The sequence below is a fragment of the Convolutriloba macropyga genome, chromosome 2 (genome assembly GCF_964194025.1).
Source record: "Convolutriloba macropyga chromosome 2, txConMacr16.3, whole genome shotgun sequence".
Lineage (NCBI taxonomy): Eukaryota > Metazoa > Xenacoelomorpha > Acoela > Convolutidae > Convolutriloba > Convolutriloba macropyga.
This window is the reverse complement of record NC_134469.1, coordinates 18,460,062-18,604,240: the sequence shown is the minus strand read 5'-3', so window position 1 is coordinate 18,604,240 and position 144,179 is coordinate 18,460,062. Positions and strand designations below refer to the sequence as shown.

General features: G+C 35.3%; 3 protein-coding genes across 4 annotated transcripts; 1 reads left to right on the top strand and 2 right to left on the bottom strand.

Moving 5' to 3' along the window:
* Positions 1 to 2,958: 2,958 nt before the first annotated feature.
* On the bottom strand, positions 2,959 to 48,113 carry LOC142335172 (uncharacterized). 2 transcript variants are annotated; one of them, XM_075383544.1, is made up of 5 exons: positions 47,953 to 48,113; positions 46,708 to 46,905; positions 37,749 to 37,825; positions 35,567 to 35,677; positions 2,959 to 3,334 (listed from the first exon to the last, which is right to left on the bottom strand). In XM_075383544.1, the coding sequence occupies exons 1-5, from the start codon at positions 47,989 to 47,991 to the stop codon at positions 3,319 to 3,321; spliced, it is 441 nt and encodes a 146-aa protein (XP_075239659.1). In that variant the 5' UTR covers positions 47,992 to 48,113; the 3' UTR covers positions 2,959 to 3,318. The 2 variants fall into 2 exon arrangements, with proteins under 2 accessions (XP_075239659.1, XP_075239657.1); XM_075383542.1 differs by having other exon boundaries at positions 37,666 to 37,825; positions 47,953 to 48,112.
* A 16,381-nt stretch (positions 48,114 to 64,494) lies between these two features.
* On the bottom strand, positions 64,495 to 131,678 carry LOC142357547 (putative proline--tRNA ligase, mitochondrial). Its single transcript, XM_075409146.1, has 7 exons — positions 131,564 to 131,678; positions 119,076 to 119,236; positions 108,542 to 108,673; positions 103,106 to 103,355; positions 101,630 to 101,730; positions 68,906 to 69,049; positions 64,495 to 65,057 (listed from the first exon to the last, which is right to left on the bottom strand). The coding sequence occupies exons 1-7, from the start codon at positions 131,673 to 131,675 to the stop codon at positions 64,548 to 64,550; spliced, it is 1,410 nt and encodes a 469-aa protein (XP_075265261.1). The 5' UTR covers positions 131,676 to 131,678; the 3' UTR covers positions 64,495 to 64,547.
* On the top strand, positions 86,844 to 95,299 carry LOC142357532 (nitric oxide synthase 1-like). Its single transcript, XM_075409145.1, has 3 exons — positions 86,844 to 87,870; positions 91,608 to 93,449; positions 94,158 to 95,299. The coding sequence occupies exons 1-3, from the start codon at positions 87,055 to 87,057 to the stop codon at positions 94,977 to 94,979; spliced, it is 3,480 nt and encodes a 1,159-aa protein (XP_075265260.1). The 5' UTR covers positions 86,844 to 87,054; the 3' UTR covers positions 94,980 to 95,299.
* Positions 131,679 to 144,179: the final 12,501 nt, after the last annotated feature.

Here is a 144,179-nt window from a genome sequence, read left to right as displayed (position 1 = left end):
TATGGAAGCAGACATGCCTTCCACTCAACAAATTCGGCTGCGGGATATGTAGAGCTGCTTTTCAATTTCAAGCATGAGTAATGCATGAGAACGGTACAAAATGTTCGTTTTTATATCTGCTACTCTAAATGTGGTGGGTCATCAGGCTGTGTCAAGCCATGGTCGGCGTGATTTGATCGCTCCTCAACATTGTATACAAGACAAAAGTTTGTCAGCTAGCTCGAGAACCCATATGTCACCCATTTGTGAGGAGAAAAGTACACTAACCAACCTTTACTCCAGACAAGCCAACATATTCTAATCTGTAAGGAATTTGGGTTAGAAAAAAGATTGGAATGTTAGTGTCACTTCTTTTTTACAAACAAGCCTTATAGGAATTGCAGTGGAAAAGTCTGTGGTTTTACCCGTTCAGCTGTTGAGCACAAATGAAGTACAACCCCTACGTACCAAAAGTGTTCGAAATTGAAATTTAATTCACACTTTCGGAATTCAAGTTCATTGGGGGATTTTCAGTAAAGCAACTTTCTATTCCTTCTGACAACTGAGCTTCCAACCAGCTGAGTTATCTATAATTCTCTGTAGGGCATCTCAATTAATCTCTGTTACAGCTATTTCCGGTTCTGCAATCATGGGGTTTGCAAGAGATGCAGGATTGAAGTCAGATATGAGGAGCCAGCAAACCTTTGAAGACTTTTCTCGCCCGTTAAGAGAAGAATCTTCTTTCGAAAGTATCTCGTTCACCTGAGAAACGGGGACAAACAAAACTCATGAGCGTTTTGATGTCTCTTCCCAAGGTTGAGGAGCTCAAAATGTTCTTTGTAATCGTTTGGGTCAAAAACCAAGGGCGAGAAGAGTTTGTTGGCAAGAACAAGAGAAAAATCTAAAAATATTTTTCCGAGAAGGTAAAGACCGTGATTCCAACGTATTCGAAATAAACTGATAAAAAATTTGAAGCCTTTTTTGACAAATTTGACATTTAGAAAATCCAGATACAAGGAACAATTTTTTGGTGCCAACATATTTTCATTAACTTTGTTAACAGGCGGAGAACCGAAAACCGTTGAACTGATGAAATCAAACAATGCGTCTCTACGGCTTCATTTTGGTACATGAACACTTTCCTAACTAAAAATTATTCAACAAAACAAGGAGCTGATATAAAATTTTTCCGTACTGTAAAGTTATTTTCAGGAGGTTTTGGTTTCTCTGAATACTCCATTATTTTCAATATTCAATACGTTATTCAAACATGAGTTATAAAAAAGTTGCCATTTTTTTCTTTGTCGTTACCCGCAGCCTCGTGCCAGTCAGTTTTAGGGCTGAAACCTCAACTTTCCATTGTAAATCGGAGACCCAAAAATGAATCAGACTATTTGAAGGCCTTTTACATAATCTCTTTGAGCAAGGAAAAACCAGAGCAATTTTTATCATAAAACTTGACATAGAAATTCCACTGTTCTTTTTGACAAGAGTAAAATCATAGAAAATTTTAAAAAAATCGAAAAATTCAATTTTTTTGTCAACATGTCGCATGTTCAGGTCTAAAAACTTGTAAAAACTTGTAAGGACACGTCACCTTATAACCTATAACAAACCAGAGCAAAGACAACAGGCGTATTCAGAATTGGTCTCGACGGGGGGAAGGAGAAGGGGAGAGGAACCAAACGGGAACCGAAAGATTACTATTTGTGAGAATCCACTTTTCACCTCCACTACCACAACCACCACTCGTATGAGCAATCCCCCTCACCATCGTCTCCTTCGTTAATCGAGTTATGAACAACTGTTTCCGTTCATTCACGGAGTCTTGGAGCAGCTGTCGCACCTTGTACCTGCTCCAAGAGCCGCCAGAAAAATCAATACCTGCCGTCAAATACCTCAAAGATATGCGTCTGAACTACCAAGTGTAACGAATTTGAACGAATAGTACAATATTCGTCTACATAAGATCGCACTGTGGTGGTCATGGGTGCGCGAAGTGTTGTTGGTAGAGGCGGTGATGGCGGCAACGGCGATGGGGCATGAATAGACTTACGTGCGTATAATTTACAAACGAGCAGCCGAGTGTACAATACGGAGCAGCCGCTTTTGACTTCGGTGAATGGAAACAAACGGTTGTTCACAACTTGCGTGTCACGCATGCAGTGTGAATATTCACAGCTCGGGTATTCTACAGCTCGGGTATTCTTAGCTCGGGTGTGATGCACCAATCGGTTCTAGCAGTTTCAGTTAAGTTTGAAGCTCTAGATTTTTTAAAAACAGGAAAAACTCAAACTTTTCTTTGATTTTTATCAATAACTGCAATTTTGAATAAATAAATATTTCAGCTTAAGTGCTCTTTTGATATGAACGTTTTTTAGTCCCGACGACATTTTTCGTTATACACAATCAGGCTGAAGGTCTTACTGTGCTGACAAAAATTAGTCTGAATTTTAGGCTGTGCAGAAGAAAATCAGTGCACGAGTCATCAAAATTTCATTCTGTGCAGACCAAACCCTTTCTCTTTTTCAGTCTGAGAAGAAAAAATCAGAAATATTTTTCGAAGTTTACAATGACAAGGCTAGGAAATGCCCCGCCCAGAATTCGTAAACTAGGAAAATTCATAATGAGAATTTGCTGATTCCGTGAAGAATTTTACTTCGGGGTAACTCCGGGTATGGCAAACGTTTCTTCCATATCTTTACAAATTGGCGATACCGGGCCTTGTTTATTTGCAGATGAATATGTGCAAACATACTCTTCTTGGTTTTCCTTCAATTAAGTTTAGTTTGAACAAGTAGAGACTCACGTCAAGCTCATCTTAAGCAATTTGTGTTTCGCTGTTCTTTCAAGCTTCTAACAGTGGAGACTCAAAAACTAATCAATAGTACAGACTACGATTTCTGAGTTTTTGATCAAAGTCTTGATACAGACTAGTCATCATTCACCCTCGGATACAATTCAAAAATAGTGACATCATGAAGTTGACGAAAGTTAATTTCTGTGCCTCGTACAACTTGGTTTCATATCAAGCAAGTTTCTAATAAAAGAGCTTGGTTCTCGATTACAAAACAGTGTGGAATTTTTATTGACCAGTGTAGCATGCGTCGTAGCCAAAGATTTTGTCACAGAAGCTTGGAGTTTTTGGACTGGTAGTTTATCAGCTGGAGCAAGTGTAGGCGGAAATACTTTTTTACTAGTTTGCTACCATTTTCTCTTTACTTTCTTAGAAATGATTAATTAATTGGATTCAAGTCCAGATTCTATGATCCAGTTTGCATTCATCAATCTCTGGGCGGGAGAGGGGGTGGGTTTGAGCCTCCGGACAAGCTGGCGGTATCAGTCGGACTTTGGCCTGGAAACAGTCGGTCGTAATTTTGAAAACGTATTTCAATGACTTAAGTGTTTACTTATATTTGCAATGAAAAACCATTCCAGAGTTTGATGCCTTTTTGGGCACAGAAATGATAAGGACACGCCAAGGTCAAGATGCCATCACATGTACTTTGTTTAAGGCTCTAGGGACCCGGGTTGAGGTGTGGGGGTGAATTTTTGTAAGAAATGCGCTGAATTTCGGTGAATTATTTTATTCCACCGCCGCATTGGCCGCATTTCTTAAAAAAATTCACCCAAAAACCTCCACCCCGTGAAACAAGCAGAGCTGCCTGAATATAGAATTTTCACAACCAGCCAATCAGCATTGAGTAAATTCTCAATCTATATTCTTCTAAACCGAAATTTTGGTTTGTGATAGTTTCATATCACACCCCGGGGCACAGAGGCATGATGGCCAAACGCTCTGAATCATTACAATTAGATTACATTTTGTGGAATACAGAACAGGGGACACTTTTTTCACAATACTGCAATGTATTATTTTCTATATGAATACACGTCTGGTTGAAAACTCGTAACCATTGCTAAACGTGTTATTACAAAAATTGACCGTTACAAAGCGTGGCGGTTATGAGCGTCTACAAAAATGGGTGATACATGGGATAAATTTAAGCAGATAATTTTGAAAACCACGATCGCCTTCAACCCCTAGAAATATTCATCATTTTTTATGCGTTTCAAGTTTGATAAATATTAATATATAACAGTCTGATTAATCAATGAGCTGCTGCGTTTGTTTTTCCATTTCTAACTTAATAGGCATGTATTTAATGCCTTATACGAGCGGGTGCTTTTATGCATTCCCGGGCCGAGGTGTCAACGCTAAAAAACGCAAAATTATGTTAGATTGGCGTTGAATGCGTTGAATTTATGTAAGATCTACGCTTGATCGTAGATCTTACATAAATTCAACGCATTCAACGCCAATCTTACATAATTTTGCGTTGAATTTTGGCGTAGATCTTACATATTTAGCGTTGAATTTTAGCGTAGATCTTACATATTTAGCGTTGAATTTAGCGTAGATCTTACATAAATTCAACGCATTCAACACCAATCTTAGATATTTTGCGTTGAAATTTGGCGTAGATCTTACATATTTAGCGTTGAATTTTAGCGTAGATCTTACATACTTAGCGTTGAATTTAGCGTAGATCTTACATAAATTCAACGCATTCAACGCCAATCTTACATAATTTTGCGTTGAATTTTGGCGTAGATCTTACATATCTAGCGTTGAATTTTAGCGTAGACCTTACATATTTAGCGTTGAATTTAGCGTAGAACTTACATAAATTCAACGCATTCAACGCCAATCTTACATATTTTGCGTTAAAATTTGGCGTAGATCTTACATATTAAGCGTTGAATTTTAGCGTAGGTCTTACATTTTTAGGGTTGAATTTAGCGTAGATCTTACATAAATTCAACGCATTCAACGCCAATCTTACATAATTTTGCGTTGAATTTTGGCGTAGATCTTACGTATTTAGCGTTGAATTTAGCGTAGATCTTACATATTTAGCGTTGAATTTAGAGTAGATCTTACATAAATTCAACGCTTTCAACACCAGTCTTACACATTTTGCGTAGAATTTTGGCTTAGATCTTACAAACTTAAGGTTGAATTTTTTGAATTCCATTTCAGACCACTTTATGATTTCAAAAGTTTTTCAATTTTTTTTTCAAAAAGTCAATTTTTTCACTGTTTCGACCCCGATACTTCACAGGTGAGAAAAAAGTAGTCAGCAAAAAAAAACACTTTTTAGTGCTCTTTTATAGTGCAAAATCTATTTGTGACCATTTTACGATTTAAAAACTTTTCCAAGTTTTTTTTCGAAAAATCAATTTCACTGTTTCGACCCCTATGCTGCAAAGGTGAGAAACGTGAAGTCAGAGAAAAATCATTTTTTAGTGCTCTTTTATAGGGCAAAATCAAATTGAGACCATTTTACGATATCAAATGTTTCAAGTTTTTTTTTTCAAAAATTTATTTTTTTTAACTGTTTCGACCCTATGCTGCAAATGTGAGAAAAAAACACTTTTTAGTTCTCTTTTATAGTGCAAAATCCGTTTCAGACCATTTTACGATTTCAAAACTTTTTCAAGTTTTTTGTTCGAAAAATTAATTTTTTCACTATTTCGAACCCTATACTCCAAAGATGAGTAACAAGAAGTCAGAAAAAATCTTTTTAGTGCTCTTTTATAGTAAAAAATCCAATTCAGACCATTTGAAGATTTCAAAGTTCTCAAGTTTGTTTTTCGAAAAACTAATTTTTTTACTGTTTCGACCCCTATACTGCACAATTGAGAAAAATGAAGTCAGCAAAAAATAACCATTTGCTCTCTTACGGTGCAAAATCCATTTCAGACCGTTTCAGTAATTCAAATTTTTTCAAAACTTAAAAAAAATTTAAATTTTTCCCAGTACTTCTCACATGATAAATGCGTTGAATACGTTGAAATTATGCAAGGTCTCGGCTAAATTTAACGAAAAATATGTAAGATCTAGTCTAAATTCAACGAAATATATGCAAGTTCTACGCTAAATTCAATGCAAAATATGTAAGGTCTACGCTAAAATCAACGCAAAGTATGTAAGATCTACGCCAAAATTCAACGCAAAATTAAGTAAGATTGGCGTTGAATGCGTTGAATTTATGTAAGATCTACGCTTTGTATGGATTGCGGCTCTTAAGGAAACCAAGGTACGGTGGCGCAATGGTAGAAGAGGTGACAAGTACACAGGAGGTCAGTGTTTGATTCCCATACCCAGAGTTCTACGCGTTGATTTTTTGTAAGATCAACGCTAAATTCAACGCAAAAATATGTAAGATCTACGCTAAATATAACGCTAAATATGTAAGATCTACGCTAAATTCAACGCTAAATATGTAAGATCAGCGGCAACTAGCGTTGACAAGTTGGAAAATTCACCGCCATTTCTTACATAATTTTGCACTGAATGCGTTGAATTTTTGTCTTCAAATTCAACGCATTCAACGAAATTATGTAAGAAAATTGCGGTGAATTTTCCGACTTGTCAACGCTAGTTGCCGCTGATCTTACATATTTTTGGCCAAATTCCTCGGCCCGGGTCAGTGCGTGCCATTAAAACAAGAATTCTAACTCGGATCACAATTAGCACTGGGGGAACATCTGTAGATAGAAATAGAACTCGGTAGTTCACGACGAATAGGATGCAGTGAGGGTAATCGAAGGGACGGAAGACAGGGGGCGGAGGACTGGGGTTGAATGGAGGGGGCATTGCTTGAGTGGGGGGTGACTGGAGGTCAAAATTTCAAATTAAAGAACCGCCCTATGCAATGAAATTGTCTCATCGAAACAATTTTGGTGAATCGTATTCTTAGACACTGGTTAGGCGTACAGCTCGGATAAGTCAAATGAGTCGTACAGAAAAATGGTCAAGCAAAAATTTAATTAAAAAACCACGGGACCAATATAACTGCTACAATTTTAAAATGAGAGCAATTTTTCAAAATCTTATCCCTGGCTGTTTACTCGTACAACATTAAAATTACATATAAACAAAAAACACCAAGACGAAAATGAATGGGATCAGATAGATCAACTTTTCCATCTCTCCGTTTAAGTATAACACAAGACAAATTTATAATGATAAAGAAGAACATGGTGTTCAACAATATTTTTGTTGAATAAATAAAAAAGTTGGAGGTGAGATCATGATTGTTTACTAAGAGCGAGTAATTTTTATGGTATGTTTTGGCTATTTAATTTCCCAAAATATTTTTGGTTTCACGCAGAATAAAACCCCAGAACTGAAACTTTTCTCTTAAACGTTCCATTATGAATCGTGGTTTCTTCAGCAGTTTCAAAGAATATTATTTGATGTTTCTACCTGCGGAATTAAGGCAAAAGTGTTTTTTGAACATCTTTTCAGTTTTGACAGAACTAGGAACTAATTTCTTTGTTCATAAACACGGAAATCGCACACTGTTAGTTAGAACTTGATACATAACAAAGAAAGTTTTGCACAAATACCAATTCATGCAATTTATGGTCAAATTTTTATGCAATTTTAGTATAAAAGAAAGAGTAGATAAACTTTCGCAGCCACATATAAGTATTCCGTATTTTATTACAAAGTTTACATTGCAAAACTAAAAATTACACACAAAATAGTTTTCGCAATGTCTTTTCAGTGTTGACATATCTATGAACTAATTTCAACAGTCAATAGAAATGATTATTGCACATTGTTTGAATTTGATACATCACAAACAGATCACTGAAACAATTTCACTCGGAAATTTTGCAGCAGCGTTTTATGTTCATGGTTTTAAAATAATTATTTTTGTTTCCTGTTTCGGAGCCATCTTCGATTACTAAAAAAATTTCTTTTTCTAACACACTGCGCGAACAGAAGAGTATCTGATTTTCTACTGCAGATCTGGAGAGTTTTAATGTATAAGATAAAAAAGAAAGGGCCCGGAAATAAACCCTTGTTGGACTTCGTTTTTGATGACTCAGTTCAGACGAAGAGCCATTCATTCCATTTTGCTGAGTTCTTTTTGCAGGTCGCACCAAGACCAAACTAGGCAGGCACCAGGCACTCCATGTGTTCCTGATTGTTGAACCAGTATTTTGTAAATAATTGTGTTGGATGACACTTTTTGTCAAAAAAACGAACTCAAAATTGATTTTTCCATTCTCTAAGACTTTATATCAATTCAAGAAGAGCATCAATTGAACTATGTTTTGTACAAAAACCACACTAATGTTTAAATAGCAATAAGAAAAATTCGAAACAAACAAATCAGTTGAATATAGTTTTTTCATAAATTTTGCATAAATAAGATATTTAACAGGGAAATTGTCTGTAGTTGTTTTTGTCCAATTTAGGTCGTTCTTTAAACAAAGGTTTAAATTCAGTTTTTCACAATGCAGAATGAAAGATACTTTTAATAAGAGACAGATTTATTAGAAAGAACAGTACTTTGGAAGGTAAGACCCGGCCACTTTAAAAAAGCTTCAATTATTATTATTTATTAATATACACATCTGGTTGAAAACTCGTCACCATTGAGAAAAATGATATAATTGAAAAAGACCGTTACAAAAATATCCTTTCAGTGAGGATGGTTGAAGGCAGTTAATATTTGATTAAGAAGCAGGTTGGCTAGTAAAAGTGACCTATGTTTAAAAACATAACCAACTGATATCACGCGAATTGCACTTAAACAACCAGCTAGCGGGGTACTACTACCCAAGTCAGAGTAACCTGCTGTATTTAGTTGGGTCCAGCGACTAGGGGGTTGGGTTGGAAGGGATGGAAAACAAGACAGGACTGGGCGTATGATGTGGGTGAATGGAGGGGGGATTGCTTGAGTGGGGGTGACTGGGAGTCAAAATTTCAAATTAAAGAACCGACCTATGCACAATGAAATTGTCTCTTTGAAACAATTTTGGTGAATCGTATTCCTAGATACTGATTAGGCATAAGGCTCTAAGAGAATTAAAGTTCACTCCGAGCAGTACATTTTTTTCAGTCAAATGAGTCATACAAAAAAAAATTGGTCAAGACAAAAGTTTCATAACAAAACCACAGGACTAATATAACACAAAATTAAATCGAGAGCAATGAAAAAGACTCTTATCCCTGGGTGTTTAGTCGTACATTATTATAAACACACAATAAACAAAAAACCGCCAAAAGGACCATGAATGGAATCAGATAGATCAACTTTTCCATCTCTCTCCGTTAAATTATAACACAAAACAAAAATGATGATAAAGTAGAATTTTTTGAAACGTTTTTGGATTCAAGTAGAATAAAACCCCAGCACTTCATATTATAAAGCCTGGTTGCTCGGAACTGAAACTTTTGTCTTTAACGTTTGAATTTGCATCTTAGTTTTTTCAGCAGTTTCAAATTATATTATATGGTGTTTCTACCTGTGGAATTAACTCAAAATCATTCTTGCATCATGTTTTCAGTTTTGACAGGTCTAGAAACTCATTTCATTGTTCAAAAACACGAAAATTGCACACTGTTAGAACTTGATATATTAAAAACAAATCTTTGGCCGAATCCTAATTTGTACAATAAATGGACAAAATTTCATGCAATTTTGGTATAAAAGAAAAGGTAAATAAACTACAGTAGCCACAACAGTATTCCGTAGTTTAATACAAAGTTTACATTGCTAAACTTAAAATTGATTAATTGTTTTCTCGGAGTGCAAAAATTTAATTTTTTAATGAGATCGCAATTTTTACGTCGTTTTACAGATACATCGACATGATTCGAGAAGGATTCAAATTTTGAAACAATTTCAACTTCGACATTTGTAAACAGGCTCAAAATGTATCGTTTCAGAGTCAAACAGAAACCAATATTGGTCTGCATTTTTGGAGCAGCGTTTTATGTTCATCGTTTTTCTGATAGTTTGATTTTTGTTTGCTGTTTTGGAGCCATCTTCGACGTTTTCAAGGTCCTTCAATTTTATTGCTTCAACTGTTTCAATGTATTTTGTCTGGTGTTTCTATCGGTGGAATTACACACAAAATAGTTTTCGCGATGTCTTTTCAGTTTTGCCATATCTAGGAGCTAATTTCAATAATTCATAGACATAAACATTGCACATTGTTAGAATTTGATATTTCAAAAACAGATCACTGCACGAATCGCACTCGGAACTTTTCCAGTAGCGTTTTATGTTCATGGTTTTAAAAAGATTACTTTTTATTTCCAGTTTTGGAGTCATCCTCAAAGTATTCGATGACTGAAGAAATTTTATTTTTGCATACACTACGCAAAGAGAAGAGTATCTGATTTTGTACTGCAAATCGGGAGAGTTGTAATATATATATATATATATATATATATATATATATATATATATAAAAGAAAGGGCCCGGAAATGAATCCTTGTTGGACTACGTTTTTGATGACTCCATTCAGACGAAGAGCCATTCATTCCAATTTGCTGATTCCTATTTGCAGGTCAGACCAAGACCAAACCAGGCAGGCACCAGGCACTTCATGTACTTTAAGTTTTGAACCAGTATTTCGAGGTTAATTGTGTTGGATACCACTTTTTGTCAAAAACCCAACTTTGTCAAAATTTGATTTTTCCGTTCTCTTAGACTTTAAACCAATGCAAGAATCGCATCAATTGAACTATGTTTTGTGTTTGAATAAAAGTAAGAATGATTACTTCAAAATGGATTATTCGGCCGCTTCAAGAATTCCATTCGTAAGGAAATTGTTGATTGCAAAAAAAAACATCCAACGCAATTTATTCAACGTAAAAATCAGCCAAAAAATCAGCCGCACAACTTCACTGCTGTTATTATTACCGACAATTGACTTTAGTAAAAGTAGAGTAATCATAACGATGATCTTTTTATTATTTCATCGGCTAAAATTCAAAAAACGAACAAGTTATTATTATAAATAGTTCAACTTTAATTATAATTTTAAAACAACTGTTTTTTGTTATTTCAACGTCTGGTAATGTATTTTTGGATTTTCTGGGCTGGGTTACAATACGAATCTGGGTTGCACTTCAATAAATAGGGATGTGATCAACTGTAGTAAATAACTAACTACATGTTAATAAATGCACAGATATGGGCCGAAACAACAAATGAAATAAATTACAAATGGAATAAAAAAAAGCCGCATTGGAGGACCGTTGCGACCTGCCATTAAGGAGACTACGTTAGAAGAAGAACCCAAAAAAAGACAACGAAAGAATTTAACAACTGAAAAAATCTATCGTTTTCAGAAAAAAAAACATTTAGGTACAAACTCAAAATATACAGACCCTAAACTGAACATATTAAACAGTTACTTCTTTCCAAAACGGTTGGAACGATTCTTAAATGAGACTAGGTAAACATTTGACAAAAAGAGCCAAGTGCAATTTAAAAATCCACTGAATCTTTCAAACCAAATAAATTGAAAAGTCATTATAATCAGCAGCTCTCAAAAAAAATACTAGATGAATTTACGTTGAGAAGGGAATTTGAGCAAAAGAATGAGAAACCAACATCAACTGCGTTTAGTAACATTATATCAAGTGACTAAAATAACAAAAAGACACCGGCAAGACTCAAAATATCACAAATAATTTACAATAAAACATTTTGAGACCATTAAAATCATCAGCTCTCAAAAGATAAATACTAGATGAAATTACTTTGAGAATTCAATTTGAGCAAAAAATTAAGATGCCAACATCAGCTGCCTTTAGTGACACTAAGTCAAGAGACTATAAAATAACAAAAAGATACAGGCGAGACTCAAAATATCACAACTCAATTACAAAAAAACGTTTCGAGGCCATAAAAATCATCAGCTCTCAAAAAATAAATACTAGATGAATGTACTTTGAGAAGCGAATTTCAGTAAAAAAAATTGAGATGCCGACATCAGTTGCCTTTAGTAACACTAAATCAAGAGACTAAAATAACAAAAAGACACAGGCAATACTCAAAATATCACAAAAAATTTACAATAAAACGTCTCGAGGCCATTAAAATCATCAGCTCTCAAAAAAAAATACGAGACGAATTTATTTTGAGAAGCGAATTTGAGCAAAATGTTGAGAAGCCAACATCAGCTGCCTTTAGTGAAACTAAGTCAAGAGTCTAAAATAACAGACAGGTACAGGCAAGAATTGAAGATTCACAAATAAATTACAATAAAACGTTTCGAGACCATTAAAATCATCAGCTATTAAAGGATACGGCTGTTTATGTTCCGTAGGGTACTTCTTGATCATCAATAAGGCTGTATTTAAAAATTCGATTGTAAAACTGCAATCAAAAGATTCCCAAAAGTTGGCCATTTTCAAAAGCTCTCATTTTTTTGAATAAAAACTCATAATATCAGGGTGAAAAAAGCATCGCTTTAAAAAAACAATAAAAATTAGTGTTTATTACACTAAAAATCTGACAGAAACAGTCTTCAATTAGGCTGAGTTACAAGTCGAGAAAAGATGAAAAAGTTTAAATTTCAGAATTGCATTGATATTTTCTCAAAGTCACTAAAATTATGATCTATCAGTAGACACACCAAATATGTTGCCTTTTACCTGTGACTAACCCTGTGACTAAAAACAAAAAAAAAAACAAACACCGAAAAGGCAGAAACTTACGTAAAATTTACGTGAAAATTGTCCAAACCATGAAAAACGTAAGTTGTTATCTGAAAAGTTTATAGAGTTTCACCTGGGCCTGATTTCAACTGTGGACCTTGTCGTTTTGTGATAACAAACTAAAAGCACACAGACACAACAAAAAATCCAGAAATCAAAAAACGCTTCATGCGTCATAGCAGTATGGTAGCAGCAAAGTTGTAAAACCGTTAGTCGAAAACGCTGGCCGTTAAAGGAAACCGCTAAAAGAAACATTATCGACTAACGTCGAGTAAAATATTCTCATACATTTTGCGAGTGGTGAGCTTCGGTTGGGGGTTGGAGCACAATGTTTTAGGGTCGGAAAGGTGTGCAGAGGTAGGAATTGAGGGGTTGAAAAGGGGGTGGTTGATATGGGGGGCCACATAACACAAAATAGTTTTCGCAATGTCTTTTTAGTGTTGCCATATCTAGGAGCTGAATTCAATAGTTCGTAGACATAAACATTGCACATTGTTAGAATTTGACGTTTCAAAAACAGATCACTGCACGAATAGCACTCTGAACTTTTCCAGCAGCAATTTATGTTCATGGTTTTAAAAAGATTATTTTTTATTTCCAGTTTTGGCGTCATCTTCAAAGTATTCGATGACTGAGGAAATTTCATTTTTGCATACACTGCGCAAAAAGAAGAGTATCTGATTTTGTACTGCAAATTTTGTAATATTTAAATATATATATAAATATATATATATATATATATATATATATATATATATATATATATATATATATATATATATATGCATATATATATATATATATATATATACATATATTTATATATATATATATATATATATATACATATATATATAGAAAGGGCCCGGAAATGAATACTTGTTGGACTAGTATAAAACGAACAAGTTATTATTATAAATAGTTCAACTTTAATTATAATTTTAAAACAACTGTTTTTTGTTATTTCAACGTCTGGTAATGTATTTTTGGATTTTCTGGGCTGGGTTACAATACGAATCTGGGTTGCACTTCAATAAATAGCGATGTGATCAACTGTAGTAAACAACTAACTCCATGTTAAGTAAATGCACAGATATGGGCCAAAAAAACTAATGAAATAAATTATAAATGAAATCAAAAAGCTGCATTGGAGGAATGTTGAGACCAACCATTAAGGAGACTACGTAAGAAGAAGAACCCATAAAAAAGACCAAAAAAGAATTTAACAATTGAAAAAATCTATCCTTTTATGAAAAAACATTTAGGTCAAAATAGTCAAAATAGCATCATTTATACAGACCCTAACTGAACATATTAAACAGTTACTTCTTTCCAAAACGGTTGGAACAATTCCTAAATGAGACTAGGTAAACAATTGAAAAAAAGAGGAGCCGAGTGCAGTTTAAAAATGCACTGAAACCTTCAAACCAAATAAATTGAAAGTCATTAAAATCTTAAAAAACATTTTGAGACCATTAAAATCATCAGCTCTCAAAAGATAAATTCTAGATGAAATTACTTTGAGAATTCAATTTGAGCAAAAAATTGAGAAGCCAACATCAGCTGCCTTTAGTGACACTAAGTCAAGGGACTATAAAATAACAAAAAGATACAGGCGGGACTCAAAATATCACAACTCAATTACAATAAAACGATTCGAGGCCATTAAAATCATAAGATCTCAAAAAAATACTAGATGAATTTACTTTGAGAAGCGAGTTTGAGCAAAAGACTGAAAAACCAACAACAGCTGCCTCAGAGAAACTAAATCAAGAGTCTATAAAATAACAAAAAGATACAGGCAAGAATTAAAAATTTAAACTCACGTAAAATTTACTTGAAAATTTTGTCAAAATTTGATTTTTCCGTTCTCTTAGACTTTAAATAAAAATAAGAATGACTACTTCAAAATGGATTATTCGGCCGCTTTAAGAACTCCATTGGTAAGTAAATTGTTGATTGCAAAACATTACTGAGGTAAAACCGCAATCTCCCACGCAATTTTTTGAGTCGTTTGTTTCAAAATTGACGTAATTATTCAACGTAGTAATCAGCCAAAAAATCAGCCGCACAACTTCACTGCTGTTGTTATTACCGAAAAATGACTTTAATAAAAGTGGAGTAATCATAACGATGATCTTTTTATTATTTTATCGGCTAAAATTCAAAAAATAAACAAGTTATTTTTATAAATAGTTCATCTTTAATTATATTTTTAAAACGACTGTTTTTTGTTATTTCAACGTGTGGTAAGGTATTTTTGGATTTTCTGGGCTAGGTCGCAATACGAGTCTGGGTTGCACTTCAATAAACAGCGATGTGATCAACTAAAGTAAACAACTAACTCCATGTTAAGTAAATGCACAGATATGGGCCAAAAAAACTAATGAAATAAATTATAAATGAAATCCAAAAGCTGCATTGGAGGAATTTTGAGACCAACCATTAAGGAGACTACGTAAGAAGAAGAACCCATAAAAAAGACCAAAAAAGAATTTAACAATTGAAAAAATCTATCCTTTTATGAAAAAACATTTAGGTCAAAATAGTCAAAATAGCATCATTTATACAGACCCTAACTGAACATATTAAACAGTTACTTCTTTCCAAAACGGTTGGAACAATTCCTAAATGAGACTAGGTAAACATTTGACAAAAAGAGGAGCCGAGTGCAGTTTAAAAATGCACTGAAACCTTCAAACCAAATAAATTGAAGGTCATTAAAATCAGCAGCTCTCAAAAAAATACTAGATGAATTTACGTTGAGAAGGGAATTTGAGCAAAAGAATGAGAAACCAACATCAACTGCCTTTAGTAACATTATATCAAGTGACTAAAATAACAAAAAGACACAGGCAGGACTCAAAATATCACAAATAATTTACAAAAAAAAAACACTTTGAGACCATTAAAATCATCAGCTCTCAAAAGATAAATACTAGATGAAATTACTTTGAGAATTCAACTTGAGCAAAAAATTGAGAAGCCAACATCAGCTGCCTTTAGTGACAATAAGTCAAGGGACTATAAAATAACAAAAAGATACAGGCGGGACTCAAAATATTACAACTCAATTACAATAAAACGTTTCGAGGCCATTAAAATCATAAGATCTCAAAAAAAATACTAGATGAATTTACTTTGAGAAGAGAGTTTGAGCAAAAGACTGAAAAACCAACATCAGCTGCCTCAGTGAAACTAAATCAAGAGTCTATAAAATAACAAAAAGATACAGGCAAGAATTAAAAATTTAAACTCACGTAAAATTTACGTGAAAATTGTCGAAATCATGAAAAACGTAAGTTGTTTTCTGAAAAGTTTATAGAGTTTCACCTGGGCCTGATTTCAACTGTGGACCTTGGCGTTTTGTGATAAAAAACTAAAAGCACACAGACACAACAAAAAATCCAGAAATCAAAAAACGCTTCATGCGTCATAGCAGTATGGTAGCAGCAAAGTTGTAAAACCGTTAGTCGAAAACGCTGGCCGTTAAAGGAGACCACTAAAAGAAACGTTATCAGTTAACGTCGAGTAAAATGCTCTCATACAAATTGCGAGCAGTGAGCTTTGGTTGGGGGTTCCAGTACAGTGGGTTAGGGTCGGAAAAATGTGCAGGGGTAGGAAATGAGGGGTTGAAAAGTGGTGATTGATATGGAGCGCCACCAGACACAAAATAGTTTTCGCAATGTCTTTTCAGTGTTGCCATATCTAGAAGCTAATTTCAATAGTTCATAGACCTGAACATTGCACATTGTTAGAATTTGATATTTCAAAAACAGATCACTGCTCGAAGTGCACTCTGAACTTTTCCAGCAGCGTTTTATATTCATGGTTTTAAGATGATTATTTTTTATTTCCAGTTTTGGAGTCATCTTCAAATTATTCGGTGACTGAATAAATTTAATTTTTGCATACACTGCGCAAAAAGAAGAGTATCTGATTTTTTGCTGCAAATCGGGAGAGTTGTAGTATATAAAATAAAAAGATAGGTCCCGGAAACGAATCCTTTTGGACTACGTTTTTGATGACTCCATTCAAACGAAGAGCTATTCACTCCAATTTGCTGAGTTCTCTTTGCACCGAGACCAAAACAGGCAGGCACTTCATTTTCTTTAAATGGTTAACCAGTATTTCGAGGTTAATTGTGTTGGATATCATTTTTGTCAAAAATCAAACTTTGTCAAAATTTGATTTTTTCGTTCTCTTAGACTTTAAATCAATGCAAGAAGAGCATCACTTGAACTATGTTTTGTGTTTTTAAAAAAACAAGAATGATTACCTAGAAATGGATTGTTCGGCGGCTTTAAGAATTCCATTCGTAAAGAATTTGTTGATTGCATAGAATTACTGAGGCAAAACCGCAATCTCCAGCGCAGTTTTTTTGAATCATTTGTTTCAAAATTGACGTTTTTATTAAACGTAGTAATCAGCTAAAAAATCAGTCGCAAAACTTCACTGCTGTTATTATTACCGAAAATTGAATTTAATAAAAGTAGAGTAATCATAACGATGATCTTTTTATTATTTTATCGGCTAAAATTCAAAAACTAAACAAGTTAATATTATAAATAGTTCATCTTTAATTATAATTTTAAAACACCTATTTTTTGTTAATTCAACGTCTGGTAATCTATTTGGAGATGTGATCAACTGTAGTAAATAACTAAATCCATGTTAAGTAAATGCACAGATATGGGCCGGAAAAACTAATGAAATAAATTACAAATGAAATAAAAATAGCCACATTGGAGGACCGTTGCGACCTGCCATTAAGGAGACTACGTTAGAAGAAGAACCCAAAAAAAGACAACAACAGAATTTAACAACTGAAAAAATCTATCGTTTTCAGAAAAAATTTAGGTACAAAGTCAAAATAGCATCATATATACAGACCCTAAACTGAACATATTAAACAGTCACTTCTTTCCAAAACGGTTGGAACAATTATTAAATGAGACTAGGTAAACATTTGACAGAAAGAGCAGACGAGTGCAATTCAAAAATGCACTGAATTTTTCAAACCAAATAAATAGAAAAGTCATTAAAATCAGCAGCTCTCAAAAAAGTACTAGATGAATTTACGTTGAGAAGGGATTTGAGCAAAAGATTGAGAAACCAACATCAACTGCCTTTAGTTACACTAAATCAGGAGGCCAAAATAACATAAAGACACAAGCAAGACTCAAAATATCACAAAAAATTTAAAATAAAAACATTTCGAGACCATTAAAATCATCAGCTCTTAAAAAATCAGCTCTTAGAATCAAGAGACTAAAATAACAAAAAGACACAGGCAAAACTCAAAATATCACAAATAATTTACAATAAAACGTTTCGAGGCGATTAAAATCATCAGCTCTCAAAAAATAAAAACTAGACAAATTTATTTTGAGAAGCGAATTTGAGCAAAAGAGTGATACGGCTGTTTATGTTCCGTAGAGTACTTTTTTATCATCAATAAGACTGTATTTAAAAATTCGACTGTAAATCTGCAATCAAAAGATTCCTAAAAGTAAGCCATTTTCAAAAGCATTTTTTGAATAAAAACTCATAATATCAAATTTATAAAAGCATCGCTTTCAAACAACAATAAAAATTAGTGCTTTTTACTCTAACTGATAATTTCTTAAAGTCACCAAAACTATGATCTATCAATAGAGACGCCAAATATGTTGCCTTTTACCTGTGACTAAAAACAAAAGAAACAAACATGGAAAAGGCGGAAACTCACATAAAATTTACGGGAAAAATGTCCAACCCATGAAAAACGTAAGCTGTTATCTGAAAAGTTTATGGATTTTCACCTGGGCCTGATATCAACCGTGGACAATGTATTTTTGCGACAACAGAATAAAAGCACAGAGACACAACAAAGAATCCAAAAATCAAAAAAACGCTTTATGCGTCATAGCAGTATGGTAGCGGTAAAGTTATAAAACCGTTAGTTGAAAACGCTGGCCGTTAAAGGAAACCGTAAAAAGAAACATTATCGACAAACGTCGAGTAAAATGATCTCATACATATTGCGAGCGGTGAGTTTCGGTTGGCGTTTCGAACACTGTGTGTTACAGTCGGAAAGGTAAGCAGGGGTAGAAATTGAGGGGTTGATAAGGGGATGGCTGATATGGGGGGCCACTTAAGAACCCCGCTTCACACCATGAAAATTAATTGCCAAAAGAGTTGCGCTGAAATGCATACTTAGAGTCTTAAAAACGGGAAGTTCTAATCAAAGTTATTGTTTTTTGAGCCAACTGTTTAGTCAGCTTTGGAGGATGAAAAGTCAAATGGGAGAGGCGCAAAATCGGTCGAGCCAAAAACTGCAGGCAGGAATAAGATCAAGGGACCAATATAATTGCTACAAATTTTGTTTGATGGAAAATGATTACTTTTGTTCTACTCAAAAGAAGGTGTGACCTTCTTAGTTTTTAAAAACTAAGCTACAAGTTGAAAGTTGGCAATGGTCAAATGACATTTCACTTTGAAATTCACTAATGAAATTTTATCAATAATTATTCTGAAAGTCATAATAACCACGAGTAAAAATAAAGCCTCAATGCGTCCTGATTTGTCTCCACTGGAACTAAGAAGGGACCAGTAAAAAAAGACTAAGCTACGAGTTGACAAATATAAGTTTAAAAAGGTAAATAAGATCAAAAATTCAAAGATTTTTCTGAAACGCAAATCTTCAAAAAAATAATAGCAATCAAATATCAATTGAGAACAACTGGTCGTTTTAATAAAAACCATTTTCGATAGCGACTTTGACTTCTGTTCAGTGACACAAAGTCATAAGACAACAAAAAACCACAAATGCTGGCGAAACACAAGATTTCGTTGAAAAATTTTTGGAAGCATAAAGTAAGCATAAAAACTACGAGCTCTACAATGAAAACAATTTTTTTTCATTGGGCCTAAGTTGAAAGTAAATGGAATCTATCAAAATTGAATCTTTTAGACACTATTGAATCTTTTTAATTGGGATGAAAAACCAAGAAAAAACACAATCGTATTCAGAAAAGAACATTAAGGCACAAAGTCGAAATAACATCATATATACAGGCCCTAAACACAACATATTAAACAATTACTTTTTTCCAAAACGGTTGGAACAATTCTTAAATGAGAATAGGTAAACATTTGACAAAAAGAGGAGCCAAGTGCAATTTAAAAATCCACTGAATCTTTCAAACCAAATAAATTGAAAAATCATTAAAATCAGCACCTCTCAAAAATTAAACACTAGATAAATTTAATTTGAGAAACGAATTCATGCAAAAAATTGAGAAGCCAACATCAGCTGCCTTTAGTGAAACTAAGTCAAGAGTCTCTAAAATGACAAAAAGATACAGGCAAGAATTAAAATTTCACAAAGAAATTACAATAAAACAATTCGAGGCCATTAAAATCATCAGCAATTAAAGGATACGGCTGTTTATGTTCCGTAGAGTGTATTTAAAAATTCGACTGTAAAACTGCAATCAAAAGATTTCTAAAAGTAGGCCATTTTCAAAAGCTCTCATTTTTTTGAATAAAAACTCATAATATCAAATTTAAAAAAGCATCGCTTTCAAACAACAATAAAAATTAATGCTTTTTACTCTAACTGATAAATTCTTAAGGTCACCAAAACTATGATCTATCAATAGAGAAGCCAAATATTTTGCTTTTTACCTGTGACTAAAAACAAAAAAAAACAAACATAGAAATAGCGGAAACTCACATAAATTTTACGGAAAAAATGTCCAACCCATGAAAAACGTAAGCTGTTATCGGAAAAGTTTATGGATTTTCACCTGGGCCTGATATCAACTGTAGACAATGTAATTTTGTGACAACAGAATAAAAGCACAGAGACACAACAAAGAATCCAAAGATCAAAAAACCCTTCACGCGTCATAGCAGTATGGTAGCAGTAAAGTTATAAATCCGTTAGTTGAAAACGCTGGCCGTTAAAGGAAACCGCAAAAAGAAGCTTTATCGACAAACGTCGAGTAAAATGATCTCATGCATATTGCGAGCGGTGAGTTTCGGTTGGCGTTTCGAACACAGTGTGTTACAGTCGGAAAGGTGTGCAGGGATAGGAATTGAGGGGTTGATAAGGGGATGGCTGATATGGGGGGCCACTTAAGAACCCCGCTCCACACCATGAAAAACAATTGCCAAAAGAGTTGCGCTGAAATGCATACTTAGAGTCTAAAAAAATGGAAGTTCTAATCAAAGTTATTGTTTTTGGAGCCAACCGTTTAGTCGGCTTTGGAGGATGAAAAGTCAAATGGGAGAGGCGCAAAATCGGTCAAGCCAAAAACTGCAGGCAAGAATAAGATCAAGGGACCAATATAATTGCTACAAATTTTGTTTGATGGAAAATGATTACTTTTGTTCTGCTCAAGAGAAGATGGGACCCTCTTAGTTTTTAAAAACTAAGCTAGAAGTTGAAAGTTGGCAATGGTCAAATGACATTTCACTTTGAAATTCACTAATGAATTTTTATCAATAATTATTCTGAAAGTCATAATAACAACGAGTAAAAACAAAGCCTCAATGGGTCCTGATTTGTCTCAACTGGAACGAAGAAGGGACCAGTCAATAATAAGACTAAGCTACGAGTTGACAAATATAAGTTTGAAAAGGTAAATAAGATCAAAAATTCAAAGATTTTTGTGAAACACAAGTCTTCAAAAATATGAGAGCAATAAAATATTAATTGAGAACAATTGGTCGTTTTAATAAAAACCATTTTCGATAGCGACTTTGACTTCTGATCAGTGACACAAAGTCATAAGACAACAAAAAACCACAAATGCTGGTAAAATTTTTGGAAGCATAAAGTAAGCATAAAAACCACGAGCTCTACAATGAAAATAAATTTTTTTTTCATTGGGCCTAAGTTGAAAGTAAATGGAATCTATCAATATTGAATCTTTTAAACACTATTGAATCTTTTTAAATGGGATGAAAACCAAGAAAAAACACAATCGTATTCAGAAAAGAACATTAAGGTACAAAGTCGAAATAGCATCATATATACAGGCCCTAAACACAACATATTAAACAATTACTTCTCTCCAAAACGGTTGGAACAATTCTTAAATGAGAATAGGTAAACATTTGACCAAAAGAGGAGCCAAGTGCAATTTAAAACTCCACTGAATCTTTCAAACCAAATAAATTGAAAAATCATTAAAATCAGCACCTCTCAAAAATTAAACACTAGATAAATTTAATTTGAGAAACGAATTCATGCAAAAGATTGAGGAGCCAACATCAGCCGCCTTTAGTGAAACTAAGTCAAGAGTCTGTAAAATAACAAAAAGATACAGGCAAGAATTAAAACTTCACAAATAAATTACAATAAAACGTTTTGAGGCCATTAAAATCATCAGCTATTAAAGGATACGGCTGTTTATGTTCCGTAGAGTACTTTTTGATCATCAATAAGACTGTATTTAAAAATTCGACTGTAAATCTGCAATCAAAAGATTCCTAAAAGTAGGCCATTTTCAAAAGCTCTCATTTTTTTGAATAAAAACTCATAATATCAAATTTATAAAAGCATCGCTTTCAAACAACAATAAAAATTAGTGCTTTTTACTATAACTGATAATTTCTTAAAGTCACCAAAACTATGATCTATCAATAGAGACGCCAAATGTGTTGCCTTTTACCTGTGACAAAAAACAAAAGAAACAAACATGGAATAGGCGGAAACTCACATAAAATTTACGGGAAAAATGTCCAACCCATGAAAAACGTAAGCTGTTATCTGAAAAGTTTATGGATTTTCACCTGGGCCTGATATCAACCGTCGACAATGTAATTTTGCGACAACAGAATAAAAGCACAGAGACACAACAAAGAATCCAAAAATCAAAAAAACGCTTTATGCGTCATAAAAGTATGGTAGCAGTAAAGTTATAAAACCGTTAGTTGAAAACGCTGGCCGTTAAAGGAAACCGCAAAAAGAAGCTTTATCGACAAACGTCGAGTAAAACGATCTCATACATAATGCGAGCGGTGAGCTTCGGATGGGGGTTCGAGCACAGTGTGTTACAGTCGGAAAGATGTGCAGGGCTACGAATTGAGGGGTTGAAAAGGGCGTGGTTGATATGGGGGCCAACTAAGAACCCCGCTTCACACCTTGAAAATTAACCGCAAAAAGAGTTGCGCTGAAATGCATACTTAGAGTCTAAACAACGGGAAGTTCTAATCAAAGTTATTGTTTTTGGAGCCAAAAACTACGAGCAAGAACAAGATCAAGGGACCAATATAATTGCTACAAATTTTGTTTGATGGAAAATGATTACTTTTGTTCTACTCAAAAGAAGTTGGGACCTTCTCAGTTTTTAAAAACTAAGCTAGAAGTTGAAAGTTGGCAATGGTCAAATGACATTCCACTTTGAAATTCACTAATGAAATTTTATCAATAATTATTCTGAACGTCATAATAACCACGAGTAAAAATAAAGCCTCAATGCGTCCTGCTTTGTCTCCACTGGAACTAAGAAGGGACCAGTCAATAAAAAGACTAAGCTACGAGTTGACAAATATAAGTTTAAAAAGGTAAATAAGATCAAAAACTCAAAGATTTTTCTGAAACGCAAATCTTCAAAAATATAAGAGCAATCAAATATCAATTGAGAACAATTGGTCGTTTTAATAAAAACCATTTTCGATAGCGACTTTGACTTCTGATCAGTGACACAAAGTCATAAGACAACAAAAAACCACAAATGCTGGCGAAACACACAATTTCGTTGAAAATTTTTGGAAGCATAAAGTAAGCATAAAAACCACGAGCTCTACAATGAAAATTAATTTTTTTTTTCATTGGGCCTAAGTTGAAAGTAAGTGGAATCTATCAGTATTGAGTCTTTTAAACACGATTGAATCTTTTTAATTGGGTTGAAAACCAAGAAAAAACACAATCGTATTCAGAAAAGAACGTTAAGGTACAAAGTCGAAATAGCATCATATATACAGGCCCTAAACACAACATATTAAACAATTACTTCTCTCCAAAACGGTTGGAACACTTCTTAAATGAGAATAGATAAACATTTGACAAAAAGAGGAGACAAGTGCAATTTAAAACTCCACTGAATCTTTCAAACCAAATAAATTGAAAAATCATTAAAATCAGCACCTCTCAAAAATTAAACTTTAGATAAATTTAATTTGAGAAATGAATTCATGCAAAAGATTGAGGAGCCAACATCAGCCGCCTTTAGTGAAACTAAGTCAAGAGTCTCTAAAATAACAAAAAGATACAGGCAAGAATTAAAACTTCACAAATAAATTACAATAAAACGTTTGAGGCCATTAAAATCATCAGCTATTAAAGGATACGGCTGTTTATGTTCCGTAGAGTGCTTTTTGATCATCAATAAGACTGTATTTAAAAATTCGACTGTAAATCTGAAATCAAAAGATTCCTAAAAGTAGGCCATTTTCAAAAGCTCTCATTTTTTTGAATAAAAACTCATAATATCAAATTTATAAAAGCATCGCTTTCAAACAACAATAAAAATTAGTGCTTTTTACTCTAACTGATAATTTCCTAAAGTCACCAAAACTATGATCTATCAATAGAGACGCCAAATATGTTGCCTTTTACCTGTGACTAAAAACAAAAGAAACAAACATGGAATAGGCGGAAACTCACATAAAATTTACGGGAAAAATGTCCAACCCATGAAAAACGTAAGCTGTTATCTGAAAAGTTTATGGATTTTCACCTGGGCCTGATATCAACCGTCGACAATGTAATTTTGCGACAACACAATAAAAGCACAGAGACACAACAAAGAATCCAAAAATCAAAAAACGCTTTATGCGTCATAGCAGTATGGTAGCAGTAAAGTTATAAAACCGTTGGTTGAAAACGCTGGCCGTTAAAGGAAACTGCAAAAAGAAGCTTTATCGACAAACGTCGAGTAAAATGATCTCATACATAATGCGAGCGGTGAACTTTGGGTGGGGGTTCGAGCACAGTGTGTTACAGTCGGAAAGATGTGCAGGGCTACGAATTGAGGGGTTGAAAAGGGAGTGGTTGATATGGGGGCCAACTAAGAACCCCGCTTCACACCTTGAAAATTAACCGCAAAAAGAGTTGCGCTGAAATGCATACTTAGAGTCTAAACAACGGGAAGTTCTAAACAAAGTTATTGTTTTTGGAGCCAAAAACTACGAGCAAGAACAAGATCAAGGGACCAATATAATTGCTACAAATTTTGTTTGATGGAAAATGATTACTTTTGTTCTACTCAAAAGAAGTTGGGACCTTCTCAGTTTTTAAAAACTAAGCTAGAAGTTGAAAGTTGGCAATGGTCAAATGACATTCCACTTTGAAATTCACTAATGAAATTTTATCAATAATTATTCTGAACGTCATAATAACCACGAGTAAAAATAAAGCCTCAATGCGTCCTGCTTTGTCTCCACTGGAACTAAGAAGGGACCAGTCAATAAAAAGACTAAGCTACGAGTTGACAAATATAAGTTTAAAAAGGTAAATAAGATCAAAAACTCAAAGATTTTTCTGAAACGCAAATCTTCAAAAATATAAGAGCAATCAAATATCAATTGAGAACAATTGGTCGTTTTAATAAAAACCATTTTCGATAGCGACTTTGACTTCTGATCAGTGACACAAAGTCATAAGACAACAAAAAACCACAAATGCTGGCGAAACACACAATTTCGTTGAAAATTTTTGGAAGCATAAAGTAAGCATAAAAACCACGAGCTCTACAATGAAAATTAATTTTTTTTTTCATTGGGCCTAAGTTGAAAGTAAGTGGAATCTATCAGTATTGAGTCTTTTAAACACGATTGAATCTTTTTAATTGGGTTGAAAACCAAGAAAAAACACAATCGTATTCAGAAAAGAACGTTAAGGTACAAAGTCGAAATAGCATCATATATACAGGCCCTAAACACAACATATTAAACAATTACTTCTCTCCAAAACGGTTGGAACACTTCTTAAATGAGAATAGATAAACATTTGACAAAAAGAGGAGACAAGTGCAATTTAAAACTCCACTGAATCTTTCAAACCAAATAAATTGAAAAATCATTAAAATCAGCACCTCTCAAAAATTAAACTTTAGATAAATTTAATTTGAGAAATGAATTCATGCAAAAGATTGAGGAGCCAACATCAGCCGCCTTTAGTGAAACTAAGTCAAGAGTCTCTAAAATAACAAAAAGATACAGGCAAGAATTAAAACTTCACAAATAAATTACAATAAAACGTTTGAGGCCATTAAAATCATCAGCTATTAAAGGATACGGCTGTTTATGTTCCGTAGAGTGCTTTTTGATCATCAATAAGACTGTATTTAAAAATTCGACTGTAAATCTGAAATCAAAAGATTCCTAAAAGTAGGCCATTTTCAAAAGCTCTCATTTTTTTGAATAAAAACTCATAATATCAAATTTATAAAAGCATCGCTTTCAAACAACAATAAAAATTAGTGCTTTTTACTCTAACTGATAATTTCCTAAAGTCACCAAAACTATGATCTATCAATAGAGACGCCAAATATGTTGCCTTTTACCTGTGACTAAAAACAAAAGAAACAAACATGGAATAGGCGGAAACTCACATAAAATTTACGGGAAAAATGTCCAACCCATGAAAAACGTAAGCTGTTATCTGAAAAGTTTATGGATTTTCACCTGGGCCTGATATCAACCGTCGACAATGTAATTTTGCGACAACACAATAAAAGCACAGAGACACAACAAAGAATCCAAAAATCAAAAAACGCTTTATGCGTCATAGCAGTATGGTAGCAGTAAAGTTATAAAACCGTTGGTTGAAAACGCTGGCCGTTAAAGGAAACTGCAAAAAGAAGCTTTATCGACAAACGTCGAGTAAAATGATCTCATACATAATGCGAGCGGTGAACTTTGGGTGGGGGTTCGAGCACAGTGTGTTACAGTCGGAAAGATGTGCAGGGCTACGAATTGAGGGGTTGAAAAGGGAGTGGTTGATATGGGGGCCAACTAAGAACCCCGCTTCACACCTTGAAAATTAACCGCAAAAAGAGTTGCGCTGAAATGCATACTTAGAGTCTAAACAACGGGAAGTTCTAAACAAAGTTATTGTTTTTGGAGCCAAAAACTACGAGCAAGAACAAGATCAAGGGACCAATATAATTGCTACAAATTTGGTTTGAAGGAAAATGATTACTTTTGTTCTACTCAAAAGAAGATGTGACCTTCTTAGTTTTTAAAAACTAAGCTACAAGTTGAAAGTTGGCAATGGTCAAATGACATTTGACTTTGAAATTCACTAATGAAATTTTATCAATAATTATTCTGAAAGTCATAATAACCACGAGTAAAAATAAAGCCTCAATGCGTCCTGATTTGTCTCCACTGGAACTAAGAAGGGACCAGTCAAAAAAAAGACCAAGCTACGAGTTGACAAATATAAGTTTAAAAAGGTAAATAAGATCAAAAATTCAAAGATTTTTCTGAAACGCAAATCTTCAAAAAATATAAGAGCAATCAAATATCAATTGAGAACAATTGGTCGTTTTAATAAAAACCATTTTCGATAGCGACTTTGACTTCTGATCAGTGACACAAAGTCATAAGACAACAAAAAACCACAAATGCTGGTAAAATTTTTGGAAGCATAAAGTAAGCATAAAAACCACGAGCTCTACAATGAAAATAAATTTTTTTTTCATTGGGCCTAAGTTGAAAGTAAATGGAATCTATCAATATTGAATCTTTTAAACACTATTGAATCTTTTTAAATGGGATGAAAACCAAGAAAAAACACAATCGTATTCAGAAAAGAACATTAAGGAACAAAGTCGAAATAACATCATATGTACAGGCCCAAAACACAACATATTAAACAATTACTTCTTTCCAAAACGGTTGGAACAATTCTTACAGGAGAATAGGTAAACATTTGAGAAAAAAGGGGAGCCAACTGCAATTTAAAAATCCACTCAATCTTTCCAACCAAATAAATTGAAGTCATTAAAATCAGCACCTCTCAAAAATTAAACACTAGATAAATTTACTTTGAGAAGCGAATTCGAGCAAAACATTGAGAAGCCAACATCTGCTGCCTTCAGTGACACTAAGTCAAGAGACTAAAATAACAAAAATATTCAGGCAAGACTAAAAATATCACAACTAATTTATAATAAAACGTTTCGAGCGTATTAAAATCATCAGCTCTCAACAATTAAAAACGAGATAAATTTACTTTGAGAAGCGAATTCGTGCAAAACATTGAGAAGACAAAATCTGCTGCATTCAGTGACACTAAGTCAAGAGACTAAAACAACAAAAAGATACAGGCAAGACTCAAAATATCACAAATAATTTATAATAAAACGTTTCGAGCGTATTAAAATCATCAGTTCTCAAAAATTAAATACAAGACGAATTTACTTTGAGAAGCGAGTTTAATTAAAACATTGAGAAGCTAGAAGAGTTGCGCTGAAATGCAAAATGCAAACTTAGAGTCTAAAAAGCGGGAAAATTTAATAAAAGTTATTGTTTTCGGTGCTACCTGTTTAATCAGTTTTGGAGGATGAAAAGTCAAATGGGAGAGGCGCCAAATGGGTCAATTCAAAAACTGCAGGCAAGAATATGATCAAGGAACCCATATAATTGCTAGAAACTCTATCTGATGGAAAATAATAATTTTTGTTCTACTCAAAAGAAGATGGGACCTTCTTAGTTTTTAAAAACTAAGCTACAATTGATAGTTGGCAATGGTCAAATGACACTTCACTTTGAAATTCACTAATGAATTTTTATCATTAATTATATTGAAAGTCATAAGAACCACGAGTAAGAACAAAACCTCAATGCGTCCTGATTTGTCTCCACTGGAACGAAGAAGGGACCAGACAATAATAAGAATAAGCTACGAGTTGACAAATAAAAGTTTGAAAAGGTAAATGAGATCAAAAATTCAAAGATTTTTTTGAAACGCAAGTCTTCAAAAATATGAGAGCAATCAAATATCGAATGAGAACAATTGGTCGTTTTAATAAAAACCATTTTCGATAGCGACTTTGACTTCTGATCAGTGACACAAAGTCATAAGACAGCGAAAAACCACAAATGCTGGCGAAACACAAGATTTCATTGAAAATTTGTAAGCATAATGTAACCATAGAAACTACGAGCTCTACAATGAAGACAAAATTTTTGTTCATTGGGCCTCAGTTGAAAATAAATGGAATCTATCATTATTGAATCTTTTTAATTCGGTGAAAAACCAAGAAAAAACACTATCGTATTCAGAAAAGAACATTTAGGTACTAAGTCGAAATAACATCATATATATACAGGCCGTAAACACAACATAATAAACAATTACTTCTTTCCAAAACGGTTGGAACAATTTTTAAATGAGACTAGGTTAGCAATTGACAAAAAGAGGAGCCAAGTGCAATTTAAAAATCCACCGAATCTTTAAAACCAAAGAAATTGAAAAGTCATTAAAATCAGCAGCTCTCAAAAAATAAATACTAGTTAAAATTACTTTGAGAAGAGAATTTGAGCAAAAGACTGAGAAGCCCACATCAGCTGCCTTCATTGACACTAAGTCAAGAGACTAAAATAACAAAAAGATACAGGCAAGACTCAAAATATCACAATTAATTTATAATAAAACGTTTCGAGCGTATTAAAATCATCAGTTCTCAAAAATTAAATACTAGATGAATTTACTTTGAGAAGCGAGTTTAATTAAAAGACTGAGAAGCCAACTTCAGCTGCCTTTAAAGACACTAAGTCAAGAGACTATAAAATAACGAAAAGATACAGGCAATACTCAAAATATCATAAATAAATTTACATTAAAAAATGTTTTGAGGCAATCAAAATCGTCAGCTATTGAAGGAAACAGTTATATTTGTTCCGTGGGATACTTTGATCATCAATAAGACTGTATTTAAAACTTGGACTGTAAAACTGAAATCAAAAGAATCCTAAAAGTTGGCCAATTTCAGAAGCTTGCATTTTTTGAATAAAAACTCATAATGTCGAAGTTATAAAAGCATCGGTTGAAAAAAACAGTAGAAACTAATGTTTATTACTCCAGAAGTTGACAGAACCGGTCTTTAATTAGGCTGAGTTACAGGTCGACAAACAGAAGAAAAATTTAAAACTTCAAAATGGCATTGATATTTAATCAAAGTAACCAAAACCATGAGCTATCAATAAAGACGCCAAATATCTTGCCTTTTACCTCCCAAATGTGATTGAGTCGGATAAGTATTCAACAAAAAACATGTGACTAAAAAATAAAAACACACAAAAGCCGAAACTCACGTAAAATTCACGAGAAAATTGTCGAACCCTTCAAAAACGTAGGCTGTTATCTGAAAAGTTTATATATTTTCACCTGGGAATGATTTCAACTGTAGATTGTTTAATTTTTTGACAAAAGACTAAAAGAACATAGACACAACAAAGAATCCCGAAATTTAAAAAACGCTTTATGCGTCATAGCAGTATGGTAGCAGCAAAGTTGTAAAACCGTTAGTTGAAAACGCTGGCCGTTAAAGCAAACCGCTAAAAGAAACATTATCGACTAACTAAGGTTGAGTAAAATGTTCTCATACATATTGCGAGCGGTGAGCTTCGGGTGGGGTTTCGAGCACAGTGTGTTACAGTCGGAAAGGTGTGCAGGGGTAGGAATTGAGGGGTTGAAAAGGGGATGGCTGATATGGGGGGCCACTTAAGAACCCCGCTTCACACCATGAAAAATAATTACCAAAAGAGTTGCGCTGAAATGCATACTTAGAGTCTAAAAAACGTGAAGTTCTCATCGAAGTTATTGTTTTCGGAGCTACCTGTTTAATAAATTTTGGAGGATGAAAAGTCAAATGGGAGAGGCGCAAAATCGGTCAAGCCAAAAACTGCAGGCAAGAAACATAGCCGGCAGATTGCCGGAAAATAGCCGCGATAGACGCGCGTGGCCTTCCATGAATTGAAACACCTAAAGAAATAAGATAGACAGATCGACCACCAGTCCTTCAATAGACCACTAGACTTTTCGGGTTAGCTTCGGACTGTCAATTTTTTGACACTTACGTTCTATAAGGAAAACGCCCTTAAAGAGCTATTTCAAAATTGGTATTCGAAATCAAAAACTCAAGACTACTAATCACAAATTAGGGCATATAAGATTGGCACTACTTAGATGCACACTATTAACTAGTAAATGTTCATAAAAAATTAAAGTTCCATAAGTGAGTTCAGAAGTCATTTTTTTGAGTGAGGTAAGTCACGCAAATGATCTAAAAGCAGAAACGACGTCACGTACACAATTTTAACTGTAAAGCAATAGAAGTCACTGAAGTCAATTCCAAGAAGTCAATTCCAAGAAGTCAGGTCGTAAGAATCATCGATGGAGACGACTAATTAAAAAAAAAACCACGATGTCCCCAATAATAGCCGCTATCGCTTCGCGGCTATTAATAAGATCAAGGGACCAATATAATTGCTACAAATTCTGTTTGATGGAAAATAATAATTTTTGTTCTACTCAAAAGAAGATGGGACCTTCTTAGTTTTTAAAAACTAAGCTACAATTGAAAATTGGCAATGGTCAAATGACATTTCACTTTGGAATCCACTAATGAATTTTAATCAATAAGTTTTTTGAAAATCATTAACACCATGAGTAAAAACAAAGCCACAATGCGTGCTAATTTGTCTCCACTGGAACGAAGAAGGGACCAGTAATTAATTAGACTATGCTCTTAGTTCACAGATATAAGTTTAAAAAGGTAAATAAGATCAGAGAGACAAAGACTTTTCTGAAACGTAAACGTTCAAAATTAAAAGAGCAATCTGATATCAACTGAGAACAATGGGTCGTTTTATTAAAAACCATTTTTGCTAGTGACTTTCACTTCTGATTAGTGAGACAAAGTCATAAGACAACGAAAAACCACAAATGCATGCGAAACAAAAGATTTCATTGAAATATTTTGGAAGCATTACGTTACCACTACGAGCTGCACAGTGAAAGCATAACTTTTGTTCATTGGGCCTGAGTTGAAAATAAGTGGAGTCTATCATTATTGAACCTCTTAAACAAAAACAGACTTTAGTCTTTAATTGGGATGAAAAATATGGCAAAATATCGTAGAAAAGACAGCGGCCCAATACATGCCGAATCCTTTTGCTCACTAAAATCCGCGGTGAGACCGATACAAGCCTTGCTAATTGTTCCAAACAATCGAGTAATAGATCATTTGAATTAAATGATAAATGATTCAATCTGAATAAAAATTGACTTAACTTAGCGAAAGGCTGATAAGTTGTTGATTCTAGAACGTTTTCACAAGAACTGGAGGTGAAAATAGCCCTCGTCTGTGTAGGCAGAGGTTGTTTTAGCAGTTGAGAAAACAGGCTTAAGAAGCATACTCGATGGCATTTTTCTTGAAAAAAGCAAACATGCAGAATTTTCAAAAAAAAATTAGCCAAAAATTTTAGCAAAGTCAGTCGGTTATAGCTATTCAGATTCCCTATTTTAAGCCTAATAACCCTATTTGTTAATAATATTCTCATATTTATAGCAAAATAATCAAATTCGAGCAAAATTTACGAAAATGTGATCGAAACAGCAGAAATTTGACGTGTCTTCACAAATTTTTAGACTCCGACAACTCCTCGGAAAAAACGCTATAAAAATAAATACTTTTAAATTGATATTCGGCGCTCGGCAAATATTCTAATGATATCATTTTTAGCTTCGTATGAAGACAAGGAGGCTCGGTAATGCGCGTTGGCACATAATGTTCCGATCCCGCTCTTCCAAATTTTTGGCATAAATGTCAACCAACTGAGGAACAGTATTTTTCAAAAAGAAATGTGTATGAACAAAAAGATCACCTGCAACGCAAAAAACTCAGTGGAGTAAAAAATGCCGCATTAGATTGATGACATCAGCCATTTTTAAGAGAACAATTCAAGATCAACAACAAAATCAAACAACAATAATATCAAACATTATTAACATTCAAAATTTTATGTCCATTTTTAAAAAAATCTATTAACAAGTCATAATATCGTCAGATAAAACTGAAACTAAACAAACAACTAGAAAAGATATGGGATCCATGAAAAAGCTCGGTAGCAATTAGACAATAAGGAACAAAAAACAGCAATAAAAAACTGATTCATGTTTTTAAAAACAATCAATTTAAGAGTAATGAAAACAATTAGATTGCAATTAAAACATCCAATATGTGTTTGATCACCCGCACTCCTGAAGAAAGGCATCAAGGCCTGTTATTAATCAATTTTTACAAAAAAAAAACAACAAATAGAAACAACAAACAAAAATTCAATTAAACCTTGCGAGAAATTGCTGCGGAAGCCGTACAGTCAGATTTAGCCCACAAAGTATGTTATATTTAGCCTTCTTCGAACAACACTAATGTGGTATGCGACCTCTCATTAATGAGAATTGGAAACAAGTAGACAAAAAAAGAAAAAAACGGCAAAATTAAGTAATACTTTTGTATTTTTCGAAAACAATTTTTTTTAAAGTCATAAAAGCCATTAGCTACAAAAACAAAATAAATAGCTCCTTTTGTTTGTCCACAGGAAGTGCTTGAGACCTGAAATTATTCAGAATATGCCTTATGTCTACAAAAAACGTCAAATATAGACAAAAATCAAAAATTTGTTTACTTTTTTTGCGAGAAACCTGTGTCGAAGCCAGTAAATTCATAACGAATACTTTAAAAACATTAGATTCTGTACATTTTCACAATCACTGGAGGACAATAAAGTCAAAAGTGACCTTTAATTAACGAGAATAGGTAACAAATTGACAAAAAAGAACAAAAATAAGAAGGTAAAAATTCTTTTTTTACTTTTGAAAACAATTCCCTTCAAAGTCATGAAAGCCAGCAGCTATTTACTCAAGTCACAATATTGGCTCATTTTTTCATTCATGAGAAGCCATTACAAGTTTTCCTTATCCAGGAAGTTTCAAAATATTAAAAAGACAAAATAGAAACTACAGTTAAAGACAAATGTGAAAAATTCATTCAACTTCTTCGAGAAAGGAGTGTCGAAGCCGTTAAAACAGTAATCTATGCCTTTAAAGACTTTTATATGTTCAATTTTGAACTTCAATAATTCAATATTTGAACTGTCACTAATGTGATTATGGGACAAAACGAGAAAAAGCATGAAAAATGGGCAAATGCCAAAAAATCAAAAACAACTTATGAAATCTATTATTATCAACGCCAGAGAACCATTACCTAACGGGTAAAACCGCAAAAAAGATTTAATTTTATTTCAGTAGAAAGAAAAAAAAGAAGAAGCACTCTTTCTTTGCTGACACTAAGCTACGTGTTGACCAAATTAAAAGAAAAATAGTGGCAAGGTTCAATAAGCCATTGTTTATTTAAAAGTCAAAACGACCATAATCTTTCTAGTAAAGAAACCAGATACATTAAATTAAAACTGCTTAGGAAGCCAATTGGACCTATCAACAGTGAGTTTTGAATTGAACTGTTCTGTTCTTTATTTAACATAAAAAAGATCGAATTTTTTTTTTAAAATACTGACAGATTACAATCTGAATTATTTTTAGATTGTAGCAGTCCAAGATTGGACCAAAACCAGCGTTGCTTTTGCTGTTCGCCCATTCAGAACACTGAATTGTTTCGACTGTTTTATATCCAGATAGTTTGTAAGTTAAAAGATCAAAAATAAATGCTGTTTTTGATGATCATAAAGTTAGCAAAAAACGTCAAAGTTTTCATTCCTGAATACTCTCAATGGTAGTGAAAGTAGGACTAGTTCCTTTTGTAGTTCACAAAGATTGTGTTAGTTGTTTTTAGGTGTGAACTTGCGGTGATTTTAATCAAAGTGCACTAAAGAAGCTTATTTCGGGCAAATTTTGATGAAATAGGCTGAATGTTGAAATATTTAGCCAAAACTTTAGCCTAAAAATTAAATCAAAATAGTCAACAAGACTTTTTTGCCTCTAACAATTAAATCAAGAGTGTTATTGTTAACAATTTTTACATAATTTAGCAAAATTGACGGTATTTTAGGCAAAAGTTCCGGAAAATTTGAATAAAAATAACGCAAATCGGACTAATAATCACAAAATTTCAAACCACTATAACTTGCTCTAGAAAACGAAATTAAAAAAAAATTAATTCCATATTCTACGATGATACCACTCACAACTCTACGATGAATATATCGATCAGTCAAAATTGTCTGAGCAAAAAAACCCAGTTGCGTATATAGTCCCCTCCCCCCCCCCCCCCCCCTCAAAATGGGTCGAAACAAATATGTTGATCGGCAAAAATTGACAACAAAAAACCAGTTGCGCATATAGTCCCCCCCCCCCAAAAAAAAATTGGGGTCATCAGAACAATAATTTGCACGCTCAAAATTATTTATTTACAAAACTAGCACTGGTTACATCTTGGCTGTCAACATTTATGATGAATAATAATATTTTTAAATGTTTTTTTGGCCAAAGGGGTTGTTCCCTTTAAAAAACTTTAAATCTAGTTTGTTCAAAAAATACTTAAATTTTCGGAAAATTCGCTAAGACACTGGATAAATTCAAAAACATTCTTCATGCCTTCTTAGCTCTCCTCAGATTATATGTTTGTTTCTTGATGTCGTTTTGTATGTCTGGTTAATTGGATTAACCTATGAAAGAAATTGAGTTCGACGTCAACAAGTAGAGTCTTCGATTACTTGATTAAAGTAAATTTTTGCGGTGCCTCGATTTGAAGCCTTAAGGGAAGTCTCGACCAGGGAATCAAAAAAACTTTGATGCCTTCTACTTTAGTATCAGCTTTCTCTTACATGAAAAACACTTGTTTCTTGTTTGTAGCTTGTAAAACATGCCCTTGTCAAATTCATCAAGCAAGTGTTATTACGGTCCTAAAAATGTTTTGTGTAAAGAAATGCTGTGTTGGGCTTTTACAAGATGTCAATAATTTCCAAAAAGCATGAAAAATAAAAGAAAGTTGTTCAATAGTCATTTTTACCTAGAACTGGCATTGCTGGAGCTACTCCCTGGAGATTGACTGGGAGAGTTGAGGGTGCTGGTGGGGGTGCGGGTGGAGTGACGCCTACTGCTGACGTCGTATGAGCAACACCTAGCGAAAAAGAACAACGCTTGTGAAAAACAAAATCAGTGTTCAAAAAATACTCAGAATGTAATAACGGATCTAAAAGAAATTCGCAGAAAACTGTGTGGCGAACAGTTAAAATAACTGAATGAATACACTGAATTGAGCTGGTTTTAAAACAAGATTTAACAAATTTCAAAATCGTTACGAAAACAAATACAGACTAAAACAATTTTATATTGATGAACTAGATCTAGTAGTTCGAAAGCTCACACAGGGCCCAAATGATGAATTAAAAATCTAAAAATTGCAGATGGAATTTTGATAAACTTAGTGGTACAAAAATTATTACGCTAAAGAAATTATTAATTCTTTAGTTTGTTTGAAAAATATATCATTTGATACCGCTACTTTTTTATAACTTACTTGATGTCTTTGGTTTCATCTCTAGAATGCATTTTCCTCCTTTTTTACGGTGTACCGACACAACTGTGTTCGCTCTCAAGTATGGTGGTCTTAACCCTTTGTTAACTGTGTAGAGGAGCGCATTTTTTCAATAACCTCAACGTCTTTAATCAGTGCATCATTCACCTATTTCAAGATGGCTGAGGAGTCGGCAAGAATCAATAAACACACCGCATACATCGTTTTTAGGCAGACACCATTCTTCAGACAGGTGGGAAAGTACTAACTTGCCTTCTCTGATTACTGGAGGTTAAAAACCTGAGTTGTTCTTGGCTCACTCGATTTCCTTTTCTCTTTCTTTCACTTTCTCTTTCTAAACTGAGGTGCTTCATACATGAAGTACACCTTCGGTGGTGTAAAAATTGGCCACAATTCTCCAGACTGATTCTGGCTCCAGTAGATTACACAAAGGAATTTGGTATACGAACAAACTTGCATGAAAAGATACCCTGGTTCCAGAACGTTTTCAAGATAACAATAACTGGTCACGATACAGTTAAAAACAAAGCTGGTCACAGTAGTCAGAATTTTTGAAACTTCGAATAACCCTAAGTGTTAACTTGAAAATCTGATAGATACAAAAACGAAATTAAAGCTGTAATCACTGGTTATACTACATAATACCCAAAGCCATACGTCACGCGATGACCGTTTTGACAAGAACTAACTCACATTTGCAGTGTATTATCCGATGCTCAGCCATGCAGCCATGATAGTTATCTTAGAATGTTTACTGGTGTTATACTACTGACTACATCGGGAATCTCATTTCCTGTACAATTTGAAGCATGGGGGGCAATACTCCCTCAGTCGATGTAAGAAGATTAGATTATTATTAACCGCAATTATTAACCGTCGCAAAAATCACACTTAACAACAACATTAACATAGCAAGCAGCAACAATTCAGCAACAATAATTTTTACTTCCAACTCTTCCTCAGAAACTTCTCGCTATTTTTGTACATTTTTCTATTACTTGTTCTTTTTTCATGGTACGTCATCGCTACAATCCAAGTATTAGTGTGATGTGATTATATCTGCATCATTCCTAATGTGTAGGCAAAATTAGAGCAAATATTGAAGAATCGAACAAACAAAACTGATGTTTCGAGGCTTTGTTGCATAAAAAGGGGCATACTGAATTCGAAAAACATGGAAGGGAAAAATAGCGGTGTTAAACCGCCTTCAATAAATAAAAAAACAAATGCAGGTTGTATAACAAATAATAAATGTTCAGGATCAAAACAAGTAGTTTGAATGCAAAAGCGAGTAAATTTAAGCAACGAAATGGGTGTAACTCAAATGAAAAATTGAAAAAATGCTGTAGTTTAAAAAAGCTGGCACTGAGAACCGGATGGGTCGAGGTTACAGCTGTAAAAGCATTTAAAACTGTAAGACTCGCGAGTGCCTTTTTTGTACATAGAATTGTTCTAGATAGCAACACATAATTTGTAGTGGGGTTATACGAACACGTGGTGGGGGGATTGCGGGGGTGGGAATAGATCCGAACTTGATTTGCTGTCCTAAAGGAGATAGGTGCATTTCATACCTATTCCGTTGGGTGCGTTAGGAGAGAAGAATGTGCGAGTGTTCTCTCCCTGCCATGCCCTATTGCACAGAGGACACACTGACCTTGCTTGGAGCCATTGCATTATACAGTGGAAGTGGAACATGTGCCCACACTTGGCTTTCTCAAGGGTACACTCCGCTGATACAAACATAAACAAACAACAAAGTGAACAAACATCTAACAACTATTAATGGCCCTCGGATCTTTGCTGTTGCCCCCCCCCCCAACCTGCTCAATCTTTTCCGTTTATCCCCTCCCCCTCGCACAGTACGCCGTACAACCCCCCGTAACAGTACGTTACATTAATTATTAAATCCTTATGTGAAAAAGTGGCAAGTGCGTCTGGGTACAAACGGAAAAGATCCAGGCCCTTCTGATTTTAACAAGACACTGCGTTGATCAAATCTTGATAAATTCTTAAACATAGCGGCCAGATTGCCAAAAATAGCCGCAAAAGCTTCGTAGATCTGCAGTCTCAAAAAAATTCAAAAAGACAGACCAATCTCCAAATCTTCTTTTCATTGAAGGCTGATATGTTATATTTTGAATAAAAATCTGTAAAGTTTTTGCTGCCTCTATTAGCTGCTCTCAAATAACCTTCATTTAGAGTGACACATACCCATTTGACCTTATCTCTTTGAATTGAAGCAAATAAAAGTCAATTTCAAAGTGAGGAATTATTTTTGAGAGTGAGGAAGTCAAGTGTGACCCAAAATTTAATCACGCAAATGAACAAAAAAACTCGCTCCCTTAAGAGCGCAAAATGACGTCACACACGAAATTGTGACACCAAAATTTAATCACGCAAATGAACAAAAAAACTCGAAATGGTCACACCAAAATTTAATCACGCAAATGAACAAAAAAACTCGCTCCCTTAAGAGCGCAAAATGACGTCACACACGAAGTGGTTGTGACGTCATATGGTCGTAACAAAATCGTGACGACGAAATAAAAACACATAGCAGGACAAGTCCTGACGCACAATTCAAGGAATTTTCTTTGACTAAAAAAGAAACTAGACCTAGAACGGAAAATTAGTGAATTGGGAAATACTCAGATAAAAAAAACAAAAAATCAATGTCAAAATGCCGCTAGCGAGAAAAAAAAACACCAACGAGAAATGTAAATTTGATTCTAAAAAAAATAAGGCCTAGAATGAACAATGAATGGATTGTGAAAACCATTTAGAAAAAAATCGAAAAAACCAAAGTAAAAATGCCGCATGTGAACAAAAAACCATTAGCGATAAAGCGAATTTTTGTTCAAACACCGTTTTCTCACTCTACTTTGAATTTAGAGCGAAAAAATTTCACGCCACAAAACCACTCGCTTTTTCGCTCCATTTCCTGTTTCGGCGTGACCAAAATCACTACTCCAATTTGACTACAAAAATCATGAAAATGTGTGAACAGATCTTAAAAAACATAGCCGGAAGAATTCCGGAAACAACTCGAAGAAGAAAATTGCCCATACTTACAACTAAACATATCGAACAACTATTGTGAACCCTAAACCTCCACAAATGCCATAAAAAATAAGGAAGAATATAAAAGGCATTCAAAAACATTGAAAAACAACTAACTAAAAAAAACTAGAAAAACTTTAATAGTTCTTCCTTAACAGTACAAGGAAACATGAAACCGCATAAAGTTCCTTTGCAATTAGAGCAATAAACAGTTCGCTTGGGCAAGTCATAGTAGGCTAAGAAACTTGTCAAGATTAAAAAAAGAAAGATTGCAAAAAATAATTAAAAATGGTTTAAAATTTCTCAACTTTTCTGTCATTTTTCCTACAATACTTTAATCAATTGGTATCTGAAAATTCCTTAAGTAACACGTTTCTATTCAAATCCCACTTAAAGCAGTAAAACAAAAAAAAGGCAAAAAATCATTAAATTTCGACTAAATCGATCAAAAGTATTCAACTCAAATTAGAGTATTAGCATTAAACTCGAATTATCTACTCTAAACCTTCAATCGAAACAAGCCTAAAACTAATACAATATCATAATCAAACCTGATAACCATCAAAAGTTGCAAAAATACTGCTTTTAAAAGCCGCACGTGAACAAAAAAATTTCGCTCGCTTAGAGAAAATTTTTTCACACATCAATTTCTCGCTCTCTCAAAAACAACGGTATGAACAAAAACCACTCTATTTTCGCTCCTCTCTTCACTTTTGTTCAGCACAAAAATCACTCCAAATTTTTTCACGCGTTTCGTTTCCCGCTTCAAAAATCACTCCAATAAAATTGATTTAAAAAAAGAACTCCTCCAATACTCCTCTTCGAGTCGTAAAAAAGACAGCGCCCCAATACAATTCAAATTCTTTGAATTGTAAAAAAAAACCAATAGAAGACCAATAATAGCCCAAGCTATCGCTGTGCGGCTATTAATAAAAGAACAAGATATGCAAATGCGTTTATTGGCAATCGCGATTAACGCTAGATTAATCAAGATCATATTTGGCTTTACAGGACTTCACGCTTGCTAAATTGTTGACTGCCCTGGCCTAGTGCCTGAATTTTAGGTTTACCTACCGTCAATCCACTAAAAGCAGCTCGCGAAAAAAGAAGGAGCAATTTTCTCTTAAAGTAAGAAAATATTGTCCGCAGAAAGAGGACGTTGTTGCGTTCACAAGCTAAAATCAATGTCGTGTAGATGATTGGGACCCTCTGTTTGCAAAGGTTCAACAAGACAGAATTAAATTTCAAAACAGAATAAAAGAGAACAAACTCACCACCTGTAATTACATAGATTGATTATTCTGTTTCTGCAAGCGTTTTTCGTTCAGCGTCATCCTATATACAGGCGTAGACTGTTTTGTTTGTAACCTACTACGATCATATACGATTTCTTATATTTCAAATAACGGACTATATATGACTTCTTTGTTTTCACAATGAAATCATATAAACGGTCTCTGATTTGATACAAGGACTATGCAATTTTTGAGACTTAATTTTTGCTTTATAAAGACCTCATCTTTGTTTTTTTTACCTAATGCATTTTCATATATGCAAACTTTGATCTCATACGGTGATCATAAAAGAGTTCGTTGATTGCTTCGCAGAATCGGATGAAAAAACAATTGCGGAAAGTATGAAATCATAAATGATAAGATTTCATACTTTTTGTATTTGTTTTTCTTTTCACTAAAATCTAACTAAGAAACCAGCGAAATTATGTATGGCCCCTGTAGGAAACCAAAGACAATTCAACCCGGGTTATGTTTGGACATATATTAAGATAAATGTTTCATCATCAGACCTCGAATACATCAGTACATCGAATACATCATACCTCAGATTTCTAGTACATCAGATTTCTAGTACCTCTAGTACATCAGATTTCTCAAAATTTCGGACGATTCATAATGAACATTGGCCCATAATATTCCATTCAAGAGCTGAATTCAGACCTAAAATTTAAAACTTATGTTTTGCCGTGGTGTCATTTGCACTTAAAAAAACAATCTCAAAAAATTTATGTCAAGGCGTCCATTCTCCTTATTTCAAAACCGTTTTATCCACAAAAAGTTTCAATGATTTATGCGGAAATTCCAAGAAGAGTAATTGCATCAAGAACAATTTTGCATCCTACAACTTGTTTTCTATTTTGACAATTTTCTTCATTTTCGATGTTGAGATATAGTCAACTGTGACATAAAAAAATGTTAATGCGCTGTTTAAAATTTTATTGTTCTCGAAAAAAAAGTTTCATAAGTGCACAAGTGAATATTTCTTAACTCGTAAAATACACGTTATTTTGTGTGGAAATTTCAAATCACGCCATTTCCTCATGCAGAAAATTTCACATGCAAATATTTTCGTATGCAAAAAATTTTTCGTGTCACTAAAAACATGTCCTTTCATTACAATTTTTTTTGCGTGATTCGCACAAAAAACGTCGTTAAAATAACATCGTTAAAATTAACGCAATTGTTCCTGTAAATGGGCCATTTACAGTTATTATGTGTCCCCTTTTACCTTAAAAATTGGTGAGTAAGACACAATTTCTTGTGTAACTCACATTAGAAACTTGGATGTATACTGTTTCTTATGACCCCCATTTACATAATATTTGTTATATTGCTATGTAAAAGTAGCCTGGGCCGTTGTGGCGTAAAAATTAAGTGCCCAATAAGTTGATGGGCAACACAGATTAGATCAGAGCCGTCTTTGAGCTACTCACACATTCGAGTTTAACATTTAATCGCATCTAGTCGGCTCTTAACGTAAGTAACTAATGGTTAAACATAAATTTAGGGTCTTTCACATTGTGTGTGGGATCTCTTGCAAAATTATTGCCCACCCTCCATAATATTGTCCTCAGGGCGTTTGAGGGGTAAGAGAAGATGAATACTAAGATCAAGGGCTATAATTGAAAAGACTCCAAATTTGAACTAAGTCTCAGAAAGACGAGCCAAAATTTGGCTGAACACATGCAATGACGAAGGGACAATTTTTGGAGACTACAGGAGCCTCCAAATGTTTCAAAAATCTAATGAAAGATTCTGCAACATACGCTCCGAAAACCTGGATGAAAAAAATAAATGTTTTCCGAATGCTGACAACTAAAAAATACTCAATTGTTTCCGAAAAAAAATCTAGTCTAGTCTTTCCCTTGCTACATCCCAGCTTAATGTAGATGTAAGATGTAGCACTGTCCTCCAATTACCATAAAAATAGCATATAACGTGGGCTTAGCCTAATTGTTGTGAAAAACCTCAAAAAAAACTAAATCCTAATGAATGGTGGAAGCGATTTTATAGACAGAGACCATCCTAGTTAACCTGCTGGTCTGCAACACAAAAATTCTCAGGCAACTCCCCTGAAGCCACAGCTACACGGATCAAAGCGGCCAGCACTGAAACTGAGTGAAAGTAAAACATCAAAAATGTCAAAAAGACAATTGAGGAAGCTGTTAAAAATGCCATGAAAATTGCACTTAATGATATCATAAAATAAGTTCAAGCAGAATTTCAAGGGTACAATCAATTAACAGCAATCAAGAGTGCAGACAAGAGTGCAATCGATAGTGAATTCAGCTATCAGCAAAAAGAAAAAAAGCATGCCATGAATGCTATTCGAATAAAAAAATGTACAAGTGCTAAATATATCAGAAGCTATTTCAATGGGAAAAGCCGAATTACTCGAAATATACAACAAGAAAGATACTTTGACAATCTTTAGTGTGCAAGAGTTAGGCTCCGGTCGACATAATGAAAGAACAGAACCGATGGTAAACTGTAAACGAATTACAATTGTTTGGTCTAAAGAAAAAGCAATAGGGTATAGAAGAGCGATAGATAATTTGTTATACAAAAATTTATCTGAAACACGGACAAATAATGATGACAACTGCGCAGGCTATCTAATAAATGACTACAATGACTTTGCGTGAAAAATAAACAGACCACAACAGGTGATTCAGATATGAAATAAATAAAAATTGCAGTTTCTCGAGAGCACTAGAATCCGGTTCTGTAGAGAACTTACCAGCAAAACTTGTACAATGGCTAAAGGTTTAAAATACGATGGTTTACAACAAACCAATAATTAAGAAAACATTTGTAGAACAAATTGGTAGTTTTCTGACAAATGTTTCAAGCGCTTTGACTCTTTTCATTATATGTGGTTACTTCGATAACAAAAATATGCAAATCAATTCGCCTTTTGAAAATCCATATCAACAAAAAATTCTAGGCGGCACTGGATATTCGCATTTGGGTACGAAGCCACACATCAATCATTTTGACCACTTTATTTACCAAAACCATTTGGAGCCCAAGATGAAGGTTTTTGAGCTTCGAACTATCTATGAGGATGAATTGTAAAAAAAATTGAACAGATTTTGATTTTTCAATGATACATTATTTCCTAAAAAACGTGCGCACATAAAAAACCAATTTTTTGGAAACGTCTCTTAAATAGAATCTTATCAAATCAGTTGATTTTGAGGATGTCAATAGCGCTTTTTTTTATTCTGATAAAATTTCAACAAAAAATTAAATTGTTTTTGCTCCATAAAAAATTTGCTTGAAAATCCCAATATAAAAAACTGATATGGTATGAAAATCATTTAATGAACCTAGAAGGGAAATAAATTGAGACAAACAGAAAAAGGATGCGTGACCAAAAAACACAAGCAGAAACTTGGCTTCTCACTAAAAATTGAGGGCATTCTTTGAAAGAAATCAACAAAACAGTTCAATTGGGATGAGTTCTATTGATGTATCCATCGGAGACAACTCAAGAAAAACTCATTAATTTATCGTCAAGACTATTGGAAAAAATCCAAGATAGAGATTCCACTTCTAGAAAACGGCCCTCAGTCAAGTCCTGACCGAGAAATAGAAATAGCCAGAGCATTCAATCAACTTTTCACAACAATTGGTAAACAGGCAAATGAAAGAGACCTCCCGTAAAAGATTTGGCAGATAAAAACAAATAAATTTACCTATTTAATGTTACTGAGACAGAAGATAGGGGAAAGAGTTGATATTTTTTTGGATTCATTACCTGGTAGAGATCATTTAATAAGCAATAGTATCATTTCCGCTTCAAATAAAGCTTTTGCGCCATTTTTTATGTGTGGTATCAATTTCAAAAAGGATTTTGTCATGCAAAGAGTTAACCGTTTACCTCGTTCATTTCTGAAAAGCACTTTTTATATGTGACTAAAGACAATTCTTAATTCATTGGAGCATAAAATTTAAACGAGTGATGTACAATCAAACAAATTATCGTAAACATTTCTCTATGATAAACAAAAATATAGTTCTGTTTCTGATCTGAATCTAATTATACTACAAAATATGCGTTGGTGGAATTGACAACGAAGTTAGGGACTATGTGTGAGAGGAGAATGTTTTCTCTTGATTTAGAAAAAATTGATTTGGCACGTTCGACCATTATATTGAATTTGAGAAATAAAGTTTCAGTTGAAATTGCTCTAAGTGATTAAAATTTTTAATGACAAAAAAAAAACTTCCGCGTAAGGAAGCAATTAATTTTTCCTATGGTTGAAAAGATACTCTTTCTGCCGTTGCGCAAGTCTCTTTATTAGATCATTTGCTATCTATATTTATATATAGCAGCTTTTAATCCATGTAACGCCTTGGAAGTTCTTTTGCTGATGAAACAAAGTTCTCGCTTTCCAATCAAAAATTCCGTGTGAAATCCCAGACGATCTGGCAGCTATCAAAAATTGGCTGAATGTCAATAATAAAGAAAGGTGTGCTTCCAATTGTAACTTCAAATTAAAAGATTGGGACGTACAAATAAAACCAGTGTGCAATTACCTTTTGACAAAAAATTTTAAATCAAAAAAAGTTTATCCTGTTGATTTGAGACCCGGAAAGCAATCCAGTTTAGTATCAAAACTACGACATGAGGTGCCACGACAACACCAGCTTCCTGGGTATTGATTTAGTTAGGATGAACCTAATACTCAGATTGGATCAGTTCTATACGTTTGTTTTAGCTATTCTTCCCTAGAACCTATGTATTTTCTCAGAGGAAAAGTCAGAAAAATGTTTTCCGTTTACAGCGGGATTTTTTCGGAACATCTTCGAGGACAGTTCGATGTAAATAATTATCAATTGCTTAAGTAGTTTTCAAGATCAGTTAGAAGCCACAAACAAAACAATCTAAGTGAGTTGTTTGTCTTAAGGAGACGAGCAAAACCTGCATGCGAAAATTGAAGCTTGTTTTTGATACACACGCTATAATCAAAATTGAATGCACTTCCGTAAAAATTATGTAACTAGACGATATAATTTTTGAGCAAAAAAATGCCATTCCATTACAAGAATTACATCTTTCAACTTGTGCCAGACAAAGATGTGTTCATCATGATGTTAAGTTTTTATACACAGATCGAAGTGTAGATTTATGCTTATAATTGTCTTTCAATTTTTTGTGTTGTTTTTTATTCTGTTTAGTCATATTTGTCTGACTAAGTTGGGGCAGTTGCAAAGTTTCGCTCTTGGTTCCAAAAACAGGTATTTGAACTTTACTTCCTTATTCCTTATTGAAACATTGCAATTAATCTCAATATTTTTTCTACTGGCCTCGGTTGATTCTCTAACTCAGTTTGACAGTTGTATATCCTTTAGCCTCGAACGGTAAATTATGTTTTTTTAGCTTAATAAGGTGCATATCGCGACCAGAATTTTTTGAACCTTCGAAAAAGATCTCAAACTTTCCAGTTTTATGATATTATTTTGCTACAACTCTTCGTTTTAAGTCCTTTTTGAAATATAGTTGTTTAGCTTTAAGTATTAAATCTCACTGCTCCTTTTCACGTGAGATATAATTTTTGGAATACAGTTTTTGGTTGAGTTTTAATTAGTCATTTTTTGTGAGTTTTTATAGTCATAATGTCCAGTTTCATGCCCTTTCCATTGTATTCACTTTTATGTCTGCTCTCAAATGTTTTTATGATACAAAGGATAAATTATTCGGGTCTTTCCCATTACAGCCCCTCCTATCTTAGTGATGAGATAACCTATAGCCCCTCATCCTGGTACCATATCATAATGGGGGCTATATTTTCGGGGGGGGGGGGCTACGATGGAAAGGACCCATTAATTCTTGTTCTATATATTTTTTGACGGAATATAATGGGAAACACCCAAAAATTGTCTTGTTTTCATATTACGTATGGTTAGTTTTAGGTTACTTTTTTCAACAACTGACAATCTCCAGGTCTTTGCCATTATACCATTATAGCCCACCCACCCCCCCCCCCCTTGGCTGGGGGGCTATAATGGGAAAGACCCCTAAATTTGTCCCTTCCTCATAGTCCCTGTATTCATCCAAATTTTGGGTCTTTCCCATTATAGCCCCCCCATGAAAATATAGCCCCTCCATTATGGTATATTTACCATGATTGGGGCGGCTATAGGTTATCTGACCACTAAGCTGGGGGGGGGGGGCTATAATGGGAAAGACCCCAAATTTTGGCTCATATTTCTGCTGCCTAAAATAGATCCTAGGGCTCAATGTGACTGACCATTGAGACTGAGTGCCTGGCACTCTATGCATGTCTCTTTCAGTTGGTTCCGACAGATGGCACACAGTTTGTCCCCAAACAGAGCAGAGTACTCCCAACAGGCAGCCAGCTCCACCCTCATCAATTCGAACCTCGGCTTCTTGCTGGCCAATTTGTTGACACCACTACCTCCGCCGCCACTCTCGACATGGTTGTCCTATTCGATAACCGCAAAGGGAATGTTGACCTTTTCCGTTTGGGCATCTTATTTGGGGTCTTTCCCATTATAACCCCCCCCCCCCCCCCCAGCTTAGTGTTCAGATAACCTATAGCCCCCCCCCCCCCAATCATGGTAAATATACCATAATGGGGGAGGCTATAACTTCATGGGGGGCTATAATGGGAAAGACCCCTTATTTGCACCCCCAAATCACACGTCAAATGGTTGCATGATGGTTTACTATGCAATGGCATGTGCTATGTGCTGGGGGGATAACTTATTGGGAGGCACAAACAAAAAAATTACGAAATGTAGAAATAGAGAAAATAGAAATATGGCAATAAAAAGGCAACTCTTGACCCTTACGCCCCAACAAGGTATAAAATTCAGGGCATCTTTTCCGTTTTGTCCCTCAAGGCCTTACCTTAGTGGGTGCATATTATTTGAACCCCACAGAATCACGTACCAAAACATTTTTGCATAATGATTTACTATGTACTGGCAAGTGCTCTCTAACACTGGGGGGGGGGGGGGGGTGCATAACAATTTCAATTTAGGAAAAGCAATTGAGTTTTTTTCCATTATAGCCCCCTCCCCATAATCTGCGATTGGGGCCATAAACAGCATGGTGACAGGACAGATTGAACATCATCCACTGCAGTACGTTTTACAACATTCGCTTGCAATTTACTAAGTTTTAAAAAATAAGACGTCTTTTTACTGTGTTGAAATGAAAGGATTTTTTCCTATTGTGACCCCCCCTCCCCCCAGCTTAGTGCGCACGTGCCATATTTGTACAAAATAATTTATTAGATCTGTTCTGTTTCACCCGAGACCACCCCACCCCTCTCCTCACCACTGAAGGCCGAAAATAGATTTTTTATATATAGCCCCTGGTCTGTAACTGGGGAGGGGGTGCATAAGGAACCGGTGGTGGTGGTGGGCTGGGGGCAATAATTATAATTCCAGCTTTTTGAATTCATCACAATAGCTCGATATATTAGAACACAACAATACACTTTCGCGCTGTTCCAAAACACAAACCTGCTTTGCAGTTCCATCGGCGAACGTCGTAGTAGACATTTTATTTTCAAAGAACTGCTCACTTCGCCTACATGTTATAGAAGAATTTGTTCAGTTGCTTAATTGGCACGTGAGTTCATTATTCACTAGAACGAATTCAAGCTCTGTATCTCTTAGGTTTGAAAGAATGGAAGTTAAATAAAAATTAGGACAGCATAGATGGGTTCCAGATTCCTGTCAAAGCATCCTTTCTCCCGTAGCGAACAGTCATGAGATTGAAGCTCTGAATAATTGAAAAAAAAATCATTATAATTTTTGTCCTGCCCACTTTCTTGCACTCAAAAGATTTTCTGTACTCTTCAAGTTTTCGAAAGTGTCTTTTTCGCCTCGTGAACAAATTTTTTCGTTTCATTACTTTCATAAGAGAAGTGATGCGTGTTTTTGCAACGACTATGGATTGCATAGCCAGACGATATTCGAATCAGTGAAAGGGCAATTTGATGGGATCTATTGTTTCGGCCGCCCCAGCCTAGTGAGGATAAATTTTTTTATGACCCCCAGGCGCACGTGCTATTTTCTTACATAGTAACGTCCTATATAACTACATATAATTTGAAACTTGGGTCATAAAAACACTGGGGGGGACAGAATATATCATTTATCCTTTTGATGATCAGAACTTTTGGATCTTTTCTGTTTGTGTCCCCAAACCCTAGTGAGGGCATAACAAGGTAATTAACGTAATTAACAAGGGATTAACGTAATTCAGTGTTGATTAAAGTCCTCTTGGTAACTAAAATTCGATATCTTTATATTTACTAATTCATACCTTGCAACGGCCTTGAAAAAGCCAGCCCGTATATTTAGATACTTTTGGATTGTAAAAATATAGCCAGCAGATTGCCGGAAAATAGCCGCGATAGACGCTTGTGGCCTTCCATGAAATTGAAACAACTAAAGAAATAAGATAGGCAGAATGACCACCAGTCCTTTAATAGACAACTAGATTATTTGGGTTAGATTCCGACTGTCATTTTTAGGACACCAACGCTATAAAAGAAAAAAGTCCTAATGCAGCTTTTTCAAAAACAATATTGTAAATCAAAAACTCAAGATTAGGGTATTTACGTTTGGCACTACTTGGATGTACACTATTGATCTTTAACTAGTAAATGTTCATAAAATTTAAACTTTAAAGTTCATTGAGTGATTTCAGAACTCATTTTTTGAGTGAGGTAGGTCACACAATTGACCTAAAAGCAGGAAAAATGGCGCCATGTGCACAAATGTTAACTGCAAAGCAGTACAAGTCACTAAAAGTCTATTCCAAGGAGTCAGGTAGTAAGAATCATCAATGGAGACGACGAATAAAAAAACATAACAGGACAAGTCCTGACGTACAATTCAAAGAATTTTCGTTGACTAAACAAAAAACTAGACCTAAAACGAACTATGAATGGATTGGGAACACCATTTAGAAAAAAATCCAACCAAAAAATCGAAAAAAACAGTAAAAATCAAAGTGAAATTGCCGCATGTGAACAAACAACCACTAACGAGAAAGCGAATTTTTGTTCATCCCAAACACCGTTTTCTCACTCTACTTCAAAATTAGAGTAAAAAAATTCACGCCGCGAAACCTCTCGCTTTTTCGGTCCACTTCCTGTTTCGGCGTGACCAAAATCACTACTCCAATTTGACTTAAAAAAATCATGAAAATATGTGAACAGATGTTAAAAAAAAGACAGCGCCCCAATACAATTCAAATTCTTTGAATTGTAAAAAAAAATTAGGAGCGCTATAATAGCCACCTAGAATTGAGGACGCGGCTATAAAACATGAATCAACAATTTGTTCAGACCATGACAACTTGGAATGCTTTAAGATCTAAACCGGACTGTGAGTGAATTGGGAATATGATTAGTAAAAATCAGATAAAAAAACAAAATCAATGTCAAAATGCCGCTGGCGAGAACAAAAACCACTAACGAGAAATTTAAATTTGATTCTAACAAACAACTAGGCCTAAAATGAACTATGAATGGATTGTGAAAACTATTTAGAAAAAAACCGATCCAAAAGGTTGTAAAAACAGTAAAAAACAAAGTGAAATTGCAGCCTGTGAACAAAAAACCACTAGCGAGAAAGCGAATTCTTATCCAAACACCGTTTTCTCACTTTATTTTAAAATTACAGCGAAAAATTTTCACGCCCCAAAACCACTCGCTTTTTCGCTCCATTTCCTGTTTTGGCGAGACCAAAATCACTACTTGAATAGGATTTGAAAAACAATGAAAATGTCTGAACAGCTAAAAAAAAAACAAAAGACAGCGCCCCAATACAATTCAAATTCTTTGAATTTTAAAAAACATAGCAGGACCAGCCCTGAAATACAATCCAAAGAAATAAATGAAAAACTTAGAAGTACATTAGCTGACCAGCAGATCTATTGAACAATGCCAGCCAAATGCAAACAAAAAATTTGAGAAATTCAAACAACCAAACAAACTAAAAAATATACTCATTGATAAACTTTTTGAAGCTTTTTCCCCGAAAGCAAAATTAGATCCTTTAAATATAACTATTTCAAAACAAATTCAAAACCAAATTTTGACACATAAATTGGTCCAGGATTATATCTGCAAGACCTGAAAAAAATCATTGGACCATGACGACCGATTAACTCGGAAAATGACAGAAAAAATTTATCAAAAATGAAATCAGCTGCAAAATTTTAAAAAATCTTGCTAAAAATTGTGATGCTAAAATCTTCAGAACCATTTCTGTGTCTCTAGAGGCTATCTAATAACCCAATTCCAAGCCTTATAAAATCATCGGCTCATAAAGATCGACAGGCAATAATTTTTTATAAAATTCAAATTTCAAAAAATAGAAATTCGTTCTTCTAAAACATTGAACACCATTCCACCGCCCCTAGCAACTATGTAATATCATACTATCTACTTTACTATGAGAACTTGGAGGAGATTACATAGCTAATAAGGCAAAAAATGAAAAAAAAAGACAATTGATGTCAAAAAACTTGGGATGAATTGCAAATTTTAACAAAAAATTTCTAAAATTCAAAATCTTAAATTGTTGAAAGCAATTCCACTGACACTAAAAACCATGCAGTAACATTAAATCAGACCGTGGAATAGGTTTTCTGGCCCTTGAGAATGGATAAATATCAGAAATGAAAAAAAAACTTATAGGAAAAATTAAAATTGCAATTTTATCAAAAAATGCTAACTTCGAGACATTAAAATGTTGAGAACTATTCTATTGTTACTAGAAACTATTCAGTGTCCCTTTATCAAACCTTAAAGGAGATTCCCTGGCCCCTGAGGCTGAAAAACTCAAAAAAATGACAAAAATTTTCATAAAAAACTTGAAAAATTAGTATCAGTTTACGTATTTGTGTTTGTAGTACCAAAACATATAGCTCAAAAAATAGTCATGATAAGTAATTTTTTTCGTAAATGATCTTCAACAACTTTTAAAACCTTCAACCTAAGACTAATCAAACAAAAACATCAAAAAATAAAAAAAAACATGAAAAACGGCATCATTTTGAGCCCGGAAACTCCTAAAAATGATCTTTTAACCTTCAATTAAGGCCATCCCAGCAGCTGCACCTTTCTAAACTTTCAGACTGCTAAACCCCAATTTGGTCCTCTAATGAAACGTAATGAGCGCTGGACTTTACCTGTTCATCCCGTTATGAAAGATCAAAGTCACTGAAAATTGTGTGAAAACATTAAAATACACAACGCCCCAATACAATTAAATTTCTTTGAATTGTAAAAAATCACGATGTCTCCAATAATAGCCGCTATCGCTTCACGGCTATTAATTAGAATAAAAGGATTTTTCCAACGAAACAGAAATAATGTTAAATAGAAATCATTGTAATATGATACTAAAACTGAAGCCAGATCGAAATCTGAATTAACGAACTGTAATGTCCCGTTTCTCACTAAACATTAATTGCTAAATTCATTGTCCTTATATAGATATCTACCACTCTGTGAAAAATGTTTATCTATCTTTAAGTGGCTTGTTTATTCGCAGTGATACATATTTAACCATAAAAGTAAACGTATACAACCGCTCTATGTTTGTTTTATAACTTGTGTATTTGATAAACGATGACGAAGATGTTTAAAAAAACATGTGAAGCACACAACAGGAATAAGATGAATTACGATAGCGAGTTATACCCAAGGAGAAGTTACAAAATTCACCTTTTTGGAAAACACTGTTTTCATCCTTTAAGCTCTCAGCCTATGCACACCAAAGACAAAACGCAATCGCCATTCCCTGTAATTAAAATGATAAGTGCGTCAGTTGACTAAGGAAAACAACTGTAATTAAAAATTATCTACTCCAGACATTATGTCAGAAAGTCAAAGATCACCAAGCATATACTCAAAATAGGTATATAACATGGTGACAGGAGTGACGACAGCTTACCAAAATCGTACTTAACTCAACCTGTAATATCCCAATAGAACTACTTACATTTGTTTACATTTCTCATCGTGATGTAAGGCCAATTCGGAAAAATCCTTACAAATATACAGTCATCAACCCAATTGCAACAATACGAATCACCAGTAAACCCTATTTCTTGTGGCGACCCAAACTTATCAGACACCTCTGAAGAAGTAACCTTCGCATATTCCCAAGAACAATCAGCTCTTATTTTTTTTGTTGGTTGAACGGAGAAATATCAAAATAGAATTATTGCCATTGGTTCTTTCGATAATCATCAACAATTTATCTCAGCGAAAAAGGAAATAGAAAGAGAAATGCACTTTGACTTGACAAAAAAATTCGACTTAATTTCTGAAAATTAAAGCATTGTCAACACAAAAATTATTATTGGTTATATAATAGGTTGACTGACGAGACAGCAAAGAGGATGAAGAGAGTGAGGCAAACACTTTCAGGAAACAAGTGAGAGACCCCTGTAAAAAGCCAGTAATTTCCAATTAAACTCATTCTGAGGCGCTAATTTAACTATTGTGGTGCTAAGTTATTCAAAAGCTGTGCAGTAAAGTAAAAAAACCAAATTCTTCAAAGAAATGGCGGTGAAGACGCAAATTAAAATCGAACCTTTTTGTGGCGCAGAAAAAGAAAAATTTCGAGAATTCGAACAGCTTTTCCGAGGCTTAATTGGCGTAGCAGCAGTTCCAGCCGGCCAGCAAGTAAACTTTTTACAGCTACATTTACGAGATGCAGCCTTACCCTTTTTCCAAACGCTAGACGCAGCAACAGGAGCGAACGTTGACTTGACGTTGGCAGCGCTGAGAGATCATTTTTGTAATATGCAGTTACAAGAGCTCCATATCCTGAAGATTGAACAACAGAAATTTGATTTGAAAAAGATATCCCAGAAAATTTCCTTGTTATATTACAAACGAAGGCACAACGAGCATATCCTACGCCAGACCTTCCTGGAGTAGCCTCATTAGCGTTGGCAGGACTTGATCTAGCACCTGCAGCAGCTGACCAGACACGTTTTGACAGTGAAGCAGCGACAAGGGCGGCCCGCTTACAAGCAGCTGAAGATAATAAAAATGAACAAGTAAAAATCTTCATGAAATCAATGCCAGTTTGGTTAAGGTCCGAAAAAGTGGAACAACCTCCTGCCACACCAGGTCAAGATCTTTGTACATTCGCAATACAACAAATGAGTATTCGTGAAATGTGCAGAAAAGAAGATTATCCAGAAGACGGATTTAACGAAATTAGTCCAGCACTTTCAGAAAACCTAATCAGTGCGCTTTCCAAGCTAACCACTTACCAAGAACAAAAGGAAAGACAATTGAAGAATATGGATGAAAAACTTCAAGCAAGCAATTCAGCACCAAAAAATCAGGAATCAGAAAACCGGTTCCAAAACTTACCTCAACAGCAACCCTACAGCCATAACTCACAAAATCGTAGCTTTGCCAATTTTAGCGGGAATTTTTGCCCTCGCTTTCAGAATAGAGGACTATTAACAGGCCGAGATTTCCAATACGTTCAAGGAACTATCAACCGCGCTTTAGCCAACCTTTTCAACAAAGGAGTTATCAGGCAAGGCCTAACAATCAAAATGATATACGACTTCCTACAGCCCCCTACTTGCCAATTACGCAAACAAGTAAAGCATTTTGCTATATTTGCGGATAACCAAATCAAATAGTAAGCCAATGCTTCCACCCAGGTAGAGGCAACTCGAGAGGATCTTCATTTCCATTTCATCGGCAGCCAACAAAGTTCTAAGGCCACCCAAAACAACAAAAATAGAAAAAACGCTACACGAACCGCCAAATATTTATTTATCTACTCTTTTCTTAAATAACGTAACTGAAACTAATGAGACAGTATTATCTTATATTGTACTTTAATTCTCTCCGAAAATAGTACGGAGATCATTGATTGATTCTGACGCGTGCCCAAACTTCATAAGCAGAAGAACTTATGATGAACTGACAGCATATCCAAATACACACATAAAACGCTTAGCAGAAAACCCACAATGGGACCAAGTACAAATGGCTGGAGGCCAAACAATGAAGGTTACATGCCAGGTCAAAATCTACTTCAAATTAGCGCATAGAGAATTTCACGAGAATTTTCTTGTATTTCCTTCGGCAAACTCAATAATCTTGGGAAACCCATTTTTCAAAAAAACACGAAATTGATATATTTCCAGCCAAAAACCTCATACAGTTTGAAGACTTAACAGTACAGATTGACTAAATTAAACCTAAAATCCAACCAAGAAGAACAATCAAACCAAAAAAAAGTTCCGATTTATACAACACGAAAAATTACAATTAAGCCCAACGAACATTCAATTATCGAATGCAAACTCGCGAATTCACCCGAAAATCTTGACAATTAAAATCAAACTATAGTCCCAAACGACAAACTAGAGAAAGAAACAGAGATAGCGCTCACATCTTCCCTAAGTACACATTGTTCATTGCAGCCGTTAAAATAACAGAGCACCAAATGACCATAAATAAAAAAACTGAAATTGCTAGATATTCTATCTTGACAGCCGAACAAGCTCAAAATCTGACTGTAATTGACCCAGAATTAATAACACTGGCCAAATACAAGTCATCAGAAAATTTAATACCAGAAATTAACCAATTGATAAAAGACTTCTGTAGACAAGGCAAAAATCAGCCCCCTAGACCAGAGCCCGAATACGAAAAATTTAGGTTGCCAACCCCGGAAACCTGCAACCACCCTGATTAATTACAACCACTACAGAAGGAAATTTACGATCAAATCACGAGACTTCAACATGCGGAAAAATTGGACCCGAGTAAAAGTGAAGACAGATATCAATTTTTGGAAACATTTCCCCGGCAAAACACCTCACTAATTGAGGACGAACGCAAACAAGTTGAGAACCTATTGGTGGAATACCATGACATTTTCGCTGAACATCGCTTCGACGTTGGTTACAATACAGAGTTGAAAATCAAACTAACACCAGAACATGACTTGCCTATCTACACTGATCGTCCACCCACACCAAATCATCTTCGTGAAAAATTGCATATTGAACTAGCACTTATGCACTATTATGGCCCTATAACTACTTTACCCCACTCCAAGTACAGAAGTCCACTGTTTGCGCATAGAAAGGAATCTGGAAAACTCAGACTTCTAATTGATCTATGAAGGTTTAACCATCTCCTAAAAGATGATTATCTCAATGCCAATTTCCCTATTTCAAACATGCAAGACGCCACGAAACACTTTGGGGGAAAGACTATGTTTACAAAATTGGATTGTTCACAGGCCTAACATTGCGTACCGATGGATGACGAACTTTCAGTACAACTATTGCTTTCAACTTTGCGTCAAGGACCTACGCCTACAAATGTTTGGCACGGGGTTTCGGCAAATCAGTAACAGGATTCGGCTCTTTCATAAGACACTATTTAGATTCATGTTTAGCTGCAAATATCTGTACCCAGTTCATGGACGACATAGGCTGTGCTGTAAACAAATTTGAAAACCTGATACCCATTTTACGAAAAGTATTTGACCGCCCTCTGGACTCAAGTTGTCACCTGAAAATGCGAGATAGCAACAAATTCAATGAAGTTCCTTGGGAACGTAATTACATCGAAAGTCATTACGCCACGGTCGGAAAAAATAACAAAGTTTCTTAATAAAATTAAAATGCCACAAACCACAAAACAGGTTAAACGCCTAATTGGCTTCACACAGATTTTCAAGAACTTTATCCCAAACCTCGGAGAAAAAATAATACTATTTTATCAAAAGCTCCGAAAACATCCAAAAATAGAAGCAACGGAAAAACATAACAAAAACCTGGAAATTCTAAAAAACGATCTAGTTGAGGCAACTAAAATGTCGCTCAGATTATCGAAACCTGGTATGCGATATGCTTTATTATGTGACGCCAGCTATTACGAGACAGGATTGGTTTTGATGTTAGAAGACTATGTTGAAGAACCGAATGCAAAATCAAAGAAAACTTTTGCCCCGGTTGCATTTGGCTCAGATTTGTTCAACACAGCCCAGCTGAAATTCTCTATCTATTACAAAAAATTTCTGGCACTATACTATGCTCTCGATCATTTTGCGCATTACCTCTGATGTTCATCTCACCCAATTATGGTCTTGAGTGACAATAAAAGCCTGACGCAGTTTTTTCAGTCGAAAACTATTCCGCCAACACTGTGGAACTTTATAGACAGAGTACTTTCCTTCAACCTGGTAATCGCCCACAAACCAGGCAGCGCAAATCATGCAGATAAATTTCTGTCATGAATGCAAACCAACAGATCAGCAAAAATGTCTCTGAAGCTTACTGACAAAATATCAATTAAGGAAGTGCATATCGACAAAACAGCTTAAATACCTGACGCAATGGTAGTCTTAATCAGTCGGAACAAAGACGACTTTGGCACCAAAGAGAGAAATATTATATAACAACTTAGAACATGTGGCATGTTCAATCAATACGTTGATCAAACAAAAAATGAAGCTGAAACGGATATAAAAGGATTTCCCCAATCGAAAAAACCAGAGATTAATGAGGTACGTTACAGTAATCCGCTTGACGTTCTCAGGAATATTGCCGAGAGGATACAGCCCTTAAACTTGTACAGTGAGCAACAGCAAGATGGAAAGAAGTTGTGTACCGGCTTCATAACTCAAGAAGAGCGGGAAATGTGGGAATTCTAAAAACAATACGGGAATTTCGTCAAAGATTCTTCTTTCCAGGGTTCTCAGAATATCTAATTGGTTTCATCAGAAACTGCTTGACGAATTTGCAACTTAATCCAGTCAACGAGCGACAACTCAAGCCACCCTTACAACCAGGCTCATCCTTCCAGTCATTCCCGGGAGATATGCTCCAGATTGATCTAGTTGGGACTTTCAACTCACCAGTATACAAGTACGTCCTGAGCGGAATAGATGTCTTTTTTAAAACTCTTTTCTCAGTTCCGCTAACAAACGGAAGCGCAGACACAGTGGCCAGAGAACTTGTCAAAATATTCTTTAATCATAGTTGCTTACCACACACAATTGTAAGTGACCTCGGATTTACATTCGTATCAGAACTAATGCCAAAATTAGCGAAATTTCTTGAAATTAAACTGAAACACGCTTCTTTAAAACACCTCCAGAGCATTGGAGAGGTTGAACGCTCCCACGGCCCCCCAAAGCGAATCCTGACAAAAACACAAGTGAACAACGGAATAATTGGCACAAGTATGTCGCTTTGGCAACCCTTATCAATAATACTTCATACCACAATACAATCGGGTGTTGCCCAACAGCAATCTTTCATGGACGCGAACCATTAGAACCCCTTGAAATACGTTTCTCAATGAAAGCAATGCAAGCAGTGGAAGCCAACTCGGACTTTGTAACAGAATTACAAGATGCAATGATAACTAAATTTGCCGAAAACAAAATTAGGCTCCTCGAAGCCTATCAAAGATATAGAAGTTATTATGACAGGAAAGCTTCAGCAAAACCACTCCAAATTCATTCACACTGTCTTCTACTGAATCCAAAGCTTACATCCCAAAATCAGTTCCAAAGTAAATCAGTCCAAAACTGGTTGCCCCGATATAGGGTGAAATCAAACCTACAGATTCAAATTATATTATTGGTAAAGTGGGAACAAATTTCACACAATGTGTTCACACAATACGATTGAAACATATAGAACCGCCGCCAGATACGGAGGATATTTTCCCCGTGAAACCCGAACACTTTGAGAGAAACCCGTCCAGGAAAGACGATAAGCGTGAACCTAAATTATTTGATGACTATCTTGTTGATCTATTGAATAGATCAACAAGCTCCAGTGAGAATGGCACCGGTAGCGCGTGCTCCAGTAGCAGGACACATATCTCCAGCAGGAAGCCCTCCGATTTCAGATACATCCGCTACTACATCTTCAGTGCACAGCTCTTCCAAAAATTATAGTGACAGTGGTACAGGAGAAATGCCCGGATTACCAAAGGATACTGGAGATGATGAGGCAACCACCCCCGATCCATTCAGTGATAGTGATCAAACAGAAGAGCAAATTCAGTCCCCACCAACGAGATCGCAAACCCCAAGTCAACAGAAAATTGTCACTTTTAGTAACTGGGCCAAAAAGAGAGAATTCACTGCCCGATACAGGGGTGACAGCCCAGAACGTGTCAATATTGCATCACCAAGCTATATGCGAAGTACTGCTGCCATAAAAACTAAAAAACAAACACGACATGAAATCACTAACTTGTTAGAAAACACATAGAGCTCCTGAAAAGCCGGCTTTGAGCGCTCAATAAGAAGAAAGTTGAAAAAAAAAACAAAAAAAGACAAATTTGTGGACCTTTATCAGGGTGACCCCTCCGTCTCGATGCACTAAGTCCCGCCATGATTACCCAAAATCAAAACTGAACAGTGCAAAACACTCCTCATGATACCCTCTTGGAAACCTTTGAAGACATTTTTGTATCCGAACAAGTTTTCGTGGCAAAAAACGTGCGTAAATTAAAAAATACGAAATACTTTCAAAAAATCGCAAAAATTTCTTGCGCATCCAGATCTCTCTTCTTAGATGGACTTATGCTGTGACCCTGAGAAACCATAAACTCATTTCTAACGAGCCGGTGCCCACTTTGTTCACGCCAGATCTCTCGATTTCTATTTATGTTAAACAAAAAAACTGCCTGAAGACCGAAAAATAGGAAATTAGGAAAATTACGATAATTTTTTTGCACATCCTGACCGCTCTTCTTAGAAGGACCTCCGCTACAAGCCTGATAACTTGCATACTCATCACCAAAAAGGCTTTGCCCACTTTGTTCAAGCCCGATTTTCGATATTTAACCTATGCGCGGAGAAATCGGCTTCTAAACGCCCCGAACACAAGGCGTAAAAACAGACCCCATTTCGCATTGACAAACTGTAACTGTCAAATAGAGTTCAAAACAGCCAATAATCACATCACTAGCTCTCTAGAAACATGCAGCTACAACTGCAATATGATTGAGCTGACTGTAAACAAACAAACACATGCGGTGCACTTATAAATTGGAAATACAGTGGAGCTCAGAAACACAAATGAAAAACAATCCCTTTGATTGTCAAAGACGCCACTCATTCGCATCATTTATATCACTCAAAACTGTAGGGCCCCAGTGCTCTTTCTCTTCCTCGGTTACGTCCACCAAACAAGATTCATACGACTTATCACGTTTCAAATTTGCCAAACGAGATTTCTCTGCCGACTTGTTGAATTTTAGATCAGCATTTTCCAGACTCGCTTGAAGATCATAATTTTTATCGAAGAGCACTTTAAGATGAGTCGTGAAGTTACTTGCGGAATAGAAATTGAGAATATCGGTGCCACCAGCCTTCTGGCAGTCTTGAAAAGCACGCCTGTAATCTCGTATCTTTATCAAACGTAGAAAATTTCCGAAGCCATGAAGTTTTAGTTCAGAAAAAAGTTTCCCACGAGGAAACCCAACAGCATAATTGTCAAAGGGACGCCTTCCACGATCTTCAACTCGGAGGTCAATAGCTTCATAGCCCGAGACGAGAGCCAACTTAGGTTGCCCCGATCGGTCGAAGGTTGTCTCCGTGGACACACAATGCGTTGCGAATGCCGGCTGCACAATCAAGTCCCCAGGCTCAACAAGATGATAATAGCAGGTCGATAACAGGAGTGCTTGCCCAGGTGATGGGGCACCAGAACTCAGCAGGCGGTATATGGCATCAAAAGACTCGAATTCCTAGGCATAAAGCATTTTCGAAATCTCTGCTCTCGCAGTAATTATCCAGAGCTTTGAGTCTGAAATTAAGGAAGCCACCGACTCCCCTCCACCCCATTTGATATGAGGTTCAATAAAACACGGCCCTCGTGTTGCCAGTGCACCAAAACTATGCGCAACCAGATTAGGTTATTCCTCATAAATAATATTCTCTTTCATCGACAACTCAAAAGAGAACGGCTGAGCACCAATTAAACTAACTTTGTCTCGTGTTTTAACTTGGAATATCGGCTCCTCACTCTCGATAAACTGTTCCGCGTCTACCTCTCTATCGTTCCATTTAATAAGCAATCGGTCGCTCCAACTGTAGATTTTCTTGCAATTTCTCCCTCGAAGAAAAACGGGATCTTTTAAGAAAGAATTTGAGAAAAATTCCCAATTAAACCTAAAGGCAATGGTTGTAAGCCAAGCTCACCAAACCAAGTTCCACGAGCCATTTGGAAAATGCCTGCAATTTTTTCGGCGTCAGAAAGCATGTTAGACTGTTCTGAAACGATCATTGAACACTACACAAAACATGCAAATGTCACAAGATTCATGCACGTGCAAATTACAAAGGCCCACATTACAAAAGATGTGTACTATTACTCTAACACAACTTAACATGCAGGATAATGAAAACTCGTTAGCGTAAAGCGATCGATTGTTTGCGCGTAAAGCGCTCGCAAACAATCGATCGGTAGTAAATTACCTACAAAAACAGGAAAAAAGTCAATTGAAATTCAATACAGAGAAGGCAAATCAAACGATAAAAACGACAACAAAACAACTAAAAAACATATACAAACTTAACACCTACATCTAAAACTGTCTCCTTTCTCGCTCAAAGTTCCATCAAACTTTCACACTCATGATCCGACAGTTATGTTGTTACACATTTTTCGATCTGAAATACGCACAAAACCTAGAACAACACGGGAAAACAGTACTGAATTTTAAGATAGGATTTCCTGGTTAGCATGGTTCATAAATAAGTAAAGGGGTGGACCCTTTTACTTTGCAATCTTTGCAATGTGATGATGATTAGGAACAGCGCTATCTTCATTAAGACGAAATTACCAAATACAGAGCTAAACACAGCAAATAAACAGATTGTAAATTAGCTGACCAAACACAAAACCGAAAAACGCTTTGCAAAATCGCTTTACGCGGATTATTTTCTTAAACAAGTTGCCCACCTTCATCTATTAAGCATTCTTCAAAGGTGACCTCATTAACCTTTCTTTTAAGAACAAAATCTTCACAAACAGAGCAAGTTGATTATTTATCCCGCGGAGTTATATTCAATGAAGAGATTAGAGTTCTATTATCGGAGAAAATTATAAATGTGGAACTTTCACTATCTTTCCCGATTTATAACTTCACATCGCGACACCAAATACAAAAAACGCTTGAAAAATTGAAAAAAAATGTGGGAAAATCCTTCAATTATGTGCCCCCTCATTAATTTTAATTTCAACACATCAACAGTCGCGTTTAACCTTGACTGGCTTCTAGTTAAAATTAACCAAGAAGTCGAAGAAGCAACTCATGAGGGTGATCAAATACGAACCAAAAGTGCTGCATTTTTATACCAAGAACGAAAAACTAGAGTGAAACGCGGCGCCCCTGTTGCAGCAGCTGTAATGGCAGGGATCGGACTATTTGGTGGAGGAGTACTTCTTGGAGGGAGACATTGCGGACTAACAGGACGTTTTGGTCTCTGCCAAAATCACGGTCGCGAAAATGCCGCAAACATAGATCGCCTCAACCAGTACGCATCTGTTCTGACAAACCTTTTCTTGATTATGAATGAGCTGGGAGAAAAACAGAAAACCCAAACCGAAATGCAAAATAATCAAAACCAGAACTGGACAATCGTTGAAAAACAATTTGAAATCTTTGAAGGAAACATTCACATACTTCGCGATTGTAACGAATTGCTTTTTTCTAACCAACAATTTAATTTCAATTTTGATAACGTGGCTGCACTGCTTAACGTCCTCTACTCAGATATAAAAACTACAGGTCAGCACTACATACATTCCGCATCAATTTACTAAATTCAATTCCGATTCTGCTAAGCAAACGGTTGCCAATGTCTTTAGTACCACGGAATTCATTACTAAAAATTTTAGATTCCGTCCATGATAGCCAAAAACATGCCTCTGATCGGCTTACATTGGCAAAACCCTTGCCGGGTATCTTGTCGTATTACGATGCTAAACTGTCACGAGAACTCTCAAAACTCGATGAAGGCGTTCTTTTACCACTATCAATACCCTTGGCTTCAGCCAGACAGTTTTCAATGTCTACAGAGCGCACTTAATCCCAATGCCACAACGCAACAGCACTGAAGCTCTCCAGTAGGTTACAGAGTGACCAAACCTAGCAGTCTCAGACGATTCAATGGAAACAGCCGTACTAACGGACGAACGGTATGAAAAATGTTTAGCATCAAGTCGTTATAAAATTTTCCATCAAACTATCAAACCCACTTAGCACAGTCTTCATGTCTAGCAACATTATACTTTCACAATACAGTGACGGCTATGCCAGTTTGTGATACATAACGCATAAGGCTCCCAACATCAGGGCAGGCAACATACTTTGGTTATGGCATATGTCTGATAAAATCCGCATCGGATGCCTTTACCTTACGGGAGTACATCATACGAAATGATAACATTCCTGACAAACAAGAAAGGCGAGGATGCGATGCATAATTACATTAGAATGTGGTACCCAACTGATCAGTAAAAACATCAAAATCAGACGCGACTTACAACACTGCAACCAAATACCAGCAGCTACGATAACAGTAACCTTGCCAGTAACCTTTGGAACATCTCATTGCAACATTACCAGACATTTCCAAATTGCCGTATTTCAACTCCCAAAGCAGAAGCGAGTATCGTACTGATTCAAGATGTAAAAGGGGAATTGGAAAAGCAGTCATCAAATTTTAACTCTGCGCAAATAAATAATTGCTGAACCAATAGCACATAATATGCAACTTTTAAAACCAACCCTTATCAAAAAACTGCAAGACTACGTTCCACTTAAGCTGTCTCTTACCCTTACTTTAATTGTTTATATCGGAAACCCACTTCCGCATACATTAGTGATGTATTTTTACCACCGCTTCAGCATTTTTTAAAAAAAATCACGTCACGATTTTTTAAAATTCGGCGGAGTGAAGATAAATTTGAAACCAGTTGTTGCAACAACAACTCCCAATCATCATGAACACCTGAAGAACTCAAGCAAGTGGCAAAATATATCAATGGTAATAACTGAAAACCAACTAAATGGAATAGACCAAGAAGCCCCGGAAGCTAATTTGATACAACATCAGCAATAAAACAAAAAAGGACCGCAAACTCCAACAGCACCACAAGTGGAAGAGACGACCTTCTCTGACAAACAGCGTTCGAAATCTCTCACATCAGTCTACAGCCGTCAAAAAAATCATCAAGCCATGCTGACCGTATGAGCAATGTTGATATCTCAGGCCAAACTCAGAGTTAGTTCTAATAGTCATTATTTTTACTCCAAGGCGATTTAAAATGTTCAAGAAAAGAGAAAACTTTGGGTGGCTCCAAAAAATAAATAAATAAATAAATAAATGGTAACCTGTTTCTTCTGACAGTAAAATGTTTTCAAAAAATTTTCCTATGAAAATTTTTCTTCAAGTCGGGTAGTGTAAGTGTAACGTCCCGTTTCTCACTAGCATTAATTGCTAAATGCATTGTCCTTATAGATATCCATATTCCATATAGATATCTACCACTCTGTGAAATATTTTTATTTATCTTTAAGTTGCTTATTTATTCGCAGTGATACATATTTAACCATAAAAGCAAATGTATACATCTGCTCTATGTTTGTTTTATAACTTGTGTATTTGATATACGATGACGAAGATGTTTAAAAAAATATCTAAAACACACAACAGGAACAAGATGAAATACGATAGCGAGTGATACCCAACAACAAGCTACAAAATTCAGTTTTTTTGAAAAACAGTGTTATCATCCTTTAAGCTGTCAGCCTATGCACACCAAAAACAGAACGCAATCGCCATTCCCTGTAATTAAAATGATAATTGCGTTAGTTGACAAAGGAAAACAACTGTAATTAAGAAGTATCTACTCCAGACATTATGTTCAGAAAGTCAAAGATCACCAAGCATATACTAAACATAACACGAACCGGTACTTTACAACAAAGACTTTCACACTAAAAAGAACTGTTTTGAGAACGTAAATTATGACAGCAATTTGCACGCAGTATAAAACAAATCTAAAGCAGTTTGGTCAAATACGATAGAAAATCAGCATCATCAATATAGTCGGTTTTACCATTCACTCGGTCAATCAATTCGATTTTGGGTTCCGTGTCAGTGAGTGATCTCCCCAGTACCATAATGTACGGAGTACCCATAAACTTCGCATCAGTTAGTTTTTTTCCGATTAAAATATCTCGATCATCGATTATCAGTTCATTTATTGAGTAATCACTTAGATCGTTGAGCCTTGAAACCAGTTCATCGGATTTAGCTTCCTCTTTATTTCCTGTTTTAGGTAGAATCATAGACACCTTGTAAGGCGCTAAGTTGGGGTGCCAGTAAAAATCTGAGGGATCGTTCAAATTGAAGTTGGCATCCTTTTTAGAACTTCCACTTTCGTTCACATTTGCTCCTGAACGCGAGTTGAAAAAGCTCTCTATGTATGCAGCCAAAATTCTGCTCAGACCCAGACCATAACATCCCATTTCAACTACGTAATTCTGGCCAAGATCCTTTGCATCCTTCAAGGAGAGTTTTGAATCGACATATTGAAATGATTATTTTTATTTATCAAAAAACAGCTGCAAAACTGATTTCCAGACTTCTGATCAAAATTTTGATCGCAATTTTTTTAACAGAAACATTCAGCTCTGAGCTTAAGTTTTAAACTTCTCCCTTTTTTATAAAGCTTTTACATAATTTGTCAATGAAATGAGTGCGTCAGCGCATTTCATCAAGCACTTTTCATCAGCTTATTCGTTTCCATCGCCTTATTCAATCACCTGAATCAGTGTTTCCTACATAGATTGCAAAATTAGTTGAGTATATAAGACAATCGAAACCAATGAAGAACATACCCGGCAGATTGCCAGAAAATAGCCGCCGTTGATTCCAATAAGCATGATTGGGATTGAACGAATAGAATATATTGAAAAAAAAGATTTTTGTACAAAAATATTTTTTAAGTCCGATTTATTTTGATGGCATTTCGTAGTTGAACATAACGTACTTCTGTTTCTTAGAGAGAGGCCACAGGGGCTACTATCAATACCATTAAGCATTAGAGATGGTAACTAAGACTTATAGGAACGACGTTCAAATAGCGGGCATCTAAAATTAGGCTTTATGGGTTTATCCCGTTTCTACTTCTGACTTCAATTTTTTATACTGACTCTGTTCATTTTGAATTGCTTTGCTGAGCAACTGATGTTCAAAATCACTTTTAGCAGAATGAAAGAAGAGAGAAACTAGCCTAGAGAAGTCAAAAAGATATCACGCAAAATGTTGAAAAAGCGGCAAAATGAGGTAAAGCGAAACATTTTTTTATTCGACGAAGTAAAAAAAAAATAGGAGCGCTATAATAGCCGGCTGAGAAGATGAGGGCGGCTATTAATAAAGAAATAAGTCTTGAATGAAGCATCGAAAACTGTTATTACGCAGCAAATAATTCATGCTATAATTCGCGAAGTCGAATTTTGTCGAAAAACAATTTCTCACTATTTTCTATCAACAAGCAGCTGGCAGATTTCCGGAAAATAGCCACGACAGACGCTTGTAGCCTTCCATGAATTGAAGTAACTTAAGAAAACATACCCGGCAGATTGCCGGAAAATAGCCGCCGTTGATTCCAATAAGCATGATTGGGATTGAAAGAATAGAAGATATTGAAAAAAAAAAAATTTGTACAAAAACATTTTTTAAGTCCGATTTATTTTGAAGGCATTTCGTAGTTGAACATATTTCTGTTCCTTAGAGAGAGGCTACATGGACTACTATCAATACCAATAAGCATAAGAGATGGTAACTCAGACATAAAGGAACGACGTTCAAATAGCGGGCATCTAAAATTGGGCTTTATGGGTTTATCCCGTTTCTACTTCTGACTTCAATTTTTTATACTGATTCTGTTCATTTTGAATTGCTTTCTTCAGCAACTGATGTTCAAACTCACTTTTAGCAGAATGAGAGAAGAGAGAAACTAGCCTAGAGAAGTCAAAAAGATTTCACTCAAAATGTCGAAAAAGCGGCAAAATGGTAAAGCGAAAAAAAATTCGACGAAGTAAAAAAAGAATAGGAGCGCTAAAATAGCCGGCTGGGAAGATGAGCGCGGCTATTAATAAGATAGACAGATCAACCACCAGTCCTTTAATAGACCACCAGACTTTTTGGAATAGATTCAGACTGTCAATTTTATGACACATACAGTCTATAAAGAAAAAGCCCTAAAAGAGCTTTATCAAAATTGATTTTCGAAATCAAAAACTCAAGACTAATACTCAAAAATTGGGGCATATAAATTTGGTACTACTTAGATGCACACTATTGTTCTTTAACTAGTGAATGTTCATAAAAATTAAAGTTCCATAAGTGAGCTTAGAAGTGTCACGCAATTGACCTAAAAGCAGAAATGACGTTGAGCACACAAATTTTAACTGCAAACCAATATACGTCACTGAAGTCATTGAAAAGTCAATTCCAAGAAGTCAGGTCTTAAGAATCATCGAGGGATACGACGAATTAAAAAACATAGCCGGAAGAATTCCGGAAGCGACTAGAAGCGTCAAAACCTCACAAGAGAAATTTAATTGCAGTTGAAGCCATTATCTCTCCTATTAAACCATTAACTCACTACCTCCCGAGGTCTGATACAAAAATTGGTTAAATTTAAACCAAACCACTGTCTCCAAGAAACAAAATGCCGCAAAAATTTTATATTGAAAATTCCGAAACAATTAGGATGGTCAAAATAATGATAGGCTGAAAAAGCTGACAGGGCTATCAATTGCTTTCAAATAATTCAAGATTCTAAATTTAAAAAAATTCGCGAAAGCAAAGGGCAGATAATAATCTTGGAAGCTAAGTTAAAACTTTCAAAAAAGAAAGCTCAAAATTAACAGTCAGAAAACAACTACAATTACATTTCTAATCACTGCAATTAAGACAAAAACAACACATACCTCTTTCTTGTTGTATATATGCTAGACATCATGATTAAATACTAATGCAAAAATTAAATTAATCATAGAAAATACATAAGCAACAGAATGATATTCAAAGGCAAAAATCGTTTAAAAACAACACGAAAGACGGGAGAAAATTGCAATAAATTGACAAAAGTGGAACTTCTGGAAAAAGCTTGCTTGCAAACTCTCAGTACTGCTTTATGTTGAATCAAATTAATTGCAAACCAAAAAAATGACAAAAATCTAAGAAAAAGCTGCTCACTCAATTTTTTAACAACTGAAAAAATCAAAATAACGAACATAAAGGTAGGTGTCAGGACACAAAGCTAGAATGATACAACCTAGAATGTGAAGAACATAGACACAAGGTAAGAATCACCGTGACAAAAAGACATTCTTGATTTCTGAAAGTAAAATCAAATTTAAAAAATCAAGAAAACCGAATACAATTTATTGTTCAGCATTTGAGACATAGAAAAGACAATGAGCCATCTGAGACAAAGATCCATTCCCCTGAACAAAACGAAATAAAAACGCAGAATTCAAAAATACGAAACATTCAAATATTTTGCAAAAACTAACTGTTTTCAAAAAACTTGACGCCAAAAAATGATTGAAATTTTATTGAAACGAAATTAAAGTCCCTCCTGTTGCACAAAAAGACTATTTCTAGCAATTAAAACCAAAATACAAAAAAGAAACTCACAAAAATTCGAAAGAAAACTACCAAAATCGGATTAGCATATGTACAATTTTATAAAACAGAACTACATCGACGTAGAAAGAGGCGATGAGTATATGAATTATCAAAGAGAAGTTGCCATATTAACTGAATTTTGACACAAAAAAAAAGACGGCTGAGAGATCCAAAAAGGAATAAATTAATAAGAAAAAAGCCAAAAATTAACTGAAAAATCAAAAAATATCTGCCAATTTTGAAGTTGAAACGCACTTGCAGTCTCTGCAAAACATTGTGGTATAAATTTCTGAGGTTTACGTTTCAACATAGCATCGAATAAAAATTATTTCAACAAAAAAACCAAATTACAAGCAAAAAAGGTCTATCTATATGTCCCATTCAGTCAAAAACTACTTTTCGAAGTCAAAAAGTCATTCATCAAACGCAGCGACTGATCAAAAAAAACTTCTCGTGCTCAGAAAAAATTAGTTCATGCGGCAATTTTACTCACTTTTGCTTTTAGGTCAAAAAAAGCGTCTGAACGAATAGTACTTCCGGTACAAAAAACCTTAAGAAAGCCAATACTCTTCTTCGAGTCGTAAAAAAACCACGATGTCCCCAATAATAGCCGCTATCCCTTCGCGGCTATTAAAAAAATGGTGTTTTTACTAAAAAGTTGAAGTGCTATTGTGTCAGCTCTCTTAAAAATTTATCAAAACCCTTCTCCCTTTGCAATACAGTTGAACACATGTGAATACTTTTTTCCCAGAATGAACGTGTGTCCCACTTCGATTGCCTTCTCCTCCCTACAATCAGATGAGCTGCAACAGGGGCATTCATTGTGCACTTCCGGGTGATAAAATGTCGCGCAATTCTAAAACGTACATTAAAAAGCATAGCCCTTTTCCAAATAACTTTGTCAAAGTGTTCCGGCATTCGAAGTCAGCCATACTAACAAGGCGGACTAGCATCTGACGAATGACTGTCAAAAGACTTCTGTGGGGGTGGCTTTAGCTGTAATCAGCTTGAGCTTGGGTTGGCTAGCCTACTTAGTTAAAGGGAGGGGGCGGGGGGTCAACTACTAAAGTATTTCTTTGTACCATATGACATCATAACACCTTAGCAGTTTTGTGCATCGTATAATTAGGGATCTGTAAAGTTATAAACAAACGACATAGTGACTTAATACCGTCGGGCTTCACCGCATCATCCAGTTTCTGAGGTGGAAGGGTCAAATCGGGTAGACCAAAAACAAAAAAAAATAGAAAAATAATCAATTAAAAAAGACGAACAGGTCAAACTAGTTGCTACAAACTTTGCTTCAGAGCCATTAATACTCAAATTTAGCTGTTTTTAACCGGACACTAGTCAAAACTTGATAACAAAAGGGAGACAGACTAAGATCAAAAAAGGTAATCAATTTCACCTTCGGGTCAATATCTTACAGTTACTACAGTCATCCAGAAGTTGCTAAATGCCCAACTGAACAAAGAATGAACATTCTGATCGACAGTTTATGAAATCATAAGTATATTTTATCTTTAACATGGGTTCATCGCCTCAAAATATATCCAGTATACATGTTCACTGAACAAGTTCAGTGAGCTTTGTTCCACAAAGCTTAAATAAAGGGAACTAAGACCAGCGACAAAAATAAACAACACTTCTCGAAAATCATTTTTGCTGAGATATGAAAATACAGCTCACGAAAAAGTACCTTCAAAACAGGAAACAGTCAGTTGATTTCCGGCGAGAGAAACAATTATTTGGCAAGCATAGATATAATAGTTAACTTACAGACAAGATAACAAGATTTGTAAGGGATTCAATAGGTTGCGTTTGCTTGAAAATCAATTTAAAAGTTGGGCATCTTCTAAAAATTTAATTCGGCCTATAAAACTAATTACATGCAATGAGTTTTCAAGAGAAGATAAAATAGTTAGCCGAACCATAATTAGCAACGGTAATTTCAAAGTAGTTTAATTATACAGTTTTGGACTTACTTTTCTTATCGCAAGAAGAAATGGTCAAATCCTTTAAGTTTTTCTAATAAAACTAAGATCTGGCAGATCATATGCGTCTTCTGTTGAGCAGTGGCAAAAGGCGGCCAATTTTTTTTGTATGATAAGAAAAAAAATTTAAAATTCAATTTTGTTTCTTTCAAAACATTTTTAGCCTATATGCAATGATTACTGAATTCTATGCTCTTTGGCTCTTCTTGGGCACATAATGTCGCGAACACTTGATATATGATATATCCATATGCGCTTATTTCAGATTTTCGCTTAATCAGCATTGTCAGCACTTAATAACAGCACTTAATCAGCATTTTCAGCACAATTAAAACGACGCATGAAAACTAAAGAAAAAATTGGGGGAATACAAAAAATGGTATTTTTGTATTCCTCCACAAAAGATACCGATGGGCCAAAATGGCGACAGAGATTCGGAACATTTTTGCATAGATAAAATCTCAACATACTTTTACACAACAAAAACCCTCCCTCTGACTCAATTAAAATTCTAACACTCATAGTAAATTCTACTAAATATAAATAGCCGAATTGCAAGAATTGAACTCTATGGCCATCACCCACCGGCATTCAAGTTAACGTCACATTCGACGACAACTCAGAACAAGTTCAATTCATTTACTCCGGAACACAACCACTGTGCAACTTAGCAATCTTTACATGGAATTCAACTGGCTTCAACAACAACATGCCCCAAAACCTCAACCGAACAACAGTAAGTTCCTTTAAGTTTCCAACCAAACCACCCAATGCTTTTTGAAAACAGCCTACGAAGAACAATTTCTTACAACATTTTTTTAAATTAACTTTTCTGACACACAAACAAGAAAGCAAAATAAAACCAATGACAGAACCAAGCCCTCCTCATGATCACCTGCGACGTTTCTCTGGATCACCAAATGAAAATTGGGACCAATTTGAAGGCCTGCTTTGAGCCAGCATTGCCGTATCAAGAATACCTGAAGCCCATCACCAACGAGCACGATACCTTCACCTACATCTTGATGAGAATTCACATAACTTTTTTTTCTCCCGCAGCCAGAAGCTACGCGAAACGACCTGGAAAACTCACGAGAGCTACGCAACCGCTATGCAGGGCCAGATCAAACAAGAAATTACGAGTACGAACAAAAGAACAACCGGACGATTTTCTCACTGACCTACAACGGCTCGCAAATCTTGCAAAAGTAGACGACGACGACGATGACGCCGGCTTAGATCGCACGAAAGCCAACGAAGAATCAGGAAGCAATTTATACAGGGCATGCCATTCAAACAAGAAGGTTCTTCTGAAAGAAAATGACAAAATTGAAGTCAACGAGCTGTGCGCAATAATCAAAAGAAGAGTTCGAATCGACAAAATACATTCAGAACCATCGCACACCACAGCATTTAACGCACTTAATGCATCAAGCAATCCAGCAGTTGTACAAGCTCTAGGAAACATTATGACTGCAGGAATCGCATCAATGCAAGTATCACAATCACAAAACCAAAAATTTCCCGCATTCTCAAGCCAGCAAAACTTCAACAACTACGGTAGAGAGAACTTTGAGCACGATAAACAGGCCACGACAAATTACCTTTGAAAACCGACCAAAACAGTCAACGTCAGCAGTACCCGTAGCAAAAAGGTAAATTTCAAAATTTTACTGCAGTAAAATTATACAATTTTATTGCGTGTAGTATTTTTCCATATTCTATTTTATCAACCAATCAAAAGCTAAAGTGTGATACAAGTGGCTCAGCAAAAACTTTGCCACTTGTAGTTTCAGCACTGCTACCAAAAGACCACACTGTTGTAGATTACAGTTTTACGTATCGGTTAGCATCCCACACCAAACAAAAAGTTCAAAAATGTACAGCCGGCATTGTTGAAATTAAATTAAATTTTGAACTTTTGCATAGTTAGTGCTGCACAAAAAAAATTGTTTCCCTGCAGCGTCAACCCAATCTTATTCCTCCTATTTGAAAAACAATCGCCTCACGCTGATTGACTGAAGAAAACATTCACCATCGAAATCATTTAATTCCCTAAGCCACCTTGGAAAAAATCACAAAATGAATAAACGTCAACTTTTAATCACGCTCCTGTGCGACAATAAACAGAAACTCAGAATGAATCAGTATTACGCCTAAGGAAACTTCGTCTTTCACGAAAAAGAAATAAAAGGCTCTAATTCTGCTCCAAATATCAATCTTTGTTTATCTTTATCATACCCACTTTATCTCACTTAACCTTTTTCTATCTGGTTAACCTGACAATCAATCAACCTCTACCTATTAGCTACCAAAGTCACCTAAAAAAATCATGAGTTACAGTTGGAGATTTCCGAATCCGGATAATGGCCACTTACCAACAGTTTTGGAAGAACCGAAGTATTTTCATGTGTACCATGGAAGCCCTAGTCGAAACGATGTCAAATTTGCCGTCTCTGACGACTTTATAGTCCGAGAAGACTGCACGATATCAATATTCTTAGAATACGTCGACGAAGGCAGTCAACCTCCCTCCAGAAAGAGTCAGGTTTGAACGCGAATTCATTAATTATATCTACGTGTAGTCGTTCGTCATGAACACACTAGAAGAAACCTTAGAGGGGAAACTACGAATTAATCAATTCGTGAGCCAACACGTAGGAAGTTTGCATGCCAAAATCGTATCCTCTATCTGTAATTATTTTCATTGAATTGTATTTAAAAGTTTTCTTTTTATACGTTTGCTCCCGTTTAGTTGTATCGCTTGCATTCCACTTCAACAAAATATTTCTTAATAGATGCTTCTACCATAACAAAATAACCAATGCTGTAAACTTTGTAACAGTAGAGCAGTTAGTAATCACCACTCAAATGCATTGTTCCACTCATTTTAGCACTGCAAATGACGCAACCAGGGCAAACATTTGTTTCGCACCGCCAACAAACAGTAATTGATCAAGAATTTCTTTTCACAATAATTAATTTTCCTACAGGAAACTATATTTTAAATTTGTTTCCAAAACCACCGTTTTGGTTTTAATACAATTACCTTGTTCTAGTAATCCCCTCACACATCTTGTTGCCTATAATTTAGATATAAGTGTTCCCATGCAGTAATCTTTAAATCTAATAATCCCCTTTTATAAATAAAGGTTTTTCAGAGCTCCATCAAAGCTCGTTTTTGATGCAATACAACAATCATTATCAATAGGAAATAGAACAGAGCGGCGCCAATACCGCGATACCATTTTCGCACAATCCCTCCCTCTGTTTCTTTCACCAACCCACCAAATATAATTCAATTAATTCAATTTTCTTCCCATTCAAGCGAAACAAAAAGATTTTCAAAAGCCCTCCGAAGAAGAGATGAAGGGCATCAACTATACGCATACTACCAACCAAAGAAACCCCACTGGAGCCAATGAGACAGAAAAGAAATTCGGGATTCCAAAATGAACTCCAGGAGAACAGATGAAACTAAAAACAGAAACCATGAAAACCAAAACAAAACTTATAAAATTTCATTTTTATGATGAATTGCTCCCAGCAGGTTCTTACCAAAAAATCTTAACCTATAGAGCACCCGTAGCGCAGTACACAAAACCTTTTAGTGTGAATCAGGAGGTCCCGGGCTAGCTCACCGGCTTCCGCCTTTTTCTAGAGAGCCCTAGTATCACGCTTTAGCTGTTGATTGGTTGACAAAAATAGAAAAGGAATACTACACGCAGTCAAATTGTATAAATTCAGTTCCTTCTCCTAGTGCACCTCTCTTGAGTGTCTTGTATCAGGCACTCCTATTAACTTAGAAATTAACTTAGGAAGTTCAGAAATCCGAACATTTTTACCTTGTACCCCGCCCTTGGAAAAACTTAGCCAAATACTGATTAAAAACCGCAATAAAAGTAGAAAAACTCCATAGCGACACCTCGCTAAAGGGACTACGCCACAGTATGTCTGCCAACCCTCTTTTATAGGGGATTAGAACAATCAATTGATATATGCGAAGTAAAATTAACAAAAAAATCTTTCAGTCAATGAAAGCAAAATATTTCAAGATTTCAAAAAATTGAGAATAGAGTACAAAATGACTCATATCTTGAACATTCTCGACAAATTGCCCAAAAATAGCCGCCGTTGATTCCAATAAGCATGATTGGGATTGAAAGAATAGAATATATCTAAAAAAAGATTTTTGTACAAAAACATTTTTAAGTCCGATTTTGATGGCATTTCGTAGTTGAAAATACTTCAGTTTCTTAGAGAGAGGCTACAGGGGCTAATATCAATACCAATTAGCATTAGAGATGGTAACTAAGACTAATAGGAACGACGTTCAAATAGCGGACATCTAAAATTGGGCGTTTTGGGTTTATCCCGTTTCTGTTTCTGACTTCAATTTTTTATACTGACTCTGTTCATTTTGAATTGCTTTGCTGAGCAACTGTTGTCCAAAATCACTTTTAGCAGAATGAGAGAAGAGAGAAACCAGCCTAAAGAAGTCAAAAATATTTCACGCAAAATGTTGAAAAAGCGGCCAAATGAGGTAAAGCGACCATTTTTTGTTCGACGAAGTAAAAAAAAGAGCGCTATAATAGCCGGCTGAGAAGATGAGGGCGGCTATTAAAAAGTATTAACATCTTGAAGTCCAACTGTTTTAGTTAAAGTCTACCCCTTAATTTACACAATATTCAATATTTCCAAATTTGATAAAAATTAGGACCACTGAAATTGTAGATATTTTTGGAGTTCAAAGTATTGAAAAACCAAGCTTTGGTATCGGTATTAGAAGTAAATAAAAAATGATTTAAATCAGCTCGCAAAAAAATAAAATCCGGATAAATTACTCTATCTAATGAAACAAAATAATTTTATAAAACTTGGAAGAAAACAAAACCACTGAGGGCTTATCCAATATCGTCTTGAGCGTGAGAAAATATTCTTATCATATGTATAACCAAATCTCATCCCACAAAAAAATTCCGTAAACCGCCAAGCAGTATCAAACTTTTCCAAATGAAGATTCTGAAATTTTTACTATTCCTGAATGATGGAACATTTTTTGCCATTTTCGTTTAAAAAAAATTACCTTGACTTGGACCCCAAAATTTCGGTTATTAAAAATTCTCATTTATCAAAATCTAGTTCACTCATTGCGTTTCTGGAGGTCTTTTAAGCGTAAAAACGTTCTAAACTGAGATGCATGTTGGCACGGCACGGCCGGAAAACGAAGCGCACAATTAATTTGAACTAGTTCAAAAATTTTTTTGTACATTAGAGCTTATTGCTCAGAAAATATTGTAGCCGTAAAATTGAAGCCATAATCTATCCGCCGTAACAATGAATGAAGAAGACGGCTGACCAAAAAGCCAGAGGTAAATAACAAATAAACATAACTTTACAAGCTTCATGTTGTAGGTGTACGAGTTTGATTCTCCGACAAGCAAATAATGTGATGATTTAAACAACGCATCCTGATTGGTTAGCGATTAAAATAGGTGAGAAAAAGAAACAAAAACGCAACTTAATTTGTGAATAGCTTCAATTTGAACCAAATGATTTTTACAATATCTTAACTGTTTGCTGACAAAACGTCTGGCCTTCAACTAGTTTCAGACCAAAAACTTGTCAAATTTAATTGTTACTGGAATCTTCTGGATACGGAAAACTTTGATTTGTAAAACAAACACGTACTCTTCAATACATACCCCCAGCAGTTTCCAAGGCACCGTGACCCAATTCTTAGCAGGTAACATCAACTTACAGCAATTATATAGTTAGAAACAGGACATTTATTCATAGAAAACGGTCATTCGAAACGCGATTAACATGAACTAATGTCAAGCCACACTCAAAATGGGCAAATGATATAAACTTAATGGTCGCAAAAAAAATCCTCGAAACTGTGTCATTGATTCTGGGGCTTAACGGCTGAAAAATAGGTTTCAATGATTGCACCTTACAAAATTGAGGCTGCTCAATCATTTGTAGCCATTTGCTCAAACATCGAACTCGAACAGTAAAAAAATTGACTTTTGAAAGGGCTAGATTATTTTTGCTAATTATGCGACAGAAAACTACAAAAAATACAATTCTAATGAGTCAAAATTAAACAAATTTTTTTTTAAAAAAAAACATCGAAGCACCCGCATTCTTTTCTTTGTGAAACACAACCCAGAGTAAATTCTGAAATCCTGTTTCCAAAACAATTTTAGACTTAGATAAAAAAGTTTTTGGTAATGATAAAAATGTTTTGGAAATTGAAACCGCCGAAAGAGAAGATATCAGCATATTAAAAGCTGCCGAAATGAAAAAATCTTGAAAGCGGCAACCTAACATTGGACAATTCGATGGCGATTTCTTAAACCACGGTTTTATTTTTCAAAATCAACACAGCAATAAAATAACACAGCCATAGAACACAAATGACAAGTGCCGATTGCAAAGCTCTGCTCGTCGGCCAGACATGCTATGAACCAACCAGACATGCCATGAAGACACAAATTTGAAATGAGGAAGTTGCTGAGTCTTCTTCTTCGTTGCATTTATTTCAGTTAGAAATCTACTGAACCAAAAGGCTATATAAAGTTTTGACGAAAATTGTTAATTCAAATTGGCGAAATTCATTATTGAAAATAAAGATTAAATTCTTTTCCTATCTTTTTTAATTGTTTGTTTAATGTCAGAGCAGAACGTTCAAATTAACCTCCTCTAGTATAAGGCAATACAAAGGAATTTGACATTAGAGATTTTATGGATCGCCAGGTTGAAAAAATGCTCATATATTTTTAATTAGAACAAAGTTTTTTTTGACCAAAGTATTTTGAAATTGCCCTTGGAGCTCATCTTGTCCAGTCTGCTGGCGTTTCAGTAAATTGAAAAACTAAATAGTTCATTGATTGTGAAACTCCTCATCTAAGATTAAAGATTTTGAAAAATTAAATCGGATTTTTTTCTTTTTTAGTTCGCACAAAATGTATTAAAAATTTTTACCTCTTTAAAAATAGTCCGAAGAGTGAAAACGCCAAAACAAAAAATTACTGAAAATCAATGATCCTAAATGCTACCACATTGGAATTACTTAAAGTTTGCCACAAATTGCAGTTTTAAATGTTGAAAAGCAAAACTTTGTTTCTTAAATCCAGCTTGTAAAACATATGCAAGATTTTAGCAAACGAAATAACCCGTGATGCTCTCGAAACATCAAAAATGACAAAAATTTTGGGAAAGACTTCACAAAAGTCCACTTTAAATTTTAGTGTCAATTTTACAATTACTAAAACTTTTGCCTCCAGAAGGCCACACCTAGTGTTACAGATAACACAAACAAGACCTAAATGAATGGGGAAGAAACACGAGTCAGGATAAGTTGCCGAAAAATTTTTTCAAATCCTTTTTTATGTGGGGGTTTGAAATTGTATGTTTGTGAGTGCGTACACGTGTGTGGGTATGTATGTATGTGTGTGCGCGTTTGCTTGTAGTATGTGTTTTATGTTTAAGTAACATAGAAGGAGAGTGCGTGTTAGTCAGAGAGAGTTTATTCTTTTAAGTATAAGACACAAAGAGACGCAGAGTGCAAAAATTGTCAGAAAAAAATACTTATTTTTTAAAAAAGTGCTGCTTTAAAAATGTCCAAAACTAAAACTATGAATAAAAAACTCGCTGTTAACACATTTTGCGAGATTTTAAGATCAACTGTTTCGTTTTGCTCATAAAAGTTAAACAATAAAAAATATTTCCAAAAAATTTCAAAAAATTTTAATTCAACTATTTGCGAAATTTAGAACTACCGACACAACCTCACAATGTTCTTATCTAGTGATTTAGCAAAAAAAACAAAGATCTAAAGGAATGATGATTAACCTTGATTAAAGATCAATTGCGCAGAAAAAAATTTTCAATATTTTTTTTTTGGTGTTTAGGTTAGCGTGTTAGTCGCAGTGTGTATAATGCGCGTGTTTGTAAGGTGTATCTGTGTCTGTGCCTCTCAATTTGCCATACACTTGTCACGTGTTATCCTAAAATGTGTTAGAGAGTTTTCGGTTTTTCAGCCTAAAAACACGGCAGATTTTTTTGGTTCAAACATTACCACCCGGGTTGAGGTCCAGATCCAAAATTTTGTGTGATCAGACTTTCCGGACCAAAATAATCTCTGATCAGACTTTCCAGACGGAAATTAAACCTGAACCTGATTACTTTCCAGACCCAAGTTACCTCTGATCAGACTTTCCAGACACAGAAGGTCTCTGATCAGACTTTTCAGACCGAAGGAGTTCTGATCAGACCATGGTCCAGACTAAGACTCAGACCATTGCCCAGACTTTAATCAGACTCAAGTGTGTTCAAAGAGTTTATGATCAGACCCAGTTGCGCTCGAAGTATTTATGGTCAGATCCAGTTGCGCGAGCAGCCATTTATGATCAGACCGAAGCGCGATCGAAACCAGTTCTGGTCAAACTTAAGTGCGCTCGAAATACTCTGATCGCAAAAAATTTGACTGATGAAAAAATCTCTTAATTTTGCTAAAATTTGACTGATGATTTGACTGATGAATTTGACTGACGATTAAAAAAAAATTGACTGTTGAAAAAATCTCTTAATTTCATAAAAACTGATGTTTTCAGTTTTTAATTCATCTAAGGAAAGAGCAATTCTAAAGTATGGCAAAAGAAAACGAAACGCAACTGCTGAGAACAAATTTTATTTAGTATACCTTGAGTGTCTATTTCTGAATCAATGGATGAGTTTAGACAGCTTTCCATAAGAAAAATCGTGGTCCCCAGTTAATCAAAATTTCCTCTGAAGGGGAACGGCCTTTGCTATCGCCTGCACTCCTTATTTCTGATCAGAGCTATCGGACATTTTATGAGTCTCTGATCAGAACGCTGCTCTTTTGTTGCCTCTTGGCAGAGCCAACATCTCTCAGTAAAAAAGTTAAAAAAATGAAAATAAGGCGCTTGAAATGGTCGCTGACCAGACCCAACTGCGCTCAAACCGTTTATGATCAGATTCAATTGCGCTCGAATGAGCTTCCGATTAGACCCAATTGTGCTTGAACCGTTTATGATCAGACTCAAGTGCGCTCGATCCGATCAGACCCAAATTGCGCTCAAACCGTTTATGATCAGACTCAATTGCGCTCGAATTCGCTTCCGATCATACCCAATTGCGCTTGAACCGTTTATGATCAGACTCAAGTGCGCGCGATCCGATCAGACCCAATTGCGCTCAAACCGTTTATGATCAGACTCAATTGCGCTCGAATTCGCTTCCGATCATACCCAATTGCGCTTGAACCGTTTATGATCATACTAAAGTGCGCTCGATCCGATCAGACCCAATTGCGCTCAAACCGTTTATGATCAGACTCAATTGCGCTCAAACCGTTTATGATCAGACTCAATTGCGCTCGAATTCGCTTCCGATCAGACCCAATTGCGCTTGAACCGTTTATGATCAGACTCACTTGCGCTAGATCCGATCAGACCAATTGCGCTCGAACCGTTTTTGATCAGACTCAAGTGCACTCGAATACGCCTAAGATCAGACTTTTCAGACCAAATTTACCTCTGACCAGACCAACTCCAGACCATGGTCCAGACTGTAGTGTGCTCGAACTTCCGTCCAGACCCTGTAATTTCGGTCTGGGAAAACACGGGTGTGCGCTCGATTGGGTCTGATCATAAAGCAATTTGGGTCTGCACCTCAACCTCGGAAGTAACTTTCTCCCATTCAAATTGAAGTTGTTTTCGGATACTCCCTACGGTTTCTCTGACTTAAACAAGTAGTTGTTTTTGCATTCTTGAGAGGTATGTTGGAGGATACTAAGCTACGTACAGACTCGCACGAGCCACCTTGTTTCACTTCGAAATCAGATCAGAGGGGTTGGAACATTGCCAGCGTGCACATTACCGAGACTCCTTGTTCAATTAAAATCGTAGCTTAAAGAACCGGTAATATTCGAAGTAGGCAAATATGCAGGTCGTTGTTACAATATCACAACCAAAAAACGTTCACTACTGTATTCATTAGCCATCTAAAGAGCGAGATATTTGCTGACAAATTTGAATAATGTTTGAATAACTTAAATTACAACTAATGCTGAAAATGAACCACTAAAAGAATCCCCATACAATTTTTATAAAAGTGCAGAAGTAACCGGTGCTATTTAAGCTATTCACAAATGCTCAAGAATGAGGACACAAAGCGCGCTAAAGTGAATCCATCACGATAACTGAACTAGGGTGCTGAAGCTACTAGAAAACTCGACACATCAGAAAGCAACAATGAATTTTTGGGCCATCCATTACTTTACTACTTTTATGAGTTGCTTCCTGGCATTCACGGAGAGGCAAAACAGGAAGAAATTTTTCTGGAAACTTTGGGCGAAATTTCAACGCCCATCGCCGTGGAACAAACGTCTGAAACGATTCGATAAAACAATGCATCAGCGAGTAAACAGATGAAAGTTAATTAAAACAAACAAAACATGTGAAACGTTCACTCTTTGATTACCTGTAAAAGAGTCGATGTTAGAAAGCGCCGCAACCTGATTTGATTTAAAAAGAGCCAAAATCAACAAGTTGCCTTTGATTACCCTAAATTGATATTTGATTACCTGATATCAAGCCCAATGAGCCGCTGAGGCATGGCCATGGCCCGCGATAAATTCAAGATAATTAATTATTAATAGGGTTTCAGTTTCTTTTGCTAGAAAATGGTAAAATTTCATTTCTCGTATACTCCATTGTGATTGCACGAGAATTTTGTAGTCTTATTCAGAAGGCAATTTAATGGGCTGCAAAATTGATCTTAAATTACAGTCCAATAGTTTCAATAAATTTTCGGCTCCTTCAATCGGCTATTCTGAACGTCGGCTCTCCACCTCGCCCTTTACTTCAATTTGGTGTTGTAATACTAGATTCAATCAAGAGGCTCGATTTTTTGCGTTCGCACATAATGGTCCGACCCCGCTTGTACAAATTTTCAGCTTAACTGTCTACCAAACGAGGAAGCGATTGAAAACTTTCAACAATTCAAGTATTTTTCCGAAAAAGAACTGGTGTATGAATAAAAAATTGAATACAACTCAAATCATTCACTGGACTAAAAAAATGCCGCATTAGAGGGCCGAGGATATTTGCCATTAGTAAGAATACGAGACAAGACAAACATCATAATCAAAAAATAACAACAAACATTGATAACATCCACAACTCAATGTCTGTTTGTAGAAAAATTTAATAACAATGTCTAAATAGCGTCAGATAAAACATAGTTCATTGTTCATAACTAGAAAAAGTATGGAACCAGTCCTTAATGAGATTCGGTAACAAGTAGACAAAAAACAACAAAAGCGGCTAACTTAAAAATTAGGCCTCATAATTTTTGAAAACAATTAGATCCAAAGTAACGAAACCAATTAGATATGAACTCAAATCATTGCAAACATTGTAATACGATCAATTAGAGCTCCATAAGATAAGACAATGGGTCTCGTCATTGTTAAGATTTTTTTCATACGACTACAAAAACAACATACAGTAAAAAACAAACCAAATAATCTTTGCGAGAAAACGGTGTCGAAGCGGTTATAAGCATGTTTTCCCAAAGAAAAGAAATTGCTTGGTTGCGCGTTTTTTGAACGCCAATAAAAAGATATGTGACACTCAATGATGAGACTAGGTAACAAGCAGAGAAGAAAAACGCAAAGTTAAAAACAACGTTTGTATTTTTCGAAACAAATTGATTTAAAGGTCAAAAAAATCATTAGCTATGAATTGCAATTAAAAACAGGTTCGATTGTTCTTCTAAAGCGATTTAGACCTCTTTTGATCAGAATATTTTCTGCGTTTACAAAAAAGTCAAATACGGACAAATAAAATTTTTTTTCGAAAAGCAGCGTCGATGCCGTTAACCCCATCATCAATTAACTTAAAACATTGGATGTTCTCAGTTTCGCCTTCCTTCTATGCCAGCAACGCGTTCTGTGACCTGTAAATAAGGAGACTAGGTAACAAATAGACGAAAAAGAACAAGACGGAAAATTTTAAAAAAATTCTTTTACATTTCCTGAAAAACTTATATTAAGTCATGAAAACAATCAGCTAACAATTAAAATCAGTAAACAGGCTCATGTGTTCCACCATAAAAAGCCATTGAGACCTCTTATGATTCAGGAATTCTCATACGGCTATAAGAAGAAAGGCAATCAAAGCCAAAAATGGAACAAAATTCCATTAGTTTCTAGAAAACGATTTGAAGCCGTTAAAAACCATAACCTATTCCTTAAAACTACCAGATCAATTGTGCCTATGTTTTGAACACCAACAAAGTGATAAGTGAACTATCAATAATTTGGTAGTGTGACAAAAAAAAACAACCTGAAAAATGGGCAAATGTCCAAGTAGAATAAACATTCTGTCTTCGCAGAAATTAAGCTAGAAGTTGACCAAAATATGCGGAAAATAGTGGCACAACTCTATAATCTATGGTTTATTTTGAAAACAATATATTTTAAGTCAAAACGACAAAACTAAGCTTTTGACTTAAAATATAGAAACATTAACTGGCAATTGTTTATGAAGCTAATTAGAGAGCCCGTCAATGGTGAGCCTTGATGTGAATTGTTCCGCTCAGTGATGAACATAAAAAAGCTGATATTTTTTTCAGAAAAAAAACAGTCACTGATTAGAATCTGGATTATTTTTGGATTTTAGAATTCCACGTTCAGACCTTGCTATTACTGTTCGTTCATTAAGAACAAGCAACGGTGCCCAATGTATATAATGGGTATAGATAATTTGACAAAAAAGTTCATATATCAAAGAAAAAATAATGATGTTTGTGTAATTATCGAAGTATATTAGCTTAAAACCAGCCAAATTTCAAACCCAGAAAAACTTTCAAAGCGAGCAGAGAAGTAAACTAGCCCTCTTTTGAGTTGAAACAAGTTGTGTCAAGTTGAGTTGACTAAAGAAGCTTATTTTTTGATAAAAAGGCTGATTTTTTTTAAATATGTGGCGACAATTTGGCCCAAAAAAACTAAATGAAAAATTTCATCAACACCCTTCGCTCTTTAGAAAACAAACCAGCAACACTTTTGTAAAACATTTTTAACATATTTTAATCAAAACTTACAAAAATATAGACAAAAGTTCCAGAAACTGGGAATAAACACTACGGAAATCCGTCTATTTTTCACAAACCTTCAAACCTCGATAACAACCGGTAAAATACGTAAATCAAAAAAAATGTTTTTAATTCCATATTCTTCGCTGAACAGGCTTTCTAATGATACCAGTCTCAACTCTCTTTGACTAATATATCGATCGGCCAAAGTTGACCGAACAAAAAACCCAATTAAGTATATGGTTCCTCCTCGAAATAGGTTCGGTAACGAATACCGCTGACAGTAAAATCTATAGACGCCAAATCAGCAACAATTTACCCCAGGAAGTCGATCTATTGTAAAGGTAGCCAGCAAATTATCGGAGGATAACCGTTGACCCCCGCTTGGGGTTCATGAAAATTGAAACCGCAATAAAAAGGAAACACAAAATAAGATTCTAATCTGGTGAGCAGTTTGTTAGATCATAAAATCATACATAAGTCAACTAGTAAACTTCGGTTTGGACTTTTAATAAAAATTAGCATTCGCTCTGATGAACTTCGTTAACTTAATGCATTCTCACTTAAAGACCGAGCTTTATTAGCTTATCCATTTCTTCCCATTTTGCTCTTTTGACCCTGATCGTGCTTACTGATGCCTTGAATTCGCGAATGAATGCTTAACTCCATCAATTCACAGCGGCTATTAGATATTAAATATATCCTAAACGTGCTGATTAGCACTTCTGAATCAGCTTTTCTGTCAGTCAAAATCTGACTGTCAATGTAAGCTTCATTTAGTTCCGGAAAAATCTCATTAGATATAAGAGCATATCAATTGTACAGTTATTATTTCTAATCAACTTAGACTAGACAATGATTGCTGCCGTTTGTCAAAATCTGTCGACAAAGAAACCAATATTTGCCTCCAGATCTGAAAAAAAGTAGCTAGCTGTGATTTAGTTCCAGCAAGTGGCTCTATTAGACACATTAAATATATTTTAAATTAGCAGAACTTGACCACTTGAGAAACATTTTTGTTCAATTAAAGTTGGCAATAATTGCTGCCATCACCAAAACGCACCTGCCCACATTTGCTGTAATTTTTATATCCGCTGAGACAATAGCAACAAGTTACTTCCAGAAAACAACTGACTATTTATTAATATAAACTAGGCAATGATTGCTGCCGTCTGTCTAAGTTTTTTTCCATTCATAGCCAAATTATTAGCAATTTATGGTCAATTGAAATAATAGTCAAAAATGACTTCCAGAAAAAGTGCATCTAATTGAGACGCAGGCTTAACATTTAAGAATGATTTTTTAAAATATAAAGTCGGCAACCATTGCTACCATCAGTCAATCTATATATGTAAAGATAGCAAAATAACTTCCAGAAAGTATTATAAACATCGGTTTCGGAGAAAAACCCCCACGGAAAAAAAACCCCACCCAAAATTAGATAGGAAAAAAACCCCACGGAAAGAAACCCCCAAGGAAAAAAACCCCCAGGGAGATAACCCCCAATTGACTGTCAAAGAGATATAAACTCAATCAAAATTAATTAATTGAATAATTAAATGAATTAAATATACACTTACACAGATTCTAACACAATTACACAGATAAAAAGCAAAAGATTGAAACAGTTTCTCAAAATGACATGTTTGAAGCAATTGCTCGCAAATAATCTAATGGTTGATATTCATGTGCAGCACAAACAATTCGTTTTATTCTGCCATGATTTTCATTTTCTTTCACTATCTGCTTTCCCCCTTTTTGTTGTGCCACGGTAAACTCTTGAAGCGCTTTTTTTCTATGTATCGCCTCCAAAAACTTCCAAACGTCGGGTTTGTTCATTTGCAGCATCGATTCGAAACCTCTATGAAAACCTTCTATCGCGTTGTTGGTCCTCGGTAGGTGCTCAATCGTTCGATGATAGACATTCCACATTGTGAGATGAAAGCGTGGTTTTCGCCTACTCCCATTCCTGTTTAGGCGACCGAGATAAACTTCTTTAAAATAGTCAACAAAATCCCAAGCTTCAAATTCTGGCAGCGATAATTGGAGCGTTTTGAACCAAGATTCAGTATGTTCGGGGGGGGGGGGGCGAAAACGCAAGTGCTGCAAACATACGGATACTTAAACTGAAATTTTTGTCCTCTCGATATTTGACGGAGAAGCCCAACTCAACCACTTTTCTATATAGAGATTGACAGAAATGAAAAAAAAACATCCAACAACTTCAGTATTGGGGAATGCTTCCGTTGCGGCATTTTTTGAGGCAGACTCAAAGTCCATCATTATTGTGTCGGGGTGTTTTTGTATCCACCACAAAAACTCTTCCTATTACCTGAACGGTGGTTGTCCCCTCCCCCACCGCAGGGCAAGAGACGGCACCATGACTGTGGTTAGGTACCATAGCACGGAGGATGGGTTGTCAACCCTTTAAGCACTGTCCCTTATTGACTGCCCATAGGAAGCACAAATATGAAAGATTGGTAAAGTGGTTTAGACGGTACTATTCTTTAAGTCAGGGGTACTAAGTCAGTACTATTCTTTAAGTGATTTTTAAGTCAGGGGTAGGTTTCTCGGGGGGTGGCAACTCTTTTAACCCCTTTTTTTGAGTATGAACCTTATTTTTTATAGAGGCCTAAATATGAAATCTTTTGAAATAAAACTGACTGATTCATATCCCATCGGTGGCACTGAAATGCATATTTTATAAAGTTAAAGCGTGATTTCGTCATGAAGAACGTGAAAAATCATTTGATTTTTTTTAGGCGTGCGTGTTTAAATTTTTGTTTTGACTTTTAATTTTAATCTCATTGTCTTTATTTCAATGATAAAATGGGGGTTTTTTTCCTTGGGGGTTTATTTCCGTGGGGGTTTATTTCCATGGGGGTTTATTTCCTATTAAAATCAAGCTGGGTTTTTTTCCGTGGGGGTTTATTTCTTAGACCCATAAACATTCATTATCTCTTGTATAAAATGTACTTGCTGTCACCTTTGAATCAGCTTTCCTTGACTCGGCAACTAATGATTCCGTCTGTCAAAATCTAACCGTCAAAGCCGGCTTCTACAGCCGTTGAGGCAGTCACCGCAATTTACTTCCAGAAAAAATCTCAACAAATTAAATACTTTTCAACGATACGTACTCTTGATATTTTTGTGAATCAGCTTGTGCTTACTTACTTCGACTAGGCAATGATCGCTTCCGTCTGTCAAAATCAATTTGTTAACTTCGCTCATTTTACCATAAATGACATGTTTCGTCACAATTAACTTCAAGAAACTAGATCTTAATAAAAACAATAAGTACATCTCATTAAAATATACGGCTTTTTTTAATTAAACCTGATTATGATTTCTACCGGCCGTCAAAATAAGAGATCATAACTTTTTGTCTGTCGACGTTTTATAACCCATGAATGAGCAAGCGGGATGATCTAACTCGCACGATCTTGTCGCAATTTTAAGAAGGTAATTAAAGTCAGAACACCGTTCGGTTCCATTTAGTGTTGTAAATCACTTTAGGAGTATGCACATCTTTCGACAGTGGTATATAAAAGATTGACGTCACATCTTTTTGCAGTTTGATGCGCAAACACTAAATCGCCAGAACAGAGCAAACAGTTTGTTTTGATCTTTTGCTATTTCAGTTCGTACAAGCAATTGCAACGGTGAAAAGAGTCGTGTCAGTTTTGCTGAAGTGAGCATCCCGCACACAAACAGCACACCACAGTTACATCCCAAGAAAATGGACTCTAATTTGCAGTGGAATCGCGGATGTCCAGTTATTAACCTGACAAATCACCAGACCAACCGGAGCATTCAAGTACAAGGACCAAGTTCTCAACATTACCAGGACTGTAGACACCAAGTATGTACCTCGACTGTTATGAACTTTTCCGTTTACAGTCAAAATGACTCTAACAAATCCAGCCAAAATGTCCCAAATTACGATCTAACTGAGCTCAAAGAGCAAGCGACGAAATTTTTGACGCTGTACTACAAAGACAAGCTGAAATCTACGCATCAAGTGCTCCGTGAACGGCTGGAAGCAGCTAAAGAGGAGATTGAAAATACTGGATCCATACATTACAACTATCACGAGTTGAAATATGGTTGCCAGCTTAGCTGGCGTAATGCAGCACGTTGTATTAATCGACTGTATTGGCAAACCCTGGAAGTGATTGACAACAGACACTTCAAGTCCAACAAAGAAATGTTTGAAGCAATTTGCGAGAACATCAGAACTGCCTTCAATAAAGGTAACCTCAAAGCGTCCGTTCTTGTGCTACCCGAACGTTCTCGAGTGTGGACATCTCAATTCCTGAGGTTTGCATGTTACGAACAAGATGACGGAAGCCTGCTTGGTGATCCAGCGAACCAAGAGCTGACCAAGGTTGCAATGAAACTAGGCTGGTCAAGACCGATTTCGGATCGAACGCAATGGGACTTGCTTCCTCTCATTGTTCAGTGGGATCCCAGTGCTGAAGCTGACTGGTTCGAGTTGCCCAAGGATTGTAAACCCATAGTACATATAGAGCACCCGGATGTAATATATGATAAGGTTTGAACCTAGACAATTATAATGATCCTCAGAAGTACCGAGAAATACGTATTCATGCACAAATTTTCATCTGCACACTAGTAATACTTGGTAACGTTTTAAAAGAGCATACATTTAATGCCTCAAAATTATCAAAAGGAATTATCGAGGCGTGTACATTAGCCAAGCTAGTACAAGCAGGTTGATACCACAACATTTTCAGAATCTAATCTACCCCCTCCCCAAGCTGAGTGGGAATATAGCTTCTATGCCCCCAGATACAAACAGTTACTCCAGGACCAAGTTGGAACATGGAATGGAACATGGAAATGTTGTGGAATGGAACATGGCGCTTATGGAACATGGAATAGAATAAATAACGCCAATATAAAACCCCAAAACGACTATAAATTCCATCGTGAAAAAAACCGACAAATTAGGCAAAATTTTGATTTAAAAAATTGCGAGTAAGATCCACGCCATCTAATTTAGTCAACTGATGAAGAAAAACTCACCAGCAACAAAAAATGGAGAAAAGTCGGTTACAGACACCAAACTAGAAGAGCACGTGATCAAAAATATTTGCTTAGCAAATTCTTTTACCCCTCCTCAATTTTAATATGAACAAAAAGCCACGTTTTTGGTTCGTGTCTTCACTTCAAACTCGTTAAAACAATTTGCGCAAATTAAACACAATTTAAACAATAAAAAAACTTGCCACCATAGAGCGAAATCCAAGAATAGCCCTTCACACCGCGAATTTAAGTCGCCGTAGCACTTATGGTGCTAGGATATATCGTACATAGAGAATCAGTAAAACGGCTCTCAGAGAACTGCTCAATAGCTTAATGCCATCGGGTTTTAAAATCTCATCGCGGTTCTCAAGACAAACAGGTACCACGCAAAGTTGGCGGTCAGACCAAAAATTACCAAAATTGGCGGTAAAAAAATCACATAGCAGGACTGACAGCACTAATATTATTACTACAAAATTTGTTTGAGAGCAATTAAACAGATACTAATCAAACCCCTAACAGCAACTGAAGTAAACATTGGTAAAAGTATGGAGAAAAGCTCAAACAAAAGTGGATCAAAAATAGAGAACAAAATGGTCCTGACTAGAAATAAAACATAACCAGCAGATTGCCAAAAAATAGACGCATTTGACCCAACTGACCGACGCTGTAATTTAAAAGTTTAGTGAAAGACAAAGAAAAATTGACGACAGTCTCTTGACGATGAAAAATTGTTCTAATTGGTTTGACAGATCCATTAGATTCAAAAAATACGGTGACATCATCCTCTAAATTGATTAATAAACTTGAGAACAATAAATTTGATAACAATGCCAGTCAGCAGTATACTTTAAGGGACTTCGATAACTGAAAGGGCTGCGTGTTTAACCATTAAGTCTTAGTGTCCTGGCTCTATTGGTTTGGTTTTTCTCGTTTTTTTTTAAAACTTGCTGTATGTAAGATTATTGACCGGATTCTAAACTCCATTCAGTTGATACAGCGAGTGATGTAAGTCAGAAGTCAAACATTAAAGAGGTCACTTACGTTGACAAAAAAAAAATTTTCGACGAATTTTAAAAAAATAACAGGACAAGTACTGAAATACAATCCAACGAATCAAAAACACAACTGAAAAATCCTCGAGTTCACTAATACACTAGTGGGACATAACGGCTGAAACAAAAATAATTCCAAATTGTGAGAAAAATGAAAACAATAGCAATAAAAGTTGAGATACATTTGGTATCAGCGGGTAGAAAAGAAAATTTCCGAAAAATACAAATACAACAGAAAAAAAGAAGATAATAAAGAAATTCATTAGCCAATTGAACAATTTAACAATTGAAATCCATTTTTGGATTTTAAAGTCGTTCATTTTTTGTATTCTTAAGTCTTCGATCCATTTTTTGGATTAAGTCTGTTGGACAAAAACTTATCCGGACAAAAACTTATCCATCAGCTTTAACATAGGCCTACCAAGCAACTTCATAACACTTTCAGCAATTGAAAAATTACTCAAGACAATTTCGGGACTCTAATGAAACCTTGTGCCTACTGCGATTTACCTGTTCATCTCGTTTAGCGAAAAAAACATCTTTTAAAAAAGCAAGTCATGAATTACAATCCAAAGAATTAAATGAACTAGCAACCAAACCAACCAATCGCAATTAAACACACAGAATTTTTCAAAATTAATCAGGTGATCCTGTATACATGAACTAAAAAAAAGGAATTGAATAAGTCCTTATCATAACCAATCACAAAAAGTCAAAAACCATACGCACACTACGATCAATTAAAAAGGAAACAAAAAAGAACTACGTATTTTAATTTAAAGCCACGGAAAACCAATTGGAAGCAAAGTTACAAAAATACAAACAAAATATAACGGGAAATCTAGTAAATATGGAAACAGTGGCATCAAAAGATTAAGAACATATTCATACATTATATTACAATATATTCATAGCCCTAGACACAAGAATAACATTCAACGTGAGAAATCAAGTAAAATCTTTTAATTTCCACTTAGGAACAAAAAGGCAAAGGAACGTTAAAACAACGGAAGGCAATATTAAAAATCTCTAACCTTCTTCGAAAAGAAGTGGTACCCAAGTTAAAAAAAACATTAGATACAAAGAACCAAAAAAATTGGACCGAGCTTTGTGGGATAAGAAGGCAGATGAGACCTAAGATAAGCAAGATATAAGAAATAAGAAACTTTTATGAAAACAAATAGACTTTGTATGAAAACCAAACGGACCTGTCATTCATGAGACTAAATTCTCAGACAACAAAAAAAAAACGGCAAAACACATGAACCCAATAAAATTTTGTGAAAACACAGTTTGTGCAAGTCATAAAACCCTTATTTATCAAAGAAGTTTAAAAAGGTGCAATTATAGAAAGCCGAAATCCAATGGAACTTGTCTTCAATGAAAATATGTAATAAGACAAGAAACAGAAAATTCGGGCAAAATTCAAAAATTCACGAATAATTAAGAACAACAGGTTGCATAAAAGCAAAAGGCGTTACGCTAAAACAATTAATGAATGCGTGTCAATTAATGAATTTCACTGAAATCGAAAACAGCAAATGCCACAAAATACGGGCAGAGCTCAATAATTCACTAAGTTTTTAAAAACAGTGGTTGTAGGTGGTGCATTAATGATAGTAAGAAGACACAATAGAACAAATTAGACAACAGATAAGCATAGCTTAAAAAATTCAAAATGACTTTTTTGAAATCAAATAGTGTTCAAGTCATAAAACTATTAGCTGCCCATTTAGTACACGATATTTGATATATGCACTATTAAAACACATAAATATTAATAGCATTCGTGGAGAAATGTTATTGAAAACGGAAGTAAAGTTGAGCGCACTCGAGAAAAAATTCTAAGAACGCAAAAAATGTGTTCAAACATTAATTTCTCACTCCACTTTTTGGCAGTTCAAAAAATCTCATGCCCTCAAACTACTCAATTTTTCGATCCCTTCACTACTCGAGCGTGATGAGAATCAATATTCTGCATTGTAAAAAAGACAGACCACCAGTACAAAACAAATTCTTTTGGATTGTAAAAAAGGAGAGTGCTTAAATAATAGCGTTTGAGATAACGGCGGCTCACGGCGGCTCGGTTATTAAAAACTCGCTAGGTGAAAGTAAGTCGACCGCAACCTACTCCTATGCCTCCTATGTTTTATTGGAAGATTTCTTCTGTTAAAACGTTAATTAACAGGCTTTCAAAGATTTGGGACTTCGATGGGTGGCACAGCCATTCGTAGCCGACAAGGCAATCGAGATTGGAGGTATCCTTCACACTGGAGTACCATTCAGTGGGTGGTTCATGGGAACCGAAATTGGTCGAGATCTGTGCGATGTCCAGCGCTACAACTTTATTCCCAAAATAGCAGATTTTCTAGGCCTCGACATAAACAATGCTGCCAGTAGCCAATTGAACATAGATCGCATTTATGTGGAGGTGAACGCTGCAGTTCTCTATTCATTTCAAAAAGCCAAAATCACAATTGTCGACCATCACAATGCAGCTGCGGGCTTCATGAAGTTCATGAGACAGGAAGCCAATGATCGAGGGAACACTCCTGCAGATTGGATCTGGCTGGTTCCTCCAATATCAAGTGGCATGAACGTCCTGTTCCATCAAGAAATGCTGAACTACGTTGAAAAACCGTGCATCTTAGACCAAGAGGTTCCTTGGACAAATTACAAATTCAAAGAAAGCGATCTAACTGATACAAAACCAACTCAAAATACGTCAAAAGGCAACGTGCGCAAACGTTGGTCAGCTGTGAAGTCATTGACTAAGTTCGTAGGAGCGTATGTAAGGATTCACAAGACCCGGACTTTGGTGCACGTTCTGTATGCCTCAACTACCGGAACTGCGCAGTCATACGCTGAACAGTTAACATCTAGACTGCTGAAAGAAGGGTACCAAAGTAAGCTTAGGGAATTGGACGACTTCGATATTCAGCAACAACTTGTTGGAGAGCACGAGGATCCCTTTATTGTTCTTGTTGTAACATCAACATTTGGAGAAGGAAATGCTCCAACTAACGGTCTCGAAACTGAATACTGGATGATCTCTCAGAGAAATTTGTCAGAAAAATCAATTCCGTTGTCTCAGACAGCTTTTGGATCAGCAAGTGCTAACAGTCAAAAACAAAAACGTCTCATTTTTAGTGTCTGTGCCATTGGATCAACCGCTTACACCAACTACTGTCAGTTCGGATCTTCACTTGACCATATTCTTGCGAGAGTGGGGGGTACAAGACTGGCACCTCTTGCCAAATGCGACGCTCTTGACGACCAGTACAAGTCCTACAGTCTATGGGAAGAAACAACTATAGCTGCGCTTAAAGCATCATTCCCGTGCGTTAAAAGAGGGAACCCAATGGGCAAACTCCAAAGTATTGAGTCGAACGGGAACTCACGAACAGAATCTCAGCAAAGTATTCAAAATTGTGAAGAACTTGAGGTATCCTCCATTGATTCCGGCTTTATTGAGACTAAACGCGACAAGAAAAATCGCGACTTAATAGTTGCCACATCAAAACAGCGAAAAAGAGTTGTGAAATACAATAAACAAATGCCCTTCTTGGCTACTGTAATTCGCAACGAGGAGCTGGTCAAGTCGTCTGATTCGGAAGAATACTCCGTTCGAATGATCATATTTGCATCTGGGGGGATGAAATACATTCCTGGTGATCATCTGTTTGTGTTCCCTGAAAATCCACAAGAAATTGTAAACAGTCTGATTTTAAGATGTGGGTTGCAATTCAACGATCCTGATCTCGACAGAAAAAGATCTCCGTCATCAAGTGAGCAGACCCTGACTTTGCGTGAAACAATGACGCAGAAAGTTGACCTTGTTCGGCCATTGAGACAAAATACTTTGGAGCTGTTAGTGGATTACGCTTCGTCAGACGTCGATAAAAAAGGATTATTACATATCAGTCAGGATCTTAAAAGCTATTCTGACTGGATGAAGGAAATGCCGACTGTGATTGATGCTCTGGACCAATTTCCTTCAGTCAATATACCCCTAGAGGAACTTCTACAGGTTAGAATGCAAAGTTTATTTGATCAAAGTGGGTCGAGGAAATAACCCCCCACATAAATTAACCACTCGTAAACATTGAGCTTCAGTTGTGATAATTTAAATTGTTCGGTTGTGGTAGTTCATATCAAGTCCCACAAGCCGCTAAAGCAGGGCCGCTGCGAGGCAGGCCAAATGCGCAGATAACTAACAGTCAACTGTGGCTGCTTTATTTTTGTGGGGGTCTATTTCCATCGGAGTATCTTTCCTTGAGTTTTTGTTTCTGCACCTAAAATTGAGCAGCGTTTCATTTGCGTGGGGTTTTAATTCGGTGGGAGTTCTTTCATTGGATTTTTTCTACCTAAAATTCTAAAGATATTAGCAAAGCTTTTTGCTAATATCTAATTTTATGCGATTGACGATACAATGGGCCAAATTTGTTTTGCAATGCCAACACTTTTCAAACTTGCTTCAATGGACAAGGTAGCAACTAACACCAAAAATGAAGCTTAAAAAGGGATTTAAAAATAGCTCTATCTATTGCTAGGCAGCTTAATTAATTAGAATGTTTAGCGCTGAAGAACATGTTTCGAAGTCTGTGAGGTAAAAACAATGTAAATAATCTGGCAAAAAAAACAGAACGGCCGAAATTCATCATCGGTGGAAATACAGATTCGTCAACAAAAAATCATTATACCAAAATAACGGCTCAAGACTGTTGCTTGTTTCTAGATTTTGCCGCCGATACAGCCCAGGCCGTACTCCATTTCCTCGTCTCGTATCGAGGACCCAACAACAGTACAGATCACAGTACGAGTTCACAATTATGAAACGTTGAACGGAGTTAAGCGTTTCGGACTGTGTTCCAACTTTCTCAAGAACACAGTTCCAGAATTCAGTAATAAGCAAGCAAAGAGAAGATCAAACGGCAACATGCGAAAACCGAGTCAAGTCCGCGTATTCATAAATCCAAATCCTGGATTCTATTTACCTGGCGACATCAAGTTAGCCAGTCCTGGAATCGAAACCAAAGACCCAAAACCCTGGCATTTGAAGCTGAATTCTAACCTTGCGATATTCAGTGTCGGTTCGGGCATTGCAGCTTTTCGGTCATTTTGGCGCGAGATATCCCAGCTAAAAAGGAAGCCAACCATTCCAGAAATTTCCGATGCAAAACGGCTCCTTTTCTTCGGTTGTAGGACTCCGGGTCATTTTCTCTACGCTCAAGAACTATGTCAAATGCAAAGATGGCCAGCGACTAAAATCTTTACCGAAATCATCCCAGTATTCTCACGACTGGAAAACGAAAGTGGCAAAAGAGAATACGTCCAGGACCGAATGCTGCAATACAGTCGACAGATATATACAATGCTTACAGATGATAACTCGTACATCTACATAAGCGGCTCAACTAAGGCATGTCTCGCAATTGAGAAGAGTTTAGCACTCGTCCTACAAAGTATCCACTATGTTGAGATATCAATTCAAGAGGCGAGTGATAGAATCAGCAAGATGAAAAGAGAAGGCCGAATCAGGCTGGAGATGTTTGGTTGACCTCACCACCGAAATAATTATTTTTTATCATTTAACACATGTTGATGCCAAAACTAACCTATATTCTCTATGCACAAGCCATCTAATACTGCATACTTGCAAAAAACAGTTTGACAAAAATGCCAATCAATATTGGCGCATAATTTTTAATAAAGAAACACAATCAACCTGGAAATTTAGTCCCTGTTTGGAAACAAATTTTGTCTCTCATCAATTGTGATTTTAGACTATCATTAAATGGTGAGCTAACTCTAAATTGAACTTCCTTCTTAATTCGACTATCATTTAATGGTATCATATTTTTAAATTGAACTTCTTTCTTATCAATTTTCTTTCTCAGATAATATTTTAAGAAGTATATCAACTTCAAATGCAAACATACACGGCAGATTGCCGGAAAATAGCCGCCGTTGATTCCCATAACTCTATTGGGATTGAAAGAAAAGAAAATATCAACAAAATTGATTTTTGTATAAAAACATTTTTAAGTGCGATATATTTTGATGTCATTTCGTAATTGAGCATACTCCTGTCTCCAGAGAGGCTACGGGGTCTAGTATCAATACCAATAAGCTTTATAGATAGTAACTAAAACATGGGAACAAAGTTCAAGTACTGGGCATCTAAAAATGGGCTTTTATGGGTTTGTCCCGTTTCTATTTCTGAGTTTGATTTTTTATACTGACTCTCTTCATTTTGAATTGCTTTGCTGAGCAGCTGCTGTTTAAAAGGACTTTGAGTAGAATGACAGAAGAGTGATAACTAGCCTAGAGAAGTCAAAAAGATTTCACGCAAAATGTCGAAAAAGAGGCAAAATGGGTAAAGCGAAAAAAACTTCGACGAAGTAGAAAAAAACATTCCCGACAGATTGCCGGAAAATAGCCGCCGTTGATTCCCATAACTCTATTGGGATTGAAAGAAAAGAAAATATCAACAAAAATTGATTTTTGTATAAAAACATTTTTAAGTGCGATTTATTTTGATGTCATTTCGTAATTGAACATACTCCTGTCTCTCAGTGAGAGGCTACATGGTCTAGTATCAAAACCAATAAGCATTATAGATAGTAACTAAAACTTATGAGACCAAAGTTCAAGTACCGGGCATCTAAAAATGGGCTTTATCCCGTTTCTATTTCTGACTTTGATTTTTTATACTGACTCTCTTCATTTTGAATTGCTTTGCTGAGCAGCTGCTGTTTAAAAGGATTTTGAGCAGAATGATAGAAGAGTGAGACTAGCCTAGAAAAGTCGAAAAAGCGGCAAAATGGGTAAAGCGAAAAAAAAGTTCAACGAAGTAAAAAAAAATAGGAGCGCTATAATAGCCGGCTGAGAAGATGAGGGCGGCTATTAAACAATTGCTAAAAACTCTCCTTTTTGGGTTTATTAGCGACGACCTGAAGAGCGCGCACTACAAAATTTTCATAAGAGAACGCACAACACAATTAAATACACGGCCAAAAATATTAAAAATTTGTGAAGTAAGAAAGAGAATTGTATATAGCACTCTTGATGAATCGATTCTCACTGTGATAAATAAATACCTTGTTCAACTTTTTAGAAACTAAACCGACTGACGTACGGGGGAATTGCTCTCAAACAAATGAGAAAGGGGATACACATTGGGTGTGAGATGGGGGGGGGGGTTGGAGCGCCATAAAAACTTTCCTTCACACCATAATTTCAAATACTGTCCTTCACACCATAAAATCCTCCCCGCAGCTTCCGTGGTTTGTACCCAACGAAACTACTAATCCACTAAGGAAAATTCAGCGACCTAAGCTCCCGGGGCCGTACCTGTTTATTCCGTTTTTGAGGACAGAAAGCCAAATGCGCAGACAAAAAATCCCGTTAAAAAGACCAACAGGACAGGAATACAATAATATAGTACTTTCTTCTGACAAAATCAGATTCAAGATCTCCTAAAAGCAGATGCATCCACCTTAAGCAACACCTCAATTTATTCTGATCAACGGTGTGAACTAATTTAGCCAAAATGTTTAGATTGCAACTTCTGAAGAAATGCAAAAAATATAAACAAACTAAAGTCGGATCAATTGATCTTGAACGACAGGCAGAGCAATTAAAATTATACGGGCTTAGCATTATAGGGACGTTCTATGGGTGCAAATAAAACAAGCCCACGGAAGTTGGAAAACCGCACCCCCAGGGTGTCAGTCTGACATCATAACCACTAAACTACAATAACTTCTATTCCCTTTCAACCACAGTCACTTTAATTAGCCCCAAACATTATTTTAGACAGAGAGCAACTCAGATCACTCAAAAATGAACTGAAGTCAAAGAATGTTCTAGAACGAAAGCGCAAAAACGGTCAAGCAAAACTATTGCATACAAGCATAGCCGGTAGAATACCGGAAACAAAAGCACTCACCTAACCTTACCCAATTCGGAAATGTCAAAAAACAAAAATAATACCTTGATAAAAATTACTGAAACTGTTTCAAGAAATGCAGGTACATTTAGTTTAGGGGTCTTGTTAGGTGCGGGGATGAGGGTAGGAAGGTTTGCTGCGAGAATGGGAACGTATGTTAGGAGTGGGAATGGAATACGTAGATGGGGGGCGTTGGGTAGGTAGCTGCAGGAGGGGTAATTGTGTTGGGTAGTTGGGTTGATCGTAGATACGTAGGTGTGTGGGGTTGATGGTAGATAATTAGGTGCGTGTGTGTGGGGTGAGCTAAGCAGGGACAATGGGAAATGTAGGTAGGGAAGTTAGGAAGGGGTGGGAGTAGGTAGGTCGGCTGGGTGTCTGTAGTTGAAATAAGCAGGAGCGACTCTTATTCAACATTCAACACTATTGAATGGACACGTAGAGCAAAGAAAATAATGCTTATGCCTCGGAACAACAGCACTAAAAAGCGGTTCATAACGCACAGAAGACCGCAAACTCGAAGAGCAAAAACTGTATTTATAGCGTATGCCATTGTTTTCAGAACATACTTCGCTTCCTCCTAAAAATTGTGTACTTATTGTTCCGACTCCATTTGTAGGAAGGGGGGCTATACACCAAAACGGTTTTTTTGTTCGGTCAGTTTTGGCCGATCAATATATTTATAGTAGAGAGTTTTTGGTGTTATCAATAGAAAGCCCGTCAAGCGTAGAGCTTGAAATTAAGAAAATTTAGTCTGTTTCGAGTAGTTATTGAGGTATAAACTTTTTTCTCTTTCACTTTTCACACTGATTCAACAAACACAGGTTTTAGTAACCCTGAAGCAAGATTAAGCTATTTTTGTCTCAGGCTGGCTTTTAGAATAAAACAGATTTGCATTTGGATCTAGATTATTCAGTTTTTAGGGGCATTTTCCTCTGTTTTTATTCTTCGCGGCCAATTTGACTTTTTTAGACTTTTCCAAATGACTTTTAGACGCGGCCAATATTTCGCGGCTAATATTTCTGTTTTGAATTTTTCTCGTAATTTTCTGGTGAAGCGTACTAATTGCAACTAAGTGCAGTTCAACTAATGACTTTGTTGACTTTCTACAGTAAAAATTTCCTTAAAAATTTGTAAATTCTTTCAATTTATCGAAAATTGTGTTGTTAATGAGTCCCAAAACAGCAGCTCCCAGTGAAGTACAAATGAGTTATGAATGCACCTGAATATCGTTCTCAGTTAATAATTTATTCATATATTTATAGTAATATTTACAGTATATTTTTGGAATTGATTACTGAGAAACCATTTAATACTGATAAAATTTTCCTAAATTTTTGACTTTTGATAGCATGTTTTTTAAATAGTTTTGTAATAATCTGAGGTCTCACTGATTTCAATACTGAACTAAAGAAAGCTTATCAGATGCCTGATTTTATTGCTAATAGTTTTTATGACTGAAAACCAAATAAATTCAAAATAAAAGTGAATTTCAGTTCCGACCGATTTTGTTGTTATTTTCGTTGACTTGCCTTCAGTTGTACTAAACAAGATCTTCATAAGTCAATAATGAGGCTTATTTGAATCTAAGTTTCGTTTTCAATTAATAGCAAATCACATATGAAATTTTCGCCATCTAATTTAGTCAATAATTGCAGAAAATTACTCCTTTGGTGCTTTTTGATTAAATTTTGTTGTTTACAGTTCGACTTAACAATTTCTCCGATTGCTTAAAAAGACATCTCAGGAAACCTAATTGAAACTTCTAAACATGTTCATTTCACAGCTAATGGTTTTAAACTTTGTTTGAAAAACAATTTATTGATAAAAATGTTCCTCTCAATATTGTTTTGTTGACAGTTAAAAATGCTCATCAACAAGATCAAGCTGCTTCATAAATGAAGCTCTTCTTATTTTTAACAGCTTTAGTTTTTAAAACTATCTGCAAGGTTATTTGATTTTTCAAATATTAACACCAAATTTCAGGATTTTTTCTGTTTTTTTTTTGGATATTTGCATTCATACGATTGATAAAGTAGTTTTTCAGGCGGATCGTTTGAAAAATTCCGTGGGCAATCCAGACATAGCTAACTCACGACTTAGCTTTCGTGGTCGTGAGAGACATACCTAACTTACTAACTTACGATCTAACTTGGGTTAGCTCTATTTGAATTTTTAGAGAGTTAATTTTTTTCTGTTGTCTTATGAATATGAAAAATAAAATGTAATCAAACTAACTAGAGCCCAGCAGGCTGAATCATAATGGAATTGTTATTTGAGAGACTTTACAGTTTGAAATTTTGTTTTAAAACAGGGTTTAATGTTGGTTTTTGGATCTCATTTATCGAAGTTTGGTAAAGTTAGTTGTTTACTTGGTTCAATTTGCTCTTAACGTAACGTAAAATGATATTAAAATCGATTTAATTTCAGTCGGTCTATTTCTTCTGGCATTAGTTCTGGTGAAATAAAGAAAATTGATCTCTGATACCAACCCTCTTTTGTATGTCTGTCCATTTCAAAAATCTGTCTAGGTTTAAAATTCATAATTAGACCTATTGCATCTACCAAAAGTGAAGTATTTGTCTGAATGATGCATAGATGCTGTATTTTTCTACAAGGCATAGGTGAATTTTCAACTTTGAGCGTTTTTGTTATTTTTGTCATCCTAAGCATTTTGCATTCTCAATTTAAATTTTTATATTTCAAAATTTATATTTCAAATTTACCAAATTAATTTAAAATTTATATTTCAAGTAGTATATCAACTTCAAATGCAAGCAATTGCTAAAAACTATTCCTTTCGGGTTTATTAGCGACGACCTGAAGAGCGCGCACTACAAGATTTTCATTAGAGAATTTAAGAGAATGAAAACTCTTATCTAACCCCAACTAGTTCAGAAACATAAAAAAAAGAAATAAAAAAAACATTATAGAGTTTGAAAAAAAAAAGGATTTTGGGGTAGAAATGTGGTTAAGTAGGTGGGGGGATTAGGTGTGGGGGCGGGTAGGTGAGTGAGCGGGAGGGGAGGGGGGTGGGTTTGGGGTGGGGTAGGTTTGTGGGGCGAGCAAGGTGTGTGGGGGGGGGCGGGTAGTTGGGGTAATTTATATAGGTTGGATGGACTTACATGGGATCAAAAATTCTCAAAATAACCTTTGAATATTACACTCAGTTCTTAATTACTATACATTACAAACTACTTTTAAAGTCCAGTGTTCGAATTCAACGTTCTGAAACAGAAGTCAATGCTCGAAACCAAAAATCAAATTTCAAGTCATGACTTCAGCTAAAAACCTGTAGAATCTCAATACTCCCCTTCGAGTCGTAAAAACCTGTAGAATATCAATACTCCTCTTCGTGTCGTAAAAACCTGTATAATACCAATACTCCTCTTCGAGTCGTAAAAAGACACACGTTTTTAATAATTGCTTCTCATTCGAGAGCAATTGAACACTGCAAAAATTTTGATGAAAGCAAGATCGCTATCAACAAATAAAACCATGAACAGTTGTAACAAGGCGCAACAAGTCTTTATCACAAAGTTTATGGTTTCGTAACATGCTGGTTTTGTAACTAACACTGAGAATCCATTAGAGAGTAGCATTTTATACATTAAAATACACAGCAAAAATGTCTCGTAAAAGCCATAAATATAACCGCAACAACAAATCTCAACAAATACATTTTCTGCCGGACAAGATTAAAATTAGAAGATAACTTGAACAAAACGAGAACAAAGCCCGGGGGAAGATGAGCACAAGATGAGCAATGCTCTTCCTAACCGTGAAGGTTTCACGTTTATCAATGAAAAGATTTAAATCACAAAATAGGTGAACTATTTTTGTATTCTTATTGCTTTGTATACTGCTTAAGATACCGCTCAGAGAAACAGCTGAACAAAAATCAACGGGTTTCTATAATTCCTGTCGTTAAAAATACTTGTCAAGCCTTTTTTAAAAACAATTTAAAATGAACATTTGGCAAGCCAAGTGAATCATTGAAGAGAAAAATTTTATATCAAGCAAACTCCATAGAGCGAGAAAAAAAACAGTGGGCAGAGATGAGATCAATACAGTGGGCAGCGACTGTTTCCATCGAAAAAATGGCGAAATGGTAAAAACAAAAGTAAGTTATTAAAACCAACTTGTAGTCTGACAAAAAATTAATTGAATCGGAGACAGGGTATATGGAATGTTCTGCCATCATCGAATCTTTTTAACTGATTACAATTGTTGATTATCGGGAATTTTTTTTGACTTACTGAGCACTTGTGTAGAGTGTCCTCTCCGATGTCAGCTAATACGTGGTACTCGTGAGACACACTTCCACCCATGGCTCCAGAGGGAGCTTGTACCTCCACAACTATAATACAATGAACTAACATTTCAACTCGATATCTCAAAGAACGATACAGGAAAAGCTTACAGGCGTTCAAATATCTTTCGCACCCATAATTAATTTTTGATTCCAAATAAATAAATTCAAACAAACATAAGGTAAGTAAATAAAAAGCATTTAGATCTTAACATGCATTCTTAGATATTAATCGATTTAACCTCAATGAATTTATTATAACACTTCCAAGAATTTACTCTGTCATTTTGATTGTTCGGTTCTATAGGTAAACATACCCGGCAGATTGCCGGAAAATAGCCGCCGTTGATTCCAATAAGCATGATTGGGATTGAGATAACAGAAGATATTGAAAAAAAAAAGATTTTTGTACAAAAACATTTTTTAAGTCCGATTTATTTTGATGGTATTTCGTAGTTGAACTTACTTCTGTTTCTTAGAGAGAGGCAACAGGGGCTACTATCAATACCAATAAGCATTAGAGATGGTAACTAAGACTTATAGGAACGACGTTCAAATAGCGGGCATCTAAAATTGGGCTTTATGGGTTTATCCCGTTTCTACTTCTGACTTCAATTTTTTATACTGACCGTGTTCATTTTGAATTGCTGTGCTGAGCAACTGATGTTCAAATTCACTTTTAGCAGAATGAGAGAAGAGAGAAACTAGCCTAGAGAAGTCAAAAAGATTTCACGCAAAATGTTGAAAAGGCGGCAAAATGAGGTAAAGCGAAACATTTTTTTATTCGACGAAGTAAAAAAAAAATAGGAGCGCTATAATAGCCGGCTGAGAAGATGAGGGCGGCTATTAACAATAGCATTAAATTGAGGACAGGAGAGGAACAACAGAAGCCTGCTCTGACTGACGATTTCAAGCTGCTAATAAGTGGCTGTGATTGCGGCTCCAGGTGAATGAGTAATCATTCAACTTTTTCAAAAATCAAAGGTCACAACTGGAAACCTGCCAGAAAATCGATCCATTTAATTTTTGCTGCACCAAAATTATACTTTGATACTAATGCATTTTCGTACATTTCAATTCCTCCCAAGTTTATTTCCCCGAATTTTCACTACTCTAAATTCGATCATTTCTAATATAGCTCAACTTGGATCTTTTCCTTTTGTGCCCCCTCCCCCCCCCAAGCTTAGTTGGTGCAAATTATTTGCAACCCCCCAGACGCACGTATTAAATTTTTACAAAATGAATTACTATGTAACGAGACATATAGTCAGTAAATATCTGCGAAAAACAAAAGGCGTTATTATAAATATAGAAACGCAAAAGATAAAAAAAATAACAGAACATTTCAAAACACATTGGAAAGTAGCTATTTATGCATGAAAATTTTGCAGAAAATGATTGGAAAATGGTATCAATTATTTACCGTTCTTTCCAAAAATCAGTCCGATATCCTCGAAGAAGGCTCTGTACGCTTGTCTGGTTTGTTCATAAAACTCACGACAGCTGTCCAAATCTTTATGAAAACTGTACATATCTTTCATAAGAAACTCTCGACATCGAAGGAGTCCGTGTTTAGGTCTCGGTTCGTCCCGGAATTTTGGACCAATTTGGTACAAACTAAGAGGTAGTTGAGATGTCAGGATGTTGTTATTGGCAACCAGAAAAGTCACCAGCTCCTTAGAGGAAGTAGAAAAGCTGAACATCAAAATGTGAACAAGGCTGCTGCTCTGGCTTCTGTTATATCAAGTTGAACAAGTATTTAAACAATACAAAATGCTTCAAATGGTTTCTTGGTTATGGATTAATTTTCCGAAAAAATATTTTCGTTTTGCTTTCTTGGATTCCAAACACAAATTGAGAAATTATAACCAGATGGTTAAATATTTGAATGTTCTCGAATAAATTTATTCTACTTAAATCTGTACGTCGTACATACTTTTAAGGAAAATTAATTCGGAATTTTGATTGCTCGCAATATGAGTAAAATAAGGGATTAAAGGGTCCTACTTTTTGGTTCAAAGGTATGCTCTCATAATGACTTAGCAAAAAAAATCTGTTATCGTCTATTTTTTGTTTTTGAATTCTGCCGGTATTGAGACCACATGAGAGTATATACCAATTCTGAATACTTTTTTTTACTATCAATAATCTGTTACCCCATTCTCTTAGTGTTTTGATTCTGCGTTATTAATTGTTTGATTCTCTTACTTTGTTGAACTTGTTAGCTGCTTGCTGATTTCATCAAAGTTAAGGATGTTCCCGTATGCTCCAGCTCCGTATAAACCTTGATTAAAAATTTTTTGAATTTAATAGGCCCGAAAATTTGCTACAATTTTACTTCATTACATTCTTCAGTTGCTTATGAGGATACATGTAGCAGTGCTAAATATTTTTTGCAAATGTGAATTGGCTTTTACTTATAGAATTAAAATAGCACCGCTACTTCTTTATCCAGCCTTTTTCAATTATATCGTCCATTTCTGACTAGAAGTATTTCTTTCATTTAAAATGAAAAACGAACCTTAAAATTAGCGAGCAAAGCAGACAAATTGCTAGCAACTGCTTTGCAGACCTGAATTAAAAAAAATACGAAAAATCGGATCTTTCATTAGCGGCTGTGTTGGCTTAACTTGGTTTATATAATTTTGCCTTAATATTGAATTGTTTCAAAGAACTGCACTCAAACATCCTTCCAAAAAGTAAGCAAAAGTAGCGATGAGAGTGAGGAAAGTGTGAGCAAACATCTACTCACAAAACTGATTAATAAAGTCCCTCCAGCAAGAGGGGAAAATGACGTCTGATACAAACATAGGCGGCAGATTGCCGGAATAGCTGCGAAAGAATAGACCTGCGTGCCATATAATAGAGATAGAAACAGATACAGATCTAAATTGAAAAAATATCGACGCCGCTCAAAAAACTAGGCTAAAAAATATTCAGCGATAAATTAAAAAAGCTTGTTAAAATTCATTCCACAGAAGCCTCCTATTAGGGACCATTACTTATGAGTTCCTTTGACCTAAAACAAATTCAAATTAAACTTAAGTTTTAAATTGCAAAAGTCATTTTATTGAGTGAGGTAAGTCACGTATGATCAAAATCTAATCACGCAAATAACCTAAAAACTTTCGCTAAAGCGAGTGAGGAATGACGTCACGCGCGCAAATGCCGTTAGTGAGAGGAAGAAGTTATTCAGAAAATTTTACTTTTTCAGCTTTGCTGTGTGAACAAATGTAAAACGAAAAAAGAGCGTCAGACGACGAAACAAAAAAACATAGCAGGACAAGTCCTGACGTACAATTCAAAGAATTTTCATTGAATAAACAGAAAAACTAGACCAAGAATGGACTATGAGTGACTTGAGAAAACCATTTTGAAAAAATCAGATAAAAAAATAAGAAAAAAAAAACAGAAAATCAATGTCAAAATGCCGCATGTGAACAAAAAAACCACTAGCGAGAAATGAAAATTTAATTCAAACAAAAAACTAGGCCTAGAATGAGCTGTGAATGGATTGGGAAAACCATTTAGAAAAAAATCCGATCCAAAAAATCGAAAAAACAGTAAAAATCAGAGTGAAATTGCCGCATGTGAACAAAAAACCACTCCCGAGAAACCGAATTTTCGTTCAAACACCGTTTTCTCACTCTACTTTAAAATTAGAGCGATAAAAATTCACGCCGCAAAACCACTCGCTTTTTCGCTCCATTTCCTGTTTCGGCATGACCAAAATCACTACTCCAATTTGACTTCAAAAGTCATGAAAATGTGTGAACAGATCTTAAAAAAAAGACAGCGCCCCAATACAATTCAAATTCTTTGAATTGTAAAAACCAAGAGCACCACAATATAGCTACGCTCAGCTTACAGCTTCGCAGCTATAAAAATCAAAACAATTGCACCAATGAATTCACAGAAAGCTGATGAAGTCAGCGCAAACAACGCTTGTAATTAAAACACTGACCATAAAATACTCAAGCATCGGCAACTCCCAGAGCAATATCCACGAATCAAAAAAGTATACGCGATAAAGCTTTAAAAATTAAGCTCCGATTTAATCCGCCACAAAACTAGTTTGACAAATAGGACTGATCAAAGACTCGTAGAAAAACAGCAGCTGTCGTCTCTTCTTATAGATTAAATAAGCACCATATAAAATGTTAAAAACCATACCAAATATTTTTAGCGTTATCTTTATGAGAGAAGACAATAAACTTGAAATGAGTAACAAAATCAACCTCCAGAAATCCGGATCAAGTTACAAACAAATCTATCATTATTGTTAAACTAATTTCCTCATTCTTTCACACGCCATAATTTACTATTAAAAACATAAGCCGACTAAGGTCGGCCAAATAGCTCTAGAGCGACAGGCAAGCTATTTAATTCAGAGAAGGTTGTAGTAAAAAATTTTATGGGTGAAAACAAAGAGAAATCAGACAAGCACGGGATTCAGACAAGTGACCTCCTGTGTACTAGAATAAAGAACTTATAACTCGCCTATACGGCAATTCTGATCTGCTGGCTTACAATCGCTTTTACTTTTGCAACGCAGGCTTATTTTCTCAATAAGAGCAATTTAGGTCAAGCAAAAAATCCAGAAACCAAGGGTGAAAAATTACTCCACATTATTTCATCCGATCTATTTTTTTAAATTCGAGAGGAAGTATAGAAATCCTTATCAATTTAAGTATATTTTAATTAAAATTTAAAACCTGGAATCTTAGAAATTTTTCAATTATCAACACTACCTAGCACGAACTTCTGAGACAAAAGATCAAAAGCAACAAAAATTTGGCGCGAAAATGTGGGAAAAACCAAATCAAATAAATTACGCAGATTTACTTGATAAGATTTACGTTAAAAAACTTAATAATAAAGTACTTAAGTTAAAACAATGCCGTTCACTTAATAACCGTATACAGGCTTTGAAAAACAAATTAGGGCATGTGTACAAACATGCGCACAAGTGATTTTGTGCGTATTTGTGCATGCGTCTGCGTGTGAATGAGCCAGCGTATGTGCTAGCCCAAATTAATTGAAAACAATTAGCAATCTTACAAAACGCCTGGTTGGCTCCGGTAGTAGTCAGCTGGTGTATATGGATGCTAGCATTAGGGAGGGGGTGAGCAGTGGGGGTGATTTTTTTGGGGGGGTTCGAGGTCTGGGTGAAGGGGCGAAGGGGAATGGTGTTTTTGGATCACAGTGAATGAGGGGGGGGGGGGGGGGGGGGGGGACTGGTGTGTGGGGGGTCACATTCGGAAGATTAAGAACCGCCTTTAAAAACATACCCGGCAGATTGCCGAAAAATAGCCGCCGTTGATTCCAATAAGCATGACTGGGATTGAAAGAATAGAAGATATTGAAAAAAAAATTTTTGTACAAAAACATTTTTTAAGTCCGATTTATTTTGATGTCAATTCGTAGTTGAACATAACGTACTTCTGTTTCTTAGAGAGAGGCTACAGGGGCTACTATCAATGCCAATAAGCATTAGAGATGGTAACTAAGACTTATAGGAACGGCGTTCAAATAGGGGGCATCTAAAATTGGGCTTTGTGGGTTTATCCCGTTTCTACTTCTGACTTCAATATTTTATACTGACTCTGTTCATTTTGAATTGCTTTGCTGAGAAACTGATGTTCAAAATCACTTTTAGCAGAATGAGAGAAGAGAGAAACTAGCCTAGAGAAGTCAAAAAGATATCACGCAAAATGTTGAAAGAGCGGAAAAATGAGGTAAAGCGAAACATTTTTTTATTCGACGAAGTAAAAAAACATAGCAGGACAAGTCCTGACGTACAATTCAAAGAATTTTCATTGACTAAACAGACAAACTAGACTTAGAATGGACTATGAGTGAATTGAGAAAACCGTTTTTTAAAAAATCAGATCAAAAAATACGAATAAAAACAGAAAATCAATGTCAAAATGCCGCATGTGAACAAAAAAACCACTAGCGAGAAATTAAAATTTAATTCAAACAAAAAAATTAGGCCTAGAATGGGCTGTGAATGGATTGGGAAAACCATTTAGAAAAAATCCGATCCAAAAAATTGAAAAAAACCAGTAAAAATCAGAGTGAAATTGCCGCATGTGAACAAAAAATAACTACCGAGAAACCGAATTTTTGTTCAAACACCGTTTTCTCACTCTACTTTAAAATTAGAGCGAAAAAAACTCACGCCGCAAAACCACTCGCTTTTTCGCTCCATTTCCTGTTTCGGCGTGACCAAAATCACTACTCCAATTTGACTTCAAAAATCATGAAAATGTGTGAACAGATCTTAAAAAAAAAGACAGCGCCCCAATCCAATTCAAATTCTTTGAATTGTAAAAAATAGGAGCGCTATAATAGCCGGCTGAGAAAATGAGGGCGGCTATTAACCAAGAATTTATATCTCCTCAAAACAGTTTCAGTGAACAGCATTTTTAGGGATTGATAAGGCGTAAGGCTCTATTCGTTCTGCTCAGCCACTTAATGGCCTCCAGGCTTCACCCGTTTATCCCGTTTTGAGGACGAAAAGTTAAAGCGTTAGACGAAAAATCGGTCAAGCGAAAAATTAAAAAAAAACGGGACTAACTTTGTTTGAGATAAATTAATACATCTATGGGTACTAATCTGAAAAAAAAACTGTTCAAAGCCAAAAAAGTCATGCACTCGAGGCCACGCTGCCTAAACAGCAAATCATTTTGTACAAGAAAAAATCTTCACCGTGGCAGCTTGCCAGAACACTTCCCCTTACCAAACTGTAGAGAACCAATATTCCCCTTGTAGTTGTAAAAATCAAGAGAAAGCTAATAACAGATTGCTTGGCTAAAAGAAACATGCCCGATTTTTAAATAACAATTTATTCTACTGCCTCGAATGTTGGCGAGAGACAGAATTCATTTTTGCTCTTGTCCTGAAGAGTAATCAGTTCGTTCTTCAGCACCAGGTCCCTTCCACTCTTCGACCAGAACTTGAGCGGACACAAGCTCGGCATCGACAGCTGGAAAAGAAAAGTTACAATAAATTTAATTTACTCCAAAGTATCAGAAATCAGATTAAATTAACATGAGAAAATTGTTGACATAGATTTTCTTTCATTTTTATGTTCAATACTCTGAAAAAATATCTACAAATTTTACTTGACGCGAGTGTTCGTATAGAACTAAGCCTTCAAACACGATCTGGTATAATGCTACGATTCTACGATTGATGGAAGGCCGAGAAGCCTACTTAAAGGTCAAAAAATGATTTGAAACTACTAGAATTTTGAAGAGTACTATAATTTCCGCCCTAGGTGGGATTGAAATCTTGGTCTCCTGGCACACGTCTAAGTAACTCGAGAAGTCAAATTACTCAACTGATCGAAATAATGTTCTACAACAAAAGCGCAAAAAGGTGAATCCACGAAAATATTCCATGAAAAAGACACGCTAACAATACTTGCTTCAAAATTAGTTCGAGAATAATTATATACAACTCCTAGTATCTTTTTGATATGTACTTTTCATATCACAAATTCAAAACGTGTGATTAGAAAGGCGACTGTAGAAAAAAAGAGGAGATCCAAAATGCGCTTCTAAACAATAATTTGATTTAAAGACAAGATGGATCATTTTTTGGATTATTCCTTTTAATAAAAACAACCTTAACCTCACAACTGAACAAAGAAACTTGCGCCAATAGAATTACGTCACACAAGCAACTCAGTCAAAAATAGTATGAATGAATGAAAAAAAGCAGATTTGAAGTTATCGTGACGTCATATAGTAGTAGAAAAATTGATTTCTTCACGACTAAATAAAAATAGGACAAGTCCTAAAGAAAAATTCGAGTTTTCTTTGACCAAAAAAAAAAAACAAAATACCGAAGATTTTAAAAAAAAAACAGTATAAAAAGAAGTCCAGATGCCGCACGTTAACAAAAAACAGCGGAGAAAACAAATTGTTGTTCAGAAACCGTTGTATCACTTTACTTTATAATTAGAGTGGATAAATTCCACATCACATCACTCGATTTTTCACTCCACTTCCTGTGTCAGCATGACCAAAATCACTTCTCCAATTTAACTGAAAAATCATAAAAATTTCTAAACAGATCTTCAAAAAAGAGCGCCCCAATACAGTTCAAATTCAAATTGGAATTGTGAAAACCAAGAGAAGGCCAATAATAGCCCTGGCTAATGTTTTGTCCTATTAATAACATCATTATCGCAGAAAATATAAAATAACAAATCGCATGAAAACTAGCAAAATATACCACCACTAGCTTTCAGCGCACAACACGTAAACAACCCAACATAGGCACAAAGTTCAAATTGGTTCCAATTGAAATTTAGTACAGGAGTACCTTGATCAAAAATCGACCGAATAATGTTGTACCAAATTTCTACTTATCAAAACAGTTTAGTAATGCCCAAGTATTACCATATCTAATAGTACCTATGAGTATATGGTTGTCGATAAATCGCAAAATTGACCAGCACTCAGTACCACAAAAAAAGACTCTCAGATGGTTTAAGGCCCGATTGTAAAATCATTCTGAGACAAAAAATTATTGAAGAGATGGATAGGGTTTTTCATGTTGTGAACAGTAACTGGTCTATTATAGACAATTTTTCATGAACTTTACACTTCCAGAAAATTCTAATTAAAAATGATTCGAGCGCAGCGTTTTACGTTGAGAGTGAAGTAACTTTAGAATTTAAAAAGTTTAACGCTGTTGAATTAACTTTTTCGAATGCTCGCTTTTTGATTGTCTACTGTTTTGCATTTCTAAGTTGTTTCACTTATTGAAGATGGGAAAGTTGAATTTGCACTGGTGATAAAGTGAGTTTGGAAAAGTTGTAGCCTCTTCAGCGTTAACATAACCAAGACTTTGTTATGAAGTTTTAACACAAACTCATGAACAGCATATTAATTTTTACCTTCTCAGCTTGAAATTGGAGTATCAGTCATACAGAACAAGATGCTATCATAAATTTTAGCATTTCAATTTAAATTTTTAAAATTTTTTCTGGGAAATGTTGAAAACTTTAAATCTCGCAGAAAAATAGCAGGATAAATCCTGAATACAATCCAAGGAACTGAATGAAAAAGTAAACATTCCACTATATGACAAGCAGACCAAATGATCATTACGAAAAAAGAGACAGTTTCACAAATCGAAAGAAAATAACGGCTTTCAAAATGTTTACACTTCCAGAATGATCGTTTTGCAAATGTCAGAGGGCAAGGTTACTTGGAATCAAAGCCAGATCTTCCTTGATATATAGACAAGCATATACAGGCAGAAGCAGGCAAAAAAACCTAGAATTTAGAAGGAAACACTTGCGATTCAGTATAGCTTCATCATGTCATTGTCATCGAAACCAAAATTGTAATTCTCTTATATACGAAGAAAAAGCAGCACCAACATCAAAAAAGATGACAACAAAAAAGAGTTCAGGAAAATTAAAAGTGACTAAAAAATTTCCAAAATAGAAAATTATTGCAAATGATCCTTACTGATGTCATCTACACCAATTCCTCCTGTCTGAAAAATACAAAATAACAAACTGAAAGGGCAGCAGAAATCAGTTTGCACATACAGAATGGAAACATCCAAAACCAAACCAATTGTTGAAATTGCATAAAAGCCAAAATGAAAAATTTGCAAGAGATATTGGCGCCAAAGCCCTTATAATCAATTTATGGCATAAAAACAATACCACAAGCACAAAAGATTGAAAAACACAGAATATATCCCAAGTTTTAAAAAAACGACAAATTTTAATGAAAAGTCGACAAGATTCTTGATATTAAAGTCCAAAAAACTAATTCGATGGCGCTAAACATTAGCCAGTTCTGAACAACCTCAAAAAACGGACAAAAGTGAGAAAAATAGCCAAAATTTTGAGCTAAAAAAACTTCAAAAAGTGAACTTTTCACCTTGAATTTATATAGTACCAGCCAATTCATATGGTTAGGCACCTTGAAACTTACTTCAGGCAGACGATGATTTCAATTGTGAGTTAATGCCCATCGAGGTTTACCTGTTTGTCCGGTTTCGAAAGCTAAATGTCATATCAGAAATGTATGAAAAACCCAGAGAGTTTACTTTATAATAGAAGAAACCGAGGAAAGGGAAAAGAAATGAAGGACAAAGTCAAAAAAAAATTCTATAAAATTCTTGAACAAATTATTCACAAAATGCTACTTCCTAGCCAATTTTTTTACGGAAAAATAACTACTGGTTTTTTTGGGCATTTATTTACCCAACACCTGGCAGACACCTATTTAACAAAAAACGCAAACATAACCTGAAAAAAAACTATTATAAATTTAGTGAGAAGTTCCATGTCTAGCCATTAATGGCACCTTTAAGGAGCAAAACCTATAAAATAGCTTTCAAACTAAAGACTGAACAAAAAAATTAACTATAGCGAGAAGCTTACAATCGGAAGAAATTTGCTAAATACCTAAAAAACAATCGATGAACGGCCAAAATTTGAATAAAATTACTCAATTCTCGTTAACAAAACTAGCTAAAAAAGCATATCAATTATATCGAGAGACAGCCAAAACAACAAAAACAGATAATTTCAACCACAGCCCCTCCAAATGCTACAAAAATTTAAAGAAGAATACAAAAATGCTTTTCAATGCTTTCAAACGCACCATTACTAAATTGGGTAAACAATACAAAAACCTCCAAATGAAAAAGGAGTTTAAACTAGAAACCTGCTTTCAAACTGCCACACGTGATTTAACAAAATCGCTCGGTTAGCGAAAATTTTTCACGCCTAGTTTTCTCGCTCGCTCTCTCTCTCTCTCTCTCTCTCTATCTCTCTCTCGAAAAAAGGCGAAATGAAAAGAAAACCACTCCCTCTTCAGCATTTTGACTTAAACGCTTTGTTTTCACGCATTTCACTTCCTGTTTTAAAAACAGTTCAACAAAATTACGCATCAGAAAACACGCTTCACAAATACTCCTCATGGAGTCGTAAAACGAAAACGACAGCGCACCAATACAATCCAAATCTTTGCATTATAATAAAACTAACGCAGATTGCAGAACTATGCTTCTCTCTAGTCTTAAGTCTTTCTGAAGTCTAACTTAAGTCTTTCTATAGGATTAATGGGGTTGACAAAAAGCGGTCCAGCATAGTATTTTCCGGCAAATTAAAAGGTCGTAACAACAAGTTTTACTGGCATTAGCCATTTTTAGAAAATCGGTTTGAGCAAATAGAGCGTCAAACAAAAACCTGCTTCGGTTAAAACATCGAACCACATGACCTGAAAAACTTAAAATTGCTGTTTTGCTTATGTAGATTGAGAATAGCTGACGCCGCGGAGCTGAGGTAAGTAATGCGTTACGCGAAAACCAATGTCCGAGAAAGTTTTTCCATCAATTTATAAAATAACGCAAAATAAAGTGCCGCAGTTTCGAGGTAAAGCTCCCGCAAATTTGAAGCTAGAAATTTTACAAAACGCTTAATAGACTTACAACAAACAGCTTCAAAACATTCAAAACCAAGGAAAATTTTCACTGAAGTAAAGTTAAAAAGCATGAAATCTGGTTACCCATGAAATGTGAAAAGCATAAGAGAAATTGAGGATTGAATTGCCAAAAGACAAATTTTTCTCACAAACGAATCCAGATTTCGGTCATTATTTTTGAGATCAAATACTACAAAAATTACAAGCATTGGGGAATAGAAACACATAGCTGGCAGATTGCCAGAAAATAGCCGCAATAGATTCGTCGATCGGCAGTCTAAAAAAAACAAAAAAGACAGACCAAAAAAATTCGTCTTTTCATTGAAAGCTGATCTGCTATATTTTGATTAAAAATCTGTATGAGTTATTGCTGCCTCTATTAGCTGATCTCAAATAACCTTCATTTAGAGTGACACACACCCATTTGACCTTATCTCTTTGAATTAAAGTAAATAAAAGTCAATTTCAAAGTGAGGAAGTCATTTTTGAGAGTGAGGTAAGTCAAGTGTGACCAAAAATTTAATCGCGCATATGAACAAAACTCGCTCCACTAAGAGCGAAAAATGACGTCACACATGCAATTCAGTTGAAATTGCATGAACGAAAGTACAAAAAGTGGCTGTGACGTCATATGGTCGTAACAAAAATCATGACGACGAAATAAAAAACCATAGCAGGACAAGTCCTGACGTACAATTCAAAGAATTTTCATTGACTAAACAGAAAATTAGACATAGAACGGACTATGAATGGATTGGAAAAACCATTTAGAAAAAAAACCGATCCAAAAAATCGAAAAAAAACAGTAAAAATCAAAGTGAAATTGCCGCATGTGAACAAAAAACCACTAGCGAGAAAGCGAATTTTTGTTCGAACACCGTTTTGTCACTCGACTTTAAATTTAGAGCGAAAAAAATTCACGCCGCAAAACCACTCGCTTTTTTGCTCCATTTCCTGTTTCGGCGTGACCAAAATCATTACTCCAATTTGACTTCAAAAATCATGAAAATGTGTGAACAGATCTTAAAAAAAAAACGAGAAAAAGTAAGGGGTTTTATAAATTTTCCAAGAAAAAATAAAGCGAAATAAAGTTACTTTGAGCAAATAGAGCAATGAAATGCTCTCGAATTAATGGGCAAGTCATAACAAGCTAAAAAAAATCTCTACGATTGAAAAAAAAAACGAAAAAAAGCAAAAAAATTATAAAAAAAAATGGTAAAAAATTCTCAATTTTTCTGTCATTTTTCTTCAAAAAAAATGTTTTATACCAACAAAAATGTAATTAATTTGTATCCCTCATATTTCTTGAGTGACGAGCTTCTATGCAAATTGCACTTAAAGCAGTAAACCAAAACAAAAGGCCAAAATACATTAAATTTCGTCGAAAAATCAGCAAAACTGATCAAAAACCTCCAAATTTGCATAAAACTCAAATTAACAACTTGAAACCTTCAATTCCTATCAGAACGAGCCCAAATCCAATACAATATCATAATCAACGCTCACAAACAAGAAAAATTGCATAAAAACTGCTTTTAAATGCCGCACGTGAACAAAAATTTCGATCGCTCATAGAAAATTTTTTCACACATCAATTTCTCGCTCTCTCAAAAACAGCGGTATGAACAAAAAACCACTTCGCTCCGCTCTTCACTTTTGTTCAGCAACCAAATCGCTCTTCACTTTTGTTCAGCAACCAAATCACACCGAATTTTTTCACGCTTTTCATTTCCCGCTTCAAAATTCACTCCAATAAAATTGATTAAAAAAAGGACTTCTCCAATACTCCTCTTCGAGTCGTAAAAAAAAGACAGCGCCCCAATACAATTCAAATTCTTTGAATTGTAAAAGAACAAGAGAAGGCCAATAATAGCCCCAGCTATCGCTGTGCGGCTATTAAAAATAATAAATAGCAGTTTTTCGTTGTTATTGGCTACAAACATGGTTCAATTCATTTGTTCAAAATTTACAACACTTCGTGTCAAAAAATCTGTTAAAAGTAAACCACAATTTACCCAACATAAAGCAAAGTTGTTATAAAGATGAACATGTAACTTTTTAGGGGGTGCAAATAAACTAATATACGTGGCGGCTGGGGGTAATGAGGGAGAAAATCCGAATAATGACAGCTCAAAGGAAACGAACAAAAATTGCGGAAGGATCAATAGCCGGCACAAAGGTGTCATTTTCAAATTAATGATGCTCGGCTTTATAACTTTTAGGCACTAAACAAGGAGGCTCGTTAATGTGCGTTTGCACATAATGTTCCGACCCCAGCTCATCTACATTTTTGACTTAATTGTCAACCAAATGAAGAGAAAACAAAAATAGATGTTTGAGTTTAAAAAAATCGTTTCAAACCCTAACTACTAATTGAATTACATAATGGCATGCATCATTACAGCGCTCACGAGATCTGCCATTAAAAAGAATACGAGAAAAAAAACAAACAACAAAATAAGCAAAAACATAAAATTTCACGGCAAAAACTCAAAATCTGAACTTAAAAGCACCTAGTAATAGCGTCAAAATGCAATCAGATAAAACCCTAACTGCACAAATTTACTTTGTCCTAACTATAAAGCAGATGGAAGTTTTCCTTGATGAAACTAGGCGACAAGTCGACAAAGAGAAGAAATAATGAGTCGAAATTCAAAAAGCAATCAACATTTTTTTAAACCAAACAATTTCAAAAACCTTAAAAATCATTAGCTTATAACAAAATAATTCTTGATAAAATCGCTAAAAAGTCATTATAAAACCAATGGGACCTGTCTTTGGTTAGACTAAGCCATGGGAACGGACTAAAGATGCAGACACACTCATAAAACTACAAACGTTTTGCAAAAAAAAATTATTGAAGCCATTAAAATCATTAGCTATATAGCTATTATCTGAATATTATGTATTTTTATTTCAGTTTTCATTTATATTAACTCAGCTAATATTATACTTAAAGAATAAATAAGTTCATTTGGGCCACACTTTAAAAATCATTGTGATCTGTTCTAACCCGAACCTGACAGAAGAAGAGAAAAAGAACCAATACACCACTAACAAAATTTTTACGAAAACACAGTGTCCAACAAAACATTAGTTACGACATAAAATCAATTGACATGTTAATTTTTAAGTAAAAGGAATTGGATGGGACCTCAGTCGCAATGATGAGAATACGTTACAAGTTGAAGAAAACAACAACAAAAACTGAGAAGTTTGAAAAATCTTTGAAAATGTATATCATACACTTTAAGACTATTAGCTATAAACTGACTGCTTCGGGCAACATCATTCATTCAATCTTAAATTACCAGCTGATGAGACCGGTCAGCATTTTACGGCTACCTAAAGAATAAGAAAACAGACAAAAACCGCAAAATCAAAAAAAATTGAGAGCGAGAAAAGTGTCGAAGCCATTAAAAAAAAACTTTTTAGTAAAAACTTTTCTTTTTTCAAATATCCTTAACAGCCATAAGATTCTTCCTTTTTATCAATAATTTTAACAAAATCAACAAAAATGAACAAATACATTAAAACCACGAAAATTAGAAAACCCGTAGTATCAACGGCATTCAATACAATACCTTTCAACGGAAGCCAATAAAAACGCAAAATTTTGCTTCGATGGGACGAAATGGATGTTCGTCAATCATAAGTCATCAATAAGACATTACAACAAGTCATTGACTATAAAAACAACAACAAAAACAGGCGAAATCCAAAATTCAGTAGAAAAAAGCGAGAAGAAAGTGTCGAAGCTATTTAATTATTTAATCCATAAGCTTTTCTCTGAAAACTTTATCTATGATCCATTGAACGTCTTCGCTAAACCAAAGGGAACTATCAGTATTAGAATAATGTGATAAGATTTCAGTAAAAAACAAAATTAAGCAAAAATATCCAAAAAAATAGTAAAACTCGTGCATCAAAGTCAAAACCATCAAACCAAATGTTAGAAGATAAAACCGCTATCTAGATAAATTTTGTTTTAAGTGGAAAGCAGTGGGTTCCTGTCATTACTGAGACTGACTTACAGTTTACGAAAATAGGTTTAAGATTGATTAATTTTCAAAAAAACTATCTATGATCCATTGAACGTCTTCTCTAAAGCAATGGGAGCTATAAATATTAGGATAATGTGATTATGACAAGATTTCAAAAGGAATCAATAACACAAAAATATACAAAAATTTGAATTTATTTTTTGGAATCTTGTGGCATTTAAGTAATATAACCAATAGTTAGAAGATAAAACCGCTTACCAGAATATTTAGGTTGAAGTAGGAAGGAAAGGAGTCCTGTCATTACTGAGACTGACTTACAGTTCATGAAAATAAATTTATGTCTGGATTATGTTCCAAAAAATTTCAAAAGTATATTTTCAATGTCTTAACAGCCATTAGCTGTCCACTTAAAGCACTAGATGGAAACACTTAATGCTTATTACGAAACCTGTCGCACTTTTAGTCAACGAGTCTACGCCATAGAACTGCAAAAATTTAGTAAAATCTCAAAAGAAAATCAAAATTTCATTTAAAATTACGAAAACTCAAGCGTCGAAGCCAAAAAAACATGAGTGATTCCAAGAAAGCAAATTTTTTGTTCAATGGGCTTCATTTGATTGTAAATGAGGTTTGCCATTAACGAAACCTCGATACGAAAAGTGACTAGTCTCTAGGTGACGGAAAAAGAAACAAAAAAAAATATGAAGTTTTCTAAAAAAAGAAGCTATATTAGAATTCGAATTTTTTTGATATTTAACTTCCCTATGAGACAGGAACTAGTCTTTTTATCGCCTTTCGTCTATTAGGAACACAAGATTGATTCATTGTGTGGCGTGAAAGGTAATTTCGAAATATTTTTTTAAAAGAAAAAATATTAAAATGAATAAAAATTACACTAAAAGTAAGCAAAAATCGTGCCAAATATCTCGTGCGCACAAAAAGTTCAATCCTCGATAACTCCTCGAAAAAAAAAACGAAAATCAAAAAAATCTTTTTAATTTCGAATTCTAAGCTGGACGAGCTTTTTAATGATTGCACTCACATTTCTCTACGATGAATATAACGATCGGCCAAAAATGTCCGAACAAAAAAATCTCATTTGAGCATATAGTTCCTCCCCCACAAGTGTGGTCGGAACAAAAAGTTGAGACCTCAGTGAGCAAAAACCATGGGAAATATCCCTCCTGTATTATCTAAACATTTGATAGCTGTAGCTTTATTTTGAACTGATGAAAAATTTTTTCAAAAAAATAGGCCTACATAACTTAGAACATAAACCGACTAACGTCAGACGAATTGTTCTCCAACAACTGGCCAGGCAAACAATTTAAGAAATGCGCATATAGGATAGAAACTTTAATGGTGAAAAAAAACTACTGACTAGGGACGGGTTCTAACCTGGTTAAAGGTTATCAAATCTTAACCTTATATAAATCTTATCAAATTACTCTTGTTGTTTTTGAATGTTTTTAAAGCCTCATTCGCTATTTTTTCGAAGTCAAAAATGATTACGTTTTCAAAGTAAACGAACTTGCAAGCTTTCTTTCGGTTCCATAAACTTGAGACCGTTTACTTGAATTCGAAATATTCATAACGAAGGCTTAACATTACTTGAAAAATCGCATAGATAGTGCTAACAAGAAAACTAAAATATTGTGACATTTAAACAAGCTTGCTTGACATAAAAAGCAGGTCAAATTGACACACTAAGCTCTTGTTTCTGCAAATTATTTTTAAGTAAACAGTGCAACTTTCAGTCCTGGAAAGCTTATCGCTTAACTACTTCAAACAACAAAAAGGCGTCGTATCAAGATGTCACCAAAAAACAACAATTGTTGATTATTTAAGCATTTGCTTCTCTGTACTTGGCACTAATAAAAAACGTCCGACCTATAATCTTCAATTTGCGTAAGCAACCTACCTTTTGTGCACGGACACTTCGCATGTGTTTATCTGCTACTGCTGACAACTTGTGCACTGATCTGAGGAGAGGCGGAGAGAAGGAGTAGAGGCCAGCTGCACCACAGTGTTGAATCATTCCAGTCAGAGTCATGTACTTATGACTCATACAAGTTATGTCTTGTAACGGACGAACACTTGTTTCCTTTTTTTCCAAAATAATAAATTCGGTATGTCTTACTGTTTAAACATTCTACGACAAACATTTTCACGCCTTTTCAATAGTATTTATAAATTGTAATTAAAAATGTCACCTCTTATCACGCTATACAAACCATTACCCCCACAATAATTATGTTCACGGGGTTCCAAATGTCCACATTTAGTAATGTTATTTCAATACCTGCATCTAACTAGATCACCTTGATCTTTAGTAATGCCACTTCAACAACTGGATCGGCTCAGATCCACTGGAACTGCTTCAACAATTGGAACTGCCAAGATAAAAAAATCGAAACAAACAATTTTTTGCTTCAAAACTTACCTATAAAAATGTATATAATAATTTATTTCCGAACTAGTGTATTAATATACAACACATTCGAGAGGTCACCAAAAAAACCTGAGCCTGTCCAAAGGATGGTGCCTCTATTAAGCTTGCAGAATAAAGAAGTTATCTTACGCTACTGATAAAGTTATCAGAACTGTCCCGTCAACACTTCGTTTCCCTGTATGTAATTGTCTCTTAGGTTATAAAGTATATTAACTAGAACAGATTCGTTGAAAACTAAAATTTCTCATAATGTTTTTGTTTAGAATAACCAAAAATTAAGAAATTTTCTTGTTCGGTACATAAGTTTTTTTTTGTTGGCACGTCGTCAACCTCAGGTTTTTACGGTTTTTAGTCGTTTCTCATCAGCCTGAATCTTGCGGACTTCATTGCGGACTTATTGCTGAAGATTTGTGATTCATAGCCACAGAACTTGGTCAGAGTTGGTCTTAAACTCTTACTAATGAAAAACAGATGCAATTCCATAGTTGTCAAAAATTTAAATTTCTCTCTTACCTCGCGGACGCTGTTGAATTTTCTTCAGTCCAAATAATATCCTGATTATGTGATTTTGTGACATTATCCTGATTATGTGGTTTTGTGACAGTCCAAATATTATCTGATTAAGTTGTTTAAGCTCCGAATTGCTTGCACAACCATAAATTAGTACACCATACTGTAGAAGTGGTTGGACAGAGTTTGTATAACTTAATCAAAGTATCCCTTCTGAATCTATTTTTGTAATGGTAGAAACAACAGATTAATTTTTTAAGCTTGCTCTTGATTTCTGTGTGCGTTTTAAAGCCTAGTTTTTTATCAATGTGTACACCAAGGTATTTTGTGCTCTCTGTCATACAATGTTATTCCTTGTAATTGTAATCTATTCGCAGTCTCTCTTTTTGCAAAAGACGTCATGTTACACTTTGAGAAATTTACTGTCAGCTTATTTCTGTCAAACCAATCACACAACCTACCAAGATCGTTTAGCAAGTCATCATTATTAAGTTTAGTAGAAGAGTAAATAGTTGTATCATCTGCAAATTGGTCCTAGAACAGACCACCGTAGGACACCATTTTTGACATTTAAAACGGCAGACTTCTTGTTGCCAATCTGGATAAATTGTTTACGACTAGATAAATAAGATTTCAAGAGATGATAAACACAACCTCTCAACCCATACCTTTCGCATTTTAATAGAAGGTTGTGGTCAACAGTGTCAAATGCTTTTGTCAAATCTAAGAAAACACTGCACGTTTCATCCAACGAATCAAGACCTAACCTGAGATGTTCAGTAGGTTTTGCAATGGCGTCAACTGTGCTTCTTTTATTTCTAAATCCAAACTGTCTTTCGCTCAAAGTATTATGTTGAACCAGGAAACAATTTAGTGAGGCAGAGATCAATTTTTCAAATACTTTTCCTATTACTGGGAGTAGCCATATAGGTCGGTAGTTCTGTTGGTTATCTTTCTATCCAGATTTGAAAATTGTTGACTTTGGCGTTTTTAAAATTTTGGGATAGTACGTTTTTTCTACGCATTTGTTGAAAATTGACGCCAATAGTTCACATGTTGCCGGACTAACGGCCTTCAGCAGGCTACTACTTAACTGAAACATGTTACAGGAATTTTTATTTTTTAACTGTCTGACTGCTTCAAAGATTTCATCCGCATTAAATTCCTGCAAAACCACTGTTTGTTTTTGTATTGAAATATTTTTTAAATATTTTTAAATATTTTTTAAATTTGTTTTTAGTCATAGATAATTTTCTCCAATTGTCGTAACAAAATAGTTCATGTCATGGCAGTCTACGGGGCACTGTTTTTCATTATTCTTATTACCATTAAATCTTTGACTATCTTGAATAATGTCTGTGACCCATTTTTCCTGCCAATCTATTGTTCATAAAAAGATGTCTTTGCTAACTTTTGTTTTACGACAGATAATTTTGTATTTGTTTTTTGATTCGGTTGTATTATCTCTTTTAGATATAATCTTAAGAGATTCTTTTTTGTTTGCGAGGTTACGAATTGTTGCTGTGATCCATTGTTCGGTCGATCGTGGTTTATTTTGTCGAACGGTTGGTATAACTGATTCCCTGGGAGAAATAATCGTCTGTTGAAGTCACTCAATTGATTGATCAATGTTAGGAGAATCCATCATTAAACGTCGTTCTTTAATTTCAAGGTGGACAAGATAATTCATTTCTTTCCAAACTTTCTCTTCTTTGAGTTTCTTAAATTGTGTATTTATAAATGCAGAAGCCGCGATCGTGTCCAGATAAATTTTAATTTGTGAAGCAATTAAAGAAGTTAAACTGTTGACAGCCGGCTTCGGCATTTTTTGCTTTTTTACTATACTGCAAAAATACGCACCACTGTTTGGCCTCGTTTTTCATATCTAAAGATGTATTTAGAGAAGAATTAAAATTTAACAGCCCAGCGAAAACCGAAAAAATGTTCTACAATCAGTCGTAACTTTGAGCAGCCCAGATTATGAACAAACAAGGGTCAACAAAGGCGTTGCATGACAAGGGTCAACAGAAAATAATTGAAAATAAAACAGCATCAGTCGTAACACAATAAAACAGTTCCATAGGGAGTGTAACGAAATTCGCGAATCAAATCATACCGAGACAGACTGAATGGAATCTATATCACGCACTTATGAAACATTTCCCGACCAATTAAATGAATATTATACGAAGAGCACGAGCAGAGTTTTTGGTGCAAATGAAAATAGATATAAATGACTAATATAATGGCTACAAACATCGTTTGAGAGCAATTAAATCCGTAAAAATTCTCAAAATGTAATCTTAATACTAATAAAAATATTTTCTACCGTTTTGAGATATTCAAGAACAAAAAATTTGCAGACCGGAATTTGTCATCACCTAGACTTTTCTTGCGTACCAATCATTAGCAAAAAAGGGGCAAACTTTTGAAACAAAGAGTAATATATCTAAGAAAACTGTCACACAGCTCCTTTTCAGGTTTTGAATGGTTCAATTCAAGGAAATCGAAAACTTTTCATCGCTATTCTGTGACAAATTTTCGTGCGATAGAACCTGGGTTAAAATACGGAAGTTCCAGCAGAACATTTCAATCTTGATAATTTAACAGAGCTAACAGATCGCCAGACAAAAGACACCAAGACACCAATAGATTTAAGACGTCATCTAGTTAACTAGTTAAACAAGGAGGCTCGGTAATGTGCGTTCGCACATAAAGTTCCGACCCCGCTCATCTACATTTTTCACTTAATTGTCTACCAAATGAGGAAAAGAAAAATTAACATATCAGCATATCATTCAACAAACTAATAAATGAATAAACAATCTACCTTAGAGAGCCTAGGAGACCTGTGACTACCATAATATGACAACCAAAAAAGACAGCGATAAAAATCAAATAATTACAAATATTAATTCCGACCAAAACTCGTAAACCAATTTTTTAAAAACCATTATTAAACAAATCAAAATGGCATCAGATCAAACTTATACTAAAAAGATTAACCTGTAATTCATTTAAAAAAACAATAAGTATATGAGAATTTTCCTCAGTAAGACTTGGTAACATGTCGACAAGAAATGAGCAGAAGGGCAAAGTTTAATAATACGTTGCTTTTTTTGAAAAGAATTAATGTCAAACTGATTAGAAACAATAAACATCAAATGCAATCATTGAGAGATCATTTTATGCCTCCATAGATACCGATTGAGACCTTTCATTATCCATGATATGTCATATGGCTACAAAAAAGCAACAAATACAGGCAAAAAAATTGCACAAAAACCATGTCCCAGCCAATTGAACATGAAACTCTTCACTAAAAATATTAAAAACCATTGAATGCTTTTTTTCAAAACCACCAGAAGACCGCCTATTATTGTGATACGGTGAAAAGAAAACAAAAACCTACAAAAATGGGCAAATATGCAAAAATCACGAATATTTTATGAAAACTGGTTGTACCAAAAACAAATACCATGTGAGGAAAATAAAACCGTTCGAAAGAGTGAATTGTGGTTCAATAGATAAGGGATGTGACTTGTATATAGAGATGCTAAGCTACATGTTATCAGAAAAAAGATAGGCAAATCTCAAAAATCCATTGTCTTTTTTAAAAAACAATTATTTTCAAAATACATAGCCAACATAAGCTTTCGACTAAAAGAGCAGACAGTTTATCTTGCAACTTCATCCAAAAATAATTGCGACTGCTATTAGTGAGGCTAAGTCATAAGACTATAAAATAATATTTACACTGAAAACTGAATTTAAGCTAAACTAAAAATTTTTACTAACTACTTTACGAAACCACAGTGTTGAAGCCCTTAAATTTTTAAAATAATAATCGCGAGAGCATAAAATCTTCATTTCCGTCACTTTTGATAATCATAAAATCTTTTTGTGAACCGACTATCCCAAAGTGACAGCAAAAAGGATCCACAAAAAAAAAGAAAAGTATCAAAATTTCTTCTGAAACAAATTCTCTAAGCTCTGAAGACATCAGTCAAAACGTTTCAACAACAGGAAATTTATTGTTTGTTTCGGCAAAATATTAAAGGGAACTCTCACTAATGAGGCTAAATTACGAAAATGATTCAATATTGTAAAATACGAAAAAAAACGCAAAGCAGAACAAAAAGGGATAAGTTGAAGAATACTATATATTTTTTAGAAATTTATTTTGAATAAAACCATCAACTATACAAAGTCAATAAAACCATCAACTATACACCGATATCAGTTATTAAGTTCGTTTATGTATTTATAGTTGGCCACTGGGACCATTAATTACCCCATATTTGGCATACGACAACAAAAATTATGACAAATTAACAAAGACACGGAAACAACAGCAAAAATGGACAGTCATGCACAAAAAAATTTGTATGAAAACTCGTAGTACCAAAAACAAGAAAACGTTCTGTTAAAACATTCCACCACAAAATTAGTTTGTATAATGTAAACAAGGAAGTTTGACCTGTATTTACTGAGAGTAAGCAAAAAGTTGACTGAAAAAAATTTAAAAATTTACAAGTTAAAAAAATCACTGAAATTTCCTTAAAAGAAATACATTCAATTACATAAGAGACATTAGGTAACAATCGAATGCATGGTGCAGCTTCACTTGCACCTCTTGAGGAAGCCTCTTGGATCATTGAGGGAAGAGACATAGTAATCAGACTGCAAAAAGAATAACAATTGAAAGCAAATAACAAGAATTCAGTAAAAGTTTACTAAAACTCTTCCTCAAAGCCATCAAAGCTCTTAGGTTCTCTGAAAAGAAACTCTATCTACGTTCGGCATCATGTTTACGTAAATGGCAGCGGTCATTAATGGAGCCGTGAATAAAAATTTTATCGGTAACTAACATTGAAAAAACAAAAGCAAAATATTTTGAAAAAAGGCAGCACCAAAATAAAAATTTCTGATGGTAAGAATCCATGATAATATCAAACCTACGCCTGATTTTACCGCGCGCCCAACAAACCGCCCAAGTGTCCAAATCAGACCAACTGTTGAGTGAAATTCTTCAAATATTAGCCAAAACAATTGGGTGTTCTCTATGAATTATGGATCAAAAGCCATACACAATACAGTAAATGAAATCCCGCAAAAAAACAGATTTGGAGCTGCAAAAGTCACAAAAGAGTTTCTCTTTGACTTTTTGACGCCTGATCAAATGATTGTTGCAACAATCAAAGGAAAACGACAAAGTAAAAATCCCACAATGAGATCAACAATATTCTATATACAGCTTCGCGGCTACTAAAGATAGCATTTTAAACATTCTTAGCTCAAATCAATCTTTTAAAAACTATATTCGATTTTTCAATCAAAACATGGCAAAATCTACACCCAGAAATTGTGAAGAAGACGATTATAAAATTCTGAAGGGCCATTTTTGAGTTTTGAGAAAAACTTGCTAACACTTGACATTATAAGACCTTATTGACCTTGAGCTTTGATAAACATTGACCTTATAAGTTATAAATAAATTGAATACAAAGATCTGAAAAAAAAACTGCTAAGGAAGACAGTTTTCGCAAAATGACGATAGATAGCTTCAAAAAAATAAAACTTTGTGGAACAAATGTTTGAACCTAATGTAACTATACAAAATATTGAGGCACAATAACAATCCAAAAAACGAATTGCGGAAAATCCCTCCAACTATTTTACAATTTCACATATATCATAAAGTTCACTAAACACTAAAAAACCATATAATACCTTCCTCCAAAAAACTCTACGATTGTTCATTGACTAATTAAAAAACGACCTAGAGTGGCCCGTGAATGGATTGGAAAACCATTCAGTAAATCCGATACTAAATCGAAAAACAGTTAAAATCGAAGTCGCATGTGCCGCATGTGAACAACAATCACGAACGAGCAAACGGATATTTGTTCAAACACCGTTTTCTCACTTTGCTTTAAAAATAGAGTGAAAAATTTTCACGCCGCAAAGCTACTCGTTTTTTCACTCCACTCCTGATTCATCATGACCAAAATCATCACTTTAAATTGACGGGGAGTAGGATATTAGGCGAAAACTGGATTAGGCGAACAATACTTTTGTAGCCAATAGGCGAAAATTTCGAAAATTTTGTGGAAATTAGGCGAATATATTAAAAGACAGTATTCCAAAAACCATATGTCGCTATATAGTTATAGTACTCAAGTGTCCCTAATAATTTTGTCTAGATGATAACCGCTTATAAAGACATACTTATATATATATATATATATATATATATATATATATATATATATATATATATATATGCTGACGCTGATGCTGACAAGGAATGTATTTTTTTTAGCTTTGCAGCAATTCAGAATATTGCCCAGGGATGCATAAAAGATATAATAGTTGGAAAATAGTACATTTTAAATGAGCATTGTAAAATCTTTTTCAACATAAAGACGATTATTAGGGGACACTTGAAAATTTTATAGCGTCATATGGTTTCCGGAATACGTCAAAGTGTATCAATTGGTATTCGAATAATGTCCACAAAAACTTCGTTCGAAATTTTTGCCTAATGGCTACAAAATAGTGTTCGCCTAATCGAGTTTTTGCCTAATATCCCATTCTTACTTCAAAAACATAGCCGGCAGATTGCCGGAAAATAGCCGCTGGTGGTCTTCCATGAATTGAAACAACTAAAGAAACAAGATAGGCAGATTGACCAAAAGTCCTTTAGTAGACCACTAGACTTTTTAGGTTAGATACGTACTGTCCTGTTTATGATACACATACGGTCTTTAAGGAAAAAGCCCTAAAAAAATATTTCAAAATTGATTTTCGAAATCAAAAACTCAAGACAAATACTCAAAAATTAGGGCATATAAGTTTGGCACTACTTAGATGCACACTATTGACCTTTAATAAGTAAATGTTCATAAAAATTAAAGTTTCATAAGTAAGCTCAGAGGTCATTTTTTTGAGTGAGGTAAGTCATTGAAAAAGTCAACTCCAAGAAGTCACGGTAAGACGAAACAAAAATCTGTTAGACGAAGTAAAAAAAACATAGCAGGACAAGTCCTGACGTACAATTCAAAGAATTTTCATTGACTAAACAAAAAACTAGACCTAAAACGAACTATGAATGGATTGGGAACACCATTTGAAAGCAATTGAAAGCAAATAACAAGAATTCAGTAAAAGTTTACTAAAACTCTTCCTCAAAGCCATCAAGGCTCTTAGGTTCTCTGAAAAGAAACTCTATCTACATTCGGCATCATGTTTACGTAAATGGCAGCGGTCATTAATGGAGCCGTGAATAAAAATTTTATCAGTAACTAACATTGAAAAAACAAAATATTTTGAAAAAAGGCAGCACCAAAATAAAAATTTCTGATGGTAAGAATCTATGATAATATCAAACCTATGCCTGATTTTGCCGCGCGCCCAACAAACCGCCCAAGTGTGTCCAAATCAGACCAACTGTTGAGTGAAATTCTTCAAATATTAAAAAAAACAACGATGCATTTTGTATGATTATCGAGTTAAATCTGCAAAAACGGCAATTTTAATTCCAGAAGACTTTCATAGGGCGCCTAATTTCAACCAGCCCTCTTTTGGAGATTATGGACTCTTTGTCAAAGTCTCTAGGTCACTACGTCTGGCAAACTTTAATAAAGTAGACAAAAAGCACATTTTGTGCAATTTTTGATGAAAAAAGTTCGAAATTTGAAAATTGTATCAAAAATTTTAGCCAAAAAAACTTCAATCAAACAACTCATTAACGCTACCACTCTAACTTTGAAAAATTTCAACTTATTTTAAATTATATTAACGAAATCGGGCCAAATTTTACTAATTACAAAATAGCAAAAATTACTAAAAATGTGAATAAGAACTTTCGAATTTTTACTTTAAACCTCTAAACCTCGGTAACTAAAACTTTAAACCTCGATAACTCCCTGTAAGAAACGAAATTCGAAAAAATCTTTTTAATTCCATATTCTAGGATGTACGTGCTTTTTAATGATACAACTCACAACTCTCTACGATGAATATATCGATCGGCCAAAATTGTCTGAAAAAAAACCTAGTTGAGTATATAGTACCTCCCTCCCCACTAAAGAGAGGGTAGGAACAAAAAGACGACCAGAGCCACAGTAAGTGCAATTTAAAAATGAGATTCCAATTTCAATTTTAATTCCATTTTAATTTAAGTGATAGAGCAATAAAATGATCTAGTTTGGGTGTTCTCTATGAATTATGGATCAAAAGCCATACACAATACAGTAAATGAAATCCCGCAAAAAAAAACAGATTTGGAGTTGCAAAAGTCACAAAAGAGTTTCTCTTTGACTTTTTGACGCCTGATCAAATGATTGTTGCAACAATCAAAGGAAAACGACAAAGTAAAAATCCCACAATGAGATCAACAATATTCTATATACAGCTTCGCGGCTACTAAAGATAGCATTTTAAACATTCTTAGCTCAAATCAATCTTTTAAAAACTATATTCGATTTTTCAATCAAAACATGGCAAAATCTACATCCAGAAATTGTGAGGAAGACGATTATAAAATTCTGAAGGGCCAGTTTTGAGTTTTGAGAAAAACTTGCTAACACTTGACATTATAAGACCTTATTGACCTTGAGCTTTGATAAACATTGACCTTATAAGTTATAAATAAATTGAATACAAAGATCTGAAAAAAACGGCTAAGGAAGACAGTTTTCGCAAAATGACGATAGATAGCTTCAAAAAAATAAAACTTATACTGTGGAACAAATGTTTGAACCTACTGTAACTATACAAAATATTGAGGCACAATAACAATCCAAAAAACGAATTGCGGAAAATCCCTCCAACTATTTTACAATTTCACATATATCATAAAGTTCACTAAACACTAAAAAACCATATAATACCTTCCTCCAAAAAACTCTACGATTGTTCATTGACTAATTAAAAAACGACCTAGAGTGGCCCGTGAATGGATTGGAAAACCATTCAGTAAATCCGATACTAAATCGAAAAACAGTTAAAATCGAAGTCGCATGTGCCGCATGTGAACAACAATCACGAACGAGCAAACGGATATTTGTTCAAACACCGTTTTCTCACTTTGCTTTAAAAATAGAGTGAAAAATTTTCACGCCGCAAAGCTACTCGTTTTTTCACTCCACTCCTGATTCATCATGACCAAAATCATCACTTTAAATTGACGGGGAGTAGGATATTAGGCGAAAACTGGATTAGGCGAACAATACTTTTGTAGCCAATAGGCGAAAATTTCGAAAATTTTGTGGAAATTAGGCGAATATATTAAAAGACAGTATTCCAAAAACCATATGTCGCTATATAGTTATAGTACTCAAGTGTCCCTAATAATTTTGTCTAGATGATAACCGCTTATAAAGACATACTTATATATATATATATATATGCTGACGCTGATGCTGACAAGGAATGTATTTTTTTTAGCTTTGCAGCAATTCAGAATATTGCCCAGGGATGCATAAAAGATATAATAGTTGGAAAATAGTACATTTTAAATGAGCATTGTAAAATCTTTTTTAACATAAAGACGATTATTAGGGGACACTTGAAAATTTTATAGCGTCATATGGTTTCCGGAATACGTCAAAGTGTATTAATTGGTATTCGAATAATGTCCACAAAAACTTCGTTCGAAATTTTTGCCTAATGGCTACAAAATAGTGTTCGCCTAATCGAGTTTTTGCCTAATATCCCATTCTTACTTCAAAAACATAGCCGGCAGATTGCCGGAAAATAGCCGCTGGTGGTCTTCCATGAATTGAAACAACTAAAGAAACAAGATAGGCAGATTGACCAAAAGTACTTTAGTAGACCACTAGATTTTTTAGGTTAGATACGTACTGTCCTGTTTATGATACACATACGGTCTTTAAGGAAAAAGCCCTAAAAAAATTTTTCAAAATTGATTTTCGAAATCAAAAACTCAAGACAAATACTCAAAAATTAGGGCATATAAGTTTGGCACTACTTAGATGCACACTATTGACCTTTAATAAAAAAATGTTCATAAAAATTAAAGTTTCATAAGTAAGCTCAGAAGTCATTTTTTTGAGTGAGGTAAGTCATTGAAAAAGTCAATTCCAAGAAGTCACGGTAAGACGAAACAAAAATCTGTTAGACGAAGTAAAAAAAACATAGCAGGACAAGTCCTGACGTACAATTCCAAGAATTTTCATTGACTAAACAAAAAACTAAACCTAAAACGAACTATGAATGGATTGGGAACACCATTTAGAAAAAAATCCAAACCAAAAAATCGAAAAAAAACAGTAAAAATCAAAGTGAAATTGCCGCATGTGAACAAAAAACCACTAGCGAGAAAGCGAATTTTTGTTCATCCCAAACACAGTTTCTCACTCTACTTCAAAATTAGAGTAAAAAAATTTCACGCCGCGAAACCTCTCGCTTTTTCGGTCCACTTCCTGTTTCGGCGTGACCAAAATCACTACTCCAATTTGACTTAAAAAAATCATGAAAATGTGTGAACAGATCTTAAAAAAAAGACAGCGCCCCAATACAATTCAAATTCTTTGAATTGTAAAAAAAAATTTAGGAGCGCTATAATAGCCACCTAGAATTGAGGACGCGGCTATAAAACATGAATCAACAATTTGTTCAGACCATGACAACTTTGAATGCTTTAACATTTTCTCTATTCATTCTAACTAGCAAATCCAATTACCTTATAAAGTCTGCTAATTCCTACCAAGCCAACTTGAACATTCCAGATAAATTCCAGAAGTTCACCAAGGCCCATTGGATTCCATAGACTTCGGTTGAGAGCAATTGGGAAATTTTTGTACAAATCAGGAACTTCTGACATCTACTTAAAGAAAACGTAAAATCTGATCGCACACAACTAGGCGCTTTCTTTTGATCAGTTGAACCACGAAAACTTAAAATTCTGCATTTTATTTGTTCAACCAAGCAAAAGATAAATAAAATTGTAAAACGATTGACAATATTTGGATAATTCTGTGGTTCCGAATTGTACGTCAAGACCTACCAAACTAAATTTTGATGCTAATATCGAACCTACTTTTAAACTTAATACTGTCTGGCCAATTGCTCTAAAACGACTAGAGCGAAGTTGGATTCGGAAGTGGCTAGCGTTGACTTCAAAATGCTAGCTTAAGCTTAAGAGATGAGAATTGAGAGCTTCTAACGCGCATTTGTCTAAGTTCAATGCCCACTTAGTTGCACCCCAAACAAATTGTTCGCCTCTTTCCAAATTTGGATTCTTTCTCAAGAGTTGACATAAAACGCAAAAATTTTACCCTTTGATTTTTTAAATACGTTAAAACATCCTGCTCTGTTTTGAAGTGAAAACAATTTTCGGCCCATTGTGAGTTTTGTTCATTGTTAATTCATGAAATCTTTCAAAATATCGAAAGGAAACGACTCCTCGTACATCCCTTTCATTGATACTTCTCTGTTGTTCCTGAGAGCATGGCTTCCTAGATAGAACAGCTGGTCTGACATTAGTGACACGTGTTTAGAACACACCAGCTGCCTCAAGCTTGTACTCATTCCCAGTCTGAAGTTGGTTCAGGTGCCAAGGTCGAAATCAACGCAGGCATCAAATTCAAGATATGCGCCACGCTCTTGTCCATTTTTAAAATCGAACTCGCAATTGAGTTAATAGTTAAATAAATTAATAAAAGCAACATTTACTGACAGATTAATTTTCTTTAACGAAAAATCATACAGACAAAACCTAATGAGTTTTTAGGTCTTTGAGAAATTTGGGCAATAAGTCTTCAATGATTTCGAATTAATCCCTCGAAGACATCAAAAATCAATCTAAAAGTAACGCCAAAGCAACTTGACACAAAAACTCATTGATCCAACAAAATTAAATGAACTAGGAAAATAAAAGTTTTCCTTCTCAAAGACTATTTTAATATTTTTTTTAAGTTCAAGTGAAAGTTACCTCAGTTGGAAAAACCTATCAACCTTTAATATCGGAACGTTCCATAAAACGTTTGTTTTTTTTTTCAAGTTATTGGATAATATCCTTGTTTTCCAATAACTTGAAAAAAAAACGTTTTATGGAACGTTCGAATATTAAAGATTGATAGGTTTTTCAAACTGAGGTGACTTTCACTTGAACTTTAAAAAATTATTAAAATAGTCTTCAGCAGACTCTCAATGAACTCTTTAAAAACATTTTCAAGATTTGACACAAAATCGAAGCAACGATTCTAAATGTGATTCAAAATTGCAACCGCTCTTTAAACTTTTAGAAAACTTCACTCAATCCGGACAAATTTGTGGTTCTGCTGATGAAGATTGCTATCTAAGTGTAGCAAACCTGAGCGGTCAGAACGCACACAAAAACAGTGAACATACATCAGCATAAAGCCATTCTGTCAAAAACATACCGATAAGTATCTCAAAGATAGTTTATTTCGGGGCCATTGAAAAATTCTCAATTCTCCGATATTACCAATTACAATGCTAGTATTAATTTTTTTATGTTTTCGTTTAACGAGGAAGATATCAAAATTGAGCATTTACTAAAGATGTTTCCGGATGCAGAATTAGCTTAAAAATTGTTTTGTATTTGTGCCGACCCTCTTGAGGGGGGAGGAACTATATACCCAAATGGGTTTTTTTGTTCAGACAATTTTGGCCGATCAATATATTCATCGTAGACAGTAAAGACTGTTATCATTAGAAAGCTCGTCCTGCTTAGAACATGAAATTTAAAAAAAAATTTTTGATTTTCGTTTTTTACAGGGAGTTATCGAGATTACAACTTCTGAGAAAATTGGAGCGAATTCCGTTGTTTTTATTCACATTTTCCGGAATTTTAGCCTAAAGTTTCGTCAATTTTGCAAAATTTTGTTAACATTTTGACGAAGTGTTGTTGATTTTACTTTTAAAGACAAAATATAAATACTTTGTCAAAAATTCTGGTTATATATTTCAAAATTCAGCCTTTTTCATCAAAAACAGCACGAAATAAGCTTCTTTAGTCCTTTATTCAAATTTGCCGGAAGAACACACGCAAACACCAATAACACAACCTTTGTAGACTCAAAGGAGGGCTATACTTCCGTTGAGAGCGCTCTGTAATTCATACTTTGCCGTTTTTTTGCTAACATTAATCGTTGATTATCAAAAACGCATCATTTTTTGATTTTTTCAATTAACAAATTATTTATAAATAACAATCGAAAAATTAAATGTTCCAAAAGAGCATTAGTAGGGCTCGTTTTGGACGAATCTTGGACTGTTACAATCCGAAAAGAATTCGGATTGTAATCAGTCGGTCTCTTTTTTTTTTAAAAAAAAAACGATCTTTTCTATATTAAAGAAAAGAACATTTCAGATGAAAGCTCGGTAGTGATAGGTCTAAGTGGCTTCCTAAGCAACTCGCAATTAATGCAGCTAGTAATCTACTTCAAAGCTTATGGTCGTTTTGACTTCAAAATAATTGATTTTTAGATAAACAATGGCTTACTGAACTTTGCCTCGGTTTTTTTTGTTAATTTGGTCATTCTGTAGCTTAGTGTCACCAAAAAAAAGTGCTTTTTCTTTGTACTGATTTAAAATTTAATATCTATTGCGGTTTTACGCCTTAAGTAATGGTTTCGTGGTTTTGATACAACTAGATTTCATTTTTTTTTATTTTTAGGTATTTGCCATTTTTCACGTTTTCTAGTTTTGTCACATTATCACTTTATTGACAGTTCACATATCACATTATTGGCGTTCAAAATAAGGCACAACTAAGCATATTAAAAAGATATAGATTATAGTTTTAACGGCTTCGACACTTCTTTCTTGGAGAATTTAATTGAATTTTTCCATTTTATCTTTAACTGTCGTTTTTACTTTGTCGTTTCCGTCGTATGAAATTTCCTGTATAATGAAAGGTTTCATTGACTCTTCCTGAAAAAAATAGAAGAGCCGATATTCTGATACTTGTAGATAGCTGATGGCTTTCATGACTTCAAAATCAATTATTTTCCAAAATAAAAAAAACCTTTTTACTTCGCAATTTTGTTTTTTTTTGTTGTCTATTTTTTACCTAGTCTCGTTAATTACATGTCAAATATGACATAATTGGTCTCAAGGAAAGGTGTTAAAAGGAATTGTTGTCATAAAACTCAAAGTTTTTAAAAAATAAGTTATGACTACTGGCTTCGACACGGGTTTTTCACAAAAAAAAAGAATTAATTGATTTTTGTCATATTTGTCTTTCTTTTGGTAGACGTAAGACTTATTCTGGATAATTGCAGTTCTCATGGGCTGGCTTTGGACGAACGAAAAAACCTATTTAATTCTTTCATTTTGTAATTAACGGCTTTCATGACCTTGGAACTAAATTTGTTTCGAAAAAAAACAGAAGTATTACTTAATTTTGCCCTCTTTTCTTTTTAGTCTAATTGCTACCTGTTCTCATTAATGAAAGGTCACATACTTAATTATCGCTGTTCAAAGTAGGCGCAATCGAACAGTACTTGAGGGCCAAAATATCGCTTTACGGCTTCGACAGCGTTTTCCGGCAAGTTATAATTGATTTTTTTGTTATCTTTTTGTTGTTTTTTCTTCAACTCATAAAAAGTTGAATAAGGACAGGTCTTAATGCCCTTCTTTAGAAACATTGCTAAACGTAACCTTATGGTGTATTTTAGTTGATTTCTAAAGATTTTCATTACTTGTTGTTTTTTGATTAATTGTTTTTTAAAAACATAAGCGTAATTTTTAACTTTACTGCTTTTGTTCTGTTTGTCTAATTCCTACTTAGCCTTATTATGGACTGGTCCCATATCGTTTCTGAACTTGCTGAATTACTTGCTGAACTTAAAAGGAATTGTTGTCATAAAACTCAAAGTTTTTAAAAAATAAGTTATGACTACTGGCTTCGACACGGGTTTTTCACAAAAAAAAGAATTAATTGATTTTTGTCATATTTGTCTTTCTTTTGGTAGACGTAAGACTTATTCTGGATAATTGCAGTTCTCATGGGCTGGCTTTGGACGAGCGAAAAAACCTATTTAATTATTTCATTTTGTAATTAACGGCTTTCATGACCTTGGAACTAAATTTGTTTCGAAAAAAAACAGAAGTATTACTTAATTTTGCCCTCTTTTCTTTTTAGTCTATTTGCTACCTGTTCTCATTAATGAAAGGTCACATACTTAATTATCGCTGTTGAAAGTAGGCGCAATCGAACAATACTTGAGGGCCAAAATATCGCTTTACGGCTTCGACAGCGTTTTCCGGCAAGTTATAATTGATTTTTTTGTTATCTTTTTGTTGTTTTTTCTTCAACTCATAAAAAGTTGAATAAGGACAGGTCTTAATGCCCTTCTTTAGAAACATTGCTAAACGTAACCTTATGGTGTATTTTAGTTGATTTCTAAAGATTTTCATTACTTGTTGTTTTTTGATTAATTGTTTTTTAAAAACATAAGCGTAATTTTTAACTTTACTGCTTTTGTTCTGTTTGTCTAATTCCTACTTAGCCTTATTATGGACTGGTCCCATATCGTTTCTGAACTTGCTGAATTACTTGCTGAACTTGCTATTTGGTTTACTTTCAGTTTTCTCTGACGCTATGCTGACTTTGTTATTTTTTAAAACGGACAAAGTTTTTGATGTAATTAATGTTGTTGTTTTGATTTTGCTGTTCGTCTTAAAACGCTTTCTTAATATTGGCTGATCTAATCAATCTAATGCGGAATTTTTTTACTCCACTGAGTTTGCTTTGGAGGTTATCTTTTCGTTCATACAAAATTTTTTTGAAAAATCCTGTTCCTCATTTGGTAGACAATTATGCTAAAATTGTGGATGAGCGAGGTCGGAACCTTATGTGCAATCGCACATCACTGAGCCTCCTTGTTCTAATCTAGTGTTAATCTAGTTCTAATCTAGTGTTGATTTCAAAGAAAAGGTGTTCTTGAAGTAAATTATCTTAGATTGCCTTACTGCGACTATCATTTAAAAGCTCAAAGCTACAGAAAAATTTTACAAGCATACATTGTTCTAGCGCACAAGAAAACCAACACTTCATTGCAGAAGAATCAAAACGTGACTTTCTTGAATGAACGCGGTACTAAATATTATGAAGATGCTTGGAAGGCAAAAACAAAACTAATATCAATTTCAGAACTATCTACGATGTACAATTCAAAAACACATGAATAATACGTTTGGATGCGGGCACTTTTCTGGTTCATTCCATAAGAGGCTTGACGCAACAACTTTAGCCTAATTGTTGTGACAAACCTATTATATAGTTTCAGAGATGGAAAATGAAGAACCCTAAACTAATATCATAAGAAGTCAAGTCAATACTGAATCTATAGATGAACTCAAGGAAATTATCAAAAAGCTTTGTCATGTCATCGAGAAGAAAGGCGAAAAGATTCGAAGTCGGGCGGAATAAGTTACCACAAGCAACAATCACCTCTGCTAATCGAAACGTGATGCAAGAGCTTTCACAATATTGACCTTGAAAAATTGATCGCGCAATGCAGATCATAGGCTTCTGCAACATTAAGATCAACCTAAATCCAAGGGAACACATTGCTCCTTGCCTTCCACTGAGAACTTCTAAAACATATCCGATTATTGTGAAATTTAATTATTACGTTGTCTGGAGAAGAGTCTCCTGGCTCAGTGACGTTAAAAACCGCGACTGATAAAAAATATTAACTCAATGCCTCGCGCCACGTGATCCAAAAATCAAAATGAAGCGAGAAAACTCGAAATTGAAACATTCACTTGAAAGCAGAATCTATTTACACTGAAATCTTATCCTAACACTGATCCGGAGAACATAAGTGGTTTTGATGAGCAGAACCATTTTGCGCCACAACCAGCCGATTCCCACAATATATACGCAAACTTTGATCCCCCTTGCCTCCAAACACCAATAGTCTGCTCCAAATCACCAAACACCTCTACCTCCGCCACCAAGGACGCCGTCAACTACACAGGCGCATAACACAGAGAGAAAGCAAACGGAAATTATAGATTATCCCAGTGATCGAGAATGAGGTTAATACAGCTGAGTAAGTTTCTACAACTGTGCCTAAGATTGTGAAGGCACTTCAACCAGCAAACCAATGTTCTCGATCTGACTACTCCGCTGTCGATCCAAGGTCCACCTATATCTTCAGTACAAAGCACTCATTAAAGAGCAATGTTTTTCTTTAGTTGAAATCGGAACCTATCAGTTCGGAATAGTTACCGTTTATAACAAACTCAGGACAGATAAACTAGAATTTATCAGAAGAATCGACGAATCTCGGAGATTTGAGCAATAACATTGTTCCAATAGTAATTTGCGTAAATTTCAATGTTTATACCGTGAGCCAAAACTTGGTGTCACGAAATTACATTCATTCAATGAACGCAAATGGCTTCGAAGTATCCGCGAATTCCGACACGGTCTACAGCTTTGACAAAAACTTTTATTGACCATTTCACTTACTCTAACTTCAATTTGCCGAGATGTACTGATTTGGAGCTAGAGGAAATTTCGGATCAGAGTCCCATTTTGATTGACTGGGATATCGCGCTAGAAACTAAATCTTCCGTTAGTGGTTACAGTGAAATGTTTTTATTAAAAAATGAAAATCGTAAAATCAATATCTGCAGTAGCTCAACATTGATCCCTCAGGAATAAGTGATAAGATCGGAAAATTTTTAGATCGGTAAGTTTTTAGGACTGAGATCGAATAAAATTGGAAAGTTTTTAGGACATTTTTTACGTTATCAGCAAGACTTCAAAAAGTGTCTTTACTGGAATAACATTCAAATTTGCATTTGTAACTTCAGACATACTTTCAAATTACCATATGACAAACTGTATTCAAAAATCTAAGCAAGAAATTCAAACTCTGGAATAAGTACGAGTAAAGAGCCTCCAGAAATTGTACAAGTTAATCAAACTTTCCACTTCTATTGCACAAGAAATAACTAAACATTCATCAGTAGGAACTGCCGAAAGTTCCAGCTGCTATTTAATCAATGTTCTGGCATACGGTTATGGAAAGTGAAGTATTACAAATACTCAATCGGCTGGACAATGAGGCATCATCAGGAGATTTTTTCACCTAAATTTTCACCGAATTTTCACCTCTTCATGAAAAGATTCAAAAGCCGAATTTTCACCTCTTCATGAAAAGATTCAAACACCTCCTCAGTAAAATCTACGAACCAGCTATGTATGACAGGATTTACTATTTTGAACTTTTTCTCTCTGCTGTATTCCAAAGAAAATGAATTCGACTATAAACACAGCACTATTCATTCATTAGTTGAACTATTAGAGAAACTTAGAATGAAAAAACGCAAAAATACGCTGAGCTTTTTCTTAGATTTGAAGAAATCTTTCGATACTTCAAATATCCTCATTCGTTGTTAGAATATCGATCAAACTATAGTCTTAAACTTAGTGAGAATTAGAAAGAAAAATTGACTTACCAGATTAGAAAGACAAGCAATATGACTTCGATCAAAGAAATTATATAAATGAATCGTCAAGAAATGGTGCTTAGAATCAATATTCGGTTCAAATTGGTGAATCTAGAGAACTATTATTAGAGTTAGATTAATTGATGTTAAATCTTCCCAGCATGTATTAAATGATGATATCTCCGGAAGTGTGAATGAATTCTTAGAAAAGTGCAAATGCATTCCATTTATGGTTCCCTTTGCGACTGATTTGCAGAAGCAAACCATATTGGGTAACCTTTGCGACCCCCACTATAAATCACGGTGCTAAGATTAGTTTTGTATCTTGACTTTTTCACACTGATAATGGGTATATATACAGCTGATTTTTGAGTCCTTTTTCATCCCCAAATTCAAATCACCATCTTGATCTAATAATCAGATCTCTCCTGTAAATCTCTAAATTCTACTGTAAAATATCATTTTGTTATTCTCTCATTTTTGAGAAATTAATTCTTTTACTTAGTTAAAAACGCTTTTTATTCCGCTTGCGAAAGTCCATAACCCAACAGGTTATGGGCCCAGCAATTTTCTAAGTCATAAAATTAATTTCCAAAACAAAACTAATTTGTTGTTAACAGTCATAATCCGTTTCTGCTTAGTACCTTTTCTTTTCACAACTGTTTTGTTTTGCCTGCTCAAACTCCAATGGATCAACAGACAGTGAAGCTGCTGACCTACACAGGAAAGGCACAGGACTTTCCATCTGGAGCACAAGATTTGTGGCGATGATGCAGACGAAGGGACTCTACAAATCACTACTGGAGACAGAGGAGCAACCCAATGAGCCTGCGCCACTGGCCAATGGGGCAACCAATGATTAGAAGAAGAACCACAAGGTGCTGAAGGGTGCATATGAGAAAGAAGTTGCAGCCATCAAGGAGAAACGGAACAATGTGTGGTGCCATCTGGCACTGACTCTAGATGCAACAACCCTCATGCTGATGAGACATGACTGTGTGGGAGATGATGGCATTGGAGATGGAGCAAAGGCTTGGAAGCTTTTGCAAGAGAGATTTCAGAGTGTGGAGACGCCGACAGTGGTGACTTTAGTGGCACAGCTTGCTCGACTGCAGCTCGAGGATTCTGAGGATTTGGACAGCTTCTTCATCAGAGGACAGGAGTTGCTCACAAGGCTACAAGAAGCAGGTGAAGCAGTCTCAGAGACCCTCTTCAACGCCTTAGTCCTCAATGGTCTGCCAATGAGGTATGAACGTTTTGTTATACAGGAAAGCTACAACCCGGCAACGAACTTTACAGAGTTGAGGAAAAGGCTGCAGAACATTCATGAGAGCACAGTGCAGAGACACAAGGGACAAAGTGGTTCAGTGGCACTGGCAGTGAAGCGTGACTTCAAGAAGGGACCAAGAAAGGAAACTGCTTTGTGTGTGGGATCCCTGGAAACTTTGCAAAGGACTGCAGGAAGAAGGAGACAGCACAATGCAGCAAGTGTGGTGAGAAGGGTCACCTAGACAGGGCATGCAAGAGACAAAGAGATGGAGGCAAACATGAGTCAGTGGCAATGGGTCCAATATTGGCTAAACCAGACCAGGAATGCTGGGCAGCTCTTACCCAGTGGAAGACAGCAGGCATGCTAGTGGACAGTGGTTGTACAGATCACATAGTGACGAACATCGATGCGTTCCTGGACTTTGTGCCCATTCAATCAGTGGTCAGAAATCCCAACGGAGAGGCTTCCAGAGTGGTGGACAGAGGCTGTTTGAGGATCAACGTACCCTCAAACAAAGGGGAATTCCAATGCGAACTCAAAAATGTTCTGTGTGTGCTGGACTATTCTTCAAACCTCCTATCAGTCTCAAGCACGGAGTGGGGACATAGCTTCACTTTCGAGAGAGGAAACAGCTGCATGAAACTCCAGAAGGGAACTCGGGTAAAACTAACACACGAAAATAATTTGTTTTACTTACCCTGCAGCGTTCTAGAATTCAAGCTGAGTTCCAACAGCGTGAAACTTGACAGTGCAAGGAAGTGGCACAGACGATTGGGTCATTTGAATCAAGCTGATGTGGTCAGGAATGCACCAGAGACAGTGGGGGAACTCCATGATGTATGCAATGTGTGTGCATTGGCCAAGATCACAAAGACTCCAGTACCAAGAGTGGCAGAGACCCAAGCAGAAGAGAAGCTGGAGAGGGTGTTTACAGACGTGATGGAACCTTTCAGAGTAGAGTCACTGTCAGGGTTCCGGTTCTGCATAGTGTTTGCAGACCAGTACACGAAGTTTGTGTTTATGGAATTGCTTAAGGCAAAGATTGAAGCATTGGCCAGCCTGAAGAAATTTGTTCTCAGTGTGGGGACGCCCAAGAAGCTGAGGCAAGACAATGCGAAGGAGTTTCTCAGAGCAGTTCAAGACGTACTGCTTAGATGCAGGCATTCTACAGGAGAAGACCATACCAGAGACGCCACAACAGAATGGGTTAGCTGAGAGGTGCAACAGGACACTGCTGGAGATGGCAAGACGTTTGCTCATTGACTCAGGACTTCCCAAGATGATGTGGGGAGCAGCAATTCTTCACGCAGCAAGGATCAGAAATTTGGCTGTGAGACGAGGAGAAGAAAAATGCCCAGCAGAGCTGATGAGAGGTATAAAACCTAAGCTTCCAATTAGTAAATTATCTATTTTTGGTTGCACAGTCTTCATGAGGAAGAAGGACAGAGAAGTCAGCAAACTTGAACCCAAGGCATTGGAAGGAAAGTTTGTGGGATACACTGAAGGAGAAAACGGATACCTGGTGTACATACCCAACACAAGCAAGGTGATGGCAGTTCGAGATGTGATCATCAAGGAGTCTGAAGTGGGCTCAATCCCTGACAACAAAGAAACGGCTGACCTACTAGATGATGGGTCGGAACTGGGAATCTGGCACCCAGATGATGGTCATCAAGACGATGACAACAGAGAACGACAGGACACATCTACTGCAATAAAGGAGGAGTGGCATGACGCAGGGAGCGTGAATACTCAAGAAACAACATTGAGACAAGAGGCCTCGGATGTTGGAGAAACACCACTAGATGAAGGATCTACTGCAACAAGAGGGAGTCACAGAGACTCAGAGTCACTGGAAGACAGTGACACAGAAGACTTCTCACAGTTAGAGACAGTTGGCTTCAATGAAGATGCACTGGAACACGCGGACAGAGCAGAGCCCAGACGAGGGACACGAGCAAGGAATGTTCCGCAATTTTTTGGAGAAGTCAGGACCCATCTTGCTGTGACTGAGAGCGACTATGTGGAACCCAAAACAGTCTACGAAGCCAAGCAAGGTGACGATTGGGACCAGTGGCACCGGGCAATGAAGGACGAGGTCAAGGCACTCCAAGACAACGAGACTTGGAACCTAGTGAGACCACCCACAGACAGGGACGTCATACCGGGCAAATGGGTCTACAAAGTGAAATTGGGACCCAGTGGTCAAGTGGACAAATACAAAGCGCACTATGTGGCGAAAGGCTTCAAACAAGTGGAAGGACTGGACTAATTTGAGACTTTTGCGCCTACCTGCAAGCCAGAGACATTCAGGATTCTACTTCAGCTATCAGCGAAGCAGGGCCATGTGATGCACCAATTTGATGTCAAGACTGCTTTTCTGCACTCACCAATCGAGGAAGAAGTGTATCTGGAACAGCTACAGGAGTTTGTAAAACGCGGATCAGATGGGGAGAAGTTAGTATGTCGACTAAATAAATCAATTTATGGTTTGAAGCAGGCTGCTAACAACTGGTACAAAGAGCTGGCAAACTTCCTACTGAGACAGGGGTTCACCAGAAGCAGGAACGATCACTGCTTGTTCGTAAGATCAGAGGCAGAGGATCACACCTTCATCTTGGTCTGGGTTGACGACATCATAGTAGCATCAAGAAGTATGACAGTGGTCTCTGATGTCAAGAAAGCACTAGAAGCAACCATTCACATGGAAGACAGATGGAGACTACACTGGTTTCTGGGTCTAAGAATCAGACGAGAAGAGGGCAACGTCACAGTCGACCAAGAACGCTACATAGAAACAATGCTTAAGCGGTTCCAAATGGATCAATGCAAACCCTCAAGAACTCCAGCTGATTTGAATTTGAAACTTCAGACAGCACAGAACGGAGACGAAGAAGTGGACCAGAGGATCTACAGAAGCTTGGTTGGATCACTTCTGTATCTGGCAAAACAGACGAGGCCAGACATCATGTTCACAGTCAACATTCTGTCCAGACACATGAATGCACCTACCAATCAACACTGGATGTGCGGAAAACGACTTCTGCGATATCTTCAAGGTTCAAAAGGTTTAAAACTTACTTACACAAAAGAGGCTAGTTATGATTTAGTGAGGGAAAGTGATGCAGACTGGTCTGGAGACGTGAACGATAGAAAATCAACAACGGGCTATTACTTCAAGCTCAACGGACGTGGCGCAGCACTCAGCTGGGGTGTCAAGAAGCAGGCCACAGTTGCTCTTTCTTCATCAGAAGCAGAATATCAGGGCATGGCAGCAGCAGTTCAGGAAGCACTCTACCTGAAACAACTTCTAGAGGATTTTGGCATCCAACAGAAACGTTCAATAGCAATTGGAGAAGACAACCAAAGTTGTATCAGTCTGCCAAAACCCCGTCATGCACAAAAGGAGCAAGCACATCAAAAAAAAGTTTCACTTCATCCGGGACAAGACGGAGGATGGGACTATTTCAATTCATTACGTCCCTACAGACAAAATCGCAGCGGATCTTCACAAAGTCCTAACCCGTTTCGAAAGTGGAAACATTCAAAGCAGTTTTGATGGGAACTGACTCTACGCAATCAGCTCAAGTCTGAGAGGGGGTGTTAGAATATCGATCAAACTATAGTCTTAAACTTAGTGAGAATTAGAAAGAAAGTTTGACTTACCAGATTAGAAAGACAAGCAATATGACTTCGATCAAAGAAATTATATAAATGAATCGTCAAGAAATGGTGCTTAGAATCAATATTCGGTTCAAATTGGTGAATCTAGAGAACTATTATTAGAGTTAGATTAATTGATGTTAAATCTTCCCAGCATGTATTAAATGATGATGATATCTCCGGAAGTGTGAATGAATTCTTAGAAAAGTGCAAATGCATTCCATTTATGGTTCCCTTTGCGTCTGATTTGCAGAAGCAAACCATATTGGGTAACCTTTGCGACCCCCACTATAAATCACGGTGCTAAGATTAGTTTTGTATCTTGACTTTTTCACACTGATAATGGGTATATATACAGCTGATTTTTGAGTCCTTTTTCATCCCCAAATTCAAATCACCATCTTGATCTAATAATCAGATCTCTCCTGTAAATCTCTAAATTCTACTGTAAAATATCATTTTGTTATTCTCTCATTTTTGAGAAATTAATTCTTTTACTTAGTTAAAAACGCTTTTTATTCCGCTTGCGAAAGTCCATAACCCAACGTTCGTAAATGAGAATGATACGGTGCGGTATAAAGCGAAACTCTTTGAAATGGTTCGAATCATACCTGACGTGCATTCAGCGAGTTGAAACAAATGCTGTTTCATCCAGTCGTAGA

Excerpts from the sequence above, each read along its gene's own strand:
- LOC142335172 (XM_075383542.1), bottom strand. The coding sequence starts at position 47,991 with ATGTCTACTACGACGTTCGCCGATGGAACTGCAAAGCAG. Across the intron at positions 35,678-37,665 it reads TAACGCACCCAACGGAATAG|GTGTTGCTCATACGACGTCA; the intron begins GTATGAAATGCA and ends CTTTTTCGCTAG. Across the intron at positions 3,335-35,566 it reads TCCAGCAATGCCAGTTCTAG|GCCAAAGTCCGACTGATACC; the intron begins GTAAAAATGACT and ends GACTGTTTCCAG.
- LOC142357532 (XM_075409145.1), top strand. The coding sequence starts at position 87,055 with ATGGACTCTAATTTGCAGTGGAATCGCGGATGTCCAGTTATTAACCTG. Across the intron at positions 87,871-91,607 it reads CGGATGTAATATATGATAAG|GCTTTCAAAGATTTGGGACT; the intron begins GTTTGAACCTAG and ends GTTAATTAACAG. Across the intron at positions 93,450-94,157 it reads CCCTAGAGGAACTTCTACAG|ATTTTGCCGCCGATACAGCC; the intron begins GTTAGAATGCAA and ends GCTTGTTTCTAG.
- LOC142357547 (XM_075409146.1), bottom strand. The coding sequence starts at position 131,675 with ATGAGTACAAGCTTGAGGCAGCTGGTGTGTTCTAAACACGTGTCACTA. Across the intron at positions 119,237-131,563 it reads CAACAGAGAAGTATCAATGA|AAGACATAACTTGTATGAGT; the intron begins AAGGGATGTACG and ends TTCGTCCGTTAC. Across the intron at positions 101,731-103,105 it reads ACTGATTTTTGGAAAGAACG|TTGTGGAGGTACAAGCTCCC; the intron begins GTAAATAATTGA and ends ATTGTATTATAG.